The sequence below is a fragment of the Kryptolebias marmoratus genome, linkage group LG24 (genome assembly GCF_001649575.2).
Source record: "Kryptolebias marmoratus isolate JLee-2015 linkage group LG24, ASM164957v2, whole genome shotgun sequence".
Classification (NCBI taxonomy): Eukaryota; Metazoa; Chordata; class Actinopteri; order Cyprinodontiformes; family Rivulidae; genus Kryptolebias; species Kryptolebias marmoratus.
The window spans coordinates 3,456,106-3,600,284 of NC_051453.1; the positions used below are offsets into that span (position 1 = coordinate 3,456,106).

General features: G+C 37.9%; 7 protein-coding genes across 13 annotated transcripts in view; 3 read left to right on the forward strand and 4 right to left on the reverse strand.

Moving 5' to 3' along the window:
- tie1 (tyrosine kinase with immunoglobulin-like and EGF-like domains 1) overlaps window positions 1-807 on the reverse strand; it is a 19,256-nt gene extending 18,449 nt beyond the window's left edge. For both annotated transcript variants that reach the window (XM_017420576.3, XM_017420575.3), the window contains exon 1: window positions 561-807. In XM_017420576.3, coding sequence (XP_017276065.1) covers window positions 561-624 — 64 coding nt within the window. In that variant the 5' untranslated portion in view covers window positions 625-807. The remainder of the gene's footprint in view (window positions 1-560) is intronic.
- A 17,896-nt stretch (window positions 808-18,703) lies between these two features.
- On the forward strand, window positions 18,704-27,312 carry lg24h1orf210 (linkage group 24 C1orf210 homolog). 3 transcript variants are annotated; one of them, XM_017420395.3, is made up of 4 exons: window positions 18,704-18,911; window positions 23,105-23,580; window positions 24,257-24,451; window positions 25,436-27,312. In XM_017420395.3, exons 2-4 carry the CDS (start codon window positions 23,541-23,543, stop codon window positions 25,636-25,638), a joined length of 438 nt encoding a protein of 145 aa, XP_017275884.1. In that variant the 5' UTR covers window positions 18,704-18,911; window positions 23,105-23,540; the 3' UTR covers window positions 25,639-27,312. The 3 variants fall into 3 exon arrangements, with proteins under 3 accessions (XP_017275884.1, XP_037829924.1, XP_037829925.1); XM_037973996.1 differs by lacking the exon at window positions 18,704-18,911 and adding an exon at window positions 21,219-21,315; XM_037973997.1 differs by lacking the exon at window positions 18,704-18,911 and adding an exon at window positions 22,202-22,221.
- Window positions 27,313-28,716: 1,404 nt separating this feature from the next.
- ap1m3 (adaptor related protein complex 1 subunit mu 3) lies at window positions 28,717-57,477 on the forward strand. The gene is made up of 12 exons (XM_017420578.3): window positions 28,717-28,921; window positions 36,067-36,223; window positions 36,783-36,850; window positions 37,153-37,283; window positions 42,994-43,141; window positions 43,892-44,018; window positions 48,242-48,384; window positions 49,697-49,768; window positions 50,071-50,229; window positions 51,936-52,061; window positions 53,305-53,380; window positions 56,272-57,477. The coding sequence occupies exons 1-12, from the start codon at window positions 28,880-28,882 to the stop codon at window positions 56,292-56,294; spliced, it is 1,272 nt and encodes a 423-aa protein (XP_017276067.1). The 5' UTR covers window positions 28,717-28,879; the 3' UTR covers window positions 56,295-57,477.
- A 3,375-nt stretch (window positions 57,478-60,852) lies between these two features.
- Window positions 60,853-77,850, reverse strand: LOC108238461 (transmembrane protein 125). The gene is made up of 3 exons (XM_017420572.3): window positions 77,632-77,850; window positions 68,955-70,312; window positions 60,853-63,425 (listed from the first exon to the last, which is right to left on the reverse strand). The coding sequence occupies exon 3, from the start codon at window positions 63,015-63,017 to the stop codon at window positions 62,319-62,321; it is 699 nt and encodes a 232-aa protein (XP_017276061.1). The 5' UTR covers window positions 63,018-63,425; window positions 68,955-70,312; window positions 77,632-77,850; the 3' UTR covers window positions 60,853-62,318.
- ebna1bp2 (EBNA1 binding protein 2) lies at window positions 64,272-94,379 on the forward strand. 2 transcript variants are annotated; one of them, XM_025006875.2, is made up of 11 exons: window positions 64,272-64,426; window positions 64,547-64,613; window positions 91,885-91,977; window positions 92,134-92,217; window positions 92,393-92,550; window positions 92,671-92,794; window positions 92,954-93,043; window positions 93,120-93,195; window positions 93,284-93,374; window positions 93,479-93,650; window positions 93,763-94,379. In XM_025006875.2, the coding sequence occupies exons 3-11, from the start codon at window positions 91,903-91,905 to the stop codon at window positions 93,808-93,810; spliced, it is 918 nt and encodes a 305-aa protein (XP_024862643.1). In that variant the 5' UTR covers window positions 64,272-64,426; window positions 64,547-64,613; window positions 91,885-91,902; the 3' UTR covers window positions 93,811-94,379. The 2 variants fall into 2 exon arrangements, with proteins under 2 accessions (XP_024862643.1, XP_017275885.1); XM_017420396.3 differs by lacking the exons at window positions 64,272-64,426; window positions 64,547-64,613 and adding an exon at window positions 91,720-91,808.
- fam183a (family with sequence similarity 183 member A) lies at window positions 94,211-95,763 on the reverse strand. Its single transcript, XM_017420397.3, has 4 exons — window positions 95,566-95,763; window positions 95,386-95,445; window positions 95,202-95,305; window positions 94,211-94,539 (listed from the first exon to the last, which is right to left on the reverse strand). Exons 1-4 carry the CDS (start codon window positions 95,684-95,686, stop codon window positions 94,435-94,437), a joined length of 390 nt encoding a protein of 129 aa, XP_017275886.1. The 5' UTR covers window positions 95,687-95,763; the 3' UTR covers window positions 94,211-94,434.
- A 30,145-nt stretch (window positions 95,764-125,908) lies between these two features.
- On the reverse strand, window positions 125,909-129,669 carry dmrt2b (doublesex and mab-3 related transcription factor 2b). 3 transcript variants are annotated; one of them, XM_037974044.1, is made up of 4 exons: window positions 129,439-129,669; window positions 128,820-129,176; window positions 127,695-127,797; window positions 125,909-127,031 (listed from the first exon to the last, which is right to left on the reverse strand). In XM_037974044.1, exons 2-4 carry the CDS (start codon window positions 129,174-129,176, stop codon window positions 126,187-126,189), a joined length of 1,305 nt encoding a protein of 434 aa, XP_037829972.1. In that variant the 5' UTR covers window positions 129,439-129,669; the 3' UTR covers window positions 125,909-126,186. The 3 variants fall into 3 exon arrangements, with proteins under 3 accessions (XP_037829972.1, XP_017275915.1, XP_037829971.1); XM_017420426.3 differs by having other exon boundaries at window positions 128,799-129,176; XM_037974043.1 differs by having other exon boundaries at window positions 128,799-129,176; window positions 129,379-129,669.
- Between the last annotated feature and the right edge of the window lie 14,510 nt (window positions 129,670-144,179).

Consider the following 144,179-nt stretch of genomic DNA (forward strand, 5'->3'; position numbering starts at 1 on the left):
AGTTACTTCACTGCTCATGTGTTTATCTTGTACAAGGCAAAAATGTTTGTGCTTTGAAATCTGTTATCTGTCCCAAAAGCCAAGAAAATTCTCTAAATAATGCAACAAGTTGCTGTTTCAGTCAGTTTAACCTCAAAATCTCTAAAATAATCAAAATGCTAGACACTCTTGTAGACTAGCTCATACAACGACATCAGAGAAAATGACTGAGATGTTTTTGGGTTGAATCACAAAAGCCTTTATCTGACTGAACGTGCCAAAAACAATAGTCAGTTTGCCCAACATTCCTTCTCTCTCTCTCTCCATCTTTGCCTCACATCCACAGAACAATGGGAGGAAATATGGATGAGCTCCTTATTTTCCCTGAGTGTTCAGGGACCTAAACTCTTCCCCACCAAGGTTAAACAAAACAGTTTTGAAACACTTTATTTGAAAGATATTGCAGCCTAAACTGTGGCTTTAGCTTGTACAAATACTCGGACAACAACCAAGTTTCCGTAAACAAACGTTCAGATATTTTGTTCTCCCAGATAAAGGTTTTACCAGAAGTTGCCTCTCACCTGATAATTCGCAGAAGCTCATCGCCAACACCCACAGAATCCTCATGATTTGTATAATCCTCATCGTTTTGCTCACTAAACTCGGACTTTGATATCTCCACACCTAAAACGGTGGTGGCGCTGCGTCACGTCGATGCGCCTTTTTACGCATAACGTCCTCCAAAACTCGTGTTCAGGTGTAAAAAATCTGGTCAGCTGTGGGAGATGGTATCGCACTGTTGTCACGCTGAAGTCAGTCTAAGCTGTGGTAAAAGCTCAGCCTTCTCTGGGTGGGAAAGGAAGGAAGAGCGTCAGCAGACAGCGGAGGACTGCTGGCGCTCCAGACCTCCCCGATCCGATCAGTGCGCTTCTGGCTTTTAATTTGTGTTTATTGTTCCAAGGCGATGCGAAGAACTCCACTCAAACAATATAATAGCCTTTTTTTTAACACATATTCTTTTAAAAAGCTAATGAGTTATCTTTTTTATCAATTTTCTGTGGCAGGACGATGTGAAGAAATCTAAATTACATGAAAAGAATAAAAAAGGGTTCACCAGTAACAAGCCTAATGCTCCCACTTCACAGCAAGGACACGCTTATAAATACCCAATTAATACTTAATAATGCAAAAAATAATTAAGCTGTAAACACTTAATAAACTACTAATAAGCAGTATGTTAACTATAAAATATACTAAGTCGTTTCTTGCTAAAGAGTAAGCTAACATTTATCTGCACTCTTCATTCTCACTGTTTACTTGTATTCTTCATAATTTAGATTTTAAATATTTTTTCAGGAGGGTAACTGCATGTAAAAACTAAGCATTCGTAACATTTGTTTTGGCAAATAAAGTTATTCAGGAAATAAAAGATATATAAATATAGATTTACCTGAATTACATTTAATGCAGCACTTGATTTTGCCAAATGATTAATAAATTCTTATGGAGTGTTTTTAAACTTTTATAAACACTATAAAATCTGATGACAACTTTATGTAACTAATGCAAACAAAATAAATCTCTCAATAAAAAAGCCCAGCATTTCTTGAAGGACTGTATATCGTCTGCCACCTTTCATGCCACAGTTTTAGACTAAAATCATCTTGTGTTGAGAAATCTTGGTCCAGCTTTGGAAAAAACATGATGGGCATTCACAAGATGTCAGGCTCAGAATATGTTTTAGAAATGACTTTTAGTTACAACCACATCAAATTTTAGCACAATATCTGCAAAATTGACTGAGTTATAGCTATTGTCTGTATGTTCTAAGGTCGGTTGGCTGTAGCAGCCATCTTGGTTTCCATTGGCTCCAAAAGTTAACCAGTTGCAGAGGCACTTCTACTGATTATTTCCTGAAAGTTTCATTTAAATCCATCCAGTGGTTCATTAGATATTTTAGTAACAAACAGACACAAACAGACAGGCAACAACCTTAATTTGTCCACTTATGGGTTAGCTTGCAGTGACCGGACTCTGTGTTCCCCATGCATCCTGCAGTTGTACTACATTTTACTGATTTGCTGCCCTTGATGTGAATTGTAGACAAACTGGAGAAGCAGCCAGAGTCAAGTTTTGCCAAATTCAACAGCTTTGTTCTCTCAGTTCGATGAGCTGCTTACATCCCTGCAGCTTTTATGGTCAGCCAGACTCCCCCCTTTTCCTCTTAATCAGTCACCTCCAGGAAACCCTGAACAGTATGTTTGTTGTGTCTATTTCTGCCCCAATCTTCACTGTCCCACTAAGAAATGTGTTGGAGAAACTTACGCCTTTTCTCATTTTCTCTGCGAAAACTGTTCGGCTGATTTGGTGTTTTTTCTCCGTTTCCTTGAAGCTTCAGACAATTGCCTTGAAGTTGAAACAACTTCTTATTGTTCAAGATTTCCTGTTTTCAATTTTGGGAGATCACATGGTTTATTTTTTTATTTTTTTGCCTGCAAGACACATTCTATTGTGAGCATCTCAAAAACATAAAGGCTTAAATAAAATAAAAAGAAAAAATCCCATGTGTGTCAATAATGTCATACTGGTTCAGTGTCAAATTCTCTCACTAGTTAAAAGCATACACAGAGAAAAAAGTTTTTTCTTTGGTTTTTCTAAGCTGAAAAAAGCAAATGGAAATCAAATTAAATGTTAAAATAGGTGCACATGGATGTTTATTTTATTTCTTGGCAAACAAAGGTTCCCTGCTGACTCAGACCTGCATGGCCCATTTGATAAGTTATTGTGATCAATTTACCTTAGAAGGAAGATTAAAAGGTTAGTCTGGATGTGTTCTGTCAAATAATTATCACTTGGTAGTGTATCAGTTGTGACATTAGTTGCAGAACAAGCAGTAGAGAAACAGGCAGAAGTCCTTTCTTTCATACTTCATGTTTATGACTGATATCTCAGCTGATAAGGTACTAACTACTGATAACTATTTGCCAGAACATCACTTCAAAAGTGACCAGATTATCTTTCCAGACTTGTTTCATCTGCCCATGCTTTGTGTACATCCAACAGTGAGAACAATCCTCTGTTTTCACGTGAGCAGAGTTCAGAGTTCTGACTGCTGCAAAATCCAAAACAAATATTATCCGAATAGCCATGAAATAAAATCAGACTAGCTTTACAAACTTACTTTCTGCAATTCGAGCATTTTTATACAACTTCTTTTTTTAAAAAACATAATTCAGGAAATGAATAGTGAAATCCAAAGTGCAAAGGCAGAAAAGTGTTGCATGCTTGGTGGAGCCTGCATAGGAAGCCAGATAGGAAAAGACTTGAGGCTAGGTCAGCACAGATGCTTCAGCCTCTGGTTACATAGTCTGTCAGGAGCCAAATAAAAAAGGTGTGAGCATAAAAACTACAGTATGTGTGCCTGTAAGTGATGGCCCTCCAGAGGAAGAGAAATGCAACAGACTCAGCACACACAATGCTTATGTGTACACAACCTTCAGTGAGCATGTGTGTTTGCATGCATAGGAAATGGTTCTTGATGATTGGGCATGCAGGGCGGAGGGGTCTAACACTCACACATTAACCATTGTATCCACGAGTCTTTGTTGTCCAGCAGTGATTACAGGCTGCGTTTGTTTGCCTGATGGCAGAACCACATTGCTCTGTCCTGCTTAAAAAGGTTTCGTTCAAAAGGCACGACATTTTGGGAAACACCCGAAATCTTAACTGTTGGGCGAAGCAACTAGACTAATGTGCAAAAGTCTTGAGTCGTCTTTTGTTTCTTTACACTTTGCTTCCAAGGAGCCAGACTTTCTTTTAATCATTTAAAATACTCCAAAGTATTTATTCTTCAGGCTTTCTGGATGGCTTTCAAAACTTTCTTTGAACACTGATTGGTCTTTCACTTGTTTTCAGTCCAGTATTTGATCATTTTTCAGAGAATTTTTTATGTTTGTTTCTGGTTGAGGCACTGAACTCGGAGTTATGAATCATCCAGAAATAAAATGGCTCCTAATGTCAACACTAAACAGACAATTTAAAATTTTTCTACTTTTGACCCATATGACAAAAGATGAAGTGTATAAACCTTGCTAAGAAGCCATTTAACATATATGTTTTTATGCATTTATGATCATTATTTTTTATTTCTTTGCAGAAGTTAGGGCTAAATATGCTTTTGGCAACCATTTTTAAAGTTCAGTTCACTTGTGTAGATTTTCTCCCATAAATACTTGGTGTTTTATGACTCCAAGTGGGGTCCTGACCCCACCTTTGGAAACCACTGAGTTATATGTTTCTATGAATTGGATAAACACTTTGTTACCAGCAGTTTGTCACAAAATACAATTTGTTCCAGTTGTTTTAGTTGAATCTATGAAAGATAACTGTTTGATAGTCAGAAAATGTAATTTTACTTCCAACAAGGTGATTCCAAAGGAGCTGTAATTACCTGATGTGATAACTTGGCTTACAGTCAATAATCAATGAATGATGATTATCCTGTTTTAGATTTCTGATGTTTGGGGAGTTTTTGAATAAATGACTCTTAGATACTCCTCATCTGCTATAATTTGTTTTTGTTAGACCATACGCCTTTTTTATTTGAATGGTTTATTTGTGTTTATTAGGAACATACTGCACAAAGTGAATTCATGGTCATTTACAAGGATTGGACAAAAAAATGATTAAAAAAGCAACCAAAGTCCAAAGAAACCCACTGAAAAATGTTTAGAAAGTCCAGCAAACTGATAATCAAAACCATTTTAAACAATTACAAGAAAATCTGTTTGAAATTAGGACTTATTTAAAATTTCCACATATTACTGTAGTTTAACCATACAGAAATAACGAACATATACATTTTGTAAAACATGACAAAAAACACATAATCTTTATTTATCTTGCCATGCTGCCATGGATTTTCCAAACTGTATTTGGAAAATCTAACAATGTTGGTTAAGAAATTGTGGAGAAACGTTACCTAAATTGTCCTGAGCAGTTTGCAGTAGCACACTCGTGTTTTGATGTTTTGTTTTTTTTTCAATTTTGTTTTGATTGTAGTTTAGGTGGTGGTGGTGTAGCTAAGGGTGTCTTGGAAGTGAGACCGGCAACAGAGGTGGGAGGTCTGGGAGACTTTGTGAGAAAGTTTGTATTAAATTCCCATTTCCCTTCATTGTGTGCCGAGCTGGCCTGGCTCCACACGCACTGCTCCTGCTGAGCCCTGGGAGCCCAAGCAGAGGGGTCGCTCACACCTTTCAGAGCCCCAAATCACCTCCCCTCGAGTCCTCCTCAACCGTGATTACAATCCCCAAACTTCCATCCCAACATGTTCTCTGATAAAGAAACCCTGTTTATGGAGCTTTGGAGAGGCGTGTGGATATGCGCTTGAAAGCATGATAAGAAAAGTGTAAGCGATAGTCAATGAGTTGATGACCGATGAAAAGATTCTGAGATAAAGCATGTGTGTAAAACTTATTAGCAGAATTTAAATGCTTTTATCATACCAAGTCAGATTTCCCCAAAGATAAAAACCCATAAAAGCCTAATAAGTGTGTTTTCACTCTCATATCTGTCAACTGGTCTTAAAGGCAAGATTTTCAACACAACATGGTGAAAAACTGGCAGGTCTACAAAACATCTTCCCAGCTACATTTCCCACTTTCACAAGAAAAAAGGAAAAAAAAAAGTCAGTAAAGAAGTAAAGAATAAAATGACCAACATGATGGAAGAGGCCTGCTTCTCTGTTCATTGTTTTTACAATATTCTGAAGCACCAAAACATTGTGCAATTCCAGAAGTGGAAAATGTGGTTTTATTACAATTGATTTACAACATTCAAAAACTGCACTGGTTAAATCTATTGGTAGCATAATTTTAGATTGTGACTCATCTGGGAAGCGAAGCAGTAATCTGACAATATTTAATATCCCTCAGCCAACATTTGATATCAGTAATATTAGTGTCAGACTTGACATCTTAATATCAGTTACCATGCTGTAACAGTTGTGCAGCTGAGGGGGGCACATAAAAGAAACAGGCTTTACGGCAGGCTGCTTTACACAGTTCTAAATCAATTGCATCGAGCAGCAAAAGAGGAAAGCTGCTTCACAACACAAACAAACTGCAACACGGTTTTTCACAAGCAGCAGATATATCCGGATGAAATGCTTTCCAACCATGCCAACTGAAATCTGTTAATGCCCTCATATAAACATTTCTGAGTGATGCAGCTGCAGAAATGTCTGGAGACGTTCAATCGGCCTCTTGGCCAAAGGACACAAAGAGAGAAGTTTGTTCAGATCCACTGAAATCCAAACTTTTGTCACATGTTGCTTCCTTTTCACTCCCTGATTTCCTGTCACTTTCCACTGTGTGCTTTCTCACAAAGACAAGCTGTCATTTAAGTAACCTTAAGAGGAAAATTCCTACAACAGATGGATGAAATAATAAGAAATGACACAGAAGACAAAAGACTGAAGACTGCAGGCCAGAGCGGGGGTGCAGTAGTGATACAATTTCTTTGATACACTAGAAGTATTTAAGGAGCCCTATTTTATCGGAACGTGTACTTGAAATAGTATACGCAATCCACTTTTCCTACTTCTGCATCACACACATACACTCACATGACCCCGTCCTTTGGGGTAGCAGAAATAAAATGAGTTACTGACAGGTTTTAGGGCCTCGTGAAGCAGGTTTCGGGTTTCTACTGACAGGATCACTTCCCTTCAATCCCTCCCATTTCCTCAGGCTCCACCAGCAATTACAATTATGATACAGTTAGACAGACATATACTTGATGCTTAATATCAAGCCATAACTCAGACTGACTATAATAAACCACATGTGATATCACCATCCACATATTGCTGCTTTAAAATATACCAGTGACTGGGATGGAAATAACCATAACATAGACATGAAGACATTCATTGACAAATGAGTCAAAATAGAAACGAAAGTAACTGTCAACAGCCAACTATGCAAAAACATTATATTCTCTCTGATAGTGTAAGAAATATTTAACTCTCAAAGCCGTAAACAGCAATTCAATTCAATTCTTTTCAATTTTTATAGTTTCAATTCACAACAAAAGTCAACTCAACACATATATAAGAAAAAAGAAATTAGAATCATAAAAACAATTTTGATCCAGCTTCAGTTACAGTAAAATTAAATGTTATTATGATACAATATATTCACATAGAGTACATAAAAAAATACTAGTGTCAGGCTGGATGGAAACGGAAGCGAACCCAGAGTGCAGACTCATTCTTCCAAAACAAAAACTAATTTATTGAATAAAGAAAATAAATAAAAACAAACTGCTGACGTGGCAGCAAACTAAACTTAACAAAAATCCAAAGCAGGGCATGGCAATGAGGAAACAAAACATAGAATCATCAAACGACAAACAATGATCCGACGACTAGTGGGAGAAATGACCGGGTATTTGAGTGCTGAGGGTAATCAGGTAAGTGGAGACAGGTGACATGATTAATATTGCTCACAGGTGGAGATGGGAGTGACAGGTAACCAGATGACTAAGCTGGGGGAATGAAAATGAAAACAAACACAGACATATGAGACAAAAGCAGAAGGAAAACACGAACCAAACTACAAGATAACAGAAAATAAAAAACACCAACTGAAACATAAAGCAACTAACTGAAAACCAAAAACCCAAATCCTGACAACTAGTTAGTAAAACGTATCTAACAAAACCAGCAAATTGAGTCAAATCTTCTCTTTGACATAATCCCACACCCTGAATGAAATGATGGTGATGGCGGAAAGAAACAACACCTTTTTATCAGGAAGAAACCTCCAGCAGAACCAGAACCAGCAGAACCAGAACCAGGCTCAGGATCGACCAATTAGAATCCAAATAGGTTTTTATGCCTAAACCTTGCCTGTACAGTGACTGAAACCAAACAATAACAGCTAAACTGAAGACAAAAGTAACATTTAAAGCAATTAGCCTTTCAATGTCCCTTTCCATTTCACAAATATGACTTTCATAAATTGCACTGACAATTAAAGAAATATAATTAAATCTCAAGGTTTGGGACACATAAAAAATCCCCAAATTCTTTACTGCTTTAGTTTTACATTTCATTAAAAAAGTAACATACATGAAAAAGCAGACCAACAGACCAAAAACATTTAAAACCAACAGTATTTTTACAGTCACGTGTTTCACACATAACGTTATCTTTTTCCTATTAATGTTTTTTTTCTTTTTAATTGTGTGTTGTTTTGTGTGAATCCCACACACATACACTGAAGCATGCACACAACTGTAACAGGGAACAAGCTACTTGTTCAACAACAAGGACTTCCTGTTCATTCATTGGTTCCAGACCGGAAAGAAAACATGGTTCAAAATTCAGAATGACCCGCCATCAGCCCTTTTCTCCCAGTCTGCCTCCTGTGATGAGGCTGGGGCGCTGGGAGTAAGCCCGGAGTGATGAGGGTCCATCACCAGATGACCCATCAGTCTGACACCACACTAACCCTCCATGTTGTGAGGATGTTGATGTTTTAGCCTCCCTGCACAGGTAGCTGTACTGAGCCTCATTAATGGTGTCGTGGAAAGTCCAAGGAAGGAAGCTCTAATAAAGTCGACTTGTAGGGCTAATGTGGCAAAATGGCCGAGGCTCAGTAAATGATTACGCAGCAGAGGATATTATGACCATTAGCAGACTCAGCCAGAGAGGTAAAAAGACAGCAGACCATAATTTTGAAAACAGGCAAAATGGGCTTACTATTACTGGCATGTTAGGGCTCTGCACAGAGGTACAGATGGTTCACATTGTTACCTCGCAGCAGGAGGGTCACACGTACATATTTTGGTGGCAGCTTTTTTGGTCTCAATTTCAGGTTTTGTTTAAAAGAATAAAATTTACATTGTATGCCAGGCCTATTCATCTTCAGCTGCAAGTGTCCCTTTTGTTTGGTTATTGTCCATGTTAGTCACAGGGATGCTGTCACAGACTTAGTGGAAAGATGTGAGAAGCTCTGTATTTGACCTTTTGGAAAACGTACATAAAAAGGCATAAATTGACATTTTTGTCTTCAATCACAAGTACATTTGCTTTCAGACAGTTGAATTTATAAATCTACTTTCCATCTTTTGGGCTTTTAAAGAGACATCTTGATGCTTGTAGTGAGCTTAGCTAATGCAACTTTTGCTGCTGTCTTCTGTTCGTGCTGCATCTTTAATGACCTGCACAGCTCAGATGGATAAATCAGTCATCATCAACACCCCACACCTCCTTGTTGTTGTGGTTTACCAAACACTGCCTGTTTGACAAATGTTAACTTCTACTAGCTTAATATGACTCTCAAGACATGAAGCTCTAACATGTATTTTAAATTTTAGATTATATTCAGATAAATCCGTTTGGGATTCTGGCAGCATTTCGGGTGCCAAAGGGTCATATCTGGCCCATGGACAGCTTGTTGAATAGGCTGTATGCCATTCTCTGTCTCAAACTAGTTAACTAGTTAATGTGACAAAAACATGCATGCTCTGTGCAAATTTGGTAACAATGGATGGCATATTGGAGCCTTGAAGGGGAATCTAAATGTTATAGTAGTATTTCTATGTAGTAGTTAGTATTTCTTTTTTAATTATTTCTTGACAGAAGAGCCCGGTAAATGTAGTGGAATATTTTTAGTTTTTTTTTCTAAAGATGCCTTACAGGGTTTAGATTCAGATTTTTTTCAGTAACTCTAGGATTCATAAAATCCTCCTTGAAGTCACTCTTGTGGTTTCTTTGTTGAAATATAAATCTTAACCCCAGCTGAGATTCTTAGCACTCTGGAAACTTTTTTTAAAATAAGTTTTGCTTTTTTTTTTTTTTTTTTGACATTTCTCATTTTTTCTCTCAGTTACTGTTTCAGAAACACTTTCCTTCTGAGTGATGCTTTTATTACAAGGTTTAACTGCAGGATTGATTCTAACAAGGATTGACTTTCCTCCCACACACTTATGGAAATTTCCATGTAGCTCATTCTTTGTTTCATCAAACAGTAAATTTTTATCCTCATTGTTTCCCAGTCATTGATGTGTCTTTTTTATAATTGCTAAGTGGGCACTTTGACCAATCTACCATGTAATTTTTATTTCTCCACAAAGAAATTTGAAAATCCTCCATTTTGACCGCTGACTTGTCGATTATGTTTTTGTTCCCAAATTGGCTGACTAAGTAGCCCAGGATAAAAAGTCTGCTGACAGAATTACATTTTATTCATTTAAAAATGATGGGACTTATTGTCTGTGGGCTTTTTACTACAAATGCACCAGAATATTTTTTGTCTTGAAGATCTGTGTCACATTCCAACTTTGCATGACTATGGATAATGGTCTGAAGTTATCAGCTTGAATTCCACCCTAACACGTATCATTAGCTTAGAGACATTCTGCTTATAGGTGTGTACCTTTTCTACTTATGCCTTATTACTGCCTGCCACCAGAAGGAAGAAGTGGGCAATATTGTTTTTGCCCATGTCTGTGTGTTTATGCATATGTTTAGCAAAATATCTCATGAACCACGAAATGAATTTTAATGAAACTTGCACAAAGTAATCATTGGATGTATATTTATTACTGAATAATTTTTTAAGTGATTCAAAATGACTGCTGCAGCCAACTGACCTTAACAAAAAGGCTATAACTATGGTGGTTATTGAGCTAAAATTAATGTGGTAGTAGCTGAGAGTCATTCACAGCATGTACTCTGCATGCAATATCTAACAATATTGCATAAAAGTGTGCAATTGTGCATTGTAAAATGGATATTTCTCATCATAAGAGCATCTTAATCTAAAATCTGGCATGAAAAGACGCAGGTGATGTGCATTTCTTTAAGGAATAGGTCTTATTTAGGTCTTGGTCTTTAATTATTTCAGTGAATATGTCACAGCTCCATCTGTTCCTGCCACGTCTCTTGTCTCATGTCATGCCACAGCCACTTAACTTCCCACTCCCAGTTTCTAGCCACGCCTTAGTTTCCATGACCACGCCATCAGTCTCATCTGTTTCACCTGTTCCTGTCACTACATATACTCACAGCTCCCAGTACTCAAGCGCCAGATTATTGAAAGCCTCACAGCCAGTAAATGTCCAGCGTTATATTCTCAATCATGCCTGATCTCGACCCTTGCCTGTTCCACGACCATCGTCTCTTGCCTGCTCCCTGCCTGATACTACTTTGGACTCTGACCTCTCGTTACCGACCTCGCTACGCTCACCTGGACCTCGCCCTTTGGATTTTCCCTCTCTGGTTTTGGCTTCGGACTTCTGACTCCCCGGTAACGACCCCACGCTTGTACCTGGACTTTCCCTCACGCCTCAGCCCCTTTCAGACAAGCCTGTGTGCACCTAGCTACCAAGCTAAGGAGGACTTACCTGTTCTGGTCCCGATCCACGACGGTCACGTGAGTGCGCTGTTCAGAACCTCTGGTCCCGCTCTTAGTTTGTCCATAATAAAATCCTTAAAACTTCGCTATTGTGTTGCGAGTCTGAATCCTGTCAAGTCCTGCCTTGTCAGAATAATCTGGCCAAAAGCAAAAATGGATTCGGACGAACAACGCTGGCGAAACAATGTGGACGGAGCTATTTCCGGGTTACAGGTCAACGTTCAGGAAGTAACGCGGTTACTCCGCGACCTGTCGAACCCTAGAGTAAACGGCGCTGCTCAAGTTCCCGCGGCTATTACTCGTTCTTTTGTTTCACCCATGCATGAACCAAAGCTTCCGCCTCCTGAAAACTTCTCCGGTGAGTCAATTCAATGCAGACCGTTTTTGACTCGGTGCGAAATCCACTTTCAACTTCAGCCGTCATCTTTCCCTTCTGAGAGAGCTAAAGTTGCTTACGTTGTTTCACTTTTGTCTGGTCGAGCAAAACTTTGGGGCACGGCGGCGTGGCAACAAGATGCTTTATATTGTTATGCATATAAGGATTTTGCTGCGGAGCTTCAGAGTTTTTGACCCCATTGCGCCCGAACGGGAGGCAGCACGCAAGTTATTCTCATTGAGGCAAGGAAGGAGAAGTGTCACCGAGTTTATTATCGACTTTCACACGCTTGCTGCTGACAGCCATTGGAACGAGTCGGCTTTAACCGATGTGCTCTTTCAAGGCCTTAAGGAGGAGATTAAGGATGAGCTGACTACTCGAGATCGCCCTTCGAGCTTAAGAGAACTAGAGGAGCTGGCCACCAGGATTGATCTACGACTATCAGAACGACGACAAGAAAAACAAGGTAACCTGTTTTGCAGGAGCCGTAAGGAGGTTGTCGGGCCTCCTGTACCCTGTGAGACAAGCCACTCGGCTGGAGCAGTATCCATGGAGGAACCTATGCAGCTTGGGAGGACCAAGTTATCCACGGAGGAGCGAAACAGGCGTAGATCGGGCAACCTTTGTTTCTACTGTGGAGCCAAGGACCACGCTGTCAGGAGTTGTCCGGTAAAAGGCCAGGCTCAGTAGGATCCAGGAGAGTCCTGCTGAGCCCAGTAAGCCATCAAAGATTCTCCTCCATGCTCATGCTGCCAGCAGAGTTGTCTGTCCGGGGTCAGAAAACCTCTACTAAGGTTTTTATTGACTCCGGAGCCGACTCCGAGTTTATTGATGCAAATTTTGCAAGATCTCTTGGGATTGAGGTTGTCACCTCACATAATGATCATAAGATCACCGCCCTCGATGGTCATGTCCTGGCTCAAGACAATAGTGAGACCAAACCTGTTCAGTTATCAATCTGTGGCAATCATCATGAAACATTAAAGGATGCCTGTCATTCTAGGAGCATCCTGGCTAACTACTCACAACCCAAGAATTGACTGGGTCAAAAGGGAGATCACAGGATGGGCGGAGAAGTGCTCTGAATCATGTCTGTTAGACGCTGTCCTGGACTCTAGCCCGTCAAGTGACAAACCCGAGGAATACCCAGACATCTCCAAAGTACCTCCTGAGTATCTGGACTTAAAGGAGGTATTCAACAAAGCCAAAGCCACGTCTTTACCTCCTCACAGACCCTATGACTGCCCCATCGACCTTCTTCCAGGTTCTACTCCTCCCCGTGGTAGGCTTTTTTCGTTGTCTCGCCCAGAACAGGAAGCAATGGCGAAATACATAAAGGAGAGCTTACAGGCAGGCATTATTAGACCTTCAGTGTCGCCAGCCAGGGCAGGGTTCTTTTTTGTGGGGAAAAAAGACGGATCACTCAGGCCATGCATTGACTATAGGGGTCTCAATAACATCACTATAAAAAATAAATACCCATTACCACTGATGTCATCAGCTTTTGATTTAATCCAGGGAGCTAGGGTTTTCACAAAGCTAGATTTACGAAATGCGTACCACTTAATACGCATTAGAGAAGGTGACGAGTGGAAGACCGCTTTTAACACCCCCTCGGGACACTACGAATATTTGGTGATGCCCTTTGGTCTTACCAACTTAAGGGGGACTTCACTAAAGCTGAAGTCATTAAAAAAACAAATACAGAGGCAAGAAAAAATAAATGAAAATGTCTTAAAAATATTGTTTTGGTGTTTTGTTTAAAATAATAAAAGAAAAGAGAGGCAAGTCATTTTAGGACAAGTCTGAGATAAAACGTTTACAAACCTCAAGCTTTACAAAGGCACTGCAGTTTTACTTTTAAAGGTGCTAAAGATGTAAAAAACTTATTTTCTTTAGGTTGCAACCATCTTAAATGGCCTGGAGTACAAAAAAACTGTACAGTTACATTAAATTCATGACAAAAAAAAAGTTTACATGTTACTGTTCAACACAAAGCTGAAGCTCAACAAACACATTCCTCAGGAAAGTGTTTTTTGAATCATTATTATTATGCAAAACTGAGTTGCAATACTTTAGTCACAACAACGGAAACTGTAAATCTGTCCCTCTGGAAAGTGGGCATGAAGGAAATTGTGGAAAGGGAGGGGTGCAAAATGCAGCCATCATGTCTGTGGAATATTTAAGGCATTTTTAAGGAAGCTAAAAAAACACCCTGAGAGTGCTGAGCTAAAAGGCAAGACTCTGTGCACTGAGACTGCACTCACAGAGCCCAGAGGGAGAACTCAACAAGCTGCTACCTTGGGAAATGGTGTGAGGTGAGAAGTTTGAAAGAAAACGTGAAGCAGGGATTACGGCAGGTGAGAGTTTAAGAAAGCAAAAGAAAGAGAGATGGATGAGCTGTTTTTACTTGTCCACAGTGTCCACAGGACTTGAGCCAGATTCAGGAAGAGGTACTGCTGCTGGAGGCTGATATGTGTGTGGAGGAAGTGGAGGGAACACGGGGGCAGGAATCACCCTGCAGACCGGAAAAAGCCTGTAGAGGTGATGGTGGGGGTGGAGGCAGAGGGTGTCCGCTCCTGTCTGATAGCTTGTTCAACAAACTGAAATACATACATGCACACACAAACCCAAACTTGTCACACACTCTGGAGACCATAGGTTCTTGTTCCCATCAGCTAGCTATAGGAGGAGGAACACAGTGGTGAGAAAATGCACAAGTACCCTGAGTTACTCAGGAAGTTCATTCAAGTACATTTAATTATGTGTAAAAATGTCAATACAATAGTGCTATCAACAATCACACTGTTGTAGGAAATCCATTTCTTACTGCAGGTGCCGTTAGTTTGGTCAGCAGCAGAAAAACATATTCTTTGAGTTGGTCTTGTTGTTCGGTTAAAAATCAGAACAATATTCAATGTATCTAAAGCACCAATCATAGTCGTACATTCACCTGCATCGTTGTCGCCCATATAAAGAGTTCAGGTTTTAATATATTTATTGAACACAGATGAGTTTACTTGCAGTCAAACAAAAAATAAACAGCTAAATGTCTTCAGTGATGGTTAGTTAAAACACTCAGACATGTGCTATGAATAACTGTCAGCTACACATGGACCACATGGCAGCCATCTTGTTTTGGATTGACTCTTAAAGTTAATTTGAAACTTTCTGAAAGTTTCATTAAAATCTGTCCAGTGGTTCATGACATATTTTGCTAACAGGGTTGACTCCAACTGTTAATGCAAAAGTTTTGAGCAAAGATCTCACACAATAAGTAGCAAACAGGGTATGTTTTGTGAACGACTCTCAGCTACAACCACACTAGATTTTAGCACAATATCTGTAAAATTGTCTGAATTATAGACGTTTTTGTGTTTTCTAAGTCAGTTGGCTGTGACCGCCATCTTGAATTGGGTTTGTTCCAAAAGCTAACACATCGTAAATGAATCTTTTTTAATTATATGAGATATTTTGTGAACAGACAGGCGATTATAAGCGCTAAAATACAAGAAAAAAAACCTAAAGATGCATGTTTGAGAATCCAGCTGCAGCAGCCTTTTTAACGTTCTTTCGCCAACGTAAAGACCAAGAAGAGTAAAAACACAAACAAGGAGGAGTCTGCATGTAAAAGCTGCTCCACAAATTATTGACACTGTTTCTGGGTCTCTGAGAAAATACTGAAAGGACATGTTGTCACAAAACTGTGTCAATGCAAAGTGAATGCAAAAGCAATACTGATGTAGCGAGACAAACTTTTAAATTCTGATTATTTTGGTCTTATTTCTGATGAAGACAGCGATGCTGGCTCTAAGAATCTTAACGACTTGATGAGGAGGCAGCCGAACACTGGATTCCAACAGACCTCCAGTGAACTTAAAAAAAATGTGGATATAAACAATTTTCTTCAAGTTTTTTGTGGTTTTTGTTCAGCAGCTCACTATGTATTAAATTAGTCAGCAAAAAATAGTAGATTAGACGAATATTTGGTACCTTGACTAATTTACCAGCTGTATACACCTACAGACAGAGTCACAGACACAGACCTTTCATGTAATAAAAACTAAAAGCATTGGTAGCTTGATACTGTATCAGTAACCATCTCTGGGCTTTCTCACTTTTCACATTAATAGACTTTTACTGTCCATTGAAGCATTAGCAAAGTGCAGTAAAAGTTTATTCAAACTTTGGAGTTCTGTGGTACAAAGTTATACAAACACTGATATATTTAGTTCACCTCCACAGAGTGTTTTTGTGCTCCTGGGCGCACCTTTTCTGTTTAATTTATGAGTCAGGTTATAATTAAAATTTTGTGGCTCAACATTACATCCAAAACAAAAAGTAAAGTATACTAACCAACGGATTACCACAACATTAAACTAAATCCTTTTCTTCAAAGAAACAATTAGGTAATTCAGACCAGAATTATTCCAAACCCTGCCAGGTACCCAGCTTTGAATGCAATACGTGTTTTAAAATGAAGAATTTATTTACATTGAAGGTAAGAAAATAAATCCTTAGCTCTTATTCAACCATCAAAAACAGAAATTTAAGACCGAAACTGATTCTGTTTCTTTCTAATGCATATGCATTGATACGGTTGGAAGTGATGGCAGGAGATCAAGCCAAACAAATACAGATTTGGTTCTCTGCATGTTAATATCAGTGAGATATGTAATGTTAGACCACTGAGCATATAAAACCAGGAGCTTTTATACCAAATTCAATTTGATCAAACAACCTTTTGAAAAGGAGAACAGAGCAGATCCCAAAGTGTGCAGAAGTGTAAACATACATCCCTTTAATTATATAAATGATGCCCCTGATGTCACATTTAGAGTAAATACAACATAAGACCAAAATCTGAGCAAAAAAGCAGTCGTTTTATTCATAGATACACACATGTAAAGCAGATGTGTAGAAAACTTCAATCATATTATCCTGTTTCCTGGTGGAGGCCACATATGAATTCATAAGTTCAAAAATATGTGAAAAATGAAAATCTATCACATTGCAAAATTCACACTTAGATTGGTTTCAGCAGGGATATTCTTTTCCTGTGAGGCAAGAAAACAAAAACTGAGAGTCAGCCTTCTGAGTGCTTTGGATTGTCTCCTCTGGATGCCTAATAACCGGTCGCAGGCTTGTTTGTCACATTGCTCTTCCTCCTGAAGTGCAACTGTCCATTGTTATGTACAACACAGCACGTGCTGGTATTTCCCTCCTCTTAAAAGGACCTTGCAAGGTTTTCCCGTCTTCTCCACAGAAACAGCCGTGACCTTGGACCTTAGCACTTCTCTTAAAGGACAAAGAGTAAACAACATAAGGCGGCTAAAGTGTGTGTGCGTGTGTGTGGGGTGGACTGCCCTCCCCCGATCTGTGAACTGTTCAACTGCATCAGACCTTAACCTTTTTCCTGCTGACGTCTAATAGATGGTCTTAAAATTATACAAGCCAAGCATTTAACATTACTTTTAGCTAAAACTTATTTCACAACACAAAAGTTAAAGTCGTTTATATGCAAAGTGTCAATTATAATGAAATGCTGATGTATTTCAGTTAGACAGTTTCAGACACCATCAGGATGCAGTGACAGTGACGTCTATAGGCTCAGAAACATGCATGTTAGAGTAACTGATTACTCTAAATCAGTGGTGTCCAATCCTAGTCCTGGAGGGCTACTATCCTGCATGTTTTAGGTGTTTCTCTGCTCCAGCACACCTGGTTTGAATGAATGAGTGATTAACAGGCTGCAGTGGCCCTCCAGGACCAGGGTTGGACACCACTGCTCTAAATGGCCCCTCGGTGTGAGTGGTTTGTCTCAGTTTTCTCTACGTGGCCCTGTGATGGATTCACGACCTGTCCAGGGTGTCCCTCGCTTCTCAAACTATGATTGCTGGAGATAGGTATCAGCTCCACTGCGACCCTAACTGGAAAAGAGGGTAAAGAAAAAGGATGATTTTTAAAAGTTGGCCATGCAAAACGCATTAGGCACCTGCAACGTGTCTGCTTGGTGTGTAAATTATTAGGATTTTGTAACTACCTAAAACTCAGTGAGCCTTTTTCTGAAGCTGCCAAAAACCAAACAAATTAGTAAATACAGGTATAATAAAATAAGCTAATTTCTGTTTGTTCTTTTTAAATCAACAGCTCTGTCCAGTACTGCAAACATAATCTAAAGATAATTTATTGTAATCAAAGGGTCATGCAGGCACTGAGCAAATAAATCACTGAACAGATAAAGCAGGCTGATAAACAGCTGCTGCTAGCCTTTTGTGTGGGAAACCCCTCCTTTGTCCTACAGATGATGCTGAGTTATCAGTTTATTCATATTTTTCAACCCATCTTTGTTCCTGCTGTTTGCCCCAAGGCATGCAGCTGAAGCATCCTGGAACATAAAGAGGGAGGGAGGTACGGAGGATTCTTAAGGGAGTGAAATGTAAAGATACCGAGAGGCCAGGAAGTGGCCCCATTGTTTTCAGGGTCACGTCGCTTTTCCTTTCAGAGTCTCAGAGGTCCGTTCTTTCTGCTTAAGCTGTGGATGCTACATAAACACAACTCCTTGTTGTCTCAACTGTATCTTGTCCGATTTCCTTTCTCATCTTGGGAAAGCTGGGAAAAGGGTTTACATTTTTAGATTAACAAAGCAAGGAGTGGCACCTGAGGCTTTGGACTGCAAACAGACACACCCACTGGAGGTGGTAAATTTTTCAAGCAGATATCAAGCAAATGTATTTTGGATTACTCATTAAAATTGGTATTTACACTGAAGGAACATTTGCAAGAACAGCTTAGATTGGGCGGTTACAGTGTCACTTACAAATAAAAACATAATGTACAGCTTTCAGTCACATTTCATGTCTTCCTGGTTTGACACAGCTGCCTCTGTCCATTGGACAGGGAAGGACAGCAGGAGGCAGGAGGGAGCACACCTTGGTTACTGAAGTTACTCATTAACACGTTGTTCTGGGAAGCAGTTGCAGAGAACACCTCGTTCAACCTTTTCACGACATTTCTCCGTGTCACAGACAAAAGCAAGAGAAAATGTTAAGGCTGGTGTGAAAAAGTGTTGATGCAGAAAAAGCAGGTGAAATCTGAGGCTGCAGGGATTTTCACGGACAGGTGACGAGGTAAGCCTTTAAATAAACAACTCTACGGGAGGGTTCTTTGACCGTATTAACAACACATTGGGTAATAGTTCTCAGATGGACACAGTTATTACCAAATAATGTACAAAAAGGACTACAAAACATAAGTGCATTATTACACGGAGTGAAAATGCTTTAAATTAATTCTTAATGGTCATAGAAATGCACAGTATTGTGTCTAGTTTACAGTTTTTGAGTGTTGCAACACACACCTGCTAAAGCTACATTTGGAAATTGAATTTTTCTGTTAAAATGAAAACAATTTTGGATTACCAATCTGATTTATTCATAACTTCCAGAATAAGGAAGCAGCTATGAGGGAGTTTAATGCTAAGAAGTGCAAACGATCGTCTTAATGGGAAGTTTCTGGTCAAAATGATTAAATAATAAGATATTTCAAGTCAGTTCTGCAGAAGATTAAAGGTACTTACTGCAATGTCATGAATGCCACTCAAAAAAACCTAAAATCATTAAATAAGAAACAAAATGCACAGATTTTTGTTTCTATTAATGATTAATGTGTCCGTAAATAGTTCAAACCATTGTTTCTAAGCGACAAAATAACAAAGAATTAACACTTCTGTGATTTTTGAAGCACAGATCTTTTTACTGGTGTCGAATACAGACCCACATATGGGCTTCTTGCTGTTTGTACACCAAACAATTACTTCTCATTAACACTTTCGGTTTCTTGTCCTTTACCTTGGATTCTATAGCATGGAGACATTTAAAGCTACGCTATTTATTATCACCTACTGCCAAAGGAGAAGCAGCAATAATGTTTTTGCCCGTGTCTGTGCATGTGTGCATGTATTCGTTTGTTTGTCTTTCTGTTAGCAAAATATCTCATAAAACTGGTTGGATTTTATTGAAACTCTCAGAAAGTAATCACTGGATTCACATCTGCAACCAATCAAGTTTTGGAGTCAATCCCATTAAAGATGGCTACCACAGCTGAGCAACCCTGTCAAACAAAAAAAGTGGCCATGAATCAGGCAGTTTTACAGATATTGACCCAACATTTGTTGAGGTAGTAGCTGAGAGTCATCCTTGACACATGCTAACACATCTTGTGAGATTGTGTCTAATGTCATTTACAAGCTCCAACCAAAAAGGCCGTTCCTTCTCAGCATAAGATGACCTTTAAACTCCGGCATGAAAGCTGTCAGGCGATATACATTACTCCAAAGAATGCTGGACCTTTATTCTGATAAATTAATTAGTGCTAAAAGGGGATTTTAAACCTACGTTTGTGGTCAAGTTGCAGGTTTTTAATGTGTGTGAGCATGCTCTTGTGTTTCTGACTGGGGTTCAAACAACAAAAGCCTAACTTTTAAAAGCACCTCACTTATGACCTCACGTTAAACAGGAAAAGTCCAGCATGTTCAAGTTGTTTCCAAGGGTGCAGCTTTCATACTAAACCACTTCCAGTCTCTTAGTTAAATTATCGCACTGATAAACAGAGTCTCTGCTGGCCTTAAGTGGCTGCTAAATTAGATCTTTTGCCTGTTATCCTTGACAAACAATGGCACAGCCCGACTCCTCCACACATTTCAAAGCAAACAAAAACACAGAACTTGGCAGTGGGATAAAAGAGAAAGCGTGAGGCTCTGGTGCTGCTCTGTGGTTTGTAGGTTATGGATCACTTAAAGGACTAGTTTGTTATCTCTGAAGTATGAATATCTGTGTTTACTGCAGCCAAGGAATGAAGATTGTTTCCTTGGTTACGTATCATTTGTAATTATCATACAAAGTGAATGCATTTAGTTAGAATTGATCGTAAAATAGCAATATTTTGTGTTCTTTTCAAGCTCAATTGGCAAAGGTCTAACAAAAAATCAGTTCTGAAAGCTAGAAACTGCTTAAGATTGTTTTGTTCAAAGTATTCTGTTCATACTTCCCTAGAATATAATCTTGATGTATAATTCAGCATAATGGAGAACGTTTTTCATCCTCTGGCTATCATTAGCATCAATAAACAGATGCTTGACTCAAAATTAGGAGCAAAGAAACACAGTGTGACTATGACAAACTGCTTTCTTTCATTTTTAATAAAATGTAGCAGAAAATGCAGCTGCAGAGTTGCACCCATGCAGGTTCCTATAGGAGCACAAACTGTAATCTATCAGGAGAGCACACAGAAAACACACATTTCTGTCTCCTGCAGCTCCCCGTCTGCCGTTCTGCTCTGCCTGGTCTGTATATTTTGTTCTACTTTGCTTATGTGAAGACAGAACAGGAATAGATAAAGGCAGCCCTGTTGGTGTGTTTACAGTTAACAGTGCTGGAGAGAATAGCTGGACAAGATGAAGGGGAAGAGGCCTAACGACCGGCGCTGTGCAGACAGACACTTCTTACTCTGACAAACCTCCTCAGGGACAAGAACGTGAGCGAAGAGTTTAGATATCTTCAACAGGCCTAAAAAAAGCATCAAGAACATTTCCGAAATGATAAATTCAAGACAGAGAAACTGTTGAGTATTTCAAAAGTCAGATTTTATGATTGATTTAAAACTTTATTTTTTTAAATTCAGTTTCACCATCTTGTTGTAAAAGCTGAGTAATTAGAGGAAATCAAAATGAAACTATTGAACAATTGTTCTTTAGAGATCCTTGTCTGAGTCCTGTGGATGTAACCCTTTGTTTGTTTGTTAGAAATAATTAAATATATATGAGCCACTAAAACAGATCACTCTGGTCTCAGTGCCAGAATTTATCTTCAGTAATATCTATTTTCTAACTGCTGACTTACAGAGACAACCATATTGTTTAAACAGGAAAAAATGGCCCCTATAATTTCTAATAGCGACCAGCCGGAGAGCAGACTCATCAAATTAATCTATTGTGTTGATTTTTTATTCTTGAAGTGTCGCTCCTGTCAGTTTTAAAGCCTCCCTTTGAGACAAGAAACAAACACGGGCAACAACATTATCCTCCACTTTTACCTTTTGGCGGAAGGCAAGAAAAAATGGCAAGAAGGACAAAGGAACAAACTTAGAGTATATGTCCTTAAAAACCTTGACCTATGAAATTCTTTTATTCCTATCTGTGGGCTGAGAAAAAAAAACAAAAACTGAATTGTTCAGAAGCCTGGATATTCTTGCCTGGCAGGATTTTTTTGTGTTTCTATCCTACAGTAAATACAGTGAGCCTTCCGGAAGCATCCTGCAGGCAAATGTGTAGCAAATATGTAAATAGTTCCAGATGAAGGTCCTTTCTTTCAGAACAAGTTTAGATTTGCATTCAGAACATCAACAGCATCATGGTGTCAGCTTCTATTCCGTGCAGCGCAGGTAAAAAAAAGCAGCAGCAGTTCAAATGTTGATGATATTAGTTTGTTTTCTGTAGATGTGAAGCTGCTCATCTGGGCTGCGTCTGGATGCTGGTGTGTGTGTGTGTGTGGGGGTGGGGTGGGGTGGGGCGTGGGGGGTGTGTGGACACGGTGAAGCTAATNGGGGGTGGGGTGGGGTGGGGGGGTTCAGCTGACAGTCCCAATTTCCAGGCTTTGTGCTGAACAAAAACGAAAATATAAGAAAGATCTCAAATGCTGAAATGTTTCTACCATTTTGTGGCATTTCCCATCTGCACAGCTTCAATAAGACATGCAGCTGAAGCATTTTTTTATATTTGTTGTTGCAAAACAAATAAAGCCTGCAGGTTTCCTTTTACTGCCCTTTGAGAATCAGCCTGCAGAGCCTCTATTGTAGGAAGCTGTGAAACATTTGAATTCTTTCAGTCACCGCTCACACTTACACACACAAACAGAAATGATTGGTTTTGCCAGTGTTTTGTCTCAGTTTCACCTAAGGAGGGAGATTCATATAGACTGCAGGACTTCCTGTTTGCGACACACTTTTCCTGCTGTGGATGAGCTCCCGTCAGCTCGTCCTCAATAATGACTTTTGAACACAAGCCTTTTTTTGCAACAGCTTCTTTTTGTCTAATGACATATCAGCCTTCATGGATACTAAGTGACATATTTGGGTCATTATGCTGTGCCTGTTATAAAATATGCATTTAATGGCACAAACAGTTTTCAGCAACAATGCTAATGGGGTCTGAGAATCTTTTACTGGATTTTTCCCCCTTTTCTTCTCATCTTTGAAACCAAATGAGTGAAAATGAAAAGACTCAAGCTAATCTTAATATTTCATTTCTCTCTTCCCCTTTCCACAGAACCTCATTTGATTGCTACAAAAAGAACGGTGGCTCGTATTTCAACCTGCCACCAGCTTTCGGTCAGCTCTGAGGCATCACCCTGTCACTCAGTCTTGCCACCTAGTGGAGCTCTGAAGGCTCGGCTCCCTTCTGGTCAACAAGTCTTACAGACAACTACCTCCCTCATCTGGGGAGATGCCTGCCCTGCAACATCTCCTCTGTGTCCTGTTCAGCTTTAACTACTAAAAAGAAATAACAAAAACAAACAGTGAGAATAAATAAAAGCTTGAATTAAAGGTTCCCTTGGATCTTGTGGAGCCAAAGTGACATATTTGGGATATACTCACACATCTGTTGGCTTTCAAGCTAGAGTTAATGGTGCCCTTATAACAAAGAACACGTTTTATTTAACAAGAAGCAAACTACAAAACTTTCACCAAGACGGCACAAAAAAATGGAGTCATTAACAACCACACAACCAACAACAAAAAATGGTAAGATCAACTTTTTTTTATTAGATTTTTTTATTAATAAACCAGTTTTTTATTTATTTAAAGCCACCAGACACTCCCACAAAATATCAAAGGCACTCATTGCAAAGTATGTTATCAAACATAAAAAAAGTTATCCTGAATGGTGCAGTTTGAAAGACTTCAGTAGTTTAAAGACATGCTGATGTGTAGTTTTTGACTGAGGGTACGCACTCAGTGTAAACAAAGCACTCGTCTGAATCCACTGAAACCACGTGGAAACTTATCTGTACACTTAACTCAACAAATCAGATTATAAATATGTATCAGTAAATGAAAATAGTCAAGTGTTTTGATCCCAAACAGCTCTTCCATGGATGTTGTCACTGTAGAGCTGGTTTTGGCCACTTCGGCTGTGTCTGTAGATAAACAAACACATGTGGTCGTTGGCAATCATTCCCAAATTTATCTTACACATTTTAAATTTAAGGATACATTAAATATCAATATGAGAAAAAACAAAAACATGCAGATTCTGTTTCTTCCCCCGTGAATCTTTGGCCAGTCTTCATGTGATTTAACTGAGTACCTTTAAATTGATTTGATTTGACTCTATAAGTTTTAGTTTGTAAATGAATGTTTGTTTTTTTCCACCAACATCACCAAGCAGGGAGTGAGTTTCTGTGATGCTGTCTTTCAGACACAATGGGAACTCAGAACAAGAACTATCCCAGTCACAGCTGGGAGTTCTTGGTGGCGGTCCTGGTCACGGCTGTCTCTGTCTCCGTTCTCATCGCCCTTCTGGCCAAATGCCAGGTGATCCAGCGTTACCTGGCCAGCTACAGACACACACGGCTGAGGGAGATCGAAACCGTCAGCCAGTGTGACTCATCAGGTTTGTTTGTTTTGTTTCCTTTTTTGTTCCCTGACGTAATACGTGATTTAAGACAAATATCTAATTTTCTGTCCTGTTTGTAGTTGAGGTAATAAATATGCAGTCACAAGCTCTTTACTGGAAAATCTGCAACAGAATTCAGTCTTAGAGAAAACACCTAACAAAACAAGGGGCAATAAAACAGCTGAAGCTAAAAGAAGCAGAAGGCTAGCTAAAAGCTAGAGTATCTTAAGGTAGCTCAAAGTAACAGAACGGTATCTATAAATTAAAAGTAGAACAAGAAAGTAGTAGGCTGAAGTAGGTTTTCAAAGAGAACATTGTTTTTAAAGAAATTGGTAGATATTTCAATGTATGTCTATGGGGAAAATATTTGTAAATAAAGTTAAATATCTTGAAAAGTGTAAAAGTTATAAAATGCAAAAGTCACATCAGCCATGTCCTGAACAAGCTGAATTTTTTGATATATTATTGGTGAAACCAGCACAAAGTATGCAGAAGTAGTTGTGAAAAAAACAGGAAAACAATTTAGATGAAGTTCTAATTATTATAATCAGATACTAAATAGAGAGGGAGGAAAAACAGACAATGGTGGATACATTCATGACTGGAAAAAGACGTCAGTCTCAGACGCACAGAAACTGTAACTGCCTGATAATTGTTGCATGTTGTCTTTGGTGGTGAGAGTGCCGAATCAGCAGCTTTTCACACTGACGATTCAAGCTCATCACCAAAGATTTTGTCTAAAACGGCCAAAAATCACCCAGTGTGAAACTGGCATGAAGAGTTCCTAAAATTATGAACATTAAATTGTAATGATCGATCAAAACCATGTAATAGCCACATGTTAAGACCTTTAAAAATAGAGGTAATGAATTCTCAGAGCCAAAGGTTTACAGATATGTTTTCAGAACGAACAAGGCTGCTATCCTAACAGAATGGCAGACTGAAAACCTTGAACTGATGGTTGTTTCTGTCCGCCTCCAGGTCTGGAGGTGGAGTTTAACATACGAGGGGGACACAGAATGAACCCTCACTCCTTCCCTCCGGTGAGCGAGGAGGATGATGACGGCTTCATTGAAGACAACTACATACCGGCCAGTGAGAGAGCCAGGGCTGAGAGGGCAGCTCAGGACATGGAGGCAGACACAGAGGAGGAGATGGAGGAGGTTGAATTCAGCATCACTTAGCATTAGCATCTCTGAGCCAGAAACCTGCAAACCACCAGTTCCACTCCAAGAACCACCTAAAATTCAGGATTCAGATTCAGGCTCTGACTCCATCATGAGTGAAGACAAACAAAACCAGAACATCTCTAAAACTGTGCTTCAGGTTATCGTGTGAAGCTGTTTTTGATTCATACCAAAAAAAAATATGTACTGTTACAGTGGCTAGTAGTTTCTAACCTGAAAGTCTTTAAGCCTCAATTAAAAAAGAACGACCTTACATTATGTATATTTTTACAGAAAACACACATCTAGGTACCTATAGTTACTGATCAAACCTTACTTTGAAGAGGAAAGAAGCTCCTCTTTAATTAAAAAGGTACTGAATTAATAGAATATAGGCGTAATGTTTTGCCATAGCCTTGGAAACAATTTTCAATTGGCCAAGTGTTGTGAGCATGTGTGAATGTGTATGACCCTAAACACCCATATGAAGAATCTTATCTCATCTGAAAATATCAAATATATGCAGTAAAATCCACGCTGGAAGCACAGGTTGGGTTATCTAAAATTGGATATTTAAAAAAATAAAATAAAATGCTGAACAGACAAGTCGTTTAAAATTGTAAAATATGACTAAATGCTAATCTGACCTCTTTTTTGTGGGTTTTAAGACGACGTAAGATTCTGCACACAAACATACAATAACTGTGGTTTATATACCAGATTTACACAACTCAAGAATATCAAGATATTGTTCGAGTTCAACCATATGAAGCTCTAATAAAATGCTTACTTTTTATTCATTAATTCTTTTGCTGTGTTTTTGGATGTCCTCTGGTATCCATCAGGGGGTGCTGTAGCCCACCCCGCACCCTGACTTCCCATGGCCTTGTGTTTTGCTAACTATTTTGATTTCGCTTCTCTTTAATATCCATGACAGTTTTTTCTGCTCCTCTTTGTTTGCTGCAGCAGCAACACAGCCTCCTGCTGTTTGTTGGCTGTAGTTGGTTAATTTCGCTCTCAGAACAGAGAAAAACAAACATTTTTCTCTTTTATCATCTCTGCAGTGGCACCTTTTCTTTGAGCTTCTGACTCATTTTAACCATCATGATTTTATACCCAAATGTTGCAATATGTTTTCTGCCATTTTAGATTGAATAAAAATGTGTAAAAGCAAGTGCAGAAAATTAAATTACAGTGAATTTCTTTCATGCTCAGCTTCTGTATGAAAAGAATTTAGGTTGAAATGTTAAAACGAAAGGAAAGAAAATATAAGGATTTGTCTTTTTTGACCAGGACCCCTGGTTCTCACTTACATTTGCTCATGGAAACAGGTAAATATAAAACTATAATATGACTTTAAATTCAAATGTTCTTGAAACACAAGCATTTTTTCCTGGCAGGTCCAGTTTGTGCATCCTGTGTCTGATTCACTGACAGAAAAAGAATTACACACAAATCATGTGATGAGATATTGAATAGTTTGCCTTTGGTCTGAATCCCCTTAACTTATAGTACTGTTTAAAAAATGTCTGCTTGTATACACTGAAAACCTCAGAGTGATTATATTTGTTCTGCCTCACCTTACTGAAAGTTATGAACTGAAGGATTTATAGAGTTCAAGTCACCTTTCTGTCTAAGTACCTCATTTGATTGAAATAAACTTTTATCCTAAATCTAAACAACTTTAACAAAGAAAAGTCTGAAAAGTGACTTTTTCATTGAAAGGTTAATGTCTAAATATGTTCAAAATGAATCTGTGCAGTAATGATTTTAGTTCTTTGACTTTTTTAACAACACAAGAACATATTTCAACACTGAGAATACATTTAATGAGATTTACTTTTCCTCCCATTTGTGTTTATTTTAGGAAAATAAAGTGTTACAAAATAAAATAAAAACAAACAACATGTCAAGTTTCAATAGTTATTTTATGCTGTAGGTGCATGACAGTAAAACAGGATAGATAGATAGATAGATAGATAGATAGATAGATAGATAGATAGATAGATAGATAGATAGATAGATAGATAGATAGATAGATAGATAGATGGGCTGCTTTCTTCGGGACAAGTGGGAAAACGTGGATTTTTCACTAACTTAAGATGATATTGTGGTAAGTTTGTAGGTTTGTCAACAAGTCTGTAAACACTAAACAGAAACCAAAGATTGGAGAAGTTAACTTTTGTTAACTCGCCTTTCTTTCTTTCTTTTACACTTCCTACCTCCGACACAAACAGCAGCGATTAAAGCCAACGCTGGCTTTAAAGGAGAGCCCTGAAGCCTTCCTGATCCTGGGAGACAGGAGCGCAGCTGATGAGAGCAGTCTGACAGGTCTGCGTGGCGCTCACAGGCGAGGCTTCAGCCGGAAACACGCGGCGTCAAGTTCGCAGTAAAAACCGGAAGCGGAACAATCCGCTCTTCAAAGTAAAAGCGGACCTCAATGACGTGTCGCACCTATCAGGAAAATAACCCACTTATAACAGATAAATTATGAAAGATGTGTTGTAAAAAAAAAACAAGCATGAAACCTTTAGGCACACATTTATTCATACAAATGCAATTAAAAGAAAACAAACATTTTAGCACCGCAAAACATTCAGTGACTTATATATAGTGTTTACTTGTTTCTAAAAACATTTATAACATAAATGTTTCAGAGTGAAGTGACAGCCAGGATCAGATATTTTGTCACTGATGTTGAAAGTTAAGAGCTAAATAAACAATAATATTAATACCATTGTTAAAATATACAATATATGCTTAAAAATAACAAGAATGTTTTTTAGAACCTTTTTCCTTAATGTTTGTCTGTTCTCTCTTAATGTTTTGAAGGACATTTAGTGTTGCATGTTATTGACTTTCAACCTTCCTTCTCAATTATAAAATGATAAATGATTTACCTCTTTTACAGAAAGCTTTACAAACATTAAAATACAATCAAACAAAGTTTATTGAGTGTAAACAGAGTCTGATATTCCACAAAGCTTGGGTAAAGTTGTGCTTTGATAAATTCCTGTAGAAAAGTAAAATAAAACAAAGAGTTCAGTCACAACCGGAAGTTGTGTTCCTGTTATCACAGCTGGTTTGACGATCCGGAAAAACGCAGAACTGCAGCGAAGCGCGTTGACTGAGAGCGCAGAGCGAAGAGGAGGGAGGAAGATGGGAGTCACTTCTAGCCCATTTATATGACCCACATCTCACCGCAGACACAGATATCATTTAGCCTGCTTTTTGTCCTCCAGGATTTTCATCCACCAACATGTCGGCGTCGGCCGTGTTCATCCTCGACCTGAAGGGAAAGGTAAGTTTGGGACGACTTGTTGGTGGGGAAGTTAACAGCGAGGCACCTGCCGCACACAAGGAAGGACGATCTGAATTAGAGGAAATACCAAAAACTCAGAGATGATTCAATCAAACCGGCATGTTTGGCAACAAGAAGTACAGACGGCTCGTATTTAAAGATCAGAAGTTGCTGAATGAACCTTAATGCTGACTCGGAATCAGACAGGAAGAGAAGGGGAACTTGTCAAACTCGTTTATTCGGTGACACACACACACACACACACACAGACACACACAGACACACACACACACACACGCGCACACAGAGGGCTTGTTCTTGTGCAGCGATGCAGCCCTTATTATTGGTGATGTGTCCTGTTTCAAACTTTGCAGCCCTGACAGGCTACAGCGCATCAATTAAATGGGAGAAAGGTTTCAAAACAGATGTGCAAAAATGGCTCCAACTTAGTCCGCTTTACACATATTGAGCTACAATTAGATGTGGTAGTAGCTGAGACTGATCCTCAGTTATCTACCATGAGCGCTAAGTCTACTGTCTGTCTGTTAGCAAAATATGTCATGAACCAGTGGATGGATTTTAATGAACTTTTCAGAAATTAATCGCTGGATGTTCATCTACAACTGATTAGGTTTTGGGGTCAAGCCAATTCAAGATGGCCGCCACAGCTAACAAACACAAACATGGCTCCAACTCAGTCACGTTTACAGATATTGAGCTAAAATCTGTCGTGGTCGTAGCTGAGAGTCATTCACAATGCATGCTCTGATTTCTTTCATACCTCACAAAATCTCACAATATGACATGAGATTGTTTTCAACATTATTTACAAGGTCTGACCAAAATGGCTGCAGCCTCGCCTCTTTTAGTCTAAATCTCTTTATGAGAGCTGAATGATGACATGCACTCCTCCGAAGACTGCTAGGCCTTTATTTATTTAGTGCTTCAATCATTATTTTAGAAAAAATGCTTAAAAACCATAGCTGTTTGTGTGTTTTTTATCATTTAGATCTGCTGTCAGTGACTTCCTTTCAATTAAAAACTAACCAGTAGTTTCACTTTTTTCATTTCCTGTCAGAAAATAGTGGAAACCTAGAATGTTGGCAGTCAGCTGGGTTTATTTGGTCAACAGTACAAACCCAGTGATGTTTGTTTTGAAGTCAGAAAACCTGGGAAAAAAGGACTGACTCTGTTGAATTCCTGATTTTTATTTATTTATATTTGTTAGAAAGTCCACATTATGTTTAGTTTATCATGATAAGTTCAGAATTTCCTACGTTATTGAACTCACCAAAGATCTACAGACACCCGCTGAACGCTGACTTTTCTTTTTTTCTATTTTTTCCTCTCCTGCGGTAGCGGAGGGAGAATGTTTTACCTGTGTTTATTCAGTTTATCGTGTGTAAATGCCAGAAGACCACATAACTGATACACAACTTATGATGTACATGATGATGATGACTGGAAATTCACCTGTGATCTGGAACTCAATAAATCATTCAAGCTGGAATCTACATCCCGCGTTCTTTAACTCGAATGCACCTCCCATATTCTTGCAGCTCTAAATCTGAACCTTTGGAGACAAAGTGAACCTCTCCGTTTTAATATTTATTTTTTATTCCCCTCATAAGAATCGTTAACAGAAAGTCGTATTGCTTCCAGAATTGTCTCTGTCGATCCTTTTATCTAGTCCTAAGCAAGCCAAATTAAAGATGTCTGAGCTTCATCCATTTTCACAATTTTCTGACATTTACAGACTGCCCGATTGATCCAGAAAGTACCTGTCAGTTTAAACGATGATTAAACATTCCTGAAGTCACTGGAAGGGCAGGGACACGAACTGCTGAGTAGCCTTATCTGCTTGACAAGAAAGCCCATCGGGGAGCAGGACCAGGATGCCTGATGGTTCAGATTAAAGGTTTTCTCTTTTGCCATCTCTGCCCTCAGGCTAGTTAGTAGTGCTTCACCATTTAGTCTCACTCTGCCTCTGGCTATGTCCTGATCAGACAAGGTCCTCTAATACAGCTGTGGATTGTAGTTGTAATTAAAACAAGAGTGCAGATCAGGGTGATCTATTCGAAGTGGCTCCGTACATAAAAATGATCATTTAGGTCATCTTGGAGACAGAAACACAAGGCAGTAACGAACACGTAGACAAACCACTTCATCGTTTAACCCTCCTGAAGCCCTCGTCTCTGAAGACAGAAGGAGAAGCCCCTGTAACTTCAGCTCCATTTGACCCGAAGGCCACGGGCGGGTTAAAAACACCACCTCCACCTCCTCAGCTCTGCCCCTTTACCGTCGGACCTGCTGGGCACCAGTCGGCACACATGGCTGCCTGCTGGGTCAGGCTGCATCCATCGAAATGTCAAACCTTTGAAATCTGCATCCCATCATGTACTCCCACAGCTTCTCAACGGGACTGTTAATAAGTGAGCGCGCTCAGGCTGAAGTTCTGGGCTGTCGTGAGAAATGGCAGCCGCTTTCAGCTGAACGATGTGGTCAGAAGCTTTTACCTCATTTAAAGACAAGCTACATGATTTCCACATTTCTGATGATGAATAATGAGCAAATACATCCTTACACTAAATGAATTTAAATGATAATAACATTTCCATTTTGTACACATGCTTTCTTGTTCCATACTTCTCAAACAAAGGTGTGAAACTACATTCAGCTTAAAAGTATACCTTTTTGTTGGTTTCTAAATCCTGTTTTTCTGCCTGAGAATGGAAGGTTTTCTCCCTGACTGACACATTTTGATCAGCTTGACTTGTAGCCATGCTAACTGCGTGGCTTCTGAGACAGAAATGTCAGGCTGCCGGCTGGAGCTTCTCTCAGTTTCCGGGTAAAACGACGTCTGAACTGAAACTCAGTGGTTTCTATCAAATTGTGCGCTGACATTCATGGGCCCCAGAGGAGTTCTCATTACCCCGCAGATGCCCTGATTTCTTGTCCTTCCATTTTGTGTCAAATTCTGAATTGATCCAATAGTTTGGTTTGTGACAAAACATTTGACATAATTAAATCAATTAGAAAACTTAAGACATTTTAAGTTGGACCTTTTAACCCACACGTGTCAAACTCAAGGCCTGCGGGCCAGATCCGGCCCTCTGTAACGTTTCATCCGGCCCTCCAGTCTGGGACAGATCGAGTCTCTGATTCTTATTTTGCTTAAAAAAACTGAGCCTAATTAGTGAAGTTTTCTACTGACAGTGACTTAGAAGCCAACAATATATAGTTTTAATTTCTGTATGATCAGGTTTTTGTTGATGGCTTTTTAAAAAAATCAGTTTTAATGTTAAAAAATTAATTTAAAAGCTGAGTGAGGCGTAAGAAATGACTGCTAATGATGTGCTTTTTGAAGTTTGATCTATTTGTCTGTTCATTAAAGTATGTTTGCTCTAAATTCTGTATAATCTGTAACTGGGAAAAGGTCATTGATATTTCTATATGAATAAGTTGACATAATGCATCTAAAACCAGGGTTAATTTATGTAATTTTTAATGAATATTGATCGTGATTGGCCATTGGCTTGGACCAAATATTTAATTTTGTCCCCCTTGCGTCACTGGGTTTGACACCCCTGGTTTAACCTTTAATATAGCACTGTTTGCAGTCTGCTAACAGGTTAATATCACTGACTGTAGAGAAGACGTTGTGTCCATTAATGATGTGAAATAGTTGCAGCTGACCAACTCTGTGATGCTCTTTTCACATTTACAAGTCAGCTCCAGTTGGTATGAACTCTGCAGCTTTGTGTCCTGTGATCACACTGATATTAGGCTGATTTGAACCGTGTTTTGTTTTCCGAAGTGTTGACGGGTGATGCAAACTGACATTAGCGTTGCTGGGATTTCTGTTTGACTCCGGGCCCGACTCCCCAATGAGGGTTTTCTGGTTCCTGTTTGCTTTGAGGTCAGCAGAGAGGCTCTTATTGATTTCTCCCACTGGATTCAGTCGCTCATAGCTGTGTCTGTCCCAGTAACAAATCCCCTCGAAATGCCCACTGAAGTTTTCTCTCGGTGAGTTTGATTTTAAAGCCCATCATTTAGTTTTGGTAAAACAACAAAAAGGCCTTTAAGAAGGTTCTATTCTTCAACTTTAGAAAGTTTCCTGTGCTTCTTGAAAGGAAAATTTGGTTTTGAATGCTACTAAATTATTCATTCTGATTTTATTTTATGCACATTGCAATAAGTTTTTTTTTTTTTTTGGTACCATTTTTAGGTCTCATTTACATTTTCATTTCTTTTCATACTAAAACTATTTGTTCACACTCTGAAAATTCCCTTTTCTTTTCTTTTTTATTAAAAGTACTTTGAGATATTTGTCAGTTATCAATGTTATAATAAATCAGAACTCAGAAACAGGATGTTTTGTGGCTCAATTTGGGAAAAAAGCCTCACTTTTATACTGTATTTTAATGAGACCTGGTAGAGGGTACGTAGTTTGGCTTTGGGGCATGCATTATGTTTACTGTTTGTGTGAGGTGCTGTGTTTGATGTGTTCTGCCTCAGCTGAATATGCACACCTTTTTTTTTATTTGACACATTTTTGAATCAACTTGACACGACTGTGATGTTTTGATTCTGACATATCCTGAAGTTGAAGCAGTTGTATCCTCAGGTCACGTTTGTGGTTACAGTCAGCTAAGCTTTAATTGTCACATGTTTAGTTATAAAACAGAGAAATGGCTAACTAAAACTTGTCTTCAGCTAACTGTTGTGTTGATGGTTATATATGTGTTGTCAGGGTTAATGCAGACCTGCAGGCTGATAGTTGACTCCAAAGAGAACCTTGATTGATCTTCGAGTAAAATGTTTGAAGCATAAATCAGTAGATATTGGTTATTATGCCTTTTGGTGCTTTTAGCCAGTATTTTGATAGTTTTAGCTTAAGTTTAGGTTTAGGATTTTAGTTTTTAGCTGGCGTTCTTCTTCTTTTAGCTTTAAAAACTCACTTTCAGCTTCTTCAGCAGTCATTCAGCTCTCAGCATTCACGCTACATTTTTGCAGAAAAATGCAGTTTTTCTAGTCGGTTTAATCTTTATTTTCTGTTTTACTGACAATGTAGGTATGCTCCAGTAATGTGTGTCTTGATAGTTTCATAAATAATTATCTAAAACATTTAATTTGTGCTTTCATGGTTTGTTATTTGTATTCATCGTTGACATCTTGTTCATGGCTGTGATGGTTTACTCGTGAATTTTAAACCAACACAAACAGTTTAACTGTTGATTAAAAACAACCAGATTTTTGATTTGTATCATTTATTTCTACCAGTTCTCTCCCCTTCATGTCCTGAACACAGTTATATAGAGATGTTTCCACACGAGCACTGTGGAGGAATTACCAAACACAGCAGTGAAAGGTGGTGACTGATCCTCCTCTTCAAATACTTTATAGAATAACATTTTGAAGGTTATGTTTTTCTATTACAGTTTGGTTTCACAACTACAAAGTACAAGTCTGGACACCTTCCCCCCTGGGGCTAATGGTGTTGGAGCTCTTTTTGATACAATAATCCATCTATATCTCATTTTCTCTATCCGGCGACCTCTGACCCTTTCGCTCTGTGGTTTCCATCTTCTCTCACAGCACCTGAGCATTGGCCTGTCCACATCCTCAGATTACTTTACTTTGCTGGAATGTCCTTTTTATGTCTTATTTCCTCCTTCCTTTGTTTCATCTGTCCATGTGTGACCTCTGCACAACAAACTGCTCTATTATAGAAGGAGGGAAGCTGTGTGTGTGTGTGTGTGTGTGTGTGTGTGTGAAGCTTTTCTCTACTTCCTGAATTCAGACTATATGTTTCAATTTCACAATCACAATGTGTGTGATTTCTGAACCAAATGATGTAAACTAGAGCATAGATTGGTTTGTGTCTGTCCTGGATGTCATGACCAAAATTAAATTAAACCTTTCTTTGAAGGATTGCATGTCACCCACTGCCTTTCATGCAGAGTTTTAGACTAAGATCATCTTATACTGAGAAATGACAGAGTAGCCTTTTTGGTCAAACCTTGAAATTAACGTTTTGCACGATTTCATGCGATAGTGCGAGATGTCACACTCAGACTGTGTTGTAAATGACTCTCAGCTACTAATAAACCAGACTTTAGCTCAATATCTGTAAAACTGACTAAGTTATAGTCTTTTTTATTTATTTTTTATGTCAGTTGGCAGCCTTATTAAATCTGGCTGACTCCAAAAGGTAATCAGTTGTAGATGTTTCATCTTTCTGCAGGTTTTACTAAGATCTGCCCAATGGTTCATGAGATACTTTGGTTATAGACAGACACACACACACACACACACACACACACACACACACACACAAATACCCTGAGAGGGATGTGTGACCTGTCCACAGTGCTATACAATTAAAGTAAACAGATTAAATTAAATACAGTTAAAACAAATCTGTTTTAGTTTCTCATTACTGAGCTCAAATAAAGTACAGTTTATAGCCCTTTATGATTCTTATTAATTGTAAATAATTAATATCACAATTCTTAAAAAAAGGTTGGATAAATGATAAGGATAAATAAATAAATCTTTCAGTACATACTTTTTGTTTTAACTCTAATTGATATTTTATGTTTCTGTGCACATATCCCCATCTTCCATCATTCAATGCTTTCTTTATGTTTAATCTTTTGTTTAACTGCTAAGTATAAGGGGTCAAAAACAACCACCTTTTATGAGAAATGAAATGGAAATATTATTGATATCCAGAAAACTTATCTGACTCTGGATTATTGCATGTCTGAACTTTTACCCCTTATTTTCCTGAAGTAATAGTTTCAGTGTGGTTTCTTCGAATCGTTGACCCTGATGACCTTGTGAACTTTGCCAGAGTCTGCTCTCTTTCTTCTTCTATGTCAAGTCATTCATCATTCATGCTGAGATATCCATCAGTCCATTAAGGCTACAAAGAAGAGCTTCAAGTCTGAAACACAGTTTGCACATTTTCTTGGGAGATAAGCCTGGAGAGGTTACAGTTCTTTTTGTCTCCCAATAGTTGCGGAAACATTTTTAAGCTCGAGTGCAGATTTGATATCTCAGCCAAAGCTATAAATCTTTAATGGCTGGTTTCTCTGTAATATCTCTCTCTCTCTTTCCTCTTTATATGATCTGTCCAGGTTTTGATTTGCCGTAATTACATGGGGAACATGGACATGAATGAGATTGACCACTTCATGCCCATCCTGATGAAGAGGGAGGAAGATGCTGAAATGACGCCACTGGTCAGCCGCGGCTCAACACACTTCCTGTGGATCAAACACAGCAACCTTTACTGTATCCAATAAGAGTTCAGTTTTGAATCATTAGAAGAAGCCGTCACTGTAGATGCTCTGAAGTTCCAGCGTCGCAGCCTGATTCACAGTTCCACTTTAAACCTTAAAGCCTTCCTGTCAGTTTTGTGCAAGTATAATGTAAATACTGTTTTATCTTCCTTAAACAGATCCAGGAGGGGGATTTTTTTCTAAGTTTTTTCAGTGTCTGTTTTTACGCAGCATGAATCACAGTCAGTGATATTCTTTGTTCTGCTCAGTATATTCCCCCATTTTCTTCTGTGAGATTGTGGAGTCAGACTTCCCAGCACATCATTAATTCAGCACCATGCTGCAGTTTGTGAGTAACTACTCCAACAGCTGAGCTGTTTTACCTCCCTGTAGCCATGTTGTTAATTGCTCATGAATCTGATGGTTTCTGGTAACTTTAGTGCATGCGGCGTGCAGTTTAGGGCTGCTCTTTTTGGGCAAAGACTGAAACATCTCTACATGTGTTTCTTCTCAAGTCATTTTCTCTTAAATTGGAGATATACAGTTTTTTTTCTTAACAAATGTTTTTGCAGTGGTGGCAATGACTAAGAAGAATGCCAATGCTGCTCTTGTATACTCCTTCCTTTATAAAATAGTACAGGTAAGTCTGATGTAATTTTGTAGTTCAGCTCTTTAACTCGACTCAGGTTTTAGACATCTAGACTCTGGATGTTTGGATTTGTTGTTAAAAATGTTCTACATTTTGCAGTTTGACTACATTCACTTTCAGTATTTAGCATTTTTTATCTTGGAAAGTTGTTTTTTTATTTTTGTGTTTGAACATAAATTGTAATATTTTCCTGTGACTATTTTTGCAACAAAAAATATTAAAAAGCAGCTGAAGAAGTTGCAAATCCTGTTGTAGACATAAATAAGACAGATACATCTTATTTTTGTCTGTAGGTATTTAAGGAGTACTTTAAGGAGCTGGAGGAAGAGAGCATTCGGGACAACTTTGTTACTGTGTATGAGCTGATGGACGAAGTGATGGACTTTGGATTCCCCCAGACAACAGAGAGCAAGATCCTACAAGAGTAAGAAAACTAACACCCAACCTGTGAAGCCCTTAGAGCAATAAGGAATGATGTTAAAACAGATTTGCTCCAGGTTGGTGGTCTTGAAAACATGAGGGATAATCTTGACAAACTTCAAGCTGAAGTTGTTTTAGAGCAGATGACGTATTTATGTTAAATAAAACTTGCCACAATGTTTTTGTTAACATCTTTTTGCAGTATTTTTAAGCAAAATAAGGTTTAAATCATGCTTATTCACATCACAGAATGGTTTATTAACCACCTGGACAGACATGAAAACTTGAAACAATCAAAAAGTGCACACTTTGGTTTAAAAGTCCTACACAGACAGGGTGTGGGTGTGTCTGATAATGATGCTGACTGAACTGATATTCTGCTCAAAATGAATTCATTGAGCATCAATCTTTGTAGTAACTTTATCTGAGAAAGAATGAAGTCTGCAAACCTCGCTGTTGCATGGTTGTAGATCCTCACAATACCAATCAACTCTGTGCACCTCCATTAAATACATGCTTATATTCTGATATCAGTAATGTGGTTCTTCAGTTCACTGAGTGTAAATCTGATTGTTTGAGCTGTTGTTTAAATCCTTCAACATCTGGGGTGCTGTGTTGAACTGCATTCTTTTCAAAAGCGGAATAATTATTGAGTTTATCTGAAACCTCTTACATCCAGGAACAATGATTTCTAGGTGTCTGAAACACAAGAAGATGGCACAGTTTGATATCTCAAGGCTATCTTAATATAGTAATCATATTTATAACATTGCAGTGATAATTATAAAATTTGATTTGATTTTTATTGTTATTATTTTTAAACATCAGGCTGATGTGTAGCTAAGGTTAAACTTTCAAACCCCTTGAAACCAATAACTGCTCCACTTCAGTCTATTTTTCATTCCAGCCATGTTTGTTTAGGTGATGCTTGTATTATCCACAGGGTAAAATGTGTAAGTTTCAATTAACAGCTTTTTATTTTATGATGCAAGTATGTAGCAGAGAGGAAATCAGAGCATATAATAATTGGGCTTGAAATGCTGTGGGTGTCAGTTTTAAGTAAAGTTTAAATTAATGGCAGAGTTTTACTCTGTGAGTAAAATGAAACAGCTTTGCCATTAGTTCCAGCAGTGTTTTGTGTTCTGGATGAGCGCAGCGTTGTGTTTAACCCTCCTCCTGCGTTCTCAAAGAGGCATTTGTTCCCAGGAAAAGGATCAACTTTCACTCTGGAGCCTGCAGTAAAAGTAAATGGACTCACTGTCCACTCAATACTCTGCTTTTTAATAATAATGAGCGTTAAACTTGTAACATTCACATTTACCAAGTATACTGTTACCTGTTTTTTATTTTGTTTGTATTATTATTCCTGTGGAGTTATTGGGCTTTAATAGAGTCTTGAATTACCCCTCATTTCTTTATCATGTCCCTTCATCATATTTTGCTTTCAAAGAGCCACATGTTGTGAAGGAGTTTCATCATTATTTATAATGATCTTTCTCTGAACATTGACTGTGTTTTTAATCATTTTCAGTCCAGTACCTGACCCTTCAGAGGAAGTTTTTTGTTTGTTTGCTTTTTAAGCATCTTAACTGATCTATTAAAAAAAGGTTTCTAAATTCAAGGGATGAAACAGTGTTGTGTTTACACACAACAGACAATTTAGCAAAGAACCCATTTTAAATGAAATCTTCAAGTACTTGTGTCACAAAGACACAGTTTGTTCCCTATCTGGACTAAATCAATGAAAAATAGTAAAATTAACAGAGTTTGACAGACATGAAATGCTTTTTAGCATCAGCTAGGCTATTTTCAAATAGCTATTACCTGAAAACTTGGAATGTGGTAGATTATCAGCTGAAGGATGATGCGTCTCTCAGTTAGTGTCAGGTCTTTACTGGATCTTTTTTTCTTCAGGTACTCTTGCTGTCGATATTGTTTTGTTTCATCTCATGTAGTCCTCCACTTGTTTTCTAAGTGTCCATGATATGCAGACATGCTCATGACCAGACTGAAAATGTCCAAAAAAGCAGCGTAAGTCCAAAGAAAAGCCAAGAGGACAACTTATCGAGACCACTTTAACAGATTACAATAAATTTGAGCTCCTTAGAAGCAATGTGTGAAACAGTAGGGGTGATTTTAAACATCTACACAGTAATGTATGTTTTGCTGTTTTTCCGTTGAATCTTGGCTTTGGATATGTGTGTTTGAAAGTGTAAAATGTGTGTGTTTTCTGTGTCTGAATAGTGGTGATAATCACCAGGCTCCTATTGGCACTTAAACACAGTGACACCGTCAGCTGGACAGAGTTAAGGCTCTCAGGAAGAAAAGCCCCACTCTTCTCCTCTCCAAGGAGACACACAGCCAACGTCTCTGCTGCACACACACACACACACACACTCACATCCCAGCAGACACTAGACACAAACATTCACTGTGTCTGTCTCTGGAGTTTAGTCCAGTTCTCTAACCTTTTCATGACCCAGCTATAATTAAAACACTGTTGTTAACTTGCCCTGCTAAACTGCTTACCTGATAGGAGTGTAAATGTGCTCGTGTGTGTGTGTGGGTGGATGCAAGTGAGTCTGTGATGTTGCATATGCACATACATTTGTATATCTTTGTACTCTTCTGCATATATGCATGATTCATTTATTTACTTTGCAGCAAACCATAAGTCATTTTGGGCTATTTTACTTTGTAAGATAAAGACTGTTTAATAAAACAGAGACAAACCCACATATTGTGTGCTTGTTTCTGCTACTGTTATGCTAATCTGTCACTTTAGTGCCAAACTTGCTTCCAGATCCCTTCATTAGCATTTCTGAGGAGAATCGGGGCAACACAACAACCCAACGTCGACCCCAACCCTCATTTGTCACAGACTTTCATCTCTCAGCTCTCGCAGACATTCCCACTTGTCAGCAGGCATTCGGGGCCCTGTAGGTGGGAAGAATTGGGACAGAAAACAAGGGAAAATCTCTTGCCTTAATCTGTCAATCAATCTTAAACTTGTTTGTTCAGCCCTCTTTGTTGTTGACACGTAAAAAGAGTTGTGTATTTGATGGGAAAACAAGAGCTCTCTGTTAGGATTGTTTGTTTCATCAGCAGGAATCGACAGCCTTCATGGGTCATGACACTTGGTGTGTGTTCAAACAGTTAAATCAGTTCAGGGCGCCCACACTTGGCAGTTTTATTGTAACTGTAGGTTAAATGTCAACAGACAGCCATCACGCAAATTAGCTTTTCATTTTGGCTTTACGGGTCTTTTCATCTGGTCGCAGCTTATTGTTTTGCTGTCTGGCTCCGAGGTTATTGTTTCGTTTTGCTTTCTCTTTACTCAGAGAGTTATTGTTTGGGCAACCAACCAGATGTTTCCTTCAGAAGTTAGCAGCAATCAAAACAGGGCTATAAAGGAATACTGTACTGAAACGATAGTGATTCAAACAGTACAGATCAACGAACACACGCATGGACACTGGCAAAAACATAATCGGTGAGGAAAAGAATAATAGTTTGGTTCAGGCGTTTAAAAGTCAACAGGAACAGGCTTCAGATGATTTCCTTTCTGTTTATAGGTGACAAAATTATTCCTGTTGTCTGAGATATTGCTCGTGAAGATGCTTTTTGGAGAAAGTCAAACAGTTTAGATGTTTGACTCTTAAACAGAAGAGAGAAGAGACAATCACTGTGTCTGTAAATCTGTTTCAGCTTCTCATTGAGTAAGAAACTGGTACTTTTACACCACCTTTTACTTTAAACCCAACCTTCTTTGAAGCAGGCTCAGTTTCAGCGTAGGTTACCATGGTGATTCAGTTCAGAAATGAGCAAACGAGTTTCATGACATGGAGAACCCAGAGTTAAATCTGAAGATACCTCACTAAGCTACTAAATCCTGCTTTGTAGTTCAGGCCCCAGGTCAGGGAGAGGAGACTGCTGCAGGAAGAGCGCTTCCATCACTGTTTTGTGTGCGAGTCAGTGTTTGAAATGAATGGAGTTTGTTTAAAGCAGATCAGAAGCTTGTGGCTGCAGAACATCTGCATCTGATCCTTTTTGTGAATATTTGCCAAGTCTCCCCTGAAAGTTCAAGTTCAGGGCAACAGCACACGTTCAGTCCCTTCGTTTGTAATGAAGGGACTGAGGTACCATTTGTTTAATTAGCCATGTCATGATATGCTGGTTTATGAAATGTCATTAACTGTAAATACATAAGAGTTAATGTTTGTATTACTTAATTTCCTCTTCTGATGGTGATAGGAGGAGTACGCAGTGATGACATGCAGACGCTTGGATAAAAACAGACCAGGTCACATGATGTTTATCTAAGTAGAGCTGCTTTTTATTCTCATGACACATCATTATTTCTCCCTGGAGTTCAAAGACTAAAACAAATCAGCTCACTTAGACATGAAGTAACCCAATGTGCAATCATTTTTTTTTTTTAGATTTTCACAAGAGAATGGGGTGAACTGATTTACTGATTTACTCAAATCAGTGGATCACATTTATTTTTATTTCTGAAGAACCTGTTTCACCTTGCATCAGTAAAGCATAAATCTTTATTTTTGTTGTTGTTTAAATTTTAAATTTGACTTTCTTTTTTGCAGAATGTTTCATAAGTCAAACTGTACACAGGTTGTGTGTCCAGGCTGCTCTCTTGAACGAGGAACAGGTCAGGGTTCACGACTGTCTGGACCTTCAGTAACATCAACATTCCTTACAGTAGCTTCGTCAAACACAAAGTGGGCTCCCTGCTCTGCCTGTCCTCTTAGAAATCTACGTATGCCTGCAGATCTTTACCCCATCATCTTCTTTGCAAGGCAAATTCACTGTTTTGATTTCAAACCTGAGCACTTAGATTTGTTGTGAAAAGAACAGCACAGAGTTGATCACATGCTTACTTTTCCCCAAACTCTTCTGTATACGAAAAAAATAATAATTTAAAACAAATTTACCATTAAAACTTCAATTTTTTTCTTTTTCTCTCTTCATTTTAAAAGAGAATTGTCGCAATAGAAGATAAATTTAAACAAAGCTTAGTTAAAACCCAGTAATCTAGTTATTACACAGACTGACCCTAGTTGGACAGGTGATGCACAGCAGCTGCTCTATGGCTCCAAAATTCTGTTATTTTCCTAAATCTACAGATTGAGTTTTTAAATGTAAACACATTAAAGCTCTTGTAGTGTTTCTTCATGACTCATCAGTTTTGAAAACACTTTTGTTTGGTTTATTTACTGAAGCTCAGCTTTATATAATCCAACAAACGCACCCGGCCCATTATTATCCATGACCACAGTCACAATGGTTTTATGTAAATTTCTGTTTTCCAATTATGTCCATGAATAGTTATCCTGCTAAAAAAACCCAAAGCTCCTTTAATTCATTAACGCCAGAGTAACTCATTTATTGGAAGTCATGAGGTGGGATTAATGCCTTTGAGAGGTTTAGTTCAAGTCGCCAGAAAACTCCCAACCTTTTTGTTGCCATCGCCCATTTAGATTACTTTTTTGTTTCTTTTATTTCTAGATTAGAGTCTTTTAAATATCAGATTATATTTTACCTGTGCGGCTGTTTGTCATTCAGCCTCTTTAAACACCCTAATGAGGGCTTTGGTCATTATTTGTTGCTCTCAGGTGATGAATGGACTTCATTCCCACTCAGCAGGACGCAGCTGGAACTTTTTAAATCCTTTTCTCTGTTCTTGTCCCTTTCAGGTACATCACCCAGCAGGGTCATAAACTCGAGGTTGGCGCACCTCGACCCCCGGCCACTGTCACCAACGCTGTGTCCTGGAGGTCAGAGGGCATCAAGTACAGGAAGAACGAGGTTTTCATGGATGTTATAGAGTCAGTAAATCTGCTGGTGAGGATAATGTTTGCTTTGTTCATATTACACCTAAATAAACACACAGTTCTTCTATATTTAGATTATGTTTCATGTTTTTCACAAGTGCACCAAGCTGCAAGAACCGATACAGAACAAACACAAAACACTTAAAGGGGGCCAATAAGAGCATTTCTTTTGTGTTTATTTGATATTTTATTATCCTGTATTATTCATTATTTATAATATTTGTGTTTTTTCAAGCAGTTATTTAGAAATAAAATGTTCAGGGTGTGATTTTAAGGCTACAAGGGTGTGTTTGTATTAATATCATCACTCTTTTATCCAGTTTTCTTCTTTCCTTGAAACAATTACTGAGAAAATGTCAATAATCACCATTTCTGTGTTATACCAGTTGCATCAGTAATGTGTATTTTTATTGTGCTTTGCTAGAAATTAAGCATTCCAAGTTTGTCAGTATTTTTTAGTTTTACTTATTGTGTTTTTTTTTGCTATTATTATGCTTATTTTAGCTTTTACCTATGGTCTTATTACTTTTAGCTACTGTTTTGCGGATTTTAGCTTCTGTTTTATTTTAACAATTCTTTCTTCAGCAGAAAATTCCTTTTCTCAAGTTACCATTTTTAACTTATGTAGATCCTAAAACTCTCACTTTTCCAGAGAGTAAAACTGTTGAACTTGCATGATGGAGATGAAATATCTATGATAGAACGTAAACAAACACATCTTCCATTAAACGTTCTGATTTGGGTGTTTTGTGTCCTGTAGGTGAGTGCTAACGGCAGTGTCCTGCGCAGTGAAATAGTGGGGAGCATCAAGCTGAAAGTGGTCCTGTCGGGAATGCCAGAACTTCGACTGGGCCTCAACGACAAAGTGTTGTTTGAGATCACAGGCAGTAAGTAAAAGTCTATTCATGCATCAACAGAACAATAATAAAGGCAGTGAGCAAAAGCAAAATCACCCTTTCAAAAGGTGATCCTTTATATACATCCTCTTTTTATAACTTCCTAAAATAACTAACATGTTTCCTTTCATTGTCTGTTGTGTGTTGCTTAAATTTGATGATCTCAAGTTGTCAACATTTTACACAGACTGACATTTGGGATCTTATAAACCATCTCTGTATTTTTAAATTCATTTTTAACTTTTAAATAAAATATGTGCTAGTTAATTTCCGAGCCAAGTGCTGCTCACACTCACCTTGAACTCACCCTCACATCTAATCTCCTCTTTCTGTCTGAATCCCATGTGTAGCTAATATCCTTCCTCCACCTCCCCCCTCTCTGCCAACAGTTTTTTTCGTCATTCTTTTCCACAGTTACATCTTCCCTTGTCTGTTCCTGCACATTCTCCTCTTCCATCTCCTTCCTCTCTCCTCCTTAGCCTAAGTTTTTTTTCAGCACCCCTTCAGTTCCTCACTGAAGAGGGAAGGCTCCATCACTGCCTGCCTCTGAGATAATCCTCACCTCGGGCTACAGCCCTGCAGATGAAAGGTGAGGGTCTGAGGCTGTCCGGTGTTTGCAGCCCACAGCCTCCCCCGCCTGCTGCGCGTAGCAATGTGGGAAACAACATATCCACAGAAATGCTGATCAGGAATAATGATCAAACACACCGGTCAATACAAACACACACTCACACTGAATATTAATGGAAATATTACGCTTCCTCTCATCTTTGGTAGCTATACTTTTTTACATATCATTTATAAGTGTTCTGTGTTCTCCTTGCATGGTTTTCTCTTTTTTATCTTATCTGGTTGCAGCCAAAGACTGAAAAAGAGTATAAATCATTTAATGCTGCCCTCTGCTGACAGAAGTCCTGAACTGCCACAACAGGGATAAGTTTATTTATTAACCTTTATTTACCCAGGCAAGTCCCACTGAGATCACAGATCTCTTTTTCAAGGAAGGCCCGGGTCTGAAGGCAGCCTAACATGCATGTTTTTAGACTGTGTGAGGAAACTCCTGCAAACATGAGGAGAACATGCAAACTCCACACAGAAAGACCCCGGATCTAACCCGGGGGTTTGAACAGTGCTAACCACTACCCCATAACCTTTAAATTACTTACTCATTTAGATCTGTTTTATTTAATTGCTGTCTCCCTTAAAAAGGATATTCAAGCCAAACTAGGGAAAGTGACTTTTGAGTTTCTAAAGGTGAATGAATCAGAACTGGGTGGACGATTTAAGCTGAGGATTGTAAAATTCTTTATCACTTCTATGTTTGTTTGATATTATCTCAGTTTAACATCTTATCCATCAGAAGTTTAAAGAGTAGGTGACCGTTTTGTAATTTTTTGTTATATTTCTTTCCTTGTTTTTCCGGTTGCTCCCTTCTGCAGGGGTCACCACAGTGACGATTTTTGCCAATTATTTTATGCCAGATTCCTTCCTGACGCAGCCTGGGCTTGAACCCACAGCCTCAGGATTGTGAAACTGCGGCTTTATCTTGTTATGTTTCAAATGACAGCCACAAAATGAAATGAGCAGACATGTTGCTCACAATCAGATTAAACTGACAGACATAAATTTGAACATTTTAGAAGATTTAACAGTTCCTTTGGTGACGCAAAGAACAATAAGATGCATTGGACTTCTTTGAAATATGATTGCCGACAGGTTTCTTGTGACAGACAGAAAAGATTAGGTTCCATCTGTCAGCGGCTGTGCTTTAAAAGCTCAGAAACAGGTGAGTGGCTGTAAAGGTGAACCTGAGCCCCTCTCTGACATGAACACACACTTTTCCTCTCCTTTGGCCCCTCAGGGACGAGCAATGACAGGCGGTGACAGAGTCCCCTATGACTTTCATTTCTGGTAGTGCATGCAGTGTGTTTGTCATTCGTGTGTTACTTACTTGAAATCAGACAAAAGAAGTGAAAGTCCTAGATTCCTTAAAGGAACGCTTGTTGCCGGCAGCCTTTCATGCCAGAGTTTTAGGCTGAGATTATTTTATGTTGAGAAATGAAATGACAGAAGTAGCTGTTTTGGGCAAACCTTGAAAATAACTTCATGCACTTTCAGCAACTACCATCTGCAAGATTTCCATTTGTATATGGATTAGCTATGGTGGTCATCCCAAGCTGGATTGACTCCAAAATCTAATCAGTTATATATGAACATCCAATAATTACTTTCAGAAAGTGTCATTAAAATCTGTCCAGTGGGTCATGAGATATTTTGCTAACAAGCAAACAGGGTTTACTCCAACAGTTAATGCTGAAGTTTTAAGCAAAGATCCTGTTCAATGAGTAGCACTTGTAGTTTGTGTTTTGAATGACTCTCAGCTACCACCACACCAAATCTTAGCCAAATATCTGCAGAATTTAATTTAGTTATAACCATTTTGGGGTTTTCTCGGGTCAGTTGGCTGTGGCGGCCACCTTGAATTAGGTTGGCTCTTAAAGTTAATCAGCTGCAGATGTGCATGCAATGACTATTTCCTTAAAGGTTCATTAAAAGTACATCCAGTGGTTTGTGATATTCAGAGTAGACTTTAAATAGCTACTGGTAAAACTTTAAACCAAGATCTTGGACAATCTGTGAGTGTTCAGAATATGTGATGGCGGTCCGTCTCAGCTGTGACCGTACTAAACTTTGGGTCAGTATCTGTAAAATGAAATGAGGTACCGTCATCGTTGTGTGTTTATGAGGTCAATTGGCCGTGGCAGCCTTCTTGAATCAAGCTGACTCCAAAAGGTAATCAGTTGAGGATGTACAGCCAATGATTACTTTCTGCAGGTTTCATTATAATTTGCCCAGTGGGTCACAAGATATTTTGTTAACAGACACACACACACACACATACAAGGATATAATAAAACTGGCAGGTATTTTTAACGGACTTCCCTCCTTTCCTGAACAAGGAGAGTAGTTTTTTCTTTTTTTTTCTAGACCCACCTCATCAAGTCGTGTCCTTAAGGGAATGTTTCACACTTAAACTTTCTCACAAGCAAGCGAACAGCCACAAAACCAAAATCAATGCAGGCAGAAGTGAGCGAGTTTCCTCACATCTGCAAGGACAGGTGATGCATAAACGTTGCACGTACACAGACTCAGGAGGACAATGAAGAGGGAGGCTGCATGCATGAATATGCACACACACCTCCTGAAGGCCTCCCAGCCGCTCCAGGTTGCATTCAGAGCAGGTAAAGCAGGTTTTAGCTGACTGTTGAATGGAAGGATTTAGCTGAGGGCCCACAAGCCCACAGTCATTACAGCCGTTTTCCTCCACTCAGCACCTTCTATTAACCACAGTGGGGGGGATGAACCTAACGCTGGGCTCTATGCAGCAGACTACAGATGGAGACATTAAAGATTTTGGTTTTTACAACTTGCAGCAGTGCACTCCATGACTCAGACTTTGAGAGGAACATTAGATTATATATATAATAACGTTCCCGACTTTTACAGAACAGGATTGTAATTATTTTTATAAAAAATAATGGTCAGCATTATCAATATGAAAATACTTGTTAACTGCAGATAAACTTTGAAAAATCTGTTCAAATACAATAAAAAGTTTTCCTTATAAATCTACCAGAGGCATAAAGGAGTTTGATATTTTGCTGTTAAAATTACAGTACAGTTTACTGATTTTTCTTTTACATTTTAATACTCTTTTTACTCAGTTTTAGTTGTAAATATGTATTACGACAACAAAAACCTTATTACTGTCATTAGTTCAGTAATATTTCATATAAATAAACAAAACTGGCTTGTGAGAACAAGTTTACTGACAGAAAAATGAAACCCTTGTATAAACAGACACAAGTGTTTCCGTTTATTTTTCTTTTTGGGGCAATCCTACTGTACTCATTAATTTGATTTCATGAGTGCAGGTGTGACTGTGTTTGGGATGCAGCTGATTGTGCACCAGTGGGGGGAGGGAATTGATGGCAGCAGGTATTGAGGGCAAATCATCTGCACACTTGTGTGTAAAAGCAAAATAATTGCTCAGTGGGGGACAAGAAGAGGGCAAATGGATGTGGTGTGCAGTGTGTTAGAGTGTGTGTGACTGAGTGAATGTTTGTCAGTGATTATTACCTTGACCTTGATTTCCCCCAAGGCTGCGTTAAAGGCTCTCAATCTTTGTGTGTGTGTCTGTGTGTGTGTGTTAGGAGAGAAGAGCAAGACAGTAGAACTGGAGGACGTGAAGTTTCATCAGTGCGTCCGTCTGTCACGCTTTGAGAATGACCGCACCATCTCTTTCATCCCCCCTGACGGCGATAGCGAGCTCATGTCGTACCGCCTCAACACAGCAGTGAGTGGCACGCACACACACACACACACACACACACACACACACACACACACTTCCTGCAAATCACTGAGAACACATGAATCATTCACATCATTCAGTCTCAAACACCTGCATCGCACATTTAATTGTTTTTTTTATTCTAAAATCTTTTCATCTTTACTTTGCACACACTTCAGTTCATTTGTAAAACTCCAACTCACAGCAAGAGGGCGCTGTGCAGAAAAAAAAACACAATTTCAGCATGTTTTCTTTATTTTTTGTTTGTTTCTTTTGTTTTTGTTTTTAGATATGTTATTTTTTAGAACTGAATGAATGAAAAAAGACATTTATGTTACTGTTAATTTCAGCTGTCAGATCCACTTGAAGAAAACAATCATGACTGAATCTATTGTGGCAACCTTGAATCTTGTGTCTGAAACTCTCAGGTTCAGTGTCCTGTATGTTGGCTAAATGTGGGTTTTAGGTGTGGCAGCAACCACGAACGCCTGCTTCTGTTTGACTTTTCATGAGTTTCCACTTTATCTGATTACTTGAAGCCCAGAACTATAGTTTGTACAAAAGTTCAGTAACTCCTTTGTTGGTAAAACTGAATACAAAGCTTAAAACAGTAAATGTAGATTTCAGGCGACTGCATTCGACCAGTTCCTTATTCTCACTCTTATCTCACACCATGCCTGCTGTGTTTCCTGTCCCGACATATTATATGCTCTGTTCTCTCATGTACTTCAGTTAGTAGCTGTTAGTCACAGAGTTTAAAGTGTCCAGCATGCGTCTTCGTTATGGCAGCATCGTTAAATTTGTCATTAATCTTGTGCAAAAACAGGCAGAGATCACAGACAGAGCTGGCTGGTTCAGAACCTCTTCTTAGGAAAAAAAGAAATGTGTCCCACTTAACAATACAAAATACTTTTGTTGCAGCTGCATATACATAAAAAATATTGTGCAGTGTATTGGTAATACACACAGTGGCTTGGTTCATAGTATTGAATGTGCATATTCATATTTAAAAATACTTGGTAAGTTGTTAGCTGCATTTTATTTAAATTATCTTAATCTGCTGTCAGCTAGATTCACCTTATTTACCTGTTATGATAAAAAAATAATAAGTAAGTAAAAAGTCATTATTTACTGACCTAGCTTTGTAATTCCAGGTCCTTTTTAAATGAGAATAAAACGTTATTAATCCCACTTTTCCGAGTACAGCATCTTGTTTTCTCTCTTGTCGTTTTTATCACTGAAGCAATGTTTGCGGCGTGAGGCTCTCTAACTCTCCTGACCTTGTCCACCCTGTCGTTCGATCTGTCCCTGACAGGTGAAGCCTCTTATATGGATCGAGAGTGTGATTGAAAAGTTCTCTCACAGTCGTGTGGAGATCAAAGTCAAGGTAATGACAAGTGACACACAAACATCAACGCACACACTTCCTGTATAAAACCGACTCTGTCCTATCGCCTGCAGCTGGTCTCTTGTCCCTCCACCCAAACGTGTTGTAGTATTTATAACGTTTATGTCTCAAGTGGATTACTAGATACCATCTGTGTGATGCCTCGAAGGCCATACAGACTCATAATTACAATTATCACTCAGGCCTCATTTGAAATGTAGACATGGTTGTTCTTTTTCCTATTAATGTTATTGTTATGAAAACCTTCTGGCTTCTGAAGTCTGTCTTGTCACCTTTCACAGGCCCGAAGTCAGTTTAAGAGCCGCTCCACTGCCAACAATGTTGCCATCATGGTGCCGGTGCCCAGTGATGCTGACTCACCCAAGTTCAAGACCAGCACAGGCAGCGCCAAGTGGCTGCCTGAGAAGAACGTGGTGCAGTGGAACATCAAATCCTTCCCTGTTAGTGGCAAATACACACCAGCTCCACCTTTATTACACTAAATCCATTCAAACAATACTTTGTTCTTCTGCAGTGAGTCTAGCTTTTTGCTAGTTTTGGCTTTTAACTAACATTTTTGCTGCTTTTAGCTAGTTTTATTCATAGTGCAGTATTACATAAAATGCAATTTATCTAGATTATTTATATATTTTTAATGCAGAATATTTCATCCATTTCTACAATTCTCACAGCAGGTGGTGCAAACTCTGTGTTCATTTCAAACTTTTCTTCTTTTTCTCTGAGAAGATTTACAAGCAGAGCTCCATGATAAAGAGGCACAATTATATAAGCTTTAAACAGCTTTTAAATGACAAAATGAAGTTGTTTTGTGATAAATGCGAGACAGGAGCCATTTGTTACATTATCACTGACCCATCCGCACATGTCTCATCTGCCGTTTCAGTGCGATTCTTTACTTTAAAGTTTGACTTTTCACATTAATTCAGTGGAGATTCCTTTAATCTGCCAGCTTCTGATATCTCCTCTGTAATTCATTACACCTTCGGCCTGTCAAGGAAGGTTAAGAATTACTGATGTCATTTTGTTACCCAGCTGCTGTGTGACTCAGAAGATGTTTCCACGATGTTATTCACCTTTGAACGCTGTAAAATTACATATTCTCACAGGCAGCAACAGTTAAGTAATTAATTAGGAAGGTAGTGAAAACAAGCAAAGCAGTGGCTTGTTGTGATAAATGCAGTTCAAAGACCACAAGCCTGCAGTCTGTGAGCTGATATGTGCAACTTTACCATAAATATCATCATCTCAGAACAGCAAAAACAAATGAAGCTTTTAAAAAATGAGTCAGTTTGCCCTCAAATATTTTCTACGCTTTTTTTAAAGCAGTTTTTATATAAATTGGGTGTGACATGTAAAATATTCAGTTAAATTTGTTGCTTTATTCTAAAAATCTTTTGTCCAACCAGTAATCAGGCTCCTAATAAGACACATGGAGACAGCCATGTGACAGTTGGTTATTATTTAGACTACACAGGGAATAGATATTAAATGTTAAAACAAGTACGTACTATAAAAGTAAAAACTTAACTTGACTGATGGTCTGCCAATAAAAAGAACTGATAAGGCCAGAGGACAATGATTAACCTGTTTTTTTTATGCCTCTTTGGGAGTTGGGTTTTGCCAAGTCCTATAAAATCTTTTATCTTGTTAGACAAGGGAGTTGTCTTGTGTTGCCATGTTTGCAGAGTTTTTGTTTTTAAATGCAATTTATTAGTACTGAAGGTAATATCTCACTGGGCTGCAACTAGTTGGCGAAGGGCATTCATTAGGAAGACACCTGAGAGAAAACTTCTGAGGCAAAAGTCCAAATCTAACAACTATGTTGATGATTTTAATAAAGAAAAGAAACTGGTGCACATCTGCTTGTCTTCAGTTCAGAAGCAAATTTAATCATAAATGTGTGGGACGTCTGCCAAAGTGGGTACAAAGCAAGCTGATGTGGGCGGAGCTGGACAACAAAATAATGTGCACGGCCACGAAGGCAGTTTTCAAGCCTTGGTTTTCTAAACCTGGCTGTTCAAAATGTGCTTGCAGTTTTCCTGCAGTCACAGCCCAGTGGGATACCGCCTCAGACTCAGGCCTGCCACCTGAAAGATTTCAGTGACAGCTTTGTGTTCTGGTCTTTGTTCTGTGTGTGTGTTTGCAGGGGGGTAAGGAGTACATGATGCGGGCACACTTTGGTCTACCCAGTGTAGAGAATGACGAGCTGGAGGCAAAGAGACCGATAACCGTTAATTTTGAGATTCCCTATTTCACTGTGTCTGGGATTCAGGTAAGCGTTTTAAGAACAACTGTGCAGTTTGTCTTTATGACTCAAAGTCGCAGTCCCAGTTCTTAGTTCATAAATTTATATTGCAGTTCCAGAAAGTTTCTGTGTAAGATTTTTCTCTTACATTGTCACACTGTCTGTCATTTTGGTTTTCTGTCATCCAGTACCTATAAAACCATGACTACCATGACTCACAGTAAGAGTCATATACAAGTTTTTTACAGCAACTGCGTAAAACTACAGTTCCAAAAATGCTGTTGTGTTGTGTAAAATATAAATAAAATCAAAATGCAATGATTTTCAAATCTCATACACTACAATTTTATTCATAATGAAACAGTAAATTAATGCATGAACTGCAGCAAAGTAGGAAAATTGTTCTGTGGTCAGATAAATCAAAATTCAGTTCAAAAGCCTGCCCCTCTGGTGGCACAGCATGGGCAGCATTTACAGCTGGAAAGGTACCATCAGAAAAGTATATACAAGATTTAGAACAATATGCCCAGATTACGTCTTTTTTTTTCCTGTGAAGGCTTTGCATAATTCAGCAAGACAATGCTAAACAGCATAATGCATCCATTACAACAGTAAGAGAGTCCGGGCCCTGAACGGACCTTCCTGGAGTCCAGACTTCCCACTAACTGAAAACATTTGGTGCATCATGAAACAAAAAAATGGCAAAGAAGAAACGAATGGAACAACATTCCCTCCAAAAACTCCACCAGCTGCTCTCCTCACTTCCTCCACTGTTGTTAAAAGAAGAGGGGAGGCTTCAGATTAAAAACATGACCCTGTCCTAACTTTTTTGAAATGTGCTGCAGCCAAAAAAATTTTTTTTCCAGTTTTTTTTTTTTTTTTAGTTTAAGCATCTGATATGTTACTATATTACATTATGAATAAAATATAGGTTTATGAGATTTGCATTCTCTCTTTTTATGTTTTACATAACCCGCCTACTTTTTCAGAATTGGGGTTGCATATCCATGGTTAATGTAGATAATCTTACACTGATCTTATCCTATGGAGGGAAATTAATCTTTGGGTGTTGCATAAAATCCTTACTTATCAAATTTGGAAATGCATGAGTTTCTGTTTACATCAGCTGTAAGCGAGCAGCTGGAAACACACTGCTGCAGACACACAACGTGCCGGTAAATGTTGGAGTTAGCACCATTAAGGTGAATTAGCTTTACAGGTAATATACTGCGTGTGTTTGAAAATAAATGAACATCTTCACGTTCTCCAGGTGCGCTACCTAAAGATCATAGAGAAGAGCGGTTACCAGGCATTGCCGTGGGTGCGCTACATCACACAAAGTGGAGGTGAGAAAATAAGCACATCTCAACATCGAAAATACACACACACACACACACACACACACTCTCTGCTGGTTTCCTGCTTGGACTTGGATTCATGAATAAGCATTCAGGAGTAAAGAAGCAGCAAGGTAATAGACAACATCCTTGGGTTAAATTATTACATAATAATTTCAAACTCTGACTTTGTGGCTGCTTTTTGGTCTCATATTTGTTTGACATTTACTCAAGAAAAGAGCACATGTACAGAATAAGTGCCATTACATAATAAAAAGTAAACTTTTTCAGCTTTTTGAATTAGTTTCTTAAAAGCTGGAAGGTTTTAAGTCCAAACCATTAGTGCTTACCCTGATGTTACACTCGATGTTTTCCCTTAGAGTTTAGAGTCAGAATGTCTTCCTGCATCAATATTCACTGTGAGTCTGGAGAACGGACTGAGATAAACAACATCCATCATATCTAATGCCTGGCTCCATCACCACGAGCCATGCCATCAGGGGCTTCAGTGCAGGTAGAAACAGGATGGAAACTCCACAAACTGAGTGGCTTTGTTCAGGCTTGGTTAAATGTTTCACTGCTGTCCGTGTTTGAACAGAAATGCCAGCTGAGTTTGTTTAACAATGCGACTGTGTGAGATCTTGAGATGGTGTCCAGAGAGTAAACTATATCTACCAAACTCAGAGGTGACAGGAAGAGCAACGAGGTGTTGCCAGGCCGTTAACTTGAGGTACTACTTTCACAGCATGTTTTTAAATGTGTAGCAAAATATATGTGAATTCTGAGCAAATTACAAAGCAATTTCTAGGATAGGGCCACATTACCGTATATTAAAGCACTACATGAAAATCTGCTGTTCTTGCTGGTTTTATTAAGGGCACTAATGGAAATGATGTGAAGATGAAGACTCAATCCTTCTGCTAGACCACAGCTAGAAATCTTCAAGTTTCCTTCCTGCTTTACACAAAGAACTGGACTTTTTTGCATTAGTTATATTCATGACCTGGCTCTGTCAGACACAAATTTAAGAGTCCTTTGATACATTCAACCTGCTTCAAAGGACTGAAAAGGTTGAATGATGCCAAAGAGTGCCAAAGGGCTCCCAGGGTGGCACTTTGCAAATGCCAAGCCTCCTCTGCCTCCTTGCTGATCTTGCAGCATGGAGACAAAACAGAAAAAAAGGGGATGGAAAGGAGGACAAAGGTTCAGTCCGAGTAAAAGTAAGAAGAGTGATGAAATTATGGTGACTGAGGAGAAGCTATCACCTTTCTCACTGCTGCCACTGGTCACACAGGGAGGGAGAAGGACGAGATCTAATTTCACTCACCACTACTTTCATGCTGATTAAATAATGCCCTGATACTGCAGACTGAAGGTACTGATTTATTAATGACTGAACAGGCATTGAGTTGCTGTACCATACGGCTCTAAGTTATAACATCACTAATATCTGACTGCGACAGGTCAGAACAGGAAACGATAATACACACAAACTGGACTTTTAGGTTGGCACGTCACTGACACACACTGCCTTTGTGCTTTGTTGTTATTTATTTTTTTGGATACAATATATGATTTAACTAACATCTAATTTGGGATTATATGCCACTTTAGTGGATGCTATTTACTACTCAGCTAGATAATTGTGGTCAGATTTCATCTAATTAAATTACATGAGATTTAACCTGAAAAGGTTCCTGCAGAGTCGGTTGCAATTTAGCAGTTTTAGTTTTCTGCAGGGTAGTCAAATTCTTCAACACAAAAACCAGCTGAAATCATGTCACATTTCTCCGTGCCCTTTAAAGTCAGCCAGTCCCCTGACTATTATTAACATTGATTATTCTGGGGAGAAAAACAAAACACAACTAAAAGATGAAACCACAAAACTGACTGATTTCTTTTAGCATTCAAGCTACAGTATCACTTCTGGTGTTCACCAGTAACTCATTCAGTTTTCTTTTATTGGCATTAATGTGTAACTCAGGGAGCCAAATGTTCAACAAAAGGAAGCTTTATTTATCTGCAAACGGTTGAAGATAGCTGTAATCTAAGATTAGATTTTGAATGTTTTATATTATTGCAAATATCTCTGTGAAAGAAATTATTTTTTGTGCTGCTGATTTAGTGTCACTATTTGGCATGGTTTGTTTATTTCCCTTAAGTTCTCTTATGAAAAGGGGTCCTGACTTTATTTACAGTATTTATTTATTATTGGCCTCAAAATATTGGAAAGCTTTTTTGGTAGTACTGATGGAAAATTGCAGGAGTTATTTGAATAAATCCTGATGTTAGGGGTTAATTTTGCAGAAGAGAGCTGTTTTATAGATGAAAACGATGGTTTTAAAATATCTGTAATTTAAATAGTTTGTTTTTAGAACTAATAACCCTGTTTTATAAACTTTATAAACATCTGACAGTGGTAGAGCCTGCGCACTAACGTCTTATAGTAGGTTAGTAATATATTTGTGTCTAGAACTACAAACATTCAAGTAAAAAAGTTATGAATCCTAAATTTGTCACAGAAAATGAGACTTCATTTGTCTTTCTCCTTGTTGCACATTTTATGATTAGACAATTATCGCATTGCATAGCTGATGATAAAACATGATAAACTGTGTGGTTACAATTATCTAATTTTTAGCCCATCTAATATGTTCATTAAAGGTTGAGTCAATATGATATTTAGATTTCATTTCGAAAACAACCTTCAGAAACTTGATGATGTACTGAAGGCAGCCAAGGTTAGTAAAATGATTTATTACAATGCACCTACAGCTTAAATTTGTGCAAATCTTGTTTAGGGATTTAATAGTGCTTCTAATGGCATTGATGCGATGTTCAGGGGGCTATGAGGGGAACAAAGCTGTGCGTTAATGCTCTGCTGTTACATTTCTTGGCAGATTACCAGCTCCGGACAAACTAAAGGGCACAGATGCTGCTAGACGAATGGGTATTTTCTCCTTCTGCCCGTCTTCGTCTCTATTCCCTCCATTTCTCCAGCTCAGTGTCTGCAGCCGACAGCTGAGGACAGGTGTAGGAGGACATAAGAAACCCCCCCCCCCGTTAACGGTAACTGGAAATCATCCCTCGGTCTGTTGCAAAACTCAAAGAGGAAAGAGTGTTACATTAGCTCTGACATGCATTTTTTAGGGTTTCCTCAGGACTCCAGTAAATATTTTTTATTACACTAAGAACGAATTGACAACTCTTTGACCCAGTCTGATTCTGGCTCATTAATACTGCAGATTTGTGATTTTATACATTCAAAATGTGCCATGTACTTCCTTTTTTATCTGTAGAAAATACTACATGATGCTTTATGAAGGAACTTAACCACAGCTTTAAATCTGTCACAGGATTTCTTTCTTCATAATCTGTCATTTATGTCCTCATTGTAAAAAAAAAAACTTCACTGACACATTTTATCTTGAATGGTGATTTTTTTTATACACATTCAGTTCAGAGCCCTAAAACTGCCTGCAGTCCCCAGTGGCTCTGGGAACTTAATCCCCAGTTCTGTGAAACTAACACCAGCAACCAGGTCAATGATTAATAAGGCCCAATATTATCCGAGGCATCGACAGTGCAACATAAAACCGAAGACTCATGGGGGTTATAACCTTGTCCCTGTTCTCGAGGCAGACTCAAGGGAATAAATACAGTGCAGAATTTGGTCATATTTTATTTGTTGTTTATATTGTTTTGGTTGTTTCTCTTTGGATTGAGGCTTCAAAGTACAACAGTGAGGGTTAATGAAGTTTAAAGGGGTTGTGGGAAGGGCAATGAGCAAAGTAACAATATTTTCATTTGTTATTTTTTGACTTCTGTTTTGTTTTACTTTTTATTTTTCTGAGACCAGTTTGTGGTGAATTTGACTTTCTATGTTCAGCTGCCCTGCTAACAGCAGAACAGAGAATCCAGAGTCTTTATTTTAAATCCACATGTGCTTTTAAAACACTTTCTTACAATCATTCCATTGTCTGTTGTGGGAACCAGTTGTGACAGTTCTGTACGTGGGAATTTTTAAAATTCTTGTTTATTTATTGACTACTGCTTGTTGGAAACAAAGGGATATATTTGGAAATAAACAATTTTTTTGTAACTTCTTTTGGGATCTTCTTGTTTTCTTGCATCACAGAAAAAAAGCATCTAGTTTGTCATTAGTTTCACTAAACGACAGGCAATTGTTTTCTTCAAGTCCCTCTCTGTATCTGTGTTCATTCATCCCTCTGTCAGTCCTGATAAGAGTATTTTTTCCAACCATATCGTGACACCACGCCACCATTCAGCACCTTACAGATGGCATGGTAACACAAGCAGCGCCTGGAGTTTGCCAGACGTATTATAACATGCAAAAAGTCTTGTTTCTTTATATTTTGTTTCAAATAAGCCAAACTTTTCTGGTCTTGCAGAGGCACTTTAAAGCCACGATGCATCCATCCTCGGTGCACATCGACAGTACAGGGGCCTCTGAGCCGGCGATGAAGGCAGTCAGAGATCTGAATTGGCATGTATGTGTGAAGTGGGAGGTGGTGCGAGCAACGCGCTGCTCTTACCAACAATGCTTTTGTCTTTCAGCTGATCGTGCAATGCCAGATTGACGTGTGGAAGCACACAAGATGTGAGGCCAAATGGCTTCTGGTTGGTTTGTGTGAAATACCAAAAGGGAACAATGGTGAATTACAAGTACAACTTCTTTTTTTTGTAGTGATGAGGCACAGCGGGTGTGTGAAAAAAGGTTCTAGTTTTCCTTTTGACATTTTTTGCTTTTTCACTATTATCAGTTTAGGGCTTATGCCTGATTAAAATTCAGATGAATGTTGTTGTTAAGCCACTTAACTCTGACCATTTAATTATTCAAGCATAAAAATGCAATGTTTTTCTATATTTTATTTTACTTTAGTAGATACAACTAAGACTACAGACTTATACAAAGTGCCCATGAAAATACAATTCAAAATTCAAAATTATTTGCTAAGTTGTCTGTCATGTGTGCAAACAACACTGATCTGAATGAATGGATGAAATGATTGAAAATGAATAATTCATTAGTCACTTAAATGGCTTAACCTTTAAAATATATTTAAAAGAACCTTGAAAATGGCCACAAGTAAAGAATGGTCTTAAAACATAAAAGAAGCAATTTTCTGAATAAAAGCCTTTAAAACCTACAGCGGTTCAACAGAAGGCTTCGGTTCACGAGCTGAAAAAGCCTTTTCGATTAGAAGTGAAACGTCTTCAGGAAACAAGAGAAGAAGACCAGTTGTCTTCTATTTAACCACTTAGGTTGTCGTACCCTGGATGATTGAGAATCGACTCGAACAAATTGCCTTTAAAGAATTGCGGAAAGTCAGGAGAACTGTTGGTCAAGACCAAGATTACAAGAAGGTCTTGCTCATTGGAAGGAAACTATAAAGATACTTTGTGATTTTTGTTTACTACTGTTGTCCTTGGAGCTCCGTATAATGTCAACAGTTATGTTTAACCAGGTCAGAAAATCTTTTCTTTCATGCTTTAGGACCTTTCTTGGTTTGCTGTTTGTTGACACATTTGATTAAATCTGAGAAGAGTCTTTGTGGTTCCAGATGTTTTCCAATGAACTCTTATCGAGGCCACTGAGCTTTTTCAGCTGTTTGTTTGTTTGCTTTTTCTCTTGCCAAGGTCCAAACCCTACCACAGTTTTATCATAAAGCTCCGCAAGGAATTCTTTAGACTTTATGGCTTCTTTTTTCCTGTAATGCACTATGACTTATGGGATCTCAAACACAAGAGTGTGCTCTTCTAAACTCCATCCAAGCAGTTAATTTTACCACAGGGGGACTCCGGTCTGATTCCAGACACACATCAAGGGTAATTAAAACAAACAGGATGCACCTGACCACAACTCTGAACAACGACTGTGCACAAACACAAAGAATGCAAAGACTGAGGGGCATAATATATTTTCTCTAGTTTATTTTATTTCTTCAAATTTTCTTTGGTTGGGCTGATGGAAAACTTCCTTATTCCTTCACAGAATCCACTTTCCTTTGTATCAAAGCTGCCCCTCTGTTTCCCTGTTCACCTCCTATGGCCGTCATGCATGGCCGCACAGTGTGTCGTTGCTTATCTCTGACTTTATAGTAAAAAAGCAGCACAAGCTCCGGTCTCTGTGTATGTGTTTGTGTCAAGAGGAAGCCAACGGTGCTAGCCTATGCCAGCCCCTACAGATCGTTGCCTTGTGCATTGTGCCCTCAGTTTGCTGTCTGTCATCACTCCAACAATGGCTGACTGTGACCCCCTTTTGTCTCAAGGCAACAAGACGCATGTTTGTGTGCAGATAAGTAAAAGGCGTGGCACACTCAAATGAAACCGTGCAAATCCTTTTCTTTTTTTGGTTTCCCTGTGAGAGGAGTGAAATACTGCTCAAGGTTTTGGAAACATTTTAATAAATATGTACACAAGAGTTTTAAAGTATTATTCAATTAATGTTCTAATCAGAAGTGTTTTTACTTTTCAGTGTGAATGTTGCAACATTTCTTGAGAAAGGTGATATTTAATGTGAAAAGGCAGCTCTGTCAGCATCTAATTCAGTTAGAAAACATTAAGTTGCTCTTTAAGTGCACTGGGATTCACGAACTGGAAATGTTTATGCAATGGTTTTTAATTTCTAATTTTTCTCCTCTGCTGTGTGAGAAATGACTGAGTCATCATCAGACAGAAAAACAGCTCATAAATTCAAGCTGCCGGGGCTATAAATGTCTCTGCTAACAAAACTGAAATTGTATTTTTCAAAACGGACTCATTTTTATTGCACTACTGGTGGGAAAACAGAAAGTCTCTTGAACTGGGGAAGTTGTTTTTTGTATGTTTTTTTTTTTTTTTTTACAATGAATGATGAATGCCAAAGGGTGATCAAATGAAAGCAGGTTGTAATAAATCTGCATATGTTTGAATTGCAAAAGTATTTTGATACTTTTGAAAATCTGTTTCATAAACCACCACTTTTATTTTACAAATGTGTGCAAAATGTTACAATTTTAAAACACAGTGCTTTTACATAGTTTTGCCTTTTGATCCATATTTGCTAGAAATGCCATTATTTTTGCTTGATGCTAATAATTTTGTTATTTGTAGTTGAATGTGAGAGTCATAAAAATTCTCTCCTGTAGCATTCACCATCTGAAATGTATACCCATAGTTATGTTTATTTGCCATAAAAAATCATCTAAGGTAGCTACAATTATTTGATGCTTTAAATTTTTTTAACATTAACACAAACTACACGGGTTCATATGTTCTAAGAAAATGGGCAATTTAGGAGTTTCATATAGTGAAGATTAGGGTATTAAGTGCTTGTAATTTACTAATCTAGTCCAAAAAGAAAACATGAGTGCAGCTCATGCATTCAGTGGAATATTACTTCCACATCTATACAGTCATACCGGTTTGTGCAAGATGACTTTTAACAGATTTAAAAATTGATATCAAACAACAGGTAAGAGGTTTTCAATTGTCTTTATTGATTCTCCCACTTTGCTTCTCGGTATGAAAAGATAATTATTTAGATTGAAAGATGCTCGCTAGTTTTTCCTTTGTGGTTTGGTTGTAATGTGACAACAGAGGGTCTATCTGAGCCTCGCTGCAGGAACAGGCAAGAACAGGGCTCAATGCAGAACAATGAGGAGGAATAAAGAGATGCAATTTGGTTGTTCTTTCTTTTTAACTTTCAAACCGAGTGATAATTTTTAATTAAATAAGAATATGATGCAGTGGTTAAATCAGGGAAATGACAAACACTGGTTTAATGTTCAGTTAAAACAATACTGTGTTGATGGAAACATAAAAAAACAGAATTATCTTTACATTCTGCAGTGTCATAATACAGACTAGTTGTCCAACAGTCATGTTGTCTTCGGTCTTAGAAATATACAATGTTGTGACATATACCTTTGGATGTTCCCTGTGAACCAGAAAGGAAAAAGCAGGTAAAGGAAATGGATGGATGCCATATATTTATTATAAAACTGAACTATTTACCAGATAAAAAAACCAACATTGATGAACATGATCATATTTTCTGTGTAAACAGACAAAAAGAGATTTTTGTATTCTGACTTTTTCCAGAAGGGGGGGCGTATGTAGCCTTGTAATCCTGAATCTGCAGGTTCGGACCCAGGTTGCGTCAGGAATGGTATCCTTCATGCGAGTGCGAGTTTGAAAAAAAATGACAACTGGTTTTGTATTATTATTATACCATTTGTATTTCAACTTTTACCAGCTTTTATTCAGAACTTACAATTATTGAGCAAGAAGTGATCAGATGTAGTCCAAGGACACTTTGAAAAGACAGACTGTCAGGGTGAATAACATTATACTGAATGTCCAGCCAGCACAATAAAAATAACCCTTAAACAACCCGATGTTACCTTTAAGACCAGATCTGTTGACGGCTGCTGGTTCTTCTTAATAAAAGCTGATAACTCAGTTCATTTTGTACTTAAGCAAAGTTATAAATTATATCCGATATCAAATTAATTTCTGAATCTCCTTGATTACCTTGAATACCACTTAGTCATTTATAATTTTAAATAGTCTGTGCTTTTCTGCCAGTGCCTTTATAGAATAAAATAAAATAAAATTCAGCCTACTTTCCACCGCATTTTTTGGCAGAGATTCTGAATGTATTTATATACATAAAAAAGTGCTAATTTTTAACATTTTAAATCTTATTTTGGTTATTTTTTTTACCCCATTGCTCTGTGTCAGATATCTGAAAACCCATAGCTAGCATGCCCATCAAATAAACAGATCAAATCGAATTAATTTTATCTCATGCACAGTTTAACCACGTGAGGCATGTATGATATACCTTTTTAATCAACTTTTTCTTTCTATGTTTGGGCTTAAACTCTGCTTTAATTAGGTCAAGCCAGGATCAAAATGCACACTTTAGTCTGGTTGATTCTCAGATAAGGTTAGCCAAGCTGGAGGCAGTCTCTCTGCGACCCTGACGCTCCATGTGTCCCGAAACAGTGAAGATATTCAAAACTCGGTCTACGAGCCTTCGTCCGGGCCTTGTCCTCTCAAGCAGGACAACCACAACAAAGTATATCCCAACACCCACAACAGCTGCTCCCCCTCCTGCTAACAAAACGACTCCAGAGATGTACATGTCATTCAGTGCTTGGCCAGGCTTTGGCATATGGTTAGCCAGAGCCAAATGAAGGAGGACCCCTCCACAAATCAACAGTGACAGTCCCGTGATTAAAACCACTAAAATGTCCGACAACCCCCCGCTCTTTAGCATGTCTATCTGTTGCCGGCTTCGGACACAATTCATGTCCTGCACAGCCGAGCTGAGCAGCTGTTTGAGCAGGACCCCCAAGGCCAGCAGGCAGAGGGCCGTGCCTGCCCCCAGCCTCCATTCGCTCGACACACTGGTGGTGGTGGAAAGAAGCCCAACGCCTCCGAGTCCGCATCCCAGGATTAGAAGCACCGCGATGCAATAGCAAAGTACAGACTTTCTAGGATCTCTGAACCACCACAGCTCTACCTGCTCCTCCAGGATGCTGTGCTGAATCTGAGCAGGGTCTGCTGGACCATTTAGACCCTGATCAGGGTTTCTGGCTTCATTCAAGGAAGGAAAGTTGTCCAACTCTGGCATCCTGCTGCCAGTCCCAGTCTGCTGAATATGGATGATGCCACAACAGGAATAAACTGAATCCACTGATGATGTTGGTCCTTTTCTGATTTCTTCTTGGTGGAAAGAGCAGAAATTCCAGGAGTTTTTAGAAAATCTGTTCAATCCCAAATGTGTCTGGAGGTGGTGGTAAATATTTTACCAAAATATCATAAAATCCTTCAGTGAGCCCAGAGTGTTTAAGTTTTATTTTCACTGGTAAAAAAAAAAAAGGTTTCCCAAAGTCAACTTAGGTCTTTTGCCTTTGAGTGAAAATCTTTATAGTTCACACTCGCTGGATACAAATAGTCTTTTGCTGCATCAATATTCAAAGCAAAGAATCCAAGCAGCGGCAGAATTTTTAATTTAGCCCTCCACTGTGGCAGCAGTCACCTGGAAGATAAGACAGACATATATTCAGTGTGGGTTTATTTTCTCATGGGGTGCCCTCTCTGCCACTGATTCTAAGATCTGTGGTTTGCAAAAGGCAATGACTGACTGGTCCATTCATTCTGTTCCTAACCAGACAATAAATCACAGCACAGAAATAGATTCAGCACTTCTCTATTTTTTCCTCCCTACAAGCCTACACACAATCAATGGATTACACAAATGTTTAAATAAGCACCAAAATACTCATCTTATTAGTTTAGAATGTCTTACGCTCTTTGATGCAAGCTGAGTAAAATAGTAACTTCCTGTCTGGTTTTAATGTAAACTGAAATAAAGTAAATTATGCATTTTGAATGCCATTAACTGGACATCTTGGATAAAGAACAAGGGAGATTTGTCATTTAGTGAACCATTTTGTTTTGTTTTTAAGTTTAAAACACTATGTTTTAACCTAACTATATATCCACATGGTTTACATCCATAAACCTAAACAAAAGAAATAAAAAAACTTGAAACAAACTTAGCACAAAAAAAAAGAAAGTTTGTGTTTGGTTGATTATTTCATTGTTTTAACAATGCTTCTTGACAATAAATCTTATATTGTTGGAAAGTCTGTTCATTTCCCCTTAAATGGTGCCACGTTGTTAGGAAAATGCATTTGTGAATTGAGCCGCCTGGCTGAATATGTGGGTTACGTCCATGAAAAACTTGCCAAATTTTCTCTGCCAATGCCAAAGAGTTTATTCTGCTTTTGACTCCTGTTGCCCCAGGTGCTGACAATCAAGTGTCTGATTGGTGCCTGATTGCCAGCACCTGTGAGCAACCAGTGGCAATTCCATACCGACAGACTCCACATCTATCCTCCAAGATGAGATGTATACCCCCACAGAGTGGGGTTTGTTAGATACTACCTCTAAAACTTGGGAGTCTATATTGGCTGACTTGCAACAAATGCTGGATGATATTGGGATGCCATCTCACAGTAGTGTGCAACAAACCTGGTGAGCATGAGGGGAGGTGTTAGGCTGTTGGAGCTGTGTATGGTTCTTCCTCATGCTACTGAGGCCCCTGTTTGTTAAATGACTAAACTGTTAAGTTGCCAATGTGTTTTGTTTCTACAGACTTCAATCATCCAATCCAATAAATGACACCCACCATGAGTCGTTTGACAGTGGCAGAGAAGATCTGGCAAGTTTTTCATGAACGCAACACACAAATGCATTTTCCTAACAAATGTGGCATAATTTAAAGAGAAATAAACAGGCTTTCCAACAGTATAAGATTGGTTGCCAAGAAGCATTGTTACAACAAAGAAATTGTCAACCTAACACAAATTTCTTTACTTTTTGTGCTTAGTTTATAAAGTGCAAAGAGTTCTGATTGACCAAATTCCAAACAACTTTTTGTCTGTTAAAATTGTACTTTAATGATAATTTTACAAATTTGAACTTATTTGTTATATGCAGGTATATTTGTGTCCATACACACTTTTACAAAAAGGAAGTAAACCACAATTCAGGAGATAGTTTCAATATATATTTACAGACTTTTCTGAGAATGAGTTATATTTTCACCCCAGCAGAATTCAGTGTTCAGCTGTTTGAAGTTGTTCACTTGCAGTTCATGACTAAGGATTTGGTTTTTTGTTCTTCATGTTAAAAATGACCTGATATGCTACAGATAGTAAACTTGAAAGAAATCAGTGTCCCTTTAGCTCTGAGTCAATTTGTTCTTTCAAACCCAAACTTTCTGTAACTTTGCAGCACACAGTCACACTCAAACAGTTTTTCTCAACACTAAAACTTGCTGTTCTGACTGTGTAAAGAGGAAGAACAAAAAAAAAAAACTTGTGCTGACTCTAGCAACCTTTTCTATCTCTCATTATCACTATGGTAATGAGCTGCCACAACGGTGGCGGCGGCTTGTTAAGAGAAGCATCAGCTTTCGATAGAATAAATAACTCTCCTTTAAAGGTGCATAAAATCCAGGAGCTAATACACAAATGTAATCTTTTTCTTTTATCCTTTTAAATACACATATGCTTATCCTCTAAATCCTAAAATTTTGAGTACTGTTTGTCTAACATTTTATTATATATGAGTTAAAGGCTCATTCTGTGTGACATAATGTGTTCAGTCCCTGCTGCTTTAGCCTTTCCCTTAACTCAGCATATTCTGTCTCTGCGAGTTATTTGTATCCTTATCAGTCCACCTTAACACAATCATGTTAGCATATATACCATGAACAACACCTGAAGGTTATGGCAGTCAACAGCCTGTCTTTAAAAACATGACAGCCGCCCTATTTCTATCGAAGTCAGCAGCGCACAGCACGATGCACGCCACACATCAGCTGACAGGAGATACAGCTTGTCCTCATCGGTTGTTGATTTCGCTAACACAAACTCTGCTCCAGTAAAAAAACAAAACATGATCTTTTATTTACTGTCGAGACTAAAACTTCTTAATATTACTATTATTATTATTTTATCTGCAAAATCCATATCAAACAGTGACAAAAACAAATATTTGTCAGAAGGTTTTTTTGTTTTCTTTTGTTAAATTATCACCTGACACCAAAAGGTGTGTGTGTGTCTGTCTATTACCAAAATAACTCATGAACCACTGAAACTCGTGAAACCCTCAGAAAGTAATCATTGGTTATACACCCACAGTTCAATTCAAGATGGCTGCCACAGCACATTGACATTATGCAACACAAACATGTCTATAACACAGCCACCTTTACAGACACTGAGCTAAAATTTGATATTGTAGTAGCTGACATTCATTCATAACGTGATGACCTACATGGCTACAACGCTGTCGTTTCTCAACATGAGATGTTGTCTAAAACTTTGTAATGAAAGGTGGCTGGCAATACCCACTCCTTTAAGGAATGCTATACAGATATTTTTTAAATTGACTAAATGCAAGTTCAGGTTTGTTGTTAGCGTTGACCAGTTTTGCCTCTCACTGATGAGGAGCAGCAGCAACCTGACACGAGGAGATATAAGGTGCATAAGCAAGGTGTGAAATGAAGAGTGAGGTAATTACAGCAGAGCGAGGGGGGGGTGTTTATTAGCAACAAGCTGTCCTGGCAGCTTTTCACATCCTGTGTCTGATAAATAATCGGGACAGTAGGTGTGTGTGTTTGTAAGAGTTGTAATTGAGCTGTAAAAGGTGAAAATGTGAACACAATGTATGCATTTTACCAAATATGATGCCCCTGCGTATGTTTCTTAGAGAGATAAGTGTATTTTGTGTATATGTGGTATGTGTGCACTTGTGCTTGTTTGTGAGTAACTAATTAATCCCAGCTGCTTTCAGCTCAGTGTCAGTGACAGGTAGGACCACAGAAATAGCACCATAATTGAGGTGTGTGCGCTTGTGTTTTTTCAGTGTCGGAGAGGTTGAGCCACCAAATGTGCCGAGGTGACAGCAACAATCTTTTCCACGAAAATACAAGGAAAGCTAACTCTTATTAAAGTTTTGAAACCATCTCTTTGATTCATGCGGTACCTTTTTTATGAAATATTGTTTTCGTTTCATTTAATAGCCCCAAGAAACACAAACCAAGGAGACCATCAAACCAGAGGCAACGACTCACAACAAAGATCATGAGATGAAATCAAACCCTTAATAACACAACTATATCTTACTTCCTGTTGTGTTTATCACAGTCGGACCACCGCAGACACACTCAGAGAGGCAGAACTGTTGGACTGTGTCTACCTTTCCACTTATATCACTTATATGACCTCAAAACTCAGCCACATCATCCGTGTCATATTGGCCTCATAAATATCTCTGGAAAAGCGCTGCTTCACTGGCCTCTTTTTAAGTGATAAAAGATTGATACAGAGACACAGATAATTCATACAACACCTAATTCGTTTTTTTTTTTTTTCAAAGACTTCAGTGCTCTGCTCATCTGGAAATCACTGCAGACCTTAGAGTTAATAACCCTGACTGAGGCTGAGGGAAAATAAATAAATAAAAACAACTTTGTAAATCCAAAACTGTGATCACTGAAAATACAGTCTGACATAGATTTAAAAAAAAAGATCCCACTGATAAATTTACAGAACAGCTGTTGTTTACAGCCTAAAGGAAACACTTTAGTGCTTTAAATCTCTGTGTGAAGTTTTTACAGTTTAGTAACTTGCCAGCCAAAAATCTCTATGGAAAGGTTTCTCTGAAATTCATAAAATATGGAATCTGCTATCAGTCCCATGACATACTGCCCACGTATATTTAGCTGACATGAAAAACACAATTATAAATGTTAATAAAAAAACAAGAATACAAGGAAGAACTAGTCCTATACCTGCACAGAAAGATAAGATGGGAACTTTCATCCCAAAGGGTTTATCGTCCTCTACAACTGATAAATGTTTGGAGCCAATCCAATTTAAGACATTTACATATCTGTAAAACAACCCGAGTGACAGCCATTTTGTGTTGGCTAAGGTTGATTAATCTCTCCAGTGGTTCATGAAATGTTTTGTTGACAAACAGGGTTGACGCTAACATGTAAGGCCAAAGTTTAAAACAAAATTATTGCAAGATCTGTAGTGCTCTGAGCATGTGTTAAATATGATGCTCAATTACTAAAACACAGCCATTTTTGTGTTGGCTAAGTATGGTTAGTTGCGGCAGCCATCTTGAATTGGGTTGACTTCAAAAGTGTATGAGTTATAAATGTGCAGCCAAAGATTACTTTCTGAGAGTTTAATTAGGATCCATCCTCTGGTTCATGAGATATTTTCCTAACATTATAAAGACAAATGAGCACAAACACAAAACCACAGGCAAAACTCATTATGACCATTGAATTTAGTGGCAGGGGATAATAATTAATAATAAATAGGTTTCACAACAGTAACCCTACATGTTGGCACTAAAGGTATATAAGACAAGTTGACACCCAGAGGAACTGACATGTGTAATGACTAAACTCATCTAGCATAAAGTTATTACACCTTATTTATGCATCATTTTATTATCTTGTTTACAATATTTGCCATTTCATTATTCTACATTATTTGACTGTAAAATCCAACAGTATTAAGATTAACTTGGACTGACGCCAGTTTCTGCTGTGATGTATGGATTCATGAAAACCTGCTGCTTGCATTTGGAACATTTCACTACCTGAAGTATCTCCCAGAAGAAATAGAAAACTGCACTAGTGATCATTATGACAACTCATCTGAAGCCACAGTATCTGAAGACAATCCAAGATGTCAGTCTGTAAAGTGACAGGAATAATAAGTGTTGCAGTTGCTCAGCCCTGCGGTATAAACTGAAAGGACAGGCTGTCACAAATGGTCCTAATGTTCTCCATTCTGCCAATTCATCAAGAGCGATGATTAAAAATCTCAAAAGACACTAATTGTAATCCTCGTACACAGAGTATTGTTATATCTCTCTTTCGCTGCATTTTCCTGCTCTTCGTTTTCAGCCTGCAAGGTCACAAGAGGAGCTGAGCTTCAGAGCAAAAAACTGTATGCTGCACTTCAGTTACCTGGGGAGCTTTGGGATGCCGGTATTCCCCCCTCTGTTATCTTGGCCAGCTGGATTCATTTCACCGGCTATTAGTGGCTCATTTTATTGTTGATGCATGGTTCTTTTAAAATTGGTTGTCTGGTATTGTTTGCTAATTAGAGCGCTGTTCATCAGATAAGGATGGGAAAACGGAGAATAAATGCTGAGGGAGAAAAAAATGGAAAAATACTTCTTTTCGTAAAAGAAAAAAAAAATGGTTTGGATGTTTAATCAGGAGAAATGTGAAACTGAAAAGCCCCGGTTTACACAGTTTAGTGCAGGTTGTCACAGGTTCTGGAAGGTAAAGGCACACCCAGGATGTGTGGAGTCCCCCAGGATGTCCTTCTTCTGGTTTCCTCAAGTGTCAAGAACATAAGGTAATTAAATCCAACTCATATATTGGTTTGATTTTTTTCCAAGTGAGTGCACTTTCAATTAATTTGTTTAGATTTCAATTGCTGACCACAGTCCAAATTTAAAATTCAGAGTACAGCAAAAAAAAATAAAAATCGGGCTTTCCTTCAGCATCTGTTATTCCCCTTTTCTCCCACTGTTTCTTATCTTTAATATTTTGTTCACACCTTGTCTTGAGAAAAATGTAGAACAAGATGTTGCTGCCAAAAGAAAATCAAAGAAAAAATATGTCAAGGGGAAAATCTGAGGTCCTCCTGCTCTCGCTGCTGAATGTCCCGCTGTGTGAGGTTTATTTCTGAGCCGCAGGAACAGCTGAAGGGGAGAGTCCACAGGAGTTTCTTAGATGTGTTGCCGTGGTGACGAAGAAATGCGTTCCTTCTCCTCTTCCTGTCTTTTTCCTCACACCCACCCCCCCTCTCCTCTAGTCAGGCGTTGATTCTCTTGGCGCCCCCACGGGCAAGGAGAGGGGTCAGGGTTGGCTCCATCTGTCTGTGTGATGGGCACTGGTGCCAAGCGCCACGGGGGCTGGAGGGAGAGGAGAGCAGGCTCGTGCGGAGTGGGAGGGGAACGCTTGTTTCAGAGCTGTCATGTGGGACTCTGAATGAGGCTGAAGCTGATTATGAAGGTGGGAAAATGGAAGAAACTGAGAAGAGGGTAAAGGTGTAAGTCCACTTGGAGAGGAAGGGACCGAGCATGAGGGGTAGTTCCAGGATTTCACTGCTGTTCTTGGTGTAGCTGCTGCTGCTGGCCAAAAACGTTATGCTGAGTAGGTCTTTATGCAGACAAGCTGGACCTTTCTTTCTTCTCTGTTAACAATGAACGACCGAGGCACTCGGGGAGCCTCACTCTGTCCGGAAACAGTCCAGAGACAATGGTCAAGTCACTGTCCCTGCTCTCTCTCTGACAGGGGTCACAGGGAAAAACCTGAGAGAAGATAGAAAAAAAGAAATACTTTAACACCAGCTGCACATTGTATACTCTAACTTCCCCTTTATAATTTATTTCAACACCTTACAATTTTCCAACTCCAATTGCAATGATTTGTAAATCTCATTAACCCACATTTTATTCACAATGGAACATAATAAACACATCAAATGTTTAAACTAAGAAATTCTGGCATTTATAAAATAAAATCATTTAGAATTTTATGGCAGAAACACTTTTCAAAAAAGTTGGGATCGTGGCAACTACATGGTGTAAGTAAGTGGTACAAATAAAAAACAACTGCAAGAGCATTTTGCTACTAATTAGGTTAATTGGCAGCAGGTCAGTAAGAGGGCTGGGTATAAAGAGTGTTTTAGAGAGGCTGAATCTCTCTGAAGTAAAGATGGGCAGAGGTTAATTAGTCTGTCAAAAACTGGGTTGAAAACTAGCAAAACAAATTCAGAATAATGTTCCTGGGAAGACCTTGAATATCCCATCCTCTGCAGTTCATAATATCATCAAAAGACTTCATGAATCTGAAGAAATCTCTGAAAACTGAAAGGACAAGGCTGAAAGTCAATAAAGGACGCCCCTGATCTCCAGGCCCTCAGGAACCACTGCATTAGAAACAGGTCTGATTCTGTTATGGAAATTACTGCATGGGCACAGGAACATTTGCATAAATCAGTGACTGTAAACAAAGTTTGCTGCGTCATCCATAAATTCTGGTTAAAGCTCTGTCATGTGAAGAAGTCATATGTGAACAGCATTCAGAAACGCTGGCATCTTCTCTGGGACAAAGCTCATTTAAAATATTCTGAGGCAAAGTGGAAAACTGTTCTGTGGTCAGACAAATCAAAATTAAAAATTATTTTTGACAACCATGGAAATAAAGAAAAGAGGGACCATCCTGCCTGTTATCAGCAAGCAGTTAAAAAGCTTGCTTCTCTGATGGTATGGGGGTGCATTAGTGGACAGCTTACACATCTGGAAAGGAACCATCAATGCAGAGCAGTATATACAGGTTTTAGAACAACATCTGCTCCCATCCAGCAAAGGCAGCCCAGGACTGTTGAACAGCTAGAATCCTCCATCAGACAAGAACGGGACAACATTTCTGTCCAAAAACTCCAGCAGCTGCTCTCCTCAGTTTCAGACTGATGTTAAAAGAAGAGACGCAAAAGATTTGCAACATTCAGTTTTGATTTACATTTTACATAACATCCCGAAGTTTTAGGGATAAGATTCTATTTATTCCTTAAGATGGATACCAAAATAAAGTGTATACCGTTCTGCAAACATTAAAATCCTTCAAGTCAAGAACTCGGTGATTACCATTTTTAACAAGCCTAAACCGAATGAGCCACTTGAGAATAAAAATGCACAGATGAGCCTTTTTAACTGGGGTTATTTATAGCTTTGGGTGTTTTTTATTTACTTATTTTTTTCTCAAACTGGTAATTCTTTTATCTCTGCAGACAGAGATAAAGGAATCTGAGGCTATCCTGACAATTTATTATGGTGTCTTTCTGCACTAATTATGGGGTTGGTTGTCATACATCATTCTGGACACTGAAAAACCAAGATGGCTGAATGTTAAGCTTAAAATGTCAGTTTACAAACCAACATGTGTCCTGATGCATTTCTCATACAGTTTATGATTAAATATTGCAACAGCAATTAGATAGAATAACTGTATTATTTGGGTTCATTACCAAATACTTTTAAAATTCATTCAGGTACCGTTTGTCTTCACTTTAGCAACTTCTTGTTGCAGCTAATAGCCTCGTCTGGTGTGATTGTAGACTCTTAAAGTCACTGAAACTACTGGAGACTTTTAAATACATCCTTTGCATTTCATTCCACCCTCTCAGCCAGTTTAATTCCCCCATTTCTGTGCAAGTTAATTTCTCATCTTGTGGTGTAACATCACCCTGATCAGCCTGACAGGACAAGAACCTTTTTCCCTTGACAATTTATCTGCATACAAACACACTTATATCCATCTGTTTTCCCTCCTACACGTACTTATCTCAACAGCTTTATGCACCTGTCTACCTCTCTGTCCCACCACCAGTGCACCTTTATGTGTCCATTTCTTATCTCTGCTTTATGCTGTCTTCTTGTGTTTTGGTGTTAAAGAGACACAGTTCATGGAGAAGGTGAGATTACTCATATGTGCAACAGATCCTCATCTGTATCCAGGTAAGACACTGCCTGACTCAAATGTCCTTGTGGCATAAATATGCAATCGTGTACATCAGTTTTTATGTGACAACAATGAAATGTTATCTATCCTGGCTTATTAATCTTCAAAACAAACAGATGTTAACAATTCAGGCCATGATAGTCAACAAAACAATCTGTAAAACTCCAGAAAATTTGGTATTTAGTATACTATCTTATTCTATTAGGGATGGCTTTTTGCCCTGAAGAATGATTTAATTCACATTGCTCTTGACAAAAATGATGCTGCACAATCTAGCTCAGAATAGCATTGGCTGTTGGTCCTGTTAAACCTTCTGTGTGCGTTAATTCATTTTTTATACCATCTTTGTCCTGTTCAGGGTCAAGGGGTCAATCATTGACATGAGGCAGGGTACAGCAAGGACAGGTCTCCCTTCAATCACAGAGTCAATACAGTGTTACACAGACACACTCACTTCAGAATGTCTAATTAACGGAACATGTATGTTGTCAGAAAACCACCCGTCCATCTATTTTCTATCCCTGCTTGATGTTGTGCAGGGTCATTGGGAGGTGGTGTCTGTCTTCAGCTGACAGGTGAGAAGTGGGGTATGCTCAGGACAGGTCACTAGTTCAGGAGGGCCACAAATCACCATTCATTCACACTCAGTTAACTTAACATGCTTGCTTTGGGGCTCTGAGAGAAAACCAGAGCACCTGCAGAAAATCTATGCATGCACAGGGAGAATATCTTAACTTCATGCAGAAAGCCCCCAGCCACATTTCCAACCTTTTTTTGCTGTAAGACAACAGTGCATGGAGACCAAAGCAACCAAAATGACTCCATGGACCCCTCATGAAAGGTCTGCAGAGACTAAATTTAACCTGGGCCCTACTTGCTGTGAAGCAATGTGTTGACCAGCACAAGAGACAAATAAAGCTGTTAAATGTTCAGCCTTAAAACGGCACATTCCTCTGAACATTTCTACTACTCTGTTGTGTTTTTTTTGTTACCAAAAGAGACGAAAACCAAGAAGAAAACAAATAAAAACCATGTGGATTTGTCTGTTGGTAAATGACAGCTTTTATATACTTTTACACTGCCCGTCCATATACACATTATTGTATGTCTGCACAGACTTAAAAGCTGTCAGTCACAACAACAGTCATCCACTGATGAATGCATCAAAGAAAAAGTGGCGTTCAGTGTTTCGCCCAAGGACACTTTGACATGTGAAAAAAAGGAAGCTGGGGATTGAAACGCTGACCTTCTAATCTGCAGATAACCACTCAAACTCTTGAAATACAGACTGTCTTTAAGTCGGTGGAAAGAGACTGAATGATGTGCGTCATGACTAAGCCGGTGTAATAACCCCCTGGATCCCTGAAGTGAAAGAGTGAGTCTAGATTTAAAAGAAAATAACAACAAAAAATAAATAAACCCTCTGCTCACCCACTATCTCTCTCTATGTTGTACACAGCTGCAATAGTAAAACACTAATCAAATCACCAATTAACATGCAGGTCCCCCTCTGCTGCACTCCTGCTCCTGATTTCCAGCATATAATAGTTTGATATTAGCTATCTGGGGCTAAACATTTTAAAGAATAGTGCCTGGCTGATTGATGTCCTTATCTGAAATTTCTAACCAGCAGAATATTTTATTAAAAAGAAAAAATTTGTAGTTTAGCATTATGGTGAAGAGAAAGTCTGTTTTCAATTTCACGATTTTAAGAGAGAAAAAACAAACATGTTGACTTTGATGATTCTGTGATGGCATAATGTAGTTATTTGTTGATGGCAGTGATATAATCACCAATTTGAACAACATGAAACACATTATTCTTTCAGTGAAACCCTGCTTGAATGTCAAAATCTACTATTTAATAAAAGTTGTATTATTTGCAGATGCAACAAGGCACATCACTTTGGCAAGATAGAAAATGGAAAAGTCTAACAATCTCAAAGCTTTAACAACTGAAGACAAGCTCTAATTTGAAAGCAAGCCTAGTTGTTTTCTCAACCCTAACCAATTAATTTAGGTTTCTCAACCCACTCAGATGGTTTTATAAGTCCAGCACAGGCTGTAGGTCAGTTTGATGTCCAAAACTGATCAAACAGTCTAAAATTTAAGACAAATAAAGTTAAAACTAGTGATCTGGAAGCCAGATAAAAATGGGTCTCAGAGAAGATAAAAGTCCTGGGTATTAAACCATTAGATCCTTCTGGTACCAGTATGCTACCAGTACAGGTAGTATTTTGAACTGTTGTACTTCACTTAAAGGTGAGAATAGTTTTTTTTTTTATTTCTTTCTTTCTTTAGTTAGTCTTCTGCAGCACAATTTCATAAATACAAAAAGAAAACAATCAGAGTTCGGTGTAAAATATACAGTGCCTTGCAAAAGTATTCATCCCACTTGGTAATATTTCTGTTTTCTTGCCTTACAACTTGGAATTTATTTGGGTTTTTTAACATTTAAATAAAAACAACAACTCTCCAAATCACACCATATTAATTATATTATGTAAAATGGGAAAGAAAAGGTTTTGTTTAATCTTTAAAAATATAAAACTAAAAAGTGGTGAATGCATGTGTATTTATTGCCTTTATTTCCCACAACAATTTTCCCAGAAGTCCCGTCATTTGTTAAATGAAATCATGTCCTGGAATGACCCAGTCAAAACCCAGACCTGGTTCTGTAACTGTAGCTCTACAAAGTCATGATAAATATACATGCACTGCTTTTCAATTCAACCGGTTTTTCCCCATTTAACTTCATGAATGTGAAAATCTTTTGGAGAATTGTTGCTTTCAATCCAATTAAAATTCAATTAAATTCCAATTTGCAAGACAACAAAACAGCATCTTTATCTTCCACATCTTGTCACTTCATCACAGCACACAGTTTTGTTGGTTGCTGAGGTGATGTGTCAACAAGAGATTTCACAATATGAGTAAATGATCATGTTAGAACCACCACCAGGCACAGCAAGCACAAACTGACTGATTATATATGGCAGCAATGTCTACAGATAACATTTATAACGGCTAAATTGGCTGATGAATCAACAGATTGTCACAGTCTTATAAATTGTAGTGAGACTGTCAGTTGTTTATTTTTGTTGTTGCCAAGGGAGTAATACAAAGAAATTAACTCTTATTTTTGTATACTTAAAACTAAATCAAAGCCAGCTGCTGCTTAGTTCATTCAAACGACTAAACTGGGAATGAACTCTGATTTGTCCAAAGGTAACAAAACATTCATGACAGGACACTGGTGAAGTAAAGCGGTTTAGAGATAAGATTAGTGATTTGAAACAAAAGTAAAGGAAAAGTTAAAGGCAGGGCATCCTTGAAGGAATGTATATAACCTGCCACCTTTCATTCCAGACTAAGAAACAGACCGTTTGATGTTAAAGTTAAACCTTGTAAATGACTTTATGAGCGATCTCCTTTTATACTGTGAGCTCTCAAGAGATGCGTTAATTCTCAGAGAAAGTGTTGAGGATGACTTTCAGCTACTACCACACAAAAATAGCTCACTGTCTGTAAAACTGAGGGTTATAGTTATTTTTTCTGTGGCGACCATCTTGAATTTTGGTGACACCGAATGTTGATGAGTTGCAGGTGCACGTTCATTAGGCACTCTCTGACAGACAGGGTTGATGCTAACAGTTAAAGCAAAAGTCTCACTCTGTGTGTAGTATGTGTTGTTCATGAAGCTCACACGACTGCACCTAATTTATATCGGTAATAATCAGTGCAGCTGCATGGCTGACTGTGTGCATGCACTTATTGTAAATAAAAAAACAAATGTCTCTGGAGGATATTTAGGATTTTGAACTCCTCTTTACTCTTATTATGTATGTGTGGTGTCCATCCTTCCCTCACGTAACTCCACCACAGACTCAATTACCGACTCGCTCTGTTTTTCTTCTTTCATCCTGCTCACTGTGTTGACTTGAGGCTCTTTCTTAACGAGGTCTATCACATGTTGTTTTCAGCCTGACTTGTTTTTAAGTGTTTAGACCTCGTCTGAAAAGATCCTTGAAAGTGTTTTTGGTACAGCGAGAGCGACAGCATGTAACCCAGTTTATCTGCCCTGTCAGGATCCGTCTGTAGTTGACTTTACAGCAGATCTATACGTGCAGCACATCAGGGTCATTCCCATGTGCACTGTATTGATCCTTTCCAAATGCAATATTGAAAACAGCTTCAATAACACTTCATTTATGTGTAGTTTATGGATTTTCCACAGTGCAGCAAATGTGATATGACAGCAGCCTTGTGAACTGATGATCTACAGTGTTTTTCACATAGCTCTTGGTGGCTGCAGGCCTTCCTGCCAGTGCAAAGGTTAGGGTGTGATACAACACGCTCTACTTCCTTGTGTTTTACTGGAAGCAAACAAAAAGTCCACTTTCATAGAAAAGCCCAGAACATGTAAACAGTTGATGAAAAAGTGGCACCAGAATCGGTTTCCTACAAACTCTTAATATAATATTTATGTTCATTCACGCTGCATTAAAATGCATAATGTGGTAATGTGATGCTAACTCATGGAAATGTGCCTCATGTCAGGTAAGGTTTTATATTTTGGTATTTTTCAGCCACATGCAGGTCTGCAGCATTCCCTGGGTGAACAAATTATGGCTTTAAATAAACATTTTTCACCCATTAAGACCTGACGCAACATTAGTTAGAGGGCGCCTGGTGTCATAATGGATAAATAATGTTTATTATAGCCGAGGCACAAACAGCACAGGTTGCTTCTCATTTCAGCACTTCCGATGACTTTGAAGATCAGAGAAGCAGCCATAACAAGGTCCTATTTGTAATTTTCTTTCAAGTTAAAAATATAAAGATAAAAGAAAACCGGTAAATGACAACACACACGCGCGCGTGCCCGCGATTTACATGGAAGGTACTTGAGATATCAAGTTCATAAACTCAGTAAGTAAGATATAACCAGGTGTAATCATTTATAAAAGGAATGCAGCTCCTATTCCCAGGTATAAAACTCCCATTTAAGTTTAAAATGATCTAAATAACTGAAACATTGTTTGATTAGAAGGAAATAAAAGTTGGATTAGGGCAGCTTTATTCCTTCCCCTCAGACGCGTCTCACCTGCGCGCTCCAGCCCGTCTGGATGTCTCCTGATCCCCGTCAGCCTCCAGCCCGTCTCCATGCGCCTCCGCTCGGTCACAAACTCGGTGCAGCCCCCGCCGCCTGTCGGATCCTGTGGTTCCGAGCTGCTGGAGGGGTTTCGGGCTCGCTGCCTGGGCTCTCCCCGCCGCTCCCCGGTGTCTCCGGCCGCTCGGACGGTCTGACGCAGGTGTGGCCGCGGCGGCGGAGACAGGGGACGCTGCTGGGAGGAGACAGAGGCGGAGAGGAGGAGGGGAGGAGAGGAGGGGAGGCGGAGGATCGACCTGCGCACCTCCGCCAGGCTTCGTGGGGAGCCCGGCCACGTGACTCGGGCTGTGCTTTAAGCGCTTTAAAATCCAAAAGCCTGAAGAGCAGAAGTTATTTACTTCATTTGCTTCTAATCAATAACATCTGTACTCATTGTTTACACAACATTATGGACAGAAAATGCTGATTTTTGTTTTGTTCCATCACTGGGAGGATAAAACAGTGTAACTAAGCTACATTTCTGATAATCATGCCTGCAGTTTTTAAAATCTAAATTGTCCTTAAAATGACTATTTAAAGATATAGTCTGGTCATTTTTAAAGATAATGTTCTGTCAAATATTCTGCTGCACAATATATCAAAAACTTATCATGATTGTAATATCAGTGAGCACACAAACACCACAGATTGGTCTGAAACACACCTGCTTTAGATGGGGATGACTGAAGAGAAGTGAGGAAAACTTGGCTTTATTGCTACTGATATCATCATCATAATATTTAACAATATCATACAAGTTTTTTAACATTGTGCAGCTCTAGTTGGTACCTTATCAGCCATGGCATCAGTCATAGAGCTTTGAGTAGGAAGAGGCAAAAGTCTTCATCCAGTCCAGGCTAATTGTTGTCCAAACGAGGGCTTTCAACTCCTCAGAAACAGCACAGAGTGAAAACTACATAACAAGTATTCAACAAATACGCTGTGATGTTTGTGAGAAAGAGTTGTTTTCTAAGCCTGAAGAAGAATTTTAAAAATGAGCCCTCATTAGCCTATCCTGGATGAAGACTTTTGCCTCTTTCTCTTTCACTTCCAAGGCATATTTTTAGTAATCCAATCAGAACCTGGAGAAACCAGAAGTGTGCTCGGCTCTGAACTGTGTTCAGATAAGTCTCTGAAAGTGAGGCATTAAACTTGTGCCTCTTCATCAGCTGAGCATTAAGAGACTGGATCATATTCAGCTTTTCAGCAGGTTTCATTCTTGCAGCACAAGCTCCCAGCACTTTGATATTTTCCTCCTCATCAGGGCCAGGATCCAAAATTAGATCAAGTAGCTCTTTCACGGTTAGTCGCTCACTTATTGTGGTGCTACCACAGAATGTCATGTGCAGACAGAGGAATGTTATTTATAGACCAAAGCTACAGCAGCTGATTAGTGTACTTGTGTTGGATAGATACGTTATTGTTAATGTGAGTGTGGATGTGGAGTGGAGCAGATCCAGAAACTCGTCATTTCGTTTGTTCATCACACATATCTGAGCACCTATTTGTCCAAAAGTGTCTCTTCCAGAATTCAAATTTAGTTGAAAAAGTATGTTTATAGTCAGCTGGTTGTGCTAACAAATAAGCTTGCTGTAATTTAACACATTGATTCTGGTATCTCTGACACAAAGGCAGTTATTGATTGATTTTCAGTGGTTGGGCCAAATGCCTTACATTTATTTAACTGTGTTGTAGCCCAGTGATGTGTCATAATAATGTAAGAACGACATTTTATGCCTCAGAGCTTAAACAATATGTACAGTATGTTTTGTTTTTTCTAAACAGAAAATGAGAAATGAAACGCACAAACAGGATATGAACTATGATGTTCTAATGATGGTATTTTCTTTTCTGGGTAAGTAAATCTCGTCATTCAGTTTATTTATATATCTCAGGACACAAAAGAAAAAAACAACAACAATCCAAATCATTCATCCAATTTAGATTTAATTTCAAATCCAATTACGGCTACTTCATTCCTACTTTTATACAACACAGTTTATACCCATTTGTTAATGCATTTGTTGACTCTGCTTGTTTTGTCTCCCATTTAAAAGGTTTAAATTTAATAGTTTTATATAAATAGGAGGGCAGGTAAAGGACAGGAACTTGTTTAGATTGAAGCCATTCTCACCCTGTTTACGACTTAGAGACATATTTCCTTCCTGATACTGACTGTCTCCACAGAAAGCCTCAGTGAATCATTTTCTTGTCTTAGTTCAGCTCAACCTTTTGGTAACGTTACAGTTTAAAATGTGCTGATTCTCAGGCAAACTGATGCAGACAAAAATCCATCATTTGAAAAAGCATTTTGAAGGAGATGTTGGTGTTTTGCATCTATAGCCAGAAGGTGATAACGCATTAATCCAACATTGGACCAAGCTGCTTTTTTTTTTTTTCTCCTTTACCTCAGCTCACACACTCATTCATGGAGGGAGTATCTGACAAACACATTCTCTATCATTTACTAACAACAACAGCAGCGCAATCTTTTCAGATCTGGTTACCCAAAATAACTAAACATTTTTAACTGAGTCCCATCACTCCACAGAGGATTACTGCTGCATTTTAGGCAATGAAACAAATATTAGAAAAAAGGTCAAGTTTGTATTAAAATTGTCTCACACACTTTTTTCTTCGTTAAAATTAGAACCTTTCTTGTTATTTTGAAAGAAAGAGACATTTTAAGTCATTCATAAAAGGTTTTTTTATACATATTTGCTACAATTTGCTTTGTTCCCCGTTTCTTAACTTAAAAGAAATGCATTATGTGGTGAGTGTTTCTTAAGAGTAAAGCCTTGACAATTTGTCTCTTCTCTAAGACACGAACATTGTTGAGATAACAAAAAAGCACTAACTCACAAGGATAAAACAGGAAGCAGAATTCTGCCTTTTTACTGATGACTCAGAGCCTGTATGTGCAAAGATGTTGACAGTCTGTGAGTTTATATTCATTTATAAACTCATCCTAAACCAGCTTAGCAGTATTTTAAAAATATGTAAATCAAAGTTGCACATATTCATACTGAAGTTACTACATTTTGTTTTATTTTAACTCTGATCAGGAAACAAGGAATTGGTTGAAAGAAGAAAACAAATAAATAAATAAAATGGGGCATGACCTGAGAGACTGATAAATGAAGCAGTTAGTGATGTCAGGAGGAAGTAAAATGAAAAACCACAGAGGCTCCAGCTTCTAACCTGAATATCTCCAAACACTTCGTCTTTTCTTCTTGATCAGGAAATGGCAAAAACTGATTTCTGTTCAGAGCAAGAAGTTATGATTATTTTTGTTGAATTTATTAACTCAGTTGTTGCTTCTTTATTAAAATTTATTTTATTTATATTTGACTAAAAATGTAAAAATGTCTTCCTCCAAATGTAAACATCATAGCCATTCCTGTAGTCATTATAGAGCAATCACAGTCTGTTTGTTATTTATAAATACAGCAAATAAATAAATAAACTGTGTGCAAATCCAACCTTTTTATGTGATAACGGGTTTGTTGTTGAATTTTAATTCCTGCTGCCAAAGGTGATGGAAGAGTAATAATGTTTTTCTCTGTGTGCCTGAGTGTAGGTTTGTCTGTCTGTTAGCAAAATATCCCATAAACCACTGGACAGTTTTGAATGAAACTTTCAGAAAGTAATAACTGCATGAACATCTACTACAGATGAATTTTTGATCTCCATCCGATTCAAGATGGCTGCCACAGCTGAACAACTTTGGCAAACACAAACATGTCTGTAACAGTCAGTTTTACAGATATCGGGCTCAGATTTGGTGTGGTAGTAGCTGAGAGTCATCCTCATGTATTTACTGTATGACTTGTTACAGTCAGCACTGTTCGGGGATTATCTCATGAACCAGTGGACAGATTTTGATCAGCCTTTCAGAAAGTAATCCCTGGCTGATTCAAACTCTGTCGTGTTAAAGGCAGCGGGTAATATGCATTCCTTCTAGGACTGCCAGACCTCTTATTTGTCTCAGTATTTACACCTGGTTTCAGTGTCAGGTTGTTGTTTTCGGTCCCAGTTTGTTTTCCCGCCGTCCACCATTGATGTTTTTGGATTTCTGAATTACTTCCCTCAGCAGAGTTTTATTTAAAAAAGTTTTATTTTCCATAATTCTTGTTCTTCCACTTGTGAGCCTGGATTGGAGCCTTCAGCTTCCAACAAAGTCAGTTTTATATTACAAGTTGTCCTAAACACAGTTGGACAGCTCAGTCCAACCTCTGCACAGAACTGCTTTTAAACTGATCCTGAAATCTGATCTAAACCATCAAACTGTCCTTTAAGACAGCATGGATGGACATATTGACCTCACTTTCCTCTGTCAATGTAAAAATCTTACCAAAGTGCAAAAATATTGATACTGACTGAGAGAACAGGTTGATTATCTACCTGATCTTTGATCTATAAGGACCAATAACTCATTTCCATTTAAATTAAAGACACCCAAGTTGGCAAGATGATGCAAACTATCATCAATGAAGAGGTAAGAAGAAGCTTTTTTTTTTACTCTAACACCTGCAAAGTAATCTCTTCATCAATAACAATTTGAGTTTTATCTGTTAAATTAAAAAAAGGATAGATAATAAACGTCTTTGGTAACTTCTAAGATGACTGTAGTTTAACTAAAACTAAAGAATGACTTCACAATCATCAACACAAGACAACATTTTGTGCTGAAAAGGTGTTTCTGAGCAAATATAAACTGCATAATATCATTACTATTTATGAGACAAAACATTCAGAATTCAATGTCAGTGAAAAATGTTACAAATATTTTATATCCAAAACCATCTAAAGATTTAATCATTTCTGTGAAACACATCATACAGGGTTGTAACACAGGTGCTAACAAAGTAAAAATAAATAAATAAATAGAAATTCAGACGGTGCCAAAACACACAGCTGAGCTGCATGTTCTAATTAAGTCATTGACATTCAGTTGTCACCCAACATGTGTGAAAATGCTGAACAAGAGAAAAAATCCTAAGTAATTTTGAAAGAAGTTTACTTTTGGGACACAGATGGGGGGGAAGTTCAGTCATTGTTCTGCTTCAGTAGTACAGTGACATCTGCAGTCAGAGCTAAGAGAGTCATCAGTCACTCAAAGACTGGATTCTGACATTTGTGCACTGAAGCAATAATTGAGGAAAACGGAAGAAAACCTTCAACACAAGTGGCTGAAGGTGTCAGGACCTGATTAATCTCACAATTGCATAAAGAACATTTATTGTAATTATTTAATGACGCTACAAAAATAAATCCAGTGCAAATTAAATCAAAATTTTACTCGAAAGCTCAATTCATTCATTATAATTCACTTCAGTTCAGTCCAGTTATAATCCAATTCAATTCAACACAAACAGATTCTGTCATAATTTATTTTAACTTCCTGTTTGATTTTCTCTCGCTCCTCCTTTTGTTTTTTATGATTTCTATCATTTAGATTTTTATACCCTTCATGTTTCAGTCACCATCATGTAATCCTTTTATAACCTACTGCTGTTGTAATCGATCTGATATGGAAAGTCCTTTATGCATAAAGTTTGATTTGGTTTGATAACGAAGCTGGCCTTTCTTAAAGGAATGCACATCGCCCGCCGTCTTCTGTGCTAAAGTTATAAACAAATCAGCTGAATGATCTGTTAGCGCTCAGAGTAGTGGTTGGGGATGACTCTCAGCATCTACCACACTAACATCTGTAAAAATATCTGATTTATGAGCATTTTTGTGTTGATTAGCTGCGGCGACCATCTTGAATTGAACTTACTCCAATTCAGTTCAACCTGTTCACTCTGATCACCCATCTTCCATGATGGAGGGTGATGAAAAGCCCCTCAAGCACTCTTATCACGGCCCCCTGGATGAAGAAAAACTGACTAATTTCTGAGATATGATCAGGTTAAGCTTTTATATAGTTCCATACATCTCAGTGTAACAATTACTATCAAATCTATCTTACAGAGACAGCGCTCAGCTCCTCGAAATCCAACGACACCATCACATGAAACCCGTATAAAATGTAAGCTGGTGTTCAGATGGATTATAATTAGTAAGAGCTGCAAACCAATCTGACAGCAGAGCAGCTGCTGCACTCCGAGCAAATCTTTATTCATGAGTCTGCTGAGGATCTCCAACACACACACACACACACTCAAAAGCTAAAACACACTTCCTGTTCACATTCAAAACACAAACACACAGTCAAATGTATTTGTTCATCCAATTAGTTTTCTGATTCAGAAACCCACTGTTGAGCTTTTCACAGTAAACATCTGTGACCCACAAAAACACAACTAATCAATGACCAAAGCCGGTTCCTCCAGTGAGGCTCTGAAAGAGACATGAGTCTGCAGGACAGGAGGATGAATCCCTACCAAATATGGGATTTCTCGCTGCTAAACTACACAGTGTAGTTTCAAAACAAAGAATTTAACTTCGACAAAGCATTTGATAAATGAGTAAAGCTTTAAAACCGTATTAATGGGTTTTATTGAGTGGAGAGTCTATACAACTCTGGTTGCATTGCTTGGAGAGGTTTAATAAATGAAATTCTTGATGCCTGAATCAATTTTTGACTTTTAATGCTTTTTTTTCTTTTCTCTGTCTCATTTTTCTTTCCCCCCCTCAGGTCAACTATCCTTTCAGTTTCTGATTAGTTTTAGAACATGTTTGCTCACCTGTGGTTGGGAATTTACTGTTTTACTTCACTTCTTTGGCTTCTAAAGCTGCAAATAAAGACAAGCTGAAGAATTCTAATAGGTTACTATTAATATTTTAGAAAACATGAGGAAATATGCAGCAAGTTGTGCAATGTTCCATATCGGACTGTTCTATTTGATGTTTTCATGCTGATTTGGTGTAAAGATTTATGACCCAGATGGGAGTTTAGTTACCTCCCCGGCTGTGATGCATTGTGACCACGGATGATTAAACTCAAACAAGGAGAACAACATATAAAAGGCTGTAAAAAGTTATTGATAATAAAATGATCATTCTAACATTTTTTGATTATCATTATCTGGCAGTAAAAGGTGAAATAAAGTGCAACATACTGAGACACCCCATTGCCTCTCTAAGCACACTTATCGTGTTCATTTTCCAACACACCTACAGTCAGAGTTAAGAGCAAATACAAGACATGATCCAAGTAATCCTGAGGAGTTTATTTACATCAAACTAAAAGTGGGTCCTATAATGAAAAGTCTTGCCTTTTAATTTAATTTAAGAAGCACTACGACAGTGCTGTCTGATATGAGCGAAGGCAGAATAATACATGTAGCCTTTTATATTATCACAAAGTTTCTGAAGCAAAGAGGCTCATAACTGCATTAAAAATGTTAAACTTGCACAGCTTTGAGTCTTTAAAGTTTGCTTTTATCAAACTCAAAAATACAATTAAAGGCCTAGCATTACTTAAAGGAATGCATATCACCCACTAACTTTCATGCCAGAGTTTTAGACTAAGATCATCTTGAGTTAAGAAATAACAGTTTAAGCTGTTTTGGTTAAACATTGTAAATAAGATTCTGCTAAATCTGATGCAGTATTGCAAGACGTCAAGCACAGAGTGCTGAACGATGCTCAGCTTCCACGACACCAAACTGGGGCTCAATATGTGTAGAACTGCCTGAGCTACAGATAGTTGTTGGCTGAGGCAGCCATCTTGAATGAGCTTGACTCTAAAAGTTAATCAGTTGTAGATGTACATTCAGTGATTACTTTCTGCAAGCTTCAGTGAAATTTGTCCTGAGATATTGTTCATGAGGTATTTTAGCAACAGACAGACACACGTACCCACACACAGACACTGACAAAAAAAAAAAAAAACTAAAGGTGAAAGTGGACGATGATGTGCGAGATCCAAAGATGTACCACACAGTTACACTCATGGTCTAATGCAGAGTGCAGGATGTAATGAAATAATGTAAGGACAAAAAGGGTTCAGAACACACTCTACAAGCTGTGTGGAGGTCAGGAAACAACAACACAGTCGGAGCAATCATTTGTTGGTGGCACAAAGGGATGTAAAAACCTGAATTGCAGAGCGGTAATCAGAAAGATATAGGGAGACAGGAGATAAATGAGTGGACAATGAGTCAGTGAGGAAGGCCATTACTTACTGGGAGAAACATACTGATGGGAAAAGAGGCAGATAGAGGAGGGCAGACAGAGATAAAGAGAAGTGAATAAAGGAGGAAAAGAAAGAAGGAAATAAATGAAAGAGAGCGAGACGGAGACATGAGGGAGGAAACATCAGCAACGTGTGCAACGTATAAACCATATCTTCTGTCTGTGTGATGTTTTAGAAACATCACAGGAAACTTTAAAGGCCTAACATTCCTTGAAGGAATGCATATTTCCCCTTTCTGTGCTCAACATATATGTTGGGGTTGATGATCAGCTACTACCACACCAAATATTAGTTGTAGGCATTTCTGTGTTTGCTGAAGTCGTTTATGGCCTCCATCTTGGCTTGAGTTCAAAAGTTAATCGATTATAGGTGTTCATCCATGGATTACTTTCTGAAAGTTTCATTAAAATCTGTTCAGTGATTCAGGAGATATTTTGCTAAAGGTACAGACAAATGAAAACACACACACACTCACACACACACAGACAAGGGCTCACACATTATCGGTCTGCTTTCGTCTTTGGCTGTGGGTTATAACAAAAGCAGGACTCTTGAAATAAAAAATCAGGTACCTATATGTGTCAAAATGTTAAAACAAGAATTCAGATGAATAAAAAAGTATTTTTTTTTTGGTTGTTGTGAGAGAGTTAGTGAAGCACAGAAGGCCTGAGTGTGGCCAGATGGACTAAACGTCTCTCTGGCAGGAAGAAACAGGCTGCACGCTTCTTTTTGATTGGCTCTAATTATGATCTACTGCCGTGCCTCTCAGAGAAATGCTGACTGGGTGTTGTGTGCGTGTGTAGTGCATGAGCGTGAGCGCAGACTTTTCTGTGGTGAATCCGGAGTTTTGAACAAAGATGAAGGAGTTTAGAGAGTAAAAAAAAAAACAAACAAACTTTGTGTTGATGCAGGGAGGCCACGGTGCGATGCAAGAATCTGGGCTGACTCAGCAAAAAGTAAGAAGAATTAGTTGCAGTTTCTCAGTTCCACGGTAGATTCTTTTGATTAGAAAGTAAATTTTGCAAGAACACAATGATCTGGAGTTAATTAACTCCGAGGAGATGGAGAGACAAGAAAAAAGTCTTTGTGCTTTGTTATTAACTGCAGAGGAATCGTCTGTTCTACGACGTAAACACTCAGATCTTTGTCTTTATTTTTATATAAAAATGAATCTAAAAACATCAAATCCATTTGAAAACTTATGTGTGTTACTGACATAAAATATTTATAATCCTTCAAAGAGCACTAGGCATTTATTTTTGAGGTTGAAACAAGAATAAAAAGGTTAGAGGAAGGTGCTTCAGGTTGACGAGGAAAACATTGAGTATATTTATACTGTCACTGTTCTTCAAAACATCTTTCTCCAGCACCAAGGAGCTTTTAATCAAAGTACATTTCCAGTAACTTAGATAAAAAAAAATTTCACAAGTAATAATACTTTCACATAAACATGTTTACAAACTTTTCTTTGCAAATTCCCCGTTTTTTTCTTCTTCATTCCCTAAAACAGCTAAACATTCCTGTCATATTTTATCCTCCGTTCTCCTCTTTGACCATCCTTTCTTCTCCTTTATCTTCCGTCTTTCATCATCTTTCACTAAGAGGTGCTCTGCATGCCAAGCTTCTCGTCTTGCCTTTTTTTTTTCTCATCCAGGCTCTAATCAGATCAATTCACTATTCCATTCACAGGGATATAATAAGGTGATTATGCATAGGCCTCGTGATGCTACTACTGACACATTCCCTCTCTCTCTCACACACACACACACACACTATCCCTTTAGTGTTGATGGCAGCTGACGTTGCATCTCCCCTAAAAATTCTGTGAATGTCCTCCATAAGAGAAAGTTGGCAACCTGGCGCTCCCAGATTAATTTGTCTCTTCACTTCTAATCAGCGTCAGGATGGAGGAAGGAGCTCGGGGTGGAGGGATGGGGGGGGGGGAGTGGAGGAGGTTAGGAATGATGAAAGAAAACAAGGAGAACCGGAAGGTTCCTCTGAATATTTGATTAGAGTCCGGCTGCAGATGTGTTGCTTAAACCTCATGATTGAAGAAACAGAGAAACCAAGTCTCCAGCTGCTCTTCAGTCATCTCACACTTATTTACACAAATGGAAAATTTCCCTAAACAAATCAAATAAGTTGTGTGCACCTGTTTAACATAAAGGTAAAATATCAACAACTTGTTGAAGCATTTGGGAGTCAAGTTGAAACTGGGAGTTCCCACATTCTTAAACTGACATGAACACACAACTGTGTAAAGAGACATGATCACAGTAAAACCTAAAATAAAAGTCTACTGTTACTTGGAAGAATGCATATCACTCCCTGCTTTTCATGCCAGAGTTTAACCTTTTTAACCAAACCTTAAAAATAATATTATGTACAATATCTTGCAAAAACTTGAATGATCTGGTAACACTTAGACTGTAGGCATTTTTGCAGACTAAGCTTGTTTTGCTGTTAACTCCAAAAGTCAGTCAGTTGTGGATGTCAATGATTATTTTCTGACTAACAATGCAGACACACACACACACACACACACACACAACAGGTAAAACATTAGTGCATTACATTCGTGCTCTGTAATAAGAAAGTGCACAGTATAAATCGCTGCTGTATTGTTTTATTTTCATGGTCAAACAACCATTTTTCAATTGTTTATTTATGAGGGGTGGAGCTGAAAGTCGCCTCTTTTTAGTGCAGTAAACTTTTTTTTCCTTTTGGTAATTTAAGAAAGTCGGTGTGAGCTGCTGATTTACAGGATGCCTCAGATGGGAAATAAAACACCCCACCAGAAGGGACTAATAACATAATAATTGGTTTGAGAGTTGAGCACTCCCACGAAAGCAAATCACACGGTCTGAGTGACATTTCCAGCACCTTTTAGGAAAACTTACAGCTGACATAAAGTCACAGAACTAGGTGGTGTTTAAGTTATGACTCTTCACTTGTTTATTTATTTTTTTAATGTTAAAGCTCTAAGTGGAGCCTGGTCCTCACAAGTGATAAAATGGGCTGCTGTAAGGATTTTCTACAACATTAGCTCAATAAATCACAGGATTGTTTGTTAACAGCCCACCTGTATTCAGCTCACACTGTCACACTTTTTTTATTTGTTTGCATTATTGATTAGGATCTCATCACACCCAACTTCACTCTTTGTGTTTGCAAAGAGAAAACACTGAGAACCTCAGAAAGAATATTAGGCACTGTCCGGCCAAAGGCTGCACATTTAGATTAGTTTGCAACAATTTAAAAAGAAAAGCAAATAATGAATTTACTGTATGTGTATTATTATATACTTTCCAAACTTACTTATCCAGCTCTTTTTTAATAGTTTCATAAAGAATGACCTGAGCTCTTCTGTTCTTGTTGTTGCTTTAGATTCCCAGCATCCTCTCAAACTAAAACAGCTTTAATAAACCGTTTGTCCCTCAGCTGTGACTCATCTCATCAGCTGCTGTCAAGAAAGAAAAAAATCATGACAGCATCAGAATTCTTTCTGGTTTTGACATATTTTCAGTTTATTTTTAGATAAAAGAGGAAAAATGCAAAGCATACAAAAAATAAACAACTTATGTTGTTTACAGTTTTCAAACAGCCTAAGTCTGATCAGAATATTCAAGTCAAGTCAAATTTATTAATAATAATGCACAGATACAAGCAAGCCTCTCAGCAGTTATCTCCCCATTGTTTTAATAATAATAATAATAATAATAATAATAATAATAATAATAATACATTCAAGACAGGAAAGATCAGAGCAAATTAGCAAAAAAACAGCACTTTTCTCAGCCCATAAGCTCCTTTGATGGGATTTTTAATTTTATTTTTTTAGCCATAAAAAGAAACCTAACTCTGTAAATACAGCTGAGTCTAAATCTAGTGCCATTCTGTGATGAAGAGTGATGAAGAGTGAGAGAAGTGAATTTATTAGACTGAGTTTCTGTGTGGCTCAAATCATCATAATTTTTTCTTTTGAAGATATCTTAGAAAAACTGTCAGTGTGCAGAGACTGAAGGAATTAAGAACAATGAAGTACAAATCTTAAATAACAGTTTTCATTGGGAAAATAAAAGTCACACACTTGGGTTAAAGAGTTTCTCCTTTGAAGACGGAGAGAAAAAGCCACCAAGAGGCGGATGAATGAAATCCTAAATGAACAGCGGTTATCATCACAGACGTCTCTGGTCGCCTATCTACAGCTTCCAGAGTCGTTTCCAGTATCAGAGATAAACACAGTCTGCAGCCTGTTGAGCTCCAAAATACATAATATTTACATTTTATAATTTCAATCTAAATGTCTCATTATAATACTGAAGAAAACTGGGGAACAAAAATCTAATCGTACGTTTTAAAAACACCAATCTATAGCAAAGTAATAAAAGTAATTTTTTTATTAATTCCTTATTTGTTACACTAATGCAGGTCAATAAACTTAAGAATAGTTTAATGCTAACTGAAGAGTTTAGGACTATAAAACCTTGCTATAATAAACCAATAAAACAAAAACAATGTAGTTGTTTCAGAGTGAAAATTTTCTGTGAATGTTTTTTTTTAAGTATATTATTATTATTATTATTATTATTATTTTAGTAATATTTTTGTTTATATGATACAAAGAAAACAGGTCTTTCATTACAATGTTTCAAACTTTGAATTTGAACTGGATCATATTCCTGGGCCCAGTGTTAATGTAGGTGTTTGAAAGCCTCTTGGTGGTAAGCCCTGACTATTGTCTTTTTGAAGAGCAATCCTTTGCCCTGAGAAAAGCTTTAGCTTTAAGCTTTATATTTTTGTATTTATTGTCCTTGTCACAAGAAAATGTCCCCATGATGCTCCTTGTGATTCCTTCACAGCTGTCTGTTAGAGCTATAATTGTGATACTTGACAGATTTGTTCAAATATAGGATCTAAGTACATACTTACATAAGTAAAATATTTTACTACTTTTTTCTGAAATAGTAAAATACAAGTCTTTTGTTTTATATGGACTGATTAAGAAAAACATGACATGTGCTATAAAAACTAGAGATGTGAGTACAAGTAAAAATTCTAACCATTTGTTTATTGTTCTTTAACAATTTGGTGGAAACTAAAAGTGTCATGTTGTGTAATATTCAGTTTTATCTCTGACAAAAAACTTTAGTATTCACCTGTGAAGGTCTAGCCTTAAAACACAGAAGGGCTGACATCCTTGCTTGACCAGAGGAGATAAATCTTTCAGATGTGACATTTGGAGTAAGATCAAGTTTTACTCATGATCACTTTCAAAAGCACACAATTAGTATTCATCTCGTGCACACTGTACTTTAAGGGTGAGCCCATCTTAACATGAGAGTAAAAACTGCTGAAAGACAACAAAACCTGACCTAATCTCTTCAGTTTATCAAATAGAATATATAAGTTCAGATGATTTTGTTAAAAAAATAAAAAATAAAACCTCTGGCAGACACAGCTGACAGCCAGTCTACACTCACAAAAACAGGTATTTTTTGAAGCAAATGAAAGAAGCAGATGTGTGTAGAAATTATCAGATTAAATCAGGTATTCAGGTTTCCTGCGTGTGAAAAGGGCAGACACTGATTATAAACAAACATGACATTTTTTTCTATTTATTTTATTTTATTCTAAAATTAAATTCATGGCAGTAACATGAATTCTCATGGCATACACAAATGTGTGTCATGTTTGGAGAATAAAAATAGTATTTAAAACAAATATTAGAAAATAAATAGTGATTTTTTTTATTCAGCAACAGTTAAAACCAGTACATTTATAATATCTTTACCCCTGTTTTCATTTTACCTTCTCTTCTTTTGCATTAATATTACAATTATGTCTGTATTTTGTATTTTTTGTTCTGTTTATGTTTTTTTTCACCATAGGAACTTTAGTTCTGACATTTTGTTCTCGCCGAAAGTTTGTCCTAGACGAACGCTCATCTACGTCACTTCCGCCGCATGTGAACCGCTCCACACATGTGAGCGGGTACTGTACATTCACACCAGTTGTCTCCAGGTGTTTAAACCACTAAGAACGGATATTTTTGTTTTCAGATCAGCCACAGAGGAATAATGGATTCTGCAGAGGAAGAGTCGCTGCTCGGCCAGGACTCCGAGGAGGAAAACAGCGAATTATCCGATGGAGAGGTGAGTCTGATGCTAGCTTTGAAGCTAGCTACTAAACACACTGTCTTTTTCTGTTAAAATAGAGGGCCTCAAACCTGTTTACCAAGTTGTCAGGTTCTGTGAGGTATTTGTTGTGCACTAAAACGAGATTGAAGTTAGTTTTATGTCTTCGCTCAGCTTCAAGAAGCCTTCAATAAAGGGTTGTTAAAACCTGGAATGAACGTTCTGGTGGAGAAAAACAAGAAGTTCGTCAACAATGTGGTGAGTAATTCAGATTAAGGTGATGGAAATCTATTTATTTTGAAAATTAATCTTATCAGGCAACTGCATCATTAAAGAAATTTAAACACAAACTCGGTAATTCCTCTAAATGTCTCTTTTATTTTTGCCTCGAAAGCTGTTAGGTTGACTGCTTTACCAATTTCTCCTCATACAGGAGGGTTTGAAACAGTGCCTTAGGGACTTGCATAAAGATCTGCCGTGGGTGGAGAGGTTAGACATAACCAATCCACCTGTTGAAGACAAAGGCCAAGTTTCTGCTGTGACCAACAAAGATCTTAATGCTGATGACGATTTCCAAAGGGAGATGTTCTTGTAAGTGATCGTCACCTCAAACATTATTTACCGTCCAGTATGTTGAATATTGCTTAGTTAAATAAAATGTAATCTGCCATCTTTGCCACAGTTTCTTTGATTTTGTGTTTTTGATTGCAGCTACCGTCAAGCTCAAGCTACAGTCCTGGAGGCCCTGCCTCTCCTAAATAAGTTTAATATTACTACCAAGAGGCCTGATGATTACTTTGCTGAGATGGCCAAATCAGATCAACATATGCAGAAGGTGAGACAAGTTTTCCTTACAAGTGACTGATCTACAAGATGACACCATGTTTTTACAACACAAAACAAAGCTTTGACTCACTAATTCACAGTTCTTATGTTGTTTAGCAGAACAATAGACAGCTTTAATCTAAAATCATATTTTTCTTCCTCTGTCTAGATCAGGAAAAAGCTGATTGCAAAGCAGTTGAATCTGGAGAAGTCAGAAAAGGCTAAGAAACTGCGTGAGCAAAGGAAGTTTGGCAAAAAGGTTGGTGTTGTTCCAGAGATCCAGAGTTTATACATTTACCAAAAATAAGAATTAACACAAATCTGAATGTATGCAGGTCCAAATAGAGGTGATTCAGAAAAGGCAGAAGGAGAAGAAGGCCATGATCTCTGCTGTAAAGAAATATCAGAAAGGTGGCCTTTGTTTCCTTCAGGCACAGATGTGAAGATGTAACTTCCACGTTCAGCATTTATGAAGCATTAACGTTCGTTTCTCTTCCAGGAATGACTGACAAGTTAGATTTTCTGGAGGGAGACCAGAAAACTGAAAAAGATTCTCTTGCGGCTTCAAAGAAAGCCCAAAATAAAAAAGGGTAAGGAGGCATTTTCTTCTTGTTTCCTGTGCACACTGTGGTCATGTGGTCATGTCAGGGTGGCATTTTTATAAAAACTAAATTATACTTTTATATCTCAACAGCCCCAATGCTAAAAGAAAATACAAGGATAAAAGGTTTGGCTTCGGAGGCAAAAAGAGTGGAAAGAAATGGAACACCAGGGAGAGTTATAACGATGTTTCCAGTTTCCGCGCCAAAGTGGCTCACGCCAAGGGTGGAAAGGCAGGGCAGAGAGGCAAAGGAGGAAAACAGAACGTGAGTCACATTTTAAAACTTTGACTGATTTATTGCAAGTAAAAACATTTGGAGAGAAGCACTTTGTTGGTTTAATTAAAAGAAAACACCTAACTCTTCACTCGTTTCTCAGAAACGTCCTGGCAAGTCTGTCCGCAGGAAGATGAAAGGACGCTCGTAGAAACTGACTGAACTCGGACTTTATTTTTGACCGGACTGTTCTCAACACCACCTCAGGAGACCTGCAGGGGACGGTGTGCTTCTCTCTATATATTTTTAATAATATCTGTAAATGTGGATCAATATGGAGGACTTTGTAAACTCTCTTGGAGCTACACAAAGGAAGACATCTCGTCAAGATAAAAAGACACAAGTGAACTGCATTGAGCTGCAAAATAATTGTTTTACACCTTCCAAAAATTATCATAAAGTGTTTTTTATGTCTCCATAGACTTTTACATGGTGGTTTTAATGCCACTTCCTGTAGTTACACATCAGTATCTACACCAGCCTTCCTGCTGTCTCATGGATACTGTGTATTCTGAGTTTGGGATACTGTTAGTGTTTTTTTCTCACACCGCTCCTTGACTCATTGATTCTCCCCCATGTGACGTGACATTTTGTATTATTGAGCTGCTGTCAGTTTTGCCCTTTCCCACTCATTAATATGATTAGTATGTAACGGTGAGTCTGGCTTGTATAAACTTGTTTGCTTTGCAAAGATAAAAGTAGAAGGAAAAAAAAAAGAGACCACTTTGTGCTTTCGTTGCATGTTTTGTAAGACAGACAAATACAGGAAATCCCATCATTTGGTTGTATTTGAAGCTTGCTGGGTGAAAGTTGCATATTTGGTGACGTGTGTGGTAACTCGCCGGAAATTTAACCTGGGGTCGTGGAAGGCTGGTGGATTCTAGAGGGAAAGAAATAAACAGAAATCATTACAAAAACCAGAATAATTGAGATGGTTAATAAATGATTGGTCTTTTTTTAAAAATGTGCAGCTGGTTTTTATCCAAGGTGACTGGAGCTGAAGACATTTTGCTTCTTATTCAAGGAGATTTATCAATTCTGTCCATTTCTTTATAGCTCAATTGATAAAGCTCCACAGATACGGAGCAAAAAAAAGTCCAGACTGGATATTTCCTGAATAACTGAGGATTTCATTACTGTTTTATATCAGCTTTATAATAAATGTTTGGGTTTATTTTAAAACCTAATCATACTTTTAATAACAGAATACACTTATAGCTCTAAGGCTCTGCTCACAACACGTACAAAACTACTGTAGTTTACGTCATTCAGTTTTTCTGTTTATGGACTTTTTTGTACCATTTCAGCCTTTCAAGACATATTGGCTATGACTTTTATTCATTTTAAAGTCTATTTAATTTTCTTTACAAAACCTTGAAAACCTTTACTTCAGCACACTTGCTTCATTTTTAGCCATGAGTTCGCTTTTAGCTGCTGCACTGCCAATTTTAACTTTTATTCTGATTGTTTTAAGTTTAACAGCTTCAGTGAAGTCATTCAGGATCCACACTGCATTTTCACAGAAATCGCTCCGTTCCTCACCAGTGGAGCTGAAAACCATCCGATCTCCTGACTTTCTGTGACTGCACAGGGATATTTCTTGGTCGGCTCCATGTGAGCCCTCCTGTAAGCCTTGATAAAACCAGCTGAAAACAGAGCGCGATGAGCAGCAGGCGGCAAAAGAAACAGAATCCAGTTTATTTTTTTTAGTTTGAAGTAAACTCACAGTCTTCTTCTGTCAGGTCAGCTGGTTTCCGGGACATGGGCATGTCTGGGAGGATGTGCACTGAAACAAGAACATGCAGTTATCTGTACTTTTTATATTTTGTTTAGTTGAAAATTAATTCAAAATAGCAAGACTGCTTCTTCCTGAGCTTTTTGTCTTTAAGCGGACAGGTCAGCTTACGCTTCCGGAAGGGGCTGATGCTGAACTCGGTGTGGAGCATCAGGAGTCTTCGCTCTTTTTTTATCATCTCGGCGTGAATCATGTTTTCACGAACGTAATCCACGTTCTCCTTTTTTGACATGTTTAGAGGGAGAGAGAAAAAAAGAGCAGGATAGAGAGCAGTGGAGAGGTTTGCCGAACAGACCGCTGTTCACTTCCTGGTTGCATGTGCGTTGCCTAGCAACAGTAAACACAGACGGAAGCTGCAGTTGCAAGCCCCGACCACGCGGTGGAGCCACGCGCTCAGATCATGAGGCACGCTTTCTACACGTGCGCATCTAAACTGTATTTGTTTATATTTCTCAAATAGCAATGTAAAATTAACTTAAAAAATAATATAAAATAAAAACATCAGTAAATCCTTATATTGTTCAACCATCTTATGCCTTCGAAACATCCGTCTGGTTCAGTGTTTACATGTGATTTGTAGGATAACAAACAGATGCTAATGGTAGTCTTGTTTATTTGTAACAGAAACAGAGACGTCTGGTCAGGAGGCTTAAAATGGGCAAGAAACAGCTCACCTCTGTGTTTGTGTCTCAGGTCATACAAGACAAGAAAACAAGATCAAGTTCTGCTACACCAGCAGACATTTCTCAGCCAAAACAGCAGACTTGGCTTTCATCATGTGCTGCTAGTCTTTAAACCAGGAATCTGCAAATTTGATAATGAAAAAGAGTCATTCCTGCAGCCGGTCAACTCATCGATGTATGGAAACATAACAGGATGCAGAAGAGTGGCATCATGTTGCTCTGGGCTGTCCTGGTCCTCGAGGGCCACCATCCTGCATGTTTTCCTTGTTTCCCTGCTCCAACACACCTGATTCAGTGGTTAGATTCCCTCTCCATGTTCTGCAGAAGCCTGTTAATGACACACTGGTTCTAATCAGCTGTGTTGGAGCAGAGGAACAAGTAAAACCTGCAGGATGGTGGCCCTCCAGGACCAGGGTTGCCCAGTCCTGATTTAAAATCTGAAATATCTGATAGTTTATCAAAGGGACGAAGAGCAGAACAATAATGTGGAAATGTAGTTGGAGAGTTGGTCAGGGTTGATGAATACCCATCATGCACTGCTACCATAAAGTCTGATTGACATTATTTTTCACCCCCAAACATGCATTCAGTGCAGATAAAAACAATGTTAAGCATAAAAGAGAACATGGGAGACCTGGAAATCTTAAGGCCAACACAAAGTCCAAAAAGTCTCAACTGTGAGCGATTCCACAAAAAGACAAAATGATACAAGCAGGTTTATGTTCATAAAGATCTAGGATTACTTCTCCAGTGTCTTTGGAACAACCTGCCTGCTGAGTGTGGAAGAAGTGGTGTTGTTTCAAACTGCAGCTAATATTGTCCTGATGTGTGCTCAGTAATCCAACAAATCTTGGTTTGATTTAGATTTAGGTTCAACTTGTCAGGCGTTTCTAATCACAATCATTTAAATCCTTTTTTTATTCCATCAGTGAATTGATTCTTTCAGCTCCTGCTTTTTGTTTGTCAATATGAAATCTGTATAATTATGTTTATTAGTGGCTCAGAGGAATAAAACAGCCATGGATTCGGATCACTGATTAATGCTAAAATGAGACGTTTGTGGATTTTATGATTTGTTGCTGAAAACTATTTGAGTTTTACAATTTAAGCCTAATTGCTTCTTTTCAATAGATTTTAAAAAAATATATATATAATGAATTTTATTTTCATTATATTTTAATTAAACATTTTCAGTTTAATACTTAATGACTTGCCAATAAAATAAAAATTAAAAAATCTCAAAATGTTAGGAATACTGCAATAAAAGTATTCACCAGAAAACAGATTTATTCGAATGATGTCAAATTTGTTGTGATGTTGTTGAACTGAACAAAAACATCAGCGTTTAAAACAAAAAACTAAGGAAATAGATGCATCAAAAAACATAAACAGCGTCAGGACAAGAATTCAGCTGCTTTTTAAAGACAAGAAACACAAATAGATGTTACTAAAGAAAATATGACTTTACATATTTAGTGAAAAATCAGTGATTTATTATTTATGTGTCATTGTGTAAAAGAAGGATGTATATTAGAAAGTAAGTGTGAATAAAGTTATAATTACAACTAATGATAGTTATAATTTGGATAAATCTGCCAGATATTTTCACTCATTATTGATGCTCAGCTTTTAAATATTCTCAGGTTTATGATTGATTATTCAGCTGTACTTCTATAAACCCTTTGGTTATTTAATGTACAATAACACTTTACAATTATTTTGTTTTAAAATATATATATATATATCGTAGAAAACGAAAACAGCTAAACATTTTGAATAAATATTGAAAAGTAAAAAGTGTTTCCTCTGAGATGCAGCTCGGGGGAAAAACGGCTCTTGAAGAAAAGTAGCTTTTATACTTAAGACGAGCCGTTGAATAAATGTACTTTGCCCATGAAATGTACATTTCAACACCAATCATAGGCTCAGACAGGACAGTTTTTTGGAGAGTAAGCAGATGCTTTTCATCCCATTTGAAAGTGTTTTTTTTTCAAACTTTATTGATTTCTTTCCCCCCTTGTAACAAACAAACCTTTCAAAATGTAGTCAGCAGGCATCAGATGACTGAATGTGTCCAGACAGGGTGAAAATGCAACCATCCTGAGTTCTGCGTGAGCTTTCCTAATGTTTTCAGAGAATGACAGATGGCGGTTCTCTCACCAGAACTGTACGTATGAAGCTTTGCAAACACAGGCGTTGACACACGGGTACCGAGTGTGCACGAGACTGTGACTGCACAAATTCATGCGTGAGAAATATGAACAAATTACGTAAAAACTCAGCTATAAGGTCTCAAATCTGACAGGGTGAAGACCACACTTCACTTCCTCTGTCATAAATTACACATTAATAACATTACATTCACCCAGAAATACTGACTCAGTGGATTATCACCTGCTGCTGAAGGTGGAGTAACCATAATGGTTTTTCCCACGTCTGCGTTTGTGTTTGTTTGTCTGTAGCGTTAGCAAAATGTGTCATGAACAACTAGACGGATTTTAGCAAAACTCTTAAAAAGTAATCATTGAATCTACATTTATAACTAGTTAGATTTGGAATCAGCCTCATTCAACATGGCTGCCACAGCTGAGTTAACTTATTAAACACAAAAATGGCCTTAACTCAGTCAGTTTTTTACAGATATCGAGCTAAAATATGGTGTGCCTTAAACTTTAGTCCATCCATCCATTTTCTTTACCCCCTTCTCCTTTCCGGGTCGCGGGGAGCTGGTGCCTATCTCCAGCCAAGCTTTAGTACTAATTGCTAAAATCATTACTGTCTGTCTGGTAGAAAAAAACATCTCATGAACCTTTGGACAGAATTCAGTAAAACTCTCAAAAAGTAATCATTGAACTTAACATTTGATGTCAACCCAGTTCAAGATGTCTGCCACAGCTAACAAACCTTACCCAACACCAAAAATTACTATCATTCTATAAATTGTACAGATACTGAGCTACAGTTTGATGTGCTAGTAGCACTCTCTGAGCACTAACACATCTCTTAGGGTCTCACAGTATCACCTGAGACTGGGCAAAATGTCATTCACAAGGTTTTCACCAAAATGGCTATATCTCCGTCCCTTCTCATCATAAGATAGGTCCTCTGATGATCGTAGGAGTTAAACATCTATCAGAGGTTGAAGTTTTACTTTTTGTCTCTGCAGGTTTGTTTCCTCTCATCGTCCTGCTCCTGCAGCCATCCTTCCCTCACTCTGTCACGTCTGTTCTTCTCAGAAACAACTGTGTGTGTGCACGCTTCCTCTTCCAGATGCAGGCAGCTTAAAACCGCTCAATATCCTCAGCTCCTGGTTCCTGTCTCATAACCTGATTCATGCTTTATTGGCCCTGTGTGAAAGATAAGTAATAACTCAAACAACGGACAGAAGATTTGGTTGCAGGCTGGTGACGTGTCTCCTGTGGTGAGCAGTGTGTGTAATGGGAGGGCTTGTGGTGTCAAGCTTTGTTCCCTGGCTCCTGTCACAGTGTCCGACTACGTTATCGTCAAAGCATCTTTGGAGATCCTCAGGCAGAGACCAGTCAAAAGCCAGTTCAAGAGTTCCTTCAAACTCTACTTGCCAGACAAACTCCTACAGATTGCGTGACTTGATCAAATATGACAAGGTTTCAGTAAACTACTCTCTTCCTCTGACATGTGACAGTAAAGGGGAGGCGTTTAAAACCATCTGTATGTTAAAAAAGTTGATCGAATCTCAGTTATCCTTTGGTTATTAGCACTGTTTAGCTTTAAAATGGCTCAGAAGGGGGTGATATACTTGAATAAAGAGAGGAGAGGGGTAATGAGAGCATAGATCTGTAAAATTCTCAAGATGTAATTAAATGGTACTCCATTTTCCTCAGTTTTTTTTGTATCAGTGGACTGCATCTTCTAAAAGAAAGCAAAGGGAATAAAACTTTCAACCAGCTCACTTTAAAAACAGCTGAGTCCTCGTTTAACGTATTCTGTGCATCATGATGTTTAGATCATAATGCAATTTTTAAAAAATGAAAGAGAAACAGGTCTGAACAACAATAACATCAAGCTGAAAGTCTTTTCAAAGAACATGGATAATTATAATGAGGCTGGCTTTGATGAAGGCTCTGATCGCACCATCAAAACCTCTTAACAGAAAAAAACCCAAAACATCTCCATCTTTATTTGATCCACAAATGATCTCAAATCTAGACTCTTAACAGGAAATGATCTAAAATACAGACAGAGTGAGCCTCCCAATGAGCTGAAGTGACATCTGCTCTCAGGATCCTAATGTTAGCTATCCTCCTTTAAAGCTGACTTCCTCCCAGCCTCTGACCTTTCCTAACAAGACTCTGTTTTGATTATCAAGTGCCCTTTAACGCCTTCTAATTAAAACACCATGTCATGTATTATTCAGCCTTTTTTTTTCTCCACCATTGCTTTGACATGAAACAAATTAAAAGTGCACACTTTTTCCTGTCACATAATTGTCTCCATGGCGGCCAATAAAGACGTGGATATTTTTGTAAGAATGGGGAAATTTGGTTTGAGTTGTTTAACTTTGATGAAATCCCCACCAAGACTTGCCCACGCTAATGTTTGCTGACCTTTGCATCGAGTGTCAATGAGCGAGACTTTTAGAAAGCTGTAACATTTCCTATCAAGCTCCACTTAATAAATATGTAAATTAATTTTCTGTAGCAGAAAAGCGGTTTTGAAGGCAACTTGCCAGAGATGCCTACACTGGGAATTCACCAGCCCAGACAATATTAGAAACAAAAATTAGGAGTATGATTAAAAAAATGTCTATTTGTGCACACTAATGAAAAGCTTAGAAGTTTAAAACTCTCAGATTTGATAAAGTTTCTGAGGGAGGACTGAGAGCTCTGCCTGCAGTAAAGACCGTGAGAAAGTGGTTCTGTGGTTTGACTTTGGACCCCCGTGTCTGTGGCTGCCATGTCAACCAGAACACTAATCTAACAGCAGATAAAACCCCGTCCATCTCACCCCTTTGTCTGCTCACGTACTGTGATAATAATTTATCTCAGCTTTTAATCTGATCTTTTTTTTCTGTTTTTTTGACCCCCATAGCAGAAATACATTTGTTGTTTACTTATCTGATTATGGATTTCTGCTCTCCTCTCTTTAAAGCGAATAGTGTTACAAAAGTCAAATTTTTTTTTTTGGTGCAGAATCCTCTTCATTGTGGGCCGTCTGTTTATCCACCTTGCTCTGGAAACAACAAATCTCTTGTTTTGTTACAAACACAAACACACAGGTGTACTTTCTGGTGTGTTTGGAAAGCCATGTAGGTGTCTGGAGCTCCCTGGAGACATCGTGGTCCTGGGAAAGCTGTCTTCCCATCAGATGGCAGCTCCATGTCACCACCGGTCTAGTCTGTAATCTTCTGTTTTGTCTCAACAAAAGAAACTTTCTCAGGTAAAAGACGGAGTGCAGCAGATATAGCTGCAGTACAAACTGGGATGGACCCAACTGCTGATGGCACCACAGTCAAAACAACATGGTTTAACCTCAGAAAAGACCCGAACATTGCAGGACTTCAGCAGTGGCTCTAACCTGGTTCAATAAGTGAACTCCTGCAGTTCTCACGCCTTTTCTAGAGTTTTTATCAAGTCAAGCTCTGCAGAATGAGCTCAGTGCATCATCAGAATGTTAATCCAATACATAACTGTTAGTTATTATTTGGTTGATTTGATGATTTAAGGTTTTCTGCATACATTTTCAGTTTTAAAACTATTCCTGTAGAACAAATCTTTTCCAACCTTAAGTTTTGTTTGTAATGTTTTTTCCTTTTTTGAGCGGTGTTGTTGTCAGAGTAACACGTAGCTGTCCACACATATCACAAGACTGTATATCATGTAAAAATATCAATATCTGAATCGATCTGCCCACTTTAAGTTCTCAGTGGTATCACGTTTTAAAGCTGTTTTCACTGGATTCACATGTTAGGCTCAGTGGCTTCATTCATCTTTATTTTCTTTAATCCCTGCCAGTTGTATCAAAGACATGCAAGCTGTCTTTGTTATTGGCCTGTATTTTTTCTTCTCTTCTCCACCTGTTGCTGCACTCATGCTGATTGTGTCAACCTCTTACAGCTTTTACTTGTAGACTGAGGAGCACCATATTCTCTGTGTCACAATCTATGTTTCACTCTAGTCATCTGTTTCCAACTTCAAGACACGTTCTCTTTCTGTCACACTCCCACTGATAGGCTAACCTCTCAATGTCAACTTTTTCCTTTTTTTTTCTAAGAAATCCTTTGAGACATTGGCAGTGATTCGACAAGTGTACGTGACAAATATTCCCAACGAAAAGGACAGAAAGTAACATTTTCTTTACTCTCATTGGAAAATAAGACATCAACACACTGTTATTCACTGTTATTCGAGTTTTCTCAGTTACTTGTATGTTATTGACGTCTGCATTTGTGTTGGCTTTGTCACACAAATAATGACCAATTCTCATATTTCAACAGGTTTAATTTTAACAATGAATCATGTTTTTCTTAGGAAATGTACGTGTGCATGATATGATGATAATCGAGAACTTTGCTTCTTATTTATTTTTACTTTGCCTGTGATTTTGGTATCGAGGTTAATTTATCTGGTTTAAAACGTGTCTTTCTTTTACGAACAGTTACATTTATTCTGCAACCCTTCATAGTTTTAAGGCATATATTTATATCTCATTTTATGACTTGAAATGGCTGCATTCCTGTTTATAGGTACTTTAAACTTACACACACACACACACACACACACACACACACACACACACACACACACAAACAATCCATGGATGTTGATCAACCAGATATATTTCATAAGAGTTTTAAAAACATATGTGAAGCTGTGTAAGGAAAAAAAGTGTTGAATTTATGGGGAATTACAGCTGTGGTTTCACTGTGAATGACAATGTAGATAACATTAAGGTATACTTTTTTGATCACTTTAAATTTCACAGTGAAGAACGATTGTTTTTTTGGCTAAATTACTGGGAGAACAAGCTGTTAGAAACCAATTTACAATATTTCATGTCAAAACAACAGACATTCTGTAAACTTCATGACAGTCCCCCAGTAATAAATACAGTGTACACAGTTGGAAGTTCTTATTTTTAATTCAGAAATACTGCAAACAGTAAATCATGAATCAATGATTATTAAAAAATAATAAATATAAAGCTCAATGATCAGCTGAAATCACCAAACAATGTTCCCAATCAGACCTGAGTCAGAAAAGCCTGAGGACCCAAAGGCAAATTTAGTAAAAGGATACAAACTAATAGTATTTTACTTTAGAAGGTAACTGAGTGAAATAAGCCTCAAAGACCTGAATGGCATCAAAAATAAGAAATTATTTAAAAAGGAAAGAAGAGAAGCTTCTGTCCTTCTATTCTTTTCTCCTCTAAACATATGGAAGCACTGAATTTTTATGAAAAGAAAAGAGATATTGTCCCATAATTACTTGCAACAACAGCTTTCACTGTGACATTCTGTTATATTTTTATAGTCGTAGTAAAAGGGGTTCATGTCGTTCTCAGTATAACAATATATTTTACTTTGTGGCTCCCTCTTGTAGTTTTTTTTTTACCAATCTGTGTGGTGGAACAATATTTTCCCTGAGCTGTTTAAGTTTATTTAACCTCCGCCCAAAAACATTGTACAAGGCTAAGCATCTAACGGGATTTTTGTGGTCTTTTTGACCACAAGCAGACATATATCAAAATATCTTTCTCGCATGTTTTCCCACAATTCTTCGTTTTAGTGCTTCAAGGTCACAGGATACTTGTGGAAAAACGTCTGCTTCATTTGAATACACTTGATTTCAGCTTTCAAGGATACTGTCCTGACTGTTAGAGAGACGGAATATATTAAAAAAATAAATAAAAAAGTCAAAATAAATCCCAATTATATCACTGGTTGTCAGGATATCACCTGCTGGCATGACATTCCTGATATGTGATGAGAGAAAACCATTTGGTTTCTTATGATTACAAAATTTTGGACTCATAAATCTTTTTTTTTTCAGAACATAACAAACATTGTTTGCTAGAACAAGATATTTAACCTGTAATCTCAAAAATAACTTAAAAAATATTTTCAATCATGGCTGTTTTCAGCTTTTGGTAATGGGAGCTATAAACTAAAAGGACTAATCAAGTTTTATGGCTGGAACTTTTTTAACACCTGCACCTAAAATAATACAGTTTGAGCCTGAAATGGTAAAATCAACATGTTGCATAATTTTGCTGGTGTTCCTGATTTACTCCTGTGATGTTTTCAGCCTCACTGGTTTGCATCATTAAGCCCGTGTAGCCGGAGGGATAATAACACAAACCAAAGTGTCCACAGCTCACATCTCCTGAAAAGAGAGGTTGTTTTTGGAGAGAGCAGCGAGGTTATCAGTCATGTCAAATTCCAGACCAAAGTGGTCACTTTGTTTGGAAAAAAGATCTGGCTTTGACACGGCTTGGCAGTCGTTCACTCCCCTCGAGTGAAAGGAGCTCACGGCAGCGGAACAAGAGCTCAGAAGATAACATCACTTCAGAGAGGAAATCGAACAATTCCAAAGTAACTAAAACTTAAAGTTGGAAAGGCACATAACTTTAAAAAATATATATTTTAGGAGCTCAGCTGGCTTATTAAACGTTCTCATGGCATGCAAAATTCACTGCTTTTACTAAACAACACATTTCTTATAAACCCTGTGGAGTCACATGAAGTAAAGAGATTTTCATCTCACTGAAAGTGAAGAGAAGCACTTAATCACTGGGCACACAGACAACAAAGTAAATGAACTAGCCTTGATATGTGAGGATAATAAATACGTCAAGTCATCAATTAGGAAACTTAATACAGAGCATATATATCTGTAAACTGGCAGGTTCAGCGTGGTGATGATGATCTCTGAGTGTGCTTCGGCACACAAGGTGTGAAGGTGGCTACGATCACTCAAAGCTTCATTTTCTTCGTGTTATTAATGCAAGAAAAGTCACAAACAGTGTTAATGTGACCCTAACCAGTAAGATTCAAATGAGCTGTTAATGATAGATCCTTCACACTCATACGTTCATATTTAGAATAACCTTTACAGCAATTTTTTTATTCGAAAAGTTCACCAGTCCAAGTGATATATATATATATTTTTCCCCCAAAGGTTTGAGAAATCAGAGATAAATTGCTGCAGTTGTCTTCCATTCTCACCTGTTGGCAGGCTAGGTGTCAAATCTGTCAACAACTACCACTTTACCCCGAGCAACAAAAGAGGGTTCAGGTTGCTGCAGCGGTTCAGTGTTTGGTGACGCTCGACACAAGAGAAGACACTTTCTAAACCCAAAGATGCTTCACTCGCCTGTAACATTCGTATGAGCACACGATTAATCAGTTCAAGTAAAGTTCATAAGGATTTGTTTATTTATAATATTCTTCATGACTGTTAAACTAAATTTATAGTAAATTCTTTCAAATATTGGAGTGCTTTTTATTAAATACTCGAGTCTGATATGAAGACTAGAAGAAAAGGGGAAAAAGTGTCTATCTGATGTGCTTATTTTTTAATTAAAGTTTAATTTATTCCGCAGAGTGTGTGGAAATGTCTTAAATGAGTTCAATCTGAAAGAACAGTTTTGCAAAAAAACATTTTTTTCTGTAGTTGAGAGTTGATTAATCTTGTCCTCATTTTGCCTGTAATCTGACTCAAGGATGTGTTATTGTGCACAAAATCTTATCAAATAAAAAGGATTACTCCATCGAGTTGGGGTTAACCAGAATAAATGAATAAAAGATGACAATTTTACTCCTGATCTTTACCACTGTGGAGATTTTGAGTTTGTATTAAATCACCAACAAAACAAACAAACAAAAAATTCCAATGTGATCCTTCTCAAAATAAAAATATATTTGTTTAAATAAATAAAATGTTGCAGAAGAAATGTCCTATGGCTGCAGCTGAAATACCTGAAGGACAGGTGCTATCAGAGCCTGTTTGAATCATCGTTTGCTGCTTTTATTGAGTGACTTTAGGATATTGTTTCATCATCACGACGTTCAGTCATTACATCAGCCAGTAACGCTGATCCACCTTTCATTTTTCCTTTTCACTCGGCCTCCTTGATCTCATCACGTCACCTTCCAACTCCACCGTTGTTTCTTTAATGTTTTCCACCTTTCAGAAGTTTCGAGTCTCAAAATGTTTCAAACTTGAAAGTCAAAATGAGATGAAACAAAAAGAGGTGCACAGGTAAACCCAGAGTTTAAAATATATGAGTGTCTGTCTGTACTGTGACAAATGGCAACACATTTATTTATTATTTGGATTTAGCTGTGGAGGAGAGCAGATAGAGATTGATGAGCTTATTAAATCCAGACAGACAGAGCTACTGTGTTGAGGCCCTTTCACAATAAAGGTCAGTGGTGCTGAAGCCTTTAAAAAAGAGACTTGTTTCTCATAAAGAAACTAAAAACATGCAGAAAACAACAATTTATTGGAAAAATTAATCTTATACTATATGTTTATTGAGAAAAATATGTTGGATTTCTTCTTGAAAACAAAAAAAGAAGCATTTTTCTTTAATAACAGTTTCTAAGCTATCAATATCTTTTTGTCACCTGCTGGCAAGGGCAAAAAGCAACAAGGTTTTTGTTCATGTCTGTGTTTGTGTGTGTGCTTGTGTTTGTTCTGTCTGTTAGCAAATCATCTTATGAACCACTGGACAAATTGTATTGAAACTTTCTGGAAGTAATCTACAACTGATTAACTTTTAAAATCAACCCAATTTAAGACGGCCACATGCTGAGCTGAACTGAGCAGAAAGGCAAAAGCAATTCCTTTAAGAAATGCTAGGCCTTTATTATTATTTTATTTAGTTTGTTTTTTGCACCCAGAAATATAGTTTTGAGATGTATTTTCTTTGCTTCTTTGAAATGCTGGTTTACGTTTGAGCTTCAGAGCCATGAGAGCCTTTCGATTGATCATTGGAGGGTCCTGCTAATCTCCAGCTCAACACAAAGGTTGGCCGTTGCTCTAATCTATCATCTTCACACGCTCGTCCAGACTGATGCAGAACCTTTTTCCAAAGATCAGACCTGGCATCATAAAACACTGACTCATCTGCAAACTGTCTCTTTCACAGCTGGGTCCCACCTTTTCTGAACACAAACTGGAAAATATATAAAAAGATGAACTTATATCTCCACTGTTGTTCTGATGGATCCTCAGAAACATCAGGTAGACTAAGTGCTGTTTTTTTATGTTCTTTTAAGTGAGTGAAATGAGAGGAGGAGCAGTTTGTTGGTTAAACGCTCCCCTTCTGCTCTCCCACAGCAGCTGGACTGCTGACTGGCATTTTCCAGTGGAGAGATGGAGAACAGGTACAATATATAGCTTCCCACAGTCACATATACACACATGAATGTTCTGCGTGTACACACACACACCTGGAGAGCTTACATGGCTTTACACAGCGAGCTGGTACTCAGCCAGCAGCTGCTGCCAACAACCCATCATCACAGGTTTCAGCTGGAAGGCTCTCGACAGTCCATCCTTTTACAGCTCTCCTGTTAAAAATGTGTGTGTGCGTGCGCGGGCAGGTGTTAATGTGTGTGTCTGTAGTGTGGCAATGTGTCAGAAAATAAAGTGCTTGCAGAGGTGAGATGTATGCACTAAAAAAAACAACATCAGTAAAGGCTGTTTATATGCAGAGTGCTTTGCTCCAATCACATTATGTTTTCTAATAGGCTCCATCTTTAACTGATTACATTCAATCACACTCCAGCAGCTGCCAGGGTGGTGTAACTACATCATATGCACTCACATGGTGGTTCTTGGATTGAGAACGCTTTTCCCAGAGAAAGACACATGACTACCAAACTTCTGAGTTGTTTATTAACCAATAATTTAAGAAGCCAACAGTGACTTAATGCAAGGATTCTAGAAATGTAAAAGTCATGAGTCCAAACTGTTTCAGTCCAAGTTTAACCATTTTTTTGTTTTCATTTTTTTCAAATTGTGAGTAGGTTAAAGGAATTTTTGAAGTAATGTTCTGTCAAAAAGCTGGTGCAGCTTCTCAGTTATCTCAGACATTTGTTTGTTTAACCATTTCTGGGTTCTGGCGAATCGCTTTCAGTAGTTTGTACCTTATCGGCTGCAACATCAGTCACAGAAGACTTCTGCTCTGTGACCAATAGTGCATGGAGTATATGGAATAGAAGCTCTGAAAATCAGCCTCGTGTTGTGTTCGCTGATGAAAACTTTAGATTAAAGCTCTGATCATGGCAGCTCAAGAACAGGCCTGTCACAGCAGAGCCATAGAGCGAGGGGTCCAGGACAGCCCACATGGTGCATCTGTGCTAAGATGTCTCTGTGACTGTGTGCCACAGAGCAGCAGAGTGTAAAATGCAAAAAGAAACAGGAGACACTGACAGGCAATGGGGCTGGGATGGTGTAGAAACAAATGTGTGAAGAAAAGTATCAATCACAGGTTTGGACACACTTGTTTCACTGGAGAATTGTCCAAATATTTGACTTGTTTAGATATGTTATTTATTGCTAATGATGGTAGAAGGATGTTAGAGATGCAGCTGCCAGGAAAAAGACAAAGAGGAGACATATGGATGCAGTTAGAGAGGACATGGAGGGAGTTGGACTGAGGGCAGAGGACAGAGGACACAGAAGACAGAGTTAGATGGAGGAGGAGGACTCAATGTGAAGAGCCCTGGAAAGGGAACAGCCTAAAGAAAAGAAGAAGAATGATGAATATATTCAGTGCTGTAATGCTTTGTTTCTCTACTTTTTTAAATAAAAATGTAATTCCTATAAAAACTCCCTGTTTTGGCCTTGACCCCATAAATCCAGCACACATTTCAATGAAATTGTTTTTGAGAATGAATTTGATACAGAATGATAATTTAGTTGTTTTAACCACCAGGGAGAAGAAAAAAAAATACTAAGAAGAAAAAAGAGTGCTTCCAAGTCTTTCACCTTCCTTCATTCTTTTCTGGGATCACTGTTCATCATGCTGTCTGTCACTCCTCGCCATCCAAACACCGAGATTTAGTTACACAGACAGAGATGACCTCCACTTTATCCACACATTCAGCTGCAGAGGCCTTCTTTGTTCAGGCATGTCAGCCCTCAGCCTCCAAAGACAGCAAGGACACACGGATCAAGACGGGACAGAGGACTGCAGAGACGAAGAAACTGGGGTGGAGTGCAGAGAAATACCTCAGGGCTGTAAAAATTATCAATTATAACAAACAGGGGCGTTCAATGAGATTATGTGGATGATAAAAACACACCTGTTAAAGGGCACATATGAGGTTGGTCAAAGTAGTCTGAAAGTCTAATTTACAAGTGTACAGTGCACTCTGCGTGTTAAATGCTAAAGAATTACTAACACTCAACAAATGTACCAACTGTGCACCACTTTCTTTGCTCAGCGTTTGATTCCCTGAGCAGATTTTAAACATTGACACAACAGTTTGGGTTTTTTAATAGATTTGGGGGCTTGAGGGGCTTTTTGAAAGAGTTTTTTATCACTTTTTCTTTACCCATAATGCAAACATTTCCATTGAATTTTTTATCTCCTATGAAAGGCTTGAACCCAGTAATGTGACAGCTTGTTGGATCCATGTCCTCAGAGAATATACTGTATCTCTGTGCAAATCTCTCTGGAAAAGTGGGGACACATTCATCACATCTCCTCCGGATCATCAGTGTGTGTGTGTGTGTGTGTGTGTGTGTGTGTGTAAGTACAATGATAGTCAGTGAAAGCTCTTGAATCTTTCAGTACTTCTGGTCCTAAATGTAAATGTCTGTATCCAACTAAACAACTAAATCAACCACATTCAAACTTAAATTTATTTTTGTACCTTGTTTTGAACCCAGAAGCCTTTAACCCAACATCATTTGGCCATGAATCAAACATGGTTACAATCTGCTCTGAGATGCTGATATCATTGTTGTTGTTGTTGTTTTGTTTGTGTTTTATGTGTCTGAAGAAATAAGACAAATGAGCCTGTTCATAAAACTTATAAAACATATTTTTGTATTAAAAGTTTGGGTGGAGTTTCACACTGTTTTCATTGGAATGAAAAGCTCAACATGTAAAAAGCAATTTGGGAGCATAAATCACAGGCAGATAATTTACCCACAAACAGCTACAGCCCATAATTTAAAATTAGCATTACAGGTGCTGTGTGTTGTATTACACTGAATTATTTACATTACCTTGTACTAGTTTGTGGCTGTGTTTATTTCAGGCTACAGGAAAGAGTTCAGAGCAAATTTATCCCAAGGGAGGGAAAAAACAGTTTTTTAAATTTTTTTTCTAAGAAATATTGCAGGCATTACCAATTAGGAAAACAAATATATATATATATATATATATATATATATATATATATATATATATATATATATATATATATACATATATATATATATATTTGCATATCTGATTGACCCATTTAGGTGAAAACAACTGAGAGATGTTGTCTTCATCCTCTATTTTTTCCTCTCTTTTCAGTGACCCGATTTGTCTCACATGGATTATCATTCAGTCCCTGCTGGCTGCTGTGAAGCTTTTGAAAACGACAGATGTCAAGAGCTCAGATCCACATCTCTCTCTGCGTCCCTCACTTTCACACGCACTCACAAACACACTCAAAATATTACACACACGTACACAAGTACACTCAAAGAGGTGCCTATTTTAAACCACAAACTCACACACGGTAACAATATTCAACATGCATACTTTGATCTGCAGGCCCTCTGAAGTGATTAGTTATATGGGGTGTGTTTAGACTAAATATGAGGAGGTGGTGACAAAACATGACGTACTGCCGTTGGAGCAGGATCATTAATTACAGTCATTAATCCTATCGTCACAAAGGCCCACATTTACACACAGATTTACACACAGACCCTGTGTAGCTGCTGCCACAAAGTCAAACACCAACTCATAACTAAATAAATGCTCACCTGTTGACACAGCTGGACAGACAGTGTGCATGTGTGTGGGAAACACTAACTTTAGCCTAAATGATACAGTGGTAAACCTGTGTTTGTGCATGAATGTAAGTGTTTTTTGGAGTAATGTGCATTCACGGCACATTTGCTTTGCAGGAACCTGCAGGAGACATGTGACAAACAAACTCACCGTCATCCATCACTTCTGAGTAACAGCCGGAAGCTTCTGCAGGGTTCCTCTGACACACATCTTTCTCAAAAATACACCTCCTCTCACACGTTCAGGCCCTAATTCTTCCTGAGCAATACACTTATTTACAGTTGTAATTTGGATTACTTTTTAAGGTGCATTTTGAACATTTTCGTCATCTGTCCTACTTTCTTTTTTTACTAACAGCTTAGAGAGACTCATTGTACAAATTGGAGGGAAAAAAAAGAAGACTACATAATTTGTTTTATAAACAGCGTTGTCTCCAGGCAACAGAAAACATACATGTTTTGTTTAAAGTGAGATATTCCAGATTATCTAATCTTGTTTGTATTCTTTTTCAGCAGACCAAAATGAGAACAATTATCTATCAAGATCAATTATCCATGTGCTTTTGCTGCATGGTTTCAGGCCTGTGGGTTGGTCAAGTCATTTCTAATTGGTGATCTATCAGCTAATCTCAACAAATATCGAAAAGCTTGGAAAGTAGACATTAGTACTTCTCACTGCTGAGCCGAACATGTTTTCCTAACACAAAAAGGAGGATTGTTGTATCTGGGAGAAAGCAGACATGTGTCTGAGATGGAGGAGTGATGGGCAGATTGTGGGAAGACAGAGAAGAAAAAGGGGAAGAAGTGCAGGCGTCAGGTCTGACACACAGTCTGACAATCAGCAGCCCTGCTGTCTCCATCCCTTTATTTGATTTCTTTCCATGATGTCGTTTTGGCTTCGTCAAAAGAGTCTTTGTCTGCTTTTTTTTAACTTTTATACATGTTAATCATGGCATCAGTAATTATCAGTGTTCTACTAAACAACTGTCATATTTCTAATTATTTATCATTGTCTCTGAAAGGTTTTATTGTATTTCATTTTATTTTTATTTATTTATTTTGTTTATGTGAGATGCCCAGAGGCTTGTTTAAACAGAGAATATCCATCCATCCATCCATCCATCCATCCATCCATCCATCCATCCATCCATCCATCCATCCATCCATCCAAACTTTCTCCTGTGGGACACTAAAACGTCCCCAGGTTTGATCAAATGAGATATTTAATTCGTACAGCAATTTTGAGATCAATTTTGGGGCCAACCCCCTTTAGATTTGCTTTGAAAGCTTAAAAAAAACTTGCAGAATAAAAATCCTGAACAGGTGTCTGGACACATTCAGCTGGTTTGCTTCGGTGGTGATCAGATCTGTTCAGATGGACATGAATGTAAAGGTTAATAATCTTAAGATCACAAGAAGTAAAATCAGGCCTTTGCATAAACTTCACCTGCTACTCGTTGAAAATGTGACTAAAAAGGGAAAAAAAATATCAGATGAAATGCAAATAAAACACATGTGATGCAGTCTGATCTTAGCTTTAGATGCTTCCTGGCTGTTGAACCATCTGCCATTCATATCCATCCATGCCATTCCCACATTTGCTACTCGTTCACCCACAAACTATACTGCTCACTAATCTTCAAACCACCATATTTTTAACACCATCACTTTTTATTTATCTGTCTGTCAGTTTTTCAGCAGATTGAGTTTATGTTCACAGTTTATTTACTCATCATTCACTCCTGTCAGCGGCTCAATATTGGCTGATTTAGTTTTTGGAAACGTATACTTTCTCCAAGTAGAAATTCACAGAGAAAAGGAAGGGGTTCCCTCCTCCTCTGATGACTGATAAATGATGGTCAAAGTGGGTCTTTAGGACTTTATAGCTCCTTCTGTAATAACTAGTTACAAAGTGGAGAAAAACACCGCTGTGCCTCTCAGTCTAACGTAGCTCCATCTTCTGCTGTTTCTTCCCCTTTACCTCCTCCTGTAAAACCACTGTCTGTGAAAAAGCTTTTAATCTGCAATGAGTGTAGTGTTTCTGGTAAACTGAAGACTTTTTTATGTTTTTTTGTTTGACCCATCAGTTTGATGGATTGTAAGAAAACACTGGTGACCACACAGTTCAATTTGAAGCCAATTTAGGACACCTTGAATTTACATCAGTTCACGAAACACTGAATATATTCTGAAACAGACTTAAAGCTGCAGCTCTCCCCTGAAACAGTTATCTTTGGAATGCACATTCAGAACTGTATTATTCAGCACTATTCCAGATTCACTATTCTAAATCCCATGAGCGTGTCTCACTTTTACTCGTTGGTCCAGATTTTTAATTCAATTTAAAGCTGCTTCATCGGACAAGGACTCACCATGAAAGGTTAAAATTCTAATTATAAAACAATAAAAGACAATCTCCTGGTTAATAATGTAGTTATGCTAAATATTTGAAATTTTCCTGATAATATTAAGCTTAGTTATGCAAATTCTTCACCCTGCTCTTTATCCAAGCTGACATTGTAGTTAAATTTCAGCAAACTTTGACTTGTTAATAAATGTGACTGTCCTAATGCTGTCGTATATCTGGACGTAAGGTGGACAAAAAAGGAATTTTAAGGTACTCACTTTTCATCAGCATAAAATGTACTTTAAGGTATCCTTTTTGGGTGAAAAAAGGTAAAGAAAAGGAATAAAATCTATTCTTCTAATAATCAGGGAGGTTTCCCAGTTGTATTTTTATTTGAGTCATTTTTTACGTATTGAGTGCAATTAATGTCAGTTTACTGAATGTATTGATTACACATTAATATAAAATACTGCTGTCATAAGAGAGGGTTTAACACATACAAGATACTTTCATAAGATAATACTTGAATAAATAAAATGTGAACATAGATGGTGATGAGGGAATAAGGTTTGTTTTTCTAACTTATTTATTTGTTTTTGCTTTCACTTAAATCATTATAATGATTACATTATAAGCAGCTTGTTTTCTAGTTTATTCTCCTTTCTGGGTCTGTTGCAGCACAATTAGTCCCAGCGTTTCATCCATCCATTTCAGATTCCAGTCTTTAAATTCCAGTTTGTGTTTGATGCAGAAAGACAACACACGGCAACACAGATATCACCCGGTGACTGCTACAAGTGTGCCTGATTAGATCTGCGCTCGTTCTCCTTGCTGTCAACAGCACGGTGCTGATCCAGCGTGTGCACGGCTAAAACACAAGCTGGGTTTGAAGAAATGCTCTTCTGTCTTGGATATCAAGATTTTCTGAGCAGTGGGACAAAAATAAAACTGAACACAGCTGGTACTGTAACATGGCTAACATCCAAAAGGGTTTTTTGAAGTAGATACTTCAGAATTCATCTTTTATTTTAAAACAGAATAAAAACAACTAAAATGAAATTCCATGAGCTTCTGTATGGATGAGTTTTTCTAAGTGGTGATCAAACCCATTCACACCAGTTTCTTTTCATGTGAAAATATTAAAAAGAAACAGAGAACATATTTTAATGACAAAAAGCCCAAAATGTGGATGAGATCAAATAAAAATAGTCTGTCAAATGTTAACAAGGAGACAATAAACTCCTTGAATGATTGAATGTTTGATCTTTAAAAGCAAGTTTCCCAAATGCATCATGCGATGCACTAAAACAATGTGCTGAAAACAGTTTTTTAGATTTATTTTAGGTCTGCTTTGGTTTCCTTCAAGTAAAAGGTTATTTAGTGAATTAAAAAATAGTTTTGTTTTGCTTTGGTCTAAATACAGCAGTGGTCCCAAAGCTGCAATGTGGGTCATGAAGCATAATCTTTGGGGTACTGAGATCATTTTCTATGTTGAATTAAATTTAAAATGACTGCTAATTACATTTTTTGTTCCACAAGGAAAAAAAAAAAAAACAGAGTTATACAAGGACAGAAATAGTCTAACAGCTGTTGAAACACTTGTTGTTATCAGTATGTTTTACATCTGCTTTATAGCAATTAAAAAATACATTTTACAATTTTATCATACCAAATTACAAATATAATCATTAAAGTCTTTACCTACCTAAAGTAGAGAAGATTAAGCCCCTGTTTTCTGTGTGTTTACATTTTTTCTGTTTTGTCTTGCTTTGGATTTCTTAAAAACATATAAAACTCATTTTGTGAGAAATGAGAAATATATGCTTGGACTCATTTTGAAACTGAAGTTCTTTCTTTTCTGTTTCTGTGCCCTCAGGACTCCATGTCTTCCTAAATACAGCAAGCAGATATTAAAAAAAAGTCTTGTGCATGTGCACTAACACAGTTCTATTCACACATTTCCGCCCCTTTGTGCTGCTGATCTTTACCGTCCCCCCTGTGGTTGCTTCCACTGTTTCCCTCCGGCTAATGTTTTGTCATCTGAAGCGGTGATATTAGGTGAATTAGCCGTTGGCGCAGATTGCGTTGTGGTGGTGATTCATCACCTGTTTGGCAGAGGTGACTGCATGAGCGACTGAGTGAACAGTTACTGGTATGACATGGAGAGCTAGCATCTGGTAGAGGGGGTTAATTGAGGGCGATTACTGTGATTAATAGCTTTGTTTGAAGTGAAAACATAAGACAGACTAGCTTATGTTACAGAGCAACATTCTGAGGGGAAAAAACTCCATCAGTGACATGAGAGCAGATTGGCTGATGAAGGTACCAATCAGATGTTTGTTTTGTCTAAAAAATGAGTTTGCAGCTTAATGGCAGCTTGAAAATAAGACAGAGTGCACATTTATGTGAGGATGTGGGAGCTGGCTACGTGCTGAAGGAAAAAGAAACAGACTGGTGTTATTATTGAGAGTTAATGAGTAATGTTGTTAAAAAAAACCTGTTTAATTTCTGTTTGTGCCCCAAAGAGAAGCTCTCTGTGGTTTTATATATGCGGGCAGCTTAGGAACGAGTGGAAAACAAAAAACCTTTACTACAGTCATGCTCATAGGTTGATGCCAGAACTCTCAGAAATTACTGCAAGAAATGCAGTTGGAGAAATTCTTTTTCTTTCAGATACAGCCTTTTTTCTTAGCAACATTTTCATGCAATCATGCCAGTCTAACACAGGAAAGAAATGTTATCTGGAGGTTAAAGAAAAGGCTGTCTTCCTCAGGCAAAGAAAATACTCATTTTGTTTCACAGAAGTGCAGATTTAATGTTGGGTTTTACGATTTTGTTTAGAACATATATATAAACTTGTTTTTTGTTTTTTTCAGTCTGTAAGACTGAAAAAGTTGAAATGCTTTCAAGTCCCACCTCAGGTTTAAATAAGACCTCAATTTTTATTATTCAGAAGATAAGACAAGATTGTTTATGAGATTTAGAAAGGTGCTCCAGCACCTTTTAATGTCATAAACCAAAAGAAGAAACCTCCGGCATAAATAGTTTTTTTCACATTTTATTATGAGACCAAGTTGATCCTGGTCTAGTAATAAAGAAATTCCCGTATAATCTACAGGATCTGAGCAGCTCTTAATATTTCTTGGTTTAGTCAGAGTTTTACAATGGTCCCTATTTTTGTTTACTCCTGTTTTGTGTTTTTACTTTTAACGCTGGTTCTATGTTCTGTGTTGAGCCTTACGTCCTGTTTTATTTTGTAAAGTTGTTGCTGTGTTCACTTCTACCTGATTTCTGTTTGCTAAACGACACTCACCTGCTCAGTGTCTCACTGGACTGTGACGAGTCTCTCGATTATCTTGCGTCTTTCATGAGGCTCTCAACCTCCTTACGTGAGTTGCAGAGGCTCTCAGTCCCAACACTTAAGTTTTGAACATATTCCACAAACTTGTGCAACAATTTTTTCTCAAATAAAGTCACAAAGTCATCATGGAGTCCCAAAGCCGTCTGACAGAAAATATCCAAGGCCCGGTCTAAAAAGCACGCTGATGATAAATATTAAAAAACGAGTCCAAATTGGTCTATTTTCATTACAAACATGTACTTCAGTTGATTAAAACACAAACATGGATGTGGGAACAAATTGAGCCATGGTGGATTAAAAAAATAATGTGCACGGCCAAGAATGCAGTTTTGCAAGCCATGCACACAAAAATAAATCCTAATTTTCAAAAACTGTCTGCTTCAAATGATGCCGTACGGTTCACTGGTCACTTGGTCACAAACACTCAGAGTCCATTGAGACTGCAGCTGGAAAGTCACATTTTTTCTTGCAGTTGTTCTGAGGGATCATTTTTCACCAAGTAGTCTCCCAGCAGTCACAGCTCAGTGACTTACCACTTTTAGTCCTCTCAGAAAATATTCTGCTCTGTTTGCTTTAGTCTCTGTCGGGTCACTTCCAGTTTGTGTTGAGTTGAATTTAAACTGTAACGCTCCTGTTATGTTGCAGTCTGTAGGTTTGTGACCTGCAGCATTTAAGGGTTACTGTTAGGTTAAATGAACTCTTTCCTGTTTGGCTGCTTGTTCAACTTCACTTTGTGACAGTTTGCAATATTTCCACACTTTTCTTCAAAACTTACATTTTCAGAAACCTAAAATATGTCAGAAAAAAAACTGAAGACTCCATAAGTTTGGATTGCTGTTCAAAATACAATGAATAGATATTTTTCCCAGAGGCTGAATTGTAATACCAAGTACTAAAACTCATTAAGAATATAAATTTAAAGTTTTATGGTCTCTCTTTCTCTCTTCTCTCATTCTGAATGGGCAGCAAATGATTTATTACTTTACATATATCTTTCTGCTTGTTTATTTTTGGTTTATCAGTGTGGAAAATCTCATTTTTCTCCTTTTTTAATCCTTTAATTAAAAACCCAACCACAATTTTAAGATTTATAGCAGTGCCTCTTTGCATCCACCTGTTAGCAACATTGAATTGCTTCTCCTCATATTGAATCCTATCTGGAGGAGCTGTTCAAGAAACATCATTAAACTTTGATTTATCACTCAGAGCATTACGTGAGTTAAAAGTTGGCATTTCACTGGACCAACGACAGATGCAAATTGGATCGTGTTAGACTATAGTTGGGTGCAGTCATGCAGTTAAGAGCATAAGGTGCAATCTCTGCCTACCTCTTCATCAGCCCCCACCACTATATACTGAAGGTATCGTGGGTTTGATAGGACTCTAAAACTCAGCTACTCACAGTTCACTTTTCCATAAAATTCTATGCTGATAATAAATGTTATTTAAACTGAAGAAGCCACGTTTACTGCTCTGTGGAGCTGAAGCTTTTCAATATTAACACGCTGTTCAGAGGTGTTTTGGTAATTCAATGTGCTATGCACACAGCAAACCTGTGAACTGGACAGTATCCAGATCATGTTGCATTTACTGGCTAAATTACTGCAGAAAAAAGTAAAAAAGACAGGAGAAGTACATTTTTTATGTGTATTTACTTGTGTTTGACCTACATTTGTCAAACACAAAGAAATACAGATTCTGTTCAAAGCAAGATGCATGTCTTTATTTAAGGACATGTTTTATTTTAAAACAAAACATTTAATAACCAGAAGTGAGGAAGCTGCACAGAAGGACAGTCAGAGTGACGTCTACTCCACCACAAGCCAAATCACTAACCTAAAACAGTTGCTTTGTTCACCATAAATGGTTTTAACACATGCTCCACTTAAAGCTAAGATCTATAATAACAGCCTTTTACCAACTCTGTTTATGTTTGAAGACTATTAGACTAAATTATATGTCATTCTTTTTCCCCCCTCAGAGACTGTAATCTCTAAGTTTTGGCACATGCACCATCGAACGGTTTGTCGCTGAGGGTAACCTCTCCTGACAAAAAGGGAAGGTAAAATATTTTGAACATGTTGCTGATTTTGGCAGGTTGTACTGAGCTGCAGGGTTCCTTCTATCAGGGCATCTTAGCCTGACTTGTTTCCTCGAATGCCCGTCACGACCTGTTGCAGCTGTTATTCTTAAAGGTCTGTGAACTTTACAATAAAACACAGCTTTGCATGACATTAAACTCCACTATCCTCTGATTTGTTAGCCTCTAGGATAATAAATCACTTGTAAAAGAGTGCCAGTATGTTAGCATACAGGGGGTGTGAGGATCAGAACATGAATAACATCAGGACAGATTGGATTACGTAGAGTTAGAATGTGGTCAGTGGAATTGTTTAAATTTAGGTTAGCTGATTTTTTTTAAGAACAAAGTCTGATCCAAGCTGGATAAATATTGCTTTAATAGTGTTGGCAGTCTAAGGTGTTTCTACATTAATGTTATTGTTGCCATCCTGAGTTTTGTTTTGCCACTTGCTTGGTATGCACTGGTTTTAGCTTAAAAACGAGAAAGCTGTACAGGTTATTCTAAAGATGTGTGGACTAGAAAAAGAACTCTAGCACCATCATAGTGGAGAAAATGAAGACATTTATAGCTTATTTTTTTATATTTATTTGCTAAGAAAATCAAATTTGATCCATATTCATTTTGTTGTTGTTTTGTTTGTATCTACATCTGTAAAAATGTCTCACGCTCTGAGCTGAGGGGAGGGAAAAGATGAGCACTGATGTGGCTGAAAGACTGACTGTTAATGACACGATGAAGGTGATGAGATCTGTATGAAGTAGCAAGCTCATTAACTCATATAAACATGTTTTCACAAAGTGTGGCAAATTTAGTACTTCATACTAAAGATCTGTAAAATGGACATAGTTACAACCATTTTTTGTTTGCTGAGGTTAATAAGCTGTGGTGGCCATCTTCAACTGGGTTGACTCCAGAAGTTAATCAGTTGTAGATGTCCACCTAATTAGGATTTTCTGAGAGTTTCATTAAAATCTCTGCTGTGGTTCAGGACATATTTGGTAAATAGACAGATGAAACTGACACGTGCACACATACACACACAGAGAATTACATTATCACCTGATTTTTAGCAAAGGGCAATAATTATAGTTTAATAAGCTTTAATCACTTGCACAAATTGTTTCCAGGGAAAGTGTTTGCCTAATTCTATAAAGCTAGTTAGCACATATAAGTCAAACATGTTGTATGAAGATGTTATTAAAATTTTATGTTATGTTAGGGTAACGATTGTGCAGGATTTTGAGCCTGATGCATCCTGTTTTTCTGTGGAGGCAGAGACAGCTATTGAAAGGCCGAGGTGAGAGAAGTGGGGTCTTGTGGTTTGCGTTGGTTTCTAATATTGCAGAGGTAGTCCTTCAGCAGCCAAACGGCACCATGTGACGGTAACCGGATCGGTACGCAGCTGCAGCACCAGGCACCCTCGGTCGTCCCCAAGGCCGCTGGAATAGCGACAGGGCAGGTCCACACACATGCAAGCACACCCACCTACTGTACACACACACATATCAATGTGTGGAAAATCCCTAATAGTACAGGATGAGGGTAAGTGGGGCGGTGCAGCAGAGAACTCTACACTGCCTGTTTCAAAGATGTTTTGAAAAGCTGTGAAATTTCTTGTCCAACCACGGCAGGCTCGATTACACACAGTGCTGTTCTTTAAACTGAGCGCCTGTATGTTTGTTCTTCTGTTAAATGAAGGGTGGCGGTGGTCAGACGGGAAGCCAGCTTCAGTCAATTAGGAATGTTTCTGTCAGGGGGCAGACCAGACTCTTGTTCTCTATTAAAGCGTTGCTGTTTCTCTTGGGTCTGATGGCTGACGCTGGGAGTTTATAGAACAACTCTGACAGAGAAAATGTTCCCTAAACTCTACTGAGAGCTTCAGAAAAAGACTCAATCTGGCTGTGACTGAATTATCTTCTTTTTAAAATCGGTAGAAATTTGAATCTTTGAGGAGAAGCAATTAAACGATTTGACTATTTCCCTGAAAGTTTTAATAAGATGGACTCCACTTTCATATTTCCAGCCAGAGGACATTTATTTTAACATAAAAACTGAGATCATTTCAGGTTTGGAAGACTTCTTCTGCTTTTCTGTATTTTTATGAAATACTCCCAGATTCATCTGCAATGGACAAAACTAGTCTGTAAAGTGCAAACAGGTTTACATTGTTTGTCTGGTGAGATGATCTATTGATTTCGTCTTGTTTATCTGTGTGTTTGCTCATCCATCGCTGGTTTTGACACTTGCAGTGACCATACATCTACCCGGGCTTTAGAAAAATTATAATGATTTGACCTCTGCAGATCAAAATAGATAACTCAAGCATCTCTCTGATACTACTGTGAATCAAAAACTACAGATGAATGACTCTTGGTAGTGGTTCCAGAGTCTAAATAAATCACTCCATCTGCTTGAGGAGGTCACTTTATGATTAAAAGCTTGGCTTGTCAAACTCTGTAAAAGGCTGCTCAAAGCTGGGCTCTGTTTTTAGTTGAAGAGGCAAAGGCAAATGTGTTTTACGGTTTGGGTCTAGCTGTCCATCAGTCACCGTAAGCAGCAGTTTTTGCCTTCATAAATAAATCCCTAATATTTTTAAAGATGATTGCACAGCATCCAAACCAGTCTGTGCAAACTCAGGCAATGCTTTCTGGTCTGTGGTCACAAATCAAATCAAGATTGCCGTGCCCGTGTTTCAAATGCGTGCACACAAGTGTGGAGTAACCCTACACCAGTATCTTTGAGTTAGACTCGGCTGCCAGACACCAGAGAGAGCGTGGAGCTGTTGCAGGGCAGAGGGACGGCAGATCAAACACTCTGAGCCATGATACTCAATGTTGCATGACACTTATTGAAATAAGTAGAGGGGAAAGCTGTGTGGAGCGAAATGAACGGCCACCAGCGTGCCAAATATAGTGTCTTATTGATAAAAATAAAAAGCTCAATAAAAGGGGAATTCAAACACACTTGAGTTTGATGTATTGGTTCAACATTTGTTCATATTAGAATGAATTAATTGAGTGAAAACTGACTTTTTCTTTTAAAACTTTGCTTTTAGCTTTTTAATATGAAGGTAAAATATGAGCTTGTAGCACTGATTTGAGCACATATGACTTAACTTTTCTACAATATATGTTAAAAAAACTTTTTCTACAAGTGCTCAAAGCAATGACATTGTAAGCTCATGTATTTTGCAACATAACGCTAGAGAAGAAAGCTTATTTCTTCAAAAACTGAATTTTTCAGTAAACAAAGTGATTTTTTTGTCTGTTTGTTTGTTTTTAATACATAAACTCTGTGTGGTTACAGTTCACAAACTCTTTTTGATACTTTTTCTTGAATAGTAATTTTTACAATCACAAAAAAGTTAATTTATACAAAAACAGGAAAATTATGAGAAATTAAAAAAAACTGAGTTTATATATACATATACATTTAAGCTGAATACCAAAAAAGAATGACATCCTTTTTGAAACACACAATATATATATGATTTGACAAAGTAAATTATTTGAAAAAAATGTTAAAGGTTTACTTTTTCAAGCTATTTTTAATTAATACTCCTATTGTTTTCAATGGATAAAATATATTACAAATAAATCTTATATTACAGAAAATTTCCAGAATTAAAAAAGCCTTTTTACAAATTAAATAAATGGAAATATTAAATAAAACATAGATAAGAACTTTTGAAATAAACTGCAGCATGATGACTGATAAATAAATATAAGAACATGTAAACCAAACCATTTCAATTAACTACATGAACTTTGTGTTCACAGTTAATAAATGTGATCTGCCTAATGTGTCAGTCGTTGTTTTAATCTCCTCAAATTAGAAAGCTAAAGAGAAACACTGTGAACAAAACCTCCTTCCTAAATCTGTAAGGACAGAAATGGATTCACAAATGATCACAGAGCAACTTCCCACAACAATATCCTGGCATGCTGGGGATAAGTATAGAAGAGCCTGCTGTATAAAACTAAACCCAAATGCCATGAGGGTTTGAATGATTTGTTTTAAGCTCTCAATCCAAATCAGTTATAGCTGGTGAGGGCATCAGACACACACCCAATCCATGAAAATATCCAAACAAGCAGTGGTGTAAGATATCAAAGAAGTTTTATATTATAATCTTCGTCATGTTCCAACAAAATATCAAACCCGTATCCCACATGATGCATACTTTCAAGTATAAAATGACTGTTTATTCTGAGGGTAAAACGCTGATTTCTGACATCTCTGCTGTGAATAATCATTTGAGAACTGAAATGTCTGTGTGCAAGTTCAGCTGGGGTTGTTTCGAGCACGCCAACAAGAAAGTAAAACAAATTCTTCTGAGCAAAAATTAAATAACTTTTACTAGAACTCGGTGTGTCAGGATCTCAACACAGCAGAAATTTATTCTCTGTCCAAACATTCAAAATTCTGATTGTCTCTCTCTCAGAAGTGCCAAGGGAAATGACCTTGCCACACCAAGACGCTTGCTTTTAGTCCGCTTTTAGTCTGTAATGAGGCGAGCTGGCAGGGGGATCAAAGGCTTTCCACTGAACCCTGATACTAAATGTTGCTGATGATCTGTCTAAGGCCAGAGCCGACTGATCATACCAAACGAGTGGGGAGGTTGGGTTGTGATCTGAGGCCAGTGAAACACTCATATGATTGAGAAAATGCCTTCCACACAATGCTGTTTGTGCACAAAGTGGGTGTAAACACTAAAAACTGTAAAAGGAATTAAGAAAATGAAAGAAAAACAAGATGATATTCATAAATCTGCAAATACAGTTGGAGTTTGGAGGCTTCATGCTAACCAAAGAACTGGTTTGTGGTTGTTAGGCATGAGCTGGAATAAAATTCTGATGGGATAATAAAACAGCAAAAAAGCACAAATTCATGGTTTTAAACCACAAGTTTGCTTTCATTTAAAAACAAAAATACAATTACTGTTAATTTTGTAGCCTAAATAATGTCACATAATGATTAATAATGATTATTAAAAGTATAAAAGTACCAAATAAATATTTTTATTTATAGTTATTTTAATTTAAATGCACAAATATAAATAAAGAGACTGAGAGAACACAAGTGAATATGTTGACAGTGTGTCAGCTCGTTCCTGCACTCAGGATGGATTTTAAACCAGTTTGTAATCAACATTTTTATTGAGTACATTTTCTATTTAACTTAAAGTTTAAGATCAAGGGTGACATTTTAATTTAATCCAAAGCATTGAGAATAAATTTAACTGTTTGGTGTTTCATCTGAGGAACAAAAGAAAATAAAATAAACAAACTTATTATTCTCTCTGGTATCTTTTCAAAAGGAACAATATAATGGATAAATTTAGTGGTTTTGACGCCATGTTTTGACACCATGGTATACCTTGAAACCAGTAATCAGCCAATACTTAGTGGAGGTGTATGCAGATGAAGATGTTTGGTTACAAGCAGAAAAGGAAGAAGGGGGTTTAGTTTGAGGTGAATGGAAAGACTTCTGAAGCCCTGATAACACATCACCTGGCTCAGTGTCAAGTTTCCTCTGTCCTTTCTATTTTCTCCAGCTTTCACCATCACTTCTACAGCCGAGAAAGTTCACAAGACGAAAAAAAGCAAAGCTTTTCTGCCACGAATGAGTGAAATCAGTTGGGCTGAAATAGAAATGAGCAAACGAACAGCATGAATGCACACAGAGGATGACAACAGGCAGAGGGTATGAACCGAAGAGACATTTTGGAGCCATTTAGATTCAGAAACATGTTTCAGCCTGTTGACACTGCTTTGTCAGCAATCTGATCTGAATCTGACAACACCCCTTGACTTCCCTGTCTCCCAAACCACTAATGAACGATTAAAAATAAAATCGAACCAATCAAAAAGCGCAGAGCACTAAAAGCTAATCTGTCTGTTTCTGGATGAATCCCATATGAGAACTGCAGAACATGAGCGGCATCTTAAAGCAGGGCTGCCACACACGTCGTCTAAATATACTTCAAAATTAAACATGAGGGAAATGAATAAATAAGCTTTTATTTTCATTATAGCCCTGCCAAATGAAGAGGGGTTGATTTTTGCATTTAATGGTATTCTTCGCATAAATCTTTATCTGGTACTTTTTTATTGTCATGGTGAAAACTGCAGTTTGTTGAGGCTTTTATATTGTATATGTGACACAGATTTTGTGTTCAAAGCACAAAGATCTGTACTTTAATACTGAAAAACCTCTCTTTCCTTGGTGCCAATCTTGCCTTTCTTGTCTGTATGTGAAAAGATGAGGAGAGAGGTGCTCTGATATGCTGGTAGACATTCATAAATAAAGACCGCGATATCGCCTCAGTGTTGACGCCATAAGGTCCAGAGTTGTCAAAAGTATCTGACCTTCATCTTTGCAAGATTACAAAGCAGAAGAAAAAAAACTGAAGGGGAGGAAAGTAAGAAAGTGGATATAGATCAAGTGCGTGTTCAAACAAACTCAGCTGGCGTCAACCTCTGCAGACAGTAAAGAACAATGTCACCTAGGCAACACTGGCGCACTCCTGCTCACCATTTTGGTGATTTTCCTCATCTTTTTTAAGCCTGTTGATGAGATAAAATTACACTGCATGAGGTATGAAACAGTGACTCAAGTAATTAGAGAGTTTAAGATCATGAAATCACAGTAAGAAACTTAAAAAAAAAACTGTTAAAATGGTTCTTATTTGGAGAATAACAAAAAGACTGATAAAAAAATGAGCACATACATAAAAGGAGCAGAAAAGATGCAGATATATATTATCTAAGCAGAAACATTTGTTGAAACTTTGTTCTTCCTTCCAAACTTCTTATAAAAGGTTTGGGATCAGCTCTTAAAACAAACATTTACATCTAAATTTGATTTTATTAATTAATCACAGAGAAACAAAGACAGGCTTTACCTTTTTTGTGAGGTTTGATTTGCCGTATCTTTTAAGCAAAAGAACAAATATAAATGATAAAAATGTGATTCAGTTCATTTTTATTGCACTGCATGGGAGGATAAAAGAGGTGGATACTTTAGAAGATTTCTACAAAAATTATATATTGAGTAAAATATTTGTATCTTTCTATGAAATATTTTTGTAATTAATACAAAATTGTAAAATGCATATATTTATAAACACTTAAATAATACATTTATGTTGCAAAAAATGTATACAAATTTAGATTTCTTATGCTTGTAGCTTGAAACTCAAGTTCATACATAACAAAGTGCACTAAAGTCTGCTTTCCATTTGCCTGTCAGGCCCTCAGCAGAGCCTCCACAGAGAAAGGCAGGGGCCTCACAGCAGGAGTCCTCACCGAGCTGCGCTGAGGACTCTCCTCGGAGTTAGCAAGAGGTCCTGCATGGGCGGAAAGAGGCTCTGCAATCCAACCTCGAGCTGCCAGAGGTCTGGTATCAGAAGTCCTGTTGTGTGCAGGGACGTCTGAGTCAGTCAGGACGCACTGATCTGATCTAAATAGAGAGACTGTGGTTGCTGAAGAGCCATCTGAGTCCATTATGTCTGTCTGTTTTGAGCCTGGTTTGATAAACCCAACATGTGGCATGGTGTTGACATCATCTTTGAGTCTTTGTTGTGATGGCAGAGGTATGAGCTCGGGCTGTTTTTTCTTCCCACAGTCTTTCCAACCATCCTGCGCCTCCTTACCCTCCATGTGTTGCACAAAGCTTTGGCATAACAAAAAATCATTATAGTCGCCTCCTGCGGAGGACCTGCTCTTCAGGTGGAAGAGCTCATAAAACTGGAGGCCACACTCACAAAGAGGCTTATATTTGTACACCGGCACACAGCTGGATGTCCCTGCAGAGGAAGAGTCCTTGTTGCAGCAGTGGAGGCCAGGGGAGATGGGCAGAGGAGGGGGGTGAAGTAACGGCATGAGAGCAGAGGAAAAGTCGTTCTGCAGCTCTCTCTGCCTCAGCTCACGCTCCAGCATCACGTTCTCCAGCTCCTTGTCTGCAAAGGCTCGTCTCTTCCTCATGCGGGCGCTGATGGAGGGGCAGGGGAAGTGTGTTTGGTGACGCTGTGGCTGCGGCTGCTTTGACCAGCTGGACGCATCGTAGTCTGGAGACATCGGAGGGTTAAACCCTGAACATGGAAGCAAAGCCACAATCACAATCATATGGTGGATAATAAACGAGTTCCAAGCAAGGAACTGCTTTGCTTTTTGTTTGAACGCTTTGTTGTTTATTGTTTTAATTATGTGGTTGGTTAGCTTTGTCATTTTCAATTGGCTGAGGGTGCAGGACGACTCAGAGGTTTAAAAAGTAGACAAAGCTTCCAGCAAGAGCTAACTGTATGCTAGCAGGTATTAATATGCACTCTAAATTAAAATAGTGACTTGTTGTTATGCAGTGTTTGGGTTTGTTTACACAAATTAAGTATGTCCTCTTATATGTAATTAAGGAAGACTGGAGGTGCAGGGAGCAGAACCATTTAAATGCTGCTACAATTACAAAAGATGCATGTCAACACAGCATGTCTTTCCAAACACTTCCAGAGTAGTTTGTGGTAGTTAGAATAAATAAGACAGGTAGGGTCTGTACTGCTTTCAGCTGATTTTAACTTGAACAGTTTCCTGTCAAACTGACTCCTCTTTGGTTTACTTTCCAAAAAAAGGTACAACAATTTGTGATAAATACGTTTCAACACATTAAAAGCACCGGCACTTTCTAAAGAAATTCACATTCTAACAAAGTCTGGGTGAAAAGGGAAATGTGAATAAGAAATAAGGTGTTAATTAAACTTTACCCTGCGGGAGACTCTTAGCCATGACGCTTGACTCAGCTGCTCTGCTGAAACACTGATATGCTGTTCTCCTCAACGGAGCTGAACACTTGACCCCCCTTTTACCCTGAGAGAAATAGGTGAACAAGAATCAGACATTTGTACATAATTACTTTTTACAGAGACATCCTTCTATGGGCAATTACATGGAATTAATACATCTGTAGGATTCAAAAAGTGAGAAACGTGGATTTCTGGTAATTGATATAGGAATTTCTATGTAAATGTGAATAGAAATTCAGTTATTGACATTATAGCATTTATAAAGCCTTTGTTTCTAATGTTATTTTCTGTCACACATTGTTTTTATTAAGAGGATTTAAACAAAACAAAATCGAGGTACATTTTTTTGAAGTTAGTGGTCTGCATGATTTAATGTTTTAAATTAATCTTTGCTTTGTGTTATTCTTTATTTATTTTCCACTTTCACAGACATCTTTCATTAGATTTTTGTCAGAATAAGACTTGACTGACATGAAATACCAGCTGGTAGCTCTAGTCACACAGAAAGACAGCATTAAAGGGTAATAAAACATTCTCCAGTGTTTAAGAGTTGATTCAAGTTGTAAAAATATAAAAAAAAATGAATATAAATGAAGAAAAACAAAGTTTGGGTGAGCCATTAACCTACTTCATTATAATTACAGTTACTTATTTCTACCATAATGTGCTACAGCACCTGTCATTTCCCCACCCCTGTATTTCACCTTTTTTAGCACACAGGCTGCTTTTAATTAACATTTTTATATCCCTTCAACACGTTTTACACTAACTTGCTCATTATTTTCATTCATTTGTTTCTCCAGCATGTTTTACTAAATGTCATGTCAGACTTCTTTTCAATAATCTGTTCATAAAAAGCAGTAACTAGACGTTGCATTCAGTTTGTATTAAATGTTGGCTAACTCCTGCGTGTTTACGCTTAATGAAAGAAAATAAAAACTGATAACTTTAGGAGATCATTTGTTAAACTTCCCCTGTACAACATTTGCGCAGTGTTTCCAGTACCACAGGACTTGCCAACAAGCCAGGCCTGCTTTCTGTCTCCACGTCCCCGGGTGGACTGACCTGTCCCTGCGCTCTCCTCACCTCGGCAGCCTGCTGCCGCCGGAGCGCGACCTGCGCCGCCATTACGCGCTGCCGCTCCACCACCAGCAGGCAGCATGCGCAGCGACAGTCCCTCCAGCGGCAGAAGCGTTTGTGGCCCTTCAAACACGACACGACGCCGTGGTTTCGACAGCGCGCACATTTGGGGCTGCGGGTCATCTTGCGCGCTTTCTGCTGGTGGCCCCCAGGAGACGGGGCCACCTTGTTCTCTCCTCCCTGGGCTCCGGGGCAGCCGCGCGGTGCGGCGCAGCCGTCAGAACGCGTCACATCAAAAACTTTTTCAGATTTTAGTTTTGCTGTTGTCTCCAGCTGCGGGCCTCCTTCCAGCTGAACAGACATCTGTGACAAAAAGAAGAAGAAAAGGAATTCCACTTTTAATCCGTTTTGTTGACACAAAGAAGGCTCTAGGACGCGTGGCACAAATCTTACAGTTAAAACTTAAATAAGATAACAAATTTAGTGGAAAGGTCACCAGGAACACAAGTTGTGCATATAACTAGAAAAATAATCTCTTAGGATGAAGCTAATTAAAATAAATCACCTTTTATCAACAAACTGAAGTCTAATCTGGATCACCGAGCCTGACAGAATCCGAACTAACCTGGGCTACATGTGGTGGGGTGTCCTGCACCAGCCTGCTGCAGCAGCACCACCACACCGTTTTCAGGGTGGAAACTTTGCAGCCAGCCGCCAGACCTTTGAAATGTTAAGCCTCTCTCAGCTGCCCCCAGTTTCCAAGAAGAAGCGGACTGCAGACTGGCCCGTAATGCCGAGCTCCTGGCACGGGACCCACCGGCAGAGGTTTGGGGAAGCCCGACATAAAAACCAGCTCCCTCCCCACATAAAAAACCTTCTACCTGCACCGCCCTGCCCACCTTCTGTTGTTCTCATCTTTTAAAAGATCACTGAAGTCTTGCCCAACAGTAGCTCTGACTTAAAGGCCAATGGCACAATTAATGTGTTTTTCATAAAAAGTATAACTATTTAAAATCACTTATGACAATAATATTCAGAAAAGGACAAAAAATGATAAAACAATGCAACCATTTGGGCTGAATATGAGCCACACAATGTGAAGACTTATAGGAAATGAACTAATTACTTGCCTCAGGGAAAGCAAGCTGAAGAATTTAAACAAGGGGGATGACATTTTCATTTAGGAGTCATCTTTATGCTCATAGCCATTCATTAAAACTTTAAATAATTCCTCTTGACGGTTCAGATTCTCCATTTCTAGGACTAAAACTGAACAATCTCAAAGATTTTAAGACATAAATTGACTATTCAGAGTGCTTTATTGTGACAGTGAAAAAAGACATTTTAATGCAACTTGAGGTATATCATAATATTTTATTCCATAGCCATTTGCAAACTATAGACAATCCAGTTAATGTTATGTTCACACCTTTCACTTAAAGGTTTTTTCATTCATCTGCGTTTCCTGAGCAGTAAAAGCTTGTTCACCTCTAAGTGCTGCAAAGAGCTGATGTAAAGACTCCTTTAACATGGAAAGAAAAGTGCGCTCCCTACTGGACACATTTAGTAATTACAACTGGGGTAGCTCCTCCAGAAAAGAACCACTCTAAGTCATTTGTCTGAATTTGATTATGACACAATAACAATCATGTTTTTACATTGTTAGCTTGTAAACAAACAGCTCTTACAGCAGGAACAGTATTGTTCTTTCTGAGGATAAAATGAATTCAGATGGCTCTCCACCACAGCTTACTTACATCACAGCTCCCGTTAAACATAAATCTTGAAAATTATTTCCGCTGCAGATATTTGCAGCTCAGTGCAAACAGGATTTGTTAAAAAATCATTTTATTTTAGCATACACACAAAAAAACCCAAAAATGTGTTGAATCAAAACTTCAAATCGCAAAAACATTTTTTTTTCTAGGTTTCTTTTTTTTCAGCGACATATCTGATTTCAGTTTGGAGTTCATTTTTTATTTTAATTTTAATTCTTTGTAACAGTCTATCTAATAAAAATAGAATAATTTTATAGAAAGAAAGAAAAAAAAAGAAAGAAACTGGCATTGTAGTAAAAATCAATATTTTACAACACAGTTTGATCATTTTCAATATCATTTAAATGTCACATGGTTCTATGCTTTTCCACATATCTATAATTGCATAATTTCTAAGTTTATGAGCTGAGTAAGCCCACTTATGGATAATAAAGATTAAATGTCTCACTGTGAAGACAGAGAACGTTCTGCTGATATATTTGGCCCTAAATACATGAACATGGTTAAAATCCTCATATTCCTTTAAACACCAGATTGTTTTACATTTTATTCTTATTGCATTGCCACATGGAGAATTATGTAAAGAATTTCAGGCTTCATGTGGGGTCTTCACAACAAAGGAAACAGATTTGAGGCAACCAATTGAAAATCAGTGGAGACAGTTTTAGCAGCAATCAGAGGGTATAGAAGGAGACAGCGCCGCAAATCAAGGCTGCAGACGCCCTCCGTAAGGGATGCCACAGACTGTTTCTAGATATACTCTACTTTTGTTTCATCAAGACTCTATATGAGGCCTGTGTGTTCAATATAGTAGATTTTTAAAGCTTGCTTTTAATTTTACAAAAAAAAGGAACAAACTTCTTGTTTAGGAAGAAATATTGTGAGGTAACACAACAAAAAAAATAGTTTAAAGTGTTATTAACTGCTTTTTCAGTACATTTTATAACCAAGTGTCAAAAGGTGGGTGATAATGTGTTTTTCCCATGTCTGTGTGCATGTGTGCATCTGTCTATCTGTTAGCAAAATATCCCATAAACCATTTAATGTATTTTAATGAAACTTGCAGAAAACAGTCATTGGATGTACATCTACAAGTGAATAACTTTTAGTCACTTTGATTCAAAATGGCCACCACAGACAGCTGACTTTTGAAAACACAGAAATGGCTATAATTCAGAAAAAGTTAAAGATATTTAGGTGAATTTTGGAATGGTTTTAGCTAAGACTCATCCTTAACTCATAGTGTGAACACTAAGTGATTCTCACAAAATCTTTGCTTAATAGTTTCTCATGAACTCTTTAGAGTTAACTTCATTTGTGTGTTATTAGAATATGTCATGAACCACCAGATGGAGTTTAATGAAATGTAGATGTACATTTTCAACTAATTAATTAATGGAGTCAGTCCTATTCAATATGGCTGCCACAGCTAATCAACACTGGACAACACAAAAACAGCCTTTCTTCAGTCAGTTTTACAGATGTTGTGTTAAAATTTGACGTGGTCATTTTTAAGATTTTTTCACAGCACATACTCCGACCATGACATCCTACAATACTGCTTCAGATTGCACATGACATTATTTTCCAGGCTTGACCAAAATGGCTACAACTGTCATTTTTCAATGTAAGATGATGACATGAAAGGTGGCAGGCAATATGCATTCCCTGAGGAAGGCCGGGTCTTTAATTTTATATGAAATGATATTTGGAAAAAGTGAGCTTTGTGACCATAAGCTGCATTTATGCTGGCTGTATACATTTTGACATGATGCTGAAAGCTCAGGTGGAAACGTGCCAGTAACCTTTGGTCCCGAGTCCAGACTTAGCCATGACCAGAAGTGCTCTGTCAAAAGAGTTTAGCTGTTAGCTCAAAAAAAAAAGGATCAAAGATCAAATATCAAAGATGTTGGTGGATGCTGAAGCCAGCTGAGCCTCAATATGATCCTATTGTGAGACAACCAATTAAAACTAATACACATCTACAGAGATGATGATAAAATGCTTTGACCTCTTTTTAATCATCTGACAGCTGAATACCAAATAATCTGAAGCTGACGCTGTGCTTCAGCTAGTCTGTGCAGTCAGGACAAATAAATTTGCCATCATCTAGTGATAGGAAAGGCTTCTCTTAAATAATGCAATAATGGAGAAATTCAACGTGAAACCAGTTTTACATCTCAAGATAGTAAATTAAATTTGTAAAGCACTTTTCTGGTCTTGTTGACCAATGAAAGCACTGTTACGCTGCAAGTCACATTCAGTCACATATTCCAGTCAGCAGATCAATGTTTTGCCTAAGAACGTGTCGTGAGGTGAGGGAACTGCAAACAGTCAGGCTGGTGACCTTCAGCAAATACTGCAAGAACGTGTCTTCACCAAGTACTGACAAACACTGATCATCTGGGCGCATCCATTTCAGTCACAGTGACCCAAATGTATCAAAGGAAACAAACAAAGGAGATGGGAAGCTGCAGCACTCAGGGGAATTGCTGAAGAAAAAAGGAAAAAAAAATCAATATAATTTTTAAGCAGCACATGGGAAACACAAAGGCTACCATTTGATGTGATGGTACATTAGATTTCTATAGTTTAGTTGTTCATGTTATGTGTCATCTAAACAGTTTATAAGCAGCAAAACAACAATAAGACAGAATTTGTACATAACTTTTGCTTTTATAAAACATTTTCTGGCAATAAAATCCCATTTTGAACTTGATGTCTTTATAAAAATTGTTACCCCTTTTCAACACATTTTGAAGACCAAAATCAACTTGCTATACAGACAGGAGAACCAAAGCCTTCATGTAATCTGTGTTCAGTCTATTATACATTCAAAACTCCTAGATGCACATTTTGATACCCCAAATTAACCTATAGATATTTTTTTCCTTATTATTGTGCAAACATCAAATGCAAATGCATGGAAAAATATAGATATTATTATGCTGATGATACTCCAATCACTTACTTATATTCCAAACATGTCTTAGAGATAAAAACACAACCTGGATGACTTTTAATTTTCTGCTATTGAACTCAGACAAAACGGTGGTTGTGTTTTTTGGATGTAAAGGTGAATGGCTACAGTTCCTTTGTAAGATTATATGAGAAATATGCACAGTGCTGTACAGTATGTCCATTGAAAACAGATAAGTACCTCCCTCATAGATACCATCAGCTCTACTGCTGCCTGTGGTGGAGTGAGTCTCTCAAAGCCCTTTGAATCTCAGACAAATTGACTGCCATCAGCAGTGACATGTTGCTCTGACATTCCAGTTGCATGTCCTCTTCTTCCCTGCACTCTCTTCACTGTCCTGTGGTTTTGCTGAAAGTTGTGCTCATCTGCTAACGTTTTTGTTGCAGAGATGGAATTTGACAGACTCCTTGGCTTCCCCTGTTCAGCCTGCCAACCTGTCCCCCTCCATCTGCCTCTACCCCGATGACATCTCAATGACAAAAGACAGAAAACAGACAACCTTTTAGTGCTTCTCAAGGACAAGAGAGCTGCTCCAACTTTAAATAACAGGCTGGCAGAGCTTGAGAGGTAAGGTGCATTTTCCAACAAACTCTAAGGCTGAATGTCAATTCACTTCAAAGAGAAAAACATAAAGACACTGAACTATGTTTCATGGTGCCTTTACACAAAGGCTTTAGCAGCTTTATCCACCTTCTTTCAAAGAGATACCTTGGCACTTATCAGCAAAAAGCAGGGGCTATTAAGCCGACAGTCTTTTTTTTTTTCCAGGGAGATTTCACCTGCACCCTGGAGATTGTTTGAGTTGTCAGGCTTCTTAAAAGTGGAACAAACACCTGCCTAAATAAATGAGCTCCATTATATCAGACACAATTATGCTTGTTTAATATGCTGTGCAAAGCTGCAACACGATCTTGGAATCTGTAACATGAACCGCAATGATGAGTTTCTGATGAAACCATAAAAAAAATAAAAGTGAAAAAAAACATCAACTTAAACTTTGATAGCCCGGGGTTTTTATACAAGTATTAAATTTTGGCAACAGATGAAAAGGATATAACCGCTCCTTCAAGACGTCTGACTCTGTGAGAGCTGAAGGTTCTAGCTGGCAAGAAGCGGACAGGATAAGTTTAATTTTTTTCTGCCATAAAGGCTGACTGCTAATCAAAGAGGACCTCTACGAGGCTTTGAATCTGATGCAGATTACACTTGTTCATATTGTAGAACATTTCTAAATTCTTTTGATTAATATTTTTTTAATTAGTTATCATAAAAATGTGTTGTGGAACTCGGAGAACAATAATGTCTGGATTTCTCAGGGCCAAAACACCAACGGAGTAGAGCTGGAGACAGAACCTTGACAATATCAAGCTTAATCTGGGCACAAAGTGTACCTGATTTATCCATACAGGGAATACTGATTTTTTTTTTTTTTTTGCACAGGTGAGGGTGAGAAAGATATGAAGACACAGCCAGATGCAATCACAGAGTGGAACAGAAAATCTATCAGACCAGAGATATTCTGAGATTTTTGAGGGTGCAGACATGCTTTATCTGATCTGTGAAGCAAATTGTAACATATTCAAGTTTAAGTTCTTTAAGGCACCCTAATCTAAAGTTAATGATGTTCTATAGTCTTGTCAGAGAAGATCTGATTATCTAAATCAGTAAGGGAAACTAAGGGTTTTGATGGAAAGGGAAAGAAGCATACCTGTATGGAATCAGACTCTTGGGTGCAGAGTGATGGTACAAAGAAACAGCCCTGTGGTTGTAAACATATAGTTAGATTTGTGTCTTTATGATTTTATGCTTTATGACCTGTAGAAAATCTTCCAGGAGCCAGAAGTTGCTCCCTCCTGTTCTGTTTGGCTCAGTGTGCTGTTGGGTTCACTCCATCTGCTCTTCAGTCCATCCCATCTTCATTCTTCTCTTCTTCTCTCCAGACAGCAATCCTGCTTTTTATTTGTACTTTTCTTTGCACAAAAAAATCTCTCTGTCCTTTCTTACCTACTTATTTAAGTTTCTCTTCAACGCTTCTTTACTTCAACATTTTGTTTCCATCCTTTCCAACTTCCCCTCCATTTCCTCCTTCATTTTGTTGCCATTTTCCCTCCAACTGTCTTTTATTTCTAAATATCCTCTTTCTGCTACTTTTCATTCATCATTTCTGGACTTCTTTGTTTCTTTTCATTCGTTTAGTCTTTCTTTCTGTCTTGTAGAGGATGCTGGGAGTTTGTACGTCAAAAGGAAGAATGGATCCAAACACAGAGAAGGGCTGCCCTCTGGTTGATTTATACTTCTGATGTCAGAGAATAGTTAATCTGAGGTAAATGCTGATACCAGGGACTGGGAATATAATTCTGTTCCTTTTTTTCTTTTAAATGCAAAATGACAGAAAAACATTCTTCAGCTGTTAGTTGTTTAACTTTTGTTCCATTTGATGCCACTAGGTTAGACAAATCTTGCACTGACCCCAAAGATTTCACTCAGGATGATTTGTGGTTTTTATAAACTAATAGAATCTGGAAATGTTTATCTGTGAATTAGGGAAGAGTGGGGTAAGTTCACTGCAGCAGCAATAAAAGTTCAGTTTCCAGCTTTTTTACTGTTGTTTGGTTTGGTTGCTTCTTTAGACATTTAGGTTTTATCTTATGTGTATTTTTAAAGTGCATTTTCAGTACTTTTTGCACATTCTAATTAACCTATGAAATCTGATAATTATATGACAGAGTTACATTAATTCAAAGTTCAACAGTTACTTTAAAATGTAATGTTTTTTAAGCTGGAAAAAAGTTTAAAAAGAAGAACAATTAGGAACACTAAAGGTGACAGGAGATGAGCCGATAAGAAATTATTTTAGAAGAAAATAACATTAAAATGACATAAAACGACGTTCTTGATAAAACCAAATAACTCTTCTTTGCATTGCTAATCCATGTACTGCCATCATATTGTGTGTAGTTGAAGACTGTGGTTACACTAAAAATAAAAATACAATTTGTAGTATGTGACAAGTTTTTATTGATCAGTAATACAAACTAACTAATGTCAAATCATCTAATCAATAAAATATATTTGATTTAATCTATTGAGACCATATTTAACATATGGATATTGCATCTGAATGAATTAAATCTAATAAAATAAATGAAATATTTTTTTATCATATCTCTGTAGCCCTGTTTTATTTAGCTGTTGTTATTTTTAACTGGTCACATGTATTTATTATTCTCCAGTTTTATGCTTTTTTATTTTATTTTAAAGTGACTTAAATAAGACAGATAAAGCACCATGTAGACATTAAAGACAGATGTGGTGTGCATATCAATAACGAGCCTAGTGCTCTGTTTGAAACAACCAGTTTCAGTCACATCAATACTGAATATGCGACCCCTGACCTGGACAGCAGTGTTTTATCTCTAAATGAATTTAACCCCACATAGCACATATATCTAATGATGATCGTGAAGTCTGCAAAGGGAGCAGTTAGCCCGCAGAAATGGTTTGTGTCTTGCACTGACTATTGATTTAGTCTGTTTCAGGCTGAGGTTAATGAAAGGTTTTAAATAATGCAGACACAGCACTACACATAAAGCATCTAATATTCACCCTTTGATGGACTTTTTCCCCCCTTCTTCCAGCCTTTCTTGTTATCAGTCTGTCATTTTTATATTTATTTCTCCTTTAGATAATAGTTGAGGGAGCGTAACCCCCACTATGTTGCCCTTCCTTGCAGGCTCTCCATTGTCTTGCTGGCTGCTGTAGGATTCAAAGACGCCCTCTGCTTTCAGACATGGCACACCCTTGCTACAATATCAAGAAAGCATTCCAATTTAAGTGCTACTTCCACCTTTTATATCAGATTGGATATGCTTCTTTGGGCTTTTTAGATCCCTTGTCTTTCTGATTGTCTAAGTGTATCTCTTCGAAGGTGTGAGAAGCAACATCCCCTCAGACACACAAAGCAAAACACTTTGTATTGTGTAATTATGTCAACAAAATGAGCTTCTGGGTGAATTGGCTTTAAATTAGGCAGCCTCCTTCGACTATAGTCCTTCAAAACATTCTGCAAAATTGGTTCAAGCAAAATGCAAATGAGTTTTTTTTCTAGCTGCTTTAAAATAATGACACATATCCCACTTGTTTTAGATACTTTGTGTTTTTTTCTGTGAGAGATTTAACCAGCACTGAGTCCAATGTTACATTTTTTTATTTACATTTATTTTAATTAAAACAAAACATTACTCCAATAAATCTATCTGCACAGGAGGAATATATATTCCATGTTTCTGCTCAGATTTGCACAAGGTAAATAGATATTCCTGTCTTTATAAGGAACTACAGATAACTGAAGTTTGCTTCTAGTGGAGGTGTAGAGGACAGGAGACAGGTGCTTTACAATGCAAATCCTATCATTACGGTAAAATGTGAAAGCATTCTGATGTCATTGGATTCAATCAGAATCCCAAAACTATAGCAAATAGGGAAAGTAAACAGAACTTTGCAAACTTTAATAAAAAAAAAAACATTAAAGAAAACCTAAACTAGGTCTGAAACATAAAAAAATCTATATATTTCTTTTCTGGAAGGGTTCTCAGATAATTAGAGGATTATCGTATGACACTCTTTACATTTATGTGTTTGATCATCATGTAAGCGTTGAGTGAAGGCGGGTTGAATTTCTCTCCAAAAGCTGTGCAACTAAGTACCTATTCCTGCTTCATCTTACAGTGTGCAAAGTATACCATCTTCCTTTCTCTGTTCTCTAATGACTGCTAGTGACAGCTGGGAAGAACCTACAGAGAACAGTGACTGGAGATACATTAAAGATCATCTCACGCTTCACTGTGTCTTCCATTAAATCTACTCATGAATCAAATTAGCTTTTTGTTCCTCATCTGTCACTTTTTTTACAAAGCCCACCAGAGGAGATAGCTCTGTTCCGTGGCCCTGAAAACTCTACGAAGAAATAAATAGAAAGCAGTTTTGCATAAAAGGAACAAATACAGTAGAAATAAGAGTGGTGTTTTGAAAATGGTGAACCCTAATCACAATCTACTGGCTGCTGGAAAACTTATTAGCATAGAAATATGCTCCTCCACTTATTCTTGTCCTAATTGTCGATTTATCTGACTGGATGGCAGCTTCCCCATGGATAATGATGCCATACCTCCTTCCATACATGAAGAGTCAGCTGGAGATGGAGGGAAAAGAGAGAGGGAGGACACAGTGAAAAACCATAAAAAATTAAGCTTTTGTTGAAGGAATGCATATCACCCGCCGCCTTTCATGCTGGAGTTTTAGGTTAAAATCATCTTATATTGACAAATGATGGAGCGGAGTTGTAGCTGATTAGGTCAGTTCTTTAAAATAACGTTAAGCACAAACCTTATGAGTTATAGTGAGATGTCACCCTCAGAGTATGTGTTGTGAATGACTCTCAGCTACTAACACATCAAAGTCTAAAGTTAAAGTCTGTCCAGTGGTTTATGAGATATTTTGCTAACAGTAGAAACAAACAAACACACACAGATAAGAGCAAAAACATCATTGTTCAGCTGAGGGTGATAATAAAAACTATGAGCTACTCTTTACACCATACTCCTCCACTATTTTCCTTCTGACGGTGGAAATCAAGTCTATCCAGGCTCCAGAATGAGAACCAGTGATGGGTAAAAAAAAGGAATAAATATGACGCAAGAACTTGAGCAATGGACATCACAAGTCCTGACTTTGAAGAGTACTACATAGGAGACTTCACAGAAGCAAGAGCTCCTCCAACTTCAGAGAAATTTAGGTTTTGCATATGTGATAGGTGTCAACTCGACTAAAAGCAGCTCCCAATTTAGAGGGAAAAACTGAGAGGTATACACACACACACACACACACATATATATGTGTGTGTGTGTTTATGGTAAAGAAGCTCCTTGTATCATATCTGTTTTTGTAATGTTATGACAAGTGAACTTCAAAGTCATTATCCACATTATCCAACTGTTTCATTAAATAAACTGATTTACAGCTTATTCTTCTGAGTTGCTCTTGTTGTTTTTCCTTTTAACTAAAAAAAATTAAATTAAGAAAACATTCAAATAGAAGTCTAACCCATGAACCTCAAATAAAACGAAACAAATAGACAGATTTAATGCAAATTGTTGTAACAAATGAAAATATACAACCTGTTTTTGTTGAAGGCTGTGGTGCCAAAGCCTGTGGTGTCTCCTATGGTGTCATCTGGTGCCTGTGTTCTGATGCACCGGCTGTGTTTATTTTAGCAAAAGCAAAGGCAGCTGATATCATTCTGGACTTGCTTTTACTCCACTCACTTCTGTCTGTTTTTTGGGAGCCACAGTTATGCCCCACAGGACATATCTTTCATGTACTGGCAGCTGGGAGCCTTTAAAATGTTCTGGTATAAGACTTCAAAATGTCTTGCTCAGTGTGAGATAATGTGAGATGATCAAGACAGAAACAGACACAGAAAATAAATATTTTCTGAATGCCTTGATATTTGAAGAAGTTAAGGTAAATTTATTGGTATTTCAAGACCCTTATGTTGTCCCTAAAATAGAAGCATGTCAAAGTAGAGAGCAAGTGTCTCTCTTTTGTTTGAATCCATATTTAAAACAACTCACCAACACAGTGGGACATCAATAACACATACTGTATTCATGTTTTCCACCTGCTTCAATGGGGAGAAACAGATGCATCCCTTACTTATCACCTAATTATGCATTTACTTAGAATATGGGACACTGTGGGTTTCAGATCACTCTTTGACTTTTTAATATTCAAGTGCTGTTGCAGACGTCCAGAAGCATTTATGTAGATAATAGACTTGAAACCCGTCTGTAACCCGACTGAACTCTTGCAGTTGTATTTAACTGAGCCTGACCTCTGACCTTGTGAAAAATGGGTTTGGTTAAACAAAACACCTCCTCGAGCAGTAATACATCATTAGATTGATTTAAAGTCTTTCACCAAGACAACTGGACAACTGGTGCAGAGTGAATCTTTACTGGGTGAAATGTTCCTGCTGTGTGTGGAGTCAAGCAGAAAATATATTACACCTGTGAATGCTAATCTGAGTGACATTAGCATTTAAATAAAGCTTTATAGCTCTGTCCATCAGCTCTCAGGGAGAGATTTCAGCTGATAGATGTGGATTTTTTAATCAGGAACAGCCTGTTCTCAGCAGGAAAGACATGGCTGGCTTTTTATTTGTGACAGGATGTTTTGGTTTAGTGCAAAGGAATGTCATAAATTAGCATACTGTCTATTGAACACATTAGACTATTTAGTGCAAAGACCACTGAAGCATTGCTTATCTGTAAGTTGAATAGGATTTATCTCATCATGATTGGCCAAAGTGCTTGGACACAAATGTAAAGCATGTTTGGATTGTCAGTGAATCTCATTGCAGCTTTTTTTCTGTATCTGCATGTTAAGGTGACTAATTTTACACTTTGGTATCAGATCATGTTAGAATCTCATTCAAGTCTAACAAATTGGAAAAAAAAAGAAACAGATGAAAAGAAAAATGAGTTGTTCTAAAGAAGGCTATTATTTCAGTGCTGAGCGTGAGATTGCCTCCAGCTGTGATCTATGAGAGAAAGTTCTGCCTCTCTCAGTTTGAGATGTGATATCCCCAGGGACATTTATTACCAGCCTGCTGTCACTCGTATATTAAAGCAGTTGTTGCCCTGTAATAGCTGTTTGCGCTCATGTTTTTTTTTTTTTTAAATCTCAGCCCACAATTTACAATAACAAACATTATGTTTCTTCTATGCTCTTGTATGCTCATGCCATTCAAGGCTCCTAAAGCCATATCATATGTGGATTGGGGTCTTTATAGTTTTATGGGTTTTGTGCAACAAGTGGTGAACTGAGGTCTTAGAAGGAAGATTGAGACTTCCAGCCATATCCTATTGATGACTTGAAGGTTAATATGCCCATAAATATCTAGAAGGTAGTTGAAAACAATTCTTTGAAACTGTAACTACACAAAAACAATGTGATGTCACCAAGTAAATACAATGTTTGACTTCCTCAAACACACCAGGGAACAATATTCTTCCAGCTTCAAACAAACGGAAGAAGTACATCAACAAGTATATTTTTATTCACCCATCCATTTTCTTTACCTACTTTTTCCTTTCTGGATCACGGGGGAGCTGGTGTCTACCTCCAGCAGTCATTGTGTAAGAGGCAGGGACACATCACTGTGGTTACCACTTAGGTGGATCAGACTGATATATTAAATATGATATTTTAACACAGTTTAGTCAGTAGTGAACAAATTACATGGCTGTGTTATGGAAATGGCACAGGCAGGTCATTTGAACACGTTATATGCTTCCACTACATAATTTGGAGTTAAGTGGTTCTGCTCAGTTTCTGTTCTTCTTAGAGAGCAGCCTCTGTGGTGCTCTCTGAAATTAAACAAATACATAAAGAAAGAAGAAACAACAACAGCAAATACATTTACATGCTAAAAAGCAATAACAGGCAGCAATAAATTGGGACACAAGGACAGCAACTTGTCAGAGCCAGTGTCTGTAATTTCAGACAAGTCCAACCTGGAAAAAATAAATGAATACTGGTCCTACTTTTTTCTTCAAATCTGTTTTCTTGTCTTTCTTTCTCTGTGAATGTGCATACTCATTTTAACTACAAATCTGAATTGGAAATCCTCTGATGTGGCCATGATAATGGCTCTTGTTTCACCCCTTCACAGCGAGCCATTATTGAATATTTCAGTAATTATTTGTTATTTTTGGAAATGGTGGTTTAGCAGTTTGAAGTTTTTGAGTTTCATTGGAAGTAGAATATTTTACTGGCCTGCAGGAAGCTATAGGAACAGATGCTTTTGTTACCGCTCTCATGCAAAAAAAAAAAAAAAATTAGCATAGGTCAAATTTGCATAGACAGGCTTCTGCCACAACCTTCAATGACAAATTCAGAGCCTCGTGAAAGTGCACAGTCACACTGAGTAAGCTAAATAGACAAGAGAATGAGTTTATTCACACATTCTGCTCCTTCCTCTTTCTTCCTGTCATATGTGTCTCATGATTTCACACCACATCACCCGCCTAGATTAGAAAATGCGCCAAAGTGTGTATGTGTGTGTTTCTGCAGCGTTACGAGAAGACAGAAAATGAATTGTATTCAGACCTGTCTAACGCTAATGTTATTATCTCCCTCCTTACGATCACAAACCACAAGACATTGGGATGTGCATGCTTTAAAACTCACTGATGCACACGTGCACATCGACTCATGCAGATACAGATGTAGCGAGGCAAGCAGGCATGAGGACATGAGGACTTATGATCAGAGAGGAACGGCTTTTCATCAAAGTCAAATGTCACAACATGAACTCCACAACTGCTTTGGCCGTTGAGTTTTCTTCGGTGATGAATGGCAGGTTTATCCTGGAAATTATGCAAATGAGGTTTGGGCGGCATTTCCAGACGACTGACAGGCTCCCTAACCGACAATTAGCATGCAATGGCTTCTCGTTGGCTGGAGCTGTGTCACTGTCTGGTGACATGTGAAACAGATACCCCCTCCACCACCACCTCCAGCTCTCAGGCATTTCAACACATCTCTCTATTTGTCTCTGTCTGCCTCTTTCTAAAACTGTTAGTCTAACACCTTTTTCTGTCACTCTTTATCTGCTTCCTCAGCCTTGCACCTCTGACTCATCCTTTCTCCATGTTTTTAATATTTTCAATTTATCCTCTTTGTGAAGCACAGCAGAAGTCGTTTTTGCTCATGGCAAATAAAAAGTAAACAACTTCTGTTTAAATCCTAATAAACAGAACACAATTATAATCCAAGGAAAGTATTTTTTTTTTGCTGTTTTTGTTTTTGTTTTTCATTAACCAGATGGTTTGCATGAAGTCTTCACCCAGTGTCCTATTTTTAGGTAATGTGATTTGGATTAACACCCAATTTAATTCAATTTTAAATAGTAATTCCTTATTTGGTTTTGATTTTAATTATGGTATACAGACAAAAAACAAAACAAAAGAAAAATCACAGGAAACTTAGCTTAGTTTTCCTTAACTGGTAACTTAAAGTAGGTGAGCACTTATAAAGGTGAAATTTATGCAATAAATAAATCAGAGAAACAATTTTATCATTTTAATAGTTTTGTTCTGAAAATAAATAAAAATTCAAACATACCAGATCCTCGGATAATCCAGTCAGTAACTCTTTTCTAAGAGTTACTCCTGCCTATCAGAGTCGATTACTTTTAAACTCTCTGCCCTCTCCTCATGTTTTTCTGCCAAACAGGAGTTTAAAAGCCTAAGCAGAGATAATCCTGATGACATCTTCGGGGGATATTTTCTCAGATGAGCTCCCTCAGAGCCTGAAGACTTTTCAAAACTGCTTTTTTTAAAGTAATACTCGTCTGAGCTGACCTTTCCCTGGTGTGTCGGTGAAGCTCTTAATTCAGAGATTGTGAGTGTCAAAAAACTTTGATTTGTTGTGCAAAGTCGTTTGCTTTTCTCCCAAAACTTGGCTACAAAAAGAGAGAAAATGTTTTATCATATCAAAATTAAATATAGTTGTAATACATTCTTGTTTTTTCCATTCATTCAG

Excerpts from the sequence above, each read along its gene's own strand:
- lg24h1orf210 (XM_017420395.3), top strand. The coding sequence starts at position 23,541 with ATGGAGTCATTAACAACCACACAACCAACAACAAAAAATG. Across the intron at positions 23,581-24,256 it reads ACAACCAACAACAAAAAATG|ACACAATGGGAACTCAGAAC; the intron begins GTAAGATCAACT and ends GCTGTCTTTCAG. Across the intron at positions 24,452-25,435 it reads CAGCCAGTGTGACTCATCAG|GTCTGGAGGTGGAGTTTAAC; the intron begins GTTTGTTTGTTT and ends GTCCGCCTCCAG.
- ap1m3 (XM_017420578.3), top strand. The coding sequence starts at position 28,880 with ATGTCGGCGTCGGCCGTGTTCATCCTCGACCTGAAGGGAAAG. Across the intron at positions 28,922-36,066 it reads TCCTCGACCTGAAGGGAAAG|GTTTTGATTTGCCGTAATTA; the intron begins GTAAGTTTGGGA and ends TGATCTGTCCAG. Across the intron at positions 37,284-42,993 it reads GAGAGCAAGATCCTACAAGA|GTACATCACCCAGCAGGGTC; the intron begins GTAAGAAAACTA and ends TGTCCCTTTCAG.
- LOC108238461 (XM_017420572.3), bottom strand. The coding sequence starts at position 63,017 with ATGCCAGAGTTGGACAACTTTCCTTCCTTGAATGAAGCCAGAAACCCT.
- ebna1bp2 (XM_025006875.2), top strand. The coding sequence starts at position 91,903 with ATGGATTCTGCAGAGGAAGAGTCGCTGCTCGGCCAGGACTCCGAGGAG. Across the intron at positions 93,044-93,119 it reads AAAGGAAGTTTGGCAAAAAG|GTCCAAATAGAGGTGATTCA; the intron begins GTTGGTGTTGTT and ends GAATGTATGCAG. Across the intron at positions 93,196-93,283 it reads TGTAAAGAAATATCAGAAAG|GAATGACTGACAAGTTAGAT; the intron begins GTGGCCTTTGTT and ends TTTCTCTTCCAG.
- fam183a (XM_017420397.3), bottom strand. The coding sequence starts at position 95,686 with ATGTCAAAAAAGGAGAACGTGGATTACGTTCGTGAAAACATGATTCAC. Across the intron at positions 95,446-95,565 it reads CATCAGCCCCTTCCGGAAGC|TGCACATCCTCCCAGACATG; the intron begins GTAAGCTGACCT and ends TTCTTGTTTCAG. Across the intron at positions 95,306-95,385 it reads TGACCTGACAGAAGAAGACT|CTGGTTTTATCAAGGCTTAC; the intron begins GTGAGTTTACTT and ends CTCTGTTTTCAG.
- dmrt2b (XM_017420426.3), bottom strand. The coding sequence starts at position 129,176 with ATGTCTGTTCAGCTGGAAGGAGGCCCGCAGCTGGAGACAACAGCAAAA. Across the intron at positions 127,798-128,798 it reads TGAGGAGAGCGCAGGGACAG|GGTAAAAGGGGGGTCAAGTG; the intron begins GTCAGTCCACCC and ends TATTTCTCTCAG. Across the intron at positions 127,032-127,694 it reads GGCTAAGAGTCTCCCGCAGG|GGTTTAACCCTCCGATGTCT; the intron begins GTAAAGTTTAAT and ends TTCCATGTTCAG.